This window comes from Galendromus occidentalis, unplaced genomic scaffold (genome assembly GCF_000255335.2).
Source record: "Galendromus occidentalis unplaced genomic scaffold, Mocc_1.1 scf7180000077480, whole genome shotgun sequence".
NCBI classification, from domain to species: Eukaryota; Metazoa; Arthropoda; class Arachnida; order Mesostigmata; family Phytoseiidae; genus Galendromus; species Galendromus occidentalis.
The window spans coordinates 916,762-1,042,084 of NW_003805468.1; the positions used below are offsets into that span (position 1 = coordinate 916,762).

The following is a 125,323-nucleotide window of genomic DNA, read 5'->3' on the forward strand; positions in this document are numbered from 1 at the left end:
GAACGCCGTCGCAATCGACCGACAGTACACCGCACTGGTGTTGGCAGACTTCGGACATCGTTTTAATTCATTCTCGCACTCAGCGAACGACTACACGGCTGTCACGCATTCCGGAGATCACCAAGAGCGAGCACCAATAGATTTTGTCATGATTTTAATTCCGAATCATTCGATTTCCGTGGATTTCTTTCGACATGGTTTCTTACCATCTTGAACGTCCACGAGCCGAAACGAAAAGGAACAATACGCAGACAGCGCGCGGAGTGATAGACTCCGAAACCACTCTCGAGACCGCGAGCTCCGTACGGATGCGAGGGCCGCGATCCCACCGATAGTAGAGCCAAGAATCCGCTCCCGATATCCCGATGAGTTCCCTCCTGTCCCGGGCTAGGGGGGATCCCCGAAGAACGGGGTACAAGCTCGGAGTCAAGGATCTCGACAACCGCGTATCACGGCTCGGCCGGACCTGTCGTCTGCTCGATCGTCAGCCCCGGAGGAATCTGAAATGCGGCTCGCCCGCCTATGAGCCACGCTTCTCGTCCTGTCTCGTGTCAGATCTGAGCGAGAAGAATCGGGGATAGTGTCGATGATGAGTTTGAGGGGAGTCCGAACAAAAATAGGGAGTGTATCAGCTGCTTAATGCATAGCATAATGTTTGCGTTCCAATAGAAAGCAAGGGAATGATGGTGATGATCATCTCCTGAGATCACAGCCCGATGGGGCTGCCCGTTCCATGATTCTGGGACCCCGTGGACATGTCAGAAGCGTTCTGGACTGCGCAGGCGATAATAACCCTTGAGGTCACGCCTGACGTCTCGAGGACCGCCGAGATTCTTGAGGGACGAAGACTTCAAGAGTTCAAAGACGATGCGACGAAGGATCCGAAAATTTTGCAGTGGAAAATGTAATTGGGATAATTACTGCGGCATATAATTGCCTGAGCTCGCCCCCGGCACATCGAGTACCTTTAATGGGTGTTGGGCGTGACGAGGATTCTCCGTCGAGGGGACTTGCGCTGAATAAGCAATTCTGCGATTCTGCTAAGCTCTGATGGATACCCTGCTCCTTCATACGAGTCAAAATTATGTGTGAACGAGAGCCTTACATCGTCGGAGTCCTGTCCGGGGAAGAGAGCATCGCGTAAGGACAAATTTCTGCCCCAACGTACGATTTTTCTCCTATACTCCGGTCGGGGTCCCGTTGACCTAATGGTCGAACAAGCTCGCCACAACGACCTTGCATTTCGAGGAGCCGTTCTTGGTGGCGCCAGCGTGTTCCTTGCAACGAGGCCCTACTGTATGGACGTCTCTGTGATGCGATTTTCAGGATGCGAGTATGCGGGCCATATCCGCCAATAGTTCAGGAGATCTCTTGCTTGGACCCCTTAATCAGCTCGTGGGGCGCTAGTTGAGTATTCCTCGAGCGGGGAACGATTTAGGCTCGGGCAAGCGCGATCGAAGCTTCCCCAGAGGTCAGCTTCAAATCGCAGCAGCATCTAACTTAGACTTGACGAATACTTAAAGCGTATGAGCATGCGTCAAGTCTGGAATTCGTCAAGAATCTAATGAAACATACAAAGAGCAAACATCTCACGATCGATTCTATACACTTCTGCGGACCACTCGAACGATGATGACCTTTTAGCGTCGCTGTTGCTTGTAATCAAGCTTTTATTAATGTATATATTTATATATATATATATTCATTCATATAATAAGCATTTAGAAAATGTCACACAGTTCCAATGTCGACACGTGGGCGCAGCTTGCAGGCTTTCTAATAATCGAAAAATTTTCCAATGAGGGAGATCCATAACGAAGAAGATAATGAGTATTCACAATAGATTTCGAAGATCCATCGGGTGTCCTAGGCAGGTTCCGCTGCAGACCACGCAAGCAATGTCGTGTCGCTCCTCAAGAGTTCGCGACTCGAAAGTTCCATTAGCTGGATAAGTGTCTTGCAGCTCCGGGATATTTTATGCGTCATTTTGTGTGTTTTATCGGAGCAAGGGACAATGTCATCCACACGTCTCTCGAGACTCGTATTTACAGTGGCCAGGACATGGAGGGACAGTAAAAGTTACAGGGAAGCGATACTCGGAGCAAACCCATTCATACATCCGATGCGCCCCATCATCCGCGCAGGCATTTTCGGGGGCGAATGACCCGAATACTAGGCCTCCGGCTTCTTCGACAAAAAAAGCGGGACGCTTCGATAGTCCCTTTAGAGAGCGCTCTCCAGCGCGAGAGGAGAGAGGAAGACAACTTGCACGCAACAATCCACGTTTCGCGTCGCTGTCTTTGTTTAGCCACGCACACTTCCAAAGTAAAAAACGCCACCTTGAAAATCCTAAAAATGTTTTCTAACATATATGATGGCTGTCCGCCGCAATTTTCACTGCTCGAAGTTGCATTCGATTCAACCGAGTCGAAACACGGCCTGGGGCCATCTCTGAGACAAAAAGCACATACAAGCTTAAGCTCTGGGAAATCAATGTCCTATTGGTGCGAGCCGCCTCGACCTAATGATGCGCAGAAGCCGCTTTGAGAATTTCGTCCATCCAAGATCGTAGAAGATGTCGGAAGCAGGAGTCGGAGTCGGTTGTGAACCATGAGACTCTTGTTTCGATCATTTCTCATCCGGGTTATCAGACAACGGGGTGCTGGTTTCTTGAGTAAGGGAACTCAAAGTCATAGATATGGGAGCGATAACATCATCAGCCGTCATATCGTTTACCTCCTACACCAGAAGCCGCCGGAATCAGGAGCAAGCAAGTCGCTCTAGGAAATTAGTAACTTCTCAGAATTTGTTCCTAAGTCTACTTCGCTTCACCGCAGGTTGGATTCGCGCTCTAAGTCGAAGGTTCACTTTCCAGAATATTCATCTAGAAAGTGTGAATGACTCCATATTTTCTCAACACTGATGTTGACGTAGCGGGATTCCGAATCCATTTTCTCACTTTCATTCCGACCGCAGGAAAATAGGAGCGGGGGAGTTGGAAGCGCTGACAGCATCCGACCACCACGACATGGTCCGCAATCGGCAGCAGTCAGCGGTCCGCAATCCCGCACATACCGGTGGGGAGGTTCGGAGATCTCTGCACGGCCAGAGCAAGATCATTTCCGAACAGTGTCTCAGGAAATACACTCATGGGATCAAAAATATATAGGAGGAGGGAGAGACACTCAAACATGTGGCACTTGACCAAAAAATCGCACACCGCTCCTAAAAGTAAAACAACTCGACATCAGTGCTGAGCTCAGTGTTTTCATTATCCAAATCCAACAATTTCTTTTCGAGGATCCCATTCACTCGGTCAAGTCGTCTTTATATTTGTAGGTATATATATTTATATGTACTTATTTCATGTATATACTTGACGATTTCACTGGACCAAAATAGCGCTTCCTTCGGGAAATCTCTCATCTTCTCCACTTCCCCTCATCTCTATGCGGAGTCGACGTCAGCTGTCCAAATATCTTCACTCAAGCCGTCCTCACGATTCCCGATCATCGCACGCAATCCCACGACCAAGCGCGGACAGGAACGGAGTGAGGGAGACGGCAGAGGAAAAAACTCGGGGAGCCCGAAGCTTCCCGAATGAGTCGACGTCTCCCGAGGGTTTGCTCAGACTCTATTCGAATCCGCACAGAGATTTCCTTGTCATACGCTTGGATATCTTCGTATCTAAAATCATTATGTACAGGGAAAATTTACATTTTGTTCTCAGAGATCCGAGATCAAATCTGGTTGAGATTTGTCGTCAAAGATGAGAATGACAATAGCGACTCGACCGGTCATTTCCACTATAGAACTGATTGACTCTAATCGAAATGCTCGGAGACGAATTCAGGCAGGAGGGAAAAACAAAATATCCGCAAAACTAGCCTCGTGTTGGCGGCAGAAAGCTTCGAAGCAATAGGTTCCGCCGGCTTGCTGTGAGCAGCGTCGATGTTAAAGACGGAGGTCACGACAAGCTCCGTCGCCGTACGACGTTCACCGCTGTGGGGCTTGGGGCCACGAGTTGCGAGAGGGTTCAGTTCAACTCCGAGCTTCCCTTCCAATGAGGGAGGTCGGCACTCGCATATGAGATCGGTGATGAGAGAAACGATGAGACTGACGGATCGACAGGCGAACAGACAATGAGACTTTCCGCTGGTGGCGCGACGAAGCGAAACTGATCAGATGAGAAGAGCGGAGCCTCCGTCTTGAGTCCGCCAATTATACTAAATAACATCGACCTAATAATATACCCTCATAGAGAGAAGCTTTGGAGTCATCGACTCCAGAGGCATTCCTCAGAGACTCTGTTGATTCATCGGTTGTTGAGCCGCAGCGATCTTGTTCCAGAGGTCTTTCTTGCAGCTTTTCGAGCGTCGAAGGTTCTGCAGATGGTCACTGAACTGCATTAAGCCACCGGGGCTCAGCTGGAACGCTTGACGTGCGGAGCGTAGAATCGCGACGAAGTCGTCGTATTCCGCGGCTTGGATGTGGTAGATCTTTGCGTGAATACACGCTACGAACCTGAAGGAAACACAGACCATGAGAAGGGGCGTGTCAGCTCGATCACGAAGAGAGCCGCCGGGGTGACGAAATATTCCGAGTACCATTGATAGGCTAAACAGCTGAATTTAATAGGTAATATATATTGGCTACGGGCTGTTATCTTCGTTTTGATTTTTGAGAAAAAAAAATCGAATCGGAACGATGCCGAGTATCGGAGCAACGAAGCTTACATCTGTTGACACTTCTGGATGAGCGGGGCCAGGAGAGCCGATCTAAATATCTGATGCGAGCCCGATCCTGGCTGTGCCTTGGCCAGGTGTTGCGCGATTTCCGTGATAATGTCGAAGAGAATGAAGGGCGATGCGACTGAGTTCACAACACAAACACAGAGATCTTGGAGCCAATTGGAGCCGAGTTTCTTGGCGACGCCGAGGAGCCATTTGACGTCTTCGCCGTAGGGTGGAGTTCGAGCGTATTTGACCTGCATGCGCTCGTCGTGGATCCTGGAATAATCGATTGTTCAACGATTGGGCTCAGACTTGACGGAACAGATTCCAGGAGCTGAGCGAAGAAAATCGAATTCCAGACCGAGAGCGATCCGGAGGGCACTCGGACTGGAGCACTTACTTTTTGGCCAGGAGGTCCATGGCGATGAGTCCGACACGGTACGCAGCCAGGATGTACTTCATGGATTCCTGCGATTGCGCGCTCTGGTTCGTCGCCGCTGGGGTCGTGGGAGCCGCGGGCGGAGGCGAATTGATCATCCGGGTGACCACGGGCGGGGGGTAGTGGGGCGGGAGCGCGTGTCTCGGCGCGAACTGACTCTGATAGAAATTGGGACCATACGGCGAGTACGGCTGAAGATACGCGGGATGGATCGGTCCTTGCAGAAGATACGGCGCCGGAACCTGATACGGCGCGTAGGGCCCGGCCGGGGGATACATGTTGCCGAACGGCGCCAAATGAGGGGGAGGAATCGGCAGCGGGGCCTCGTGGCCGTGCGGGATGTGGAAATGCGGGGGTGGCGGCTGGGGCTCGACCTTATGGGGCGGAGGCGGTCGCGATGACATCGGAGGAATCGCGCTGGCCTGCTCTTCCTCGTAGAGATCGTACCATCGACGGGCGACGTCGAAGAGAACTTCGGGAATGATTCCGCCTCCTTGAGCTGCCTGTTCGACGGTCAGACAAGCGCGTCGGAGCATGTCCGCTGATTGTTCCTTGCATTGCAACAGCGCTCTCTGTATCTCGTTCTGATTGAGGGCGTGGGCGTGCGGCAGGCACGAGAGAGCGAGCTCCGCACACGCTCTCTGCATGGAGTGGTCTCGACCTCTCGACGCTTTGTCGGCCAACGTGACAACTTCAGTCGGAGTTAGATGCCCTTCCCAAGTGTCTATCAGGAACATGACGGCTGCGCAGCCGATCTCCATCGCCTGACCGGTGATCCAGGACACTTGAGAGGAATAGGTGCGTGACAACCAGTTCGGGGAAACGGCGTTCGTCAGACCCAGCGCGTACAGCCCGATCTGGAACGAGCACATGTGCAGCTCCCGATGGGGTCCCCTGTGGTTCTGGCTCGACGAGGGCTGGGTGAAGTTGACGGCCATCGAACTGTTTCCACCGGCTTTGGTGAAAACAGTTTTCGCCAGCTCGAACATGAAATGAGCGGACGCCTCGGACGGCTGGTTCGGAACGTTGGGGTGATAACTGCGCTTCGGACCGCCTTTAAAGCCGCCGCCGTTGCCTCGATTGACGTTTTGGTTCGAGTTCAGGAAATTGAGGTTTTTCATCTGATTGACGAGCTGGTTCCGTCCGGCGGGGGACTGAACGATCTGCTGCATCTGGTTCGGAGAATAGTCGTCGACATTGAACATCGATTGATTATGCTGCAGTACGGGCGCCGAGAATTCCTCCATCATCTTCGGGACGGATTTCGGTGCTCCTTGGACCAACGGCGTCAGGGGGAGTTCGCGAGGTGGAGCTGCTTTCTTGCCGTTATTGTTCGGGGTAACGCTGACGCCCGAAGGTCCAGGATGATTATGAGATTTGCTTCTTCCGCCCGACGAAGACGACGCGAAACTATCGCTGCTGTCTCCGCTCGAACCAGAATCACTCTCGACACGCGGGCCGGCCCTGCGTCTCGTCAGGGTGGGACTGTTGTCCGAAGACGTGGGTTCCTGGGCAGCTGGGTCGATGGCGGCCATGCCTGCAATGCGGTTAAAACGAAATTTGTTAACAACGTCCGACACCAAGATCCCAGGACAAAGTCCCAGGATAGGGGAGGGGGGTAGAGGATTTTTTTCCGATGGGAAGCCGCTCTAAAGCCTTCCCTAGGGAACACTCACCGTTGCTCGAAGAGGACGCTCTGAAGCCCGAGTTCGAGCTCGTGCAACGACCCCTCGCTTCCCACGCCTTGTAATCTTCTTCCCAGCCCGTCGGGGGACTGGTCGCTCCTTCGTCCTCGACCTGCCTCGAGGTGCTGGGCTGGTTTTCGACTCTGGTGTCGGCCGTGGACGGCGTCGAGGCCCCGCAGTTCGCCAGGCCATACAGAGAAGCGTTCGACGTCGCCGATTGGTTCTTGTACATCCTGTGGACTTCCTTATCGAGGAGCTTCTCCATGATCAGGGCGAGCTTCGGTCGATCGTCCTTGTAGTGCATGAGCAGCGTAATGGCCAATTCGCCTCGTTGTCTACGCGTTCCTTCGCAAAGAAGAGGATGATCCGCTTCGCACACGTTCGCCTTCAGACCGAGCGCAGCGACAGCGGCCTCGAAACCCAGTTCCTCGTCGATGGCCAGACGGTGTTTGCAGATGACGCCGCTGTAGGCCGAAGTCTTCGACGAAGTCGCCGGCTGTTCCTTCGACAGGACGAGTGCGTCAAAAATGTACGAGGCGAGCATCAGAGGGAGGAGAGCTTCGCCCCGCGATACCAAACGACGTTCTTTCAGTGCTAGCGCTCGCTCTCGGAGATCTTGCATTTCTGATTGTCGCAAGGGAATCTTCTTCAACAGGGTGACGAGATCCTGCTCCTGGTTGACCAGTCGCACTTCCAGAGGTTTTGTCGACGCTGGCGGTCGGACGAGCTCCAGGCCGAATAAACCGATGCGGAAGGCCAGGTAGTGATGATCGGAATGGTTTTCTCCAAGTACCTGGCAGAGGAACGCCGCCTTGGAGAGGGTCGCAGACGCCAACAGCGACGCCTGATGGGACGCGGGATTGAATCGGGATCTGGGGTTCCGCTTCGAATTGCCGGACTTGGAGGGAGCCGGATTCGCTTGATTGGCCGGTAGGGAATCGGTCTCGAACGACGGGGGATTCGTCAGTAGTTCCTGCGCCAATCGGAAGGCGAGCTTACACGCCTCCTGAGTGTGACCGTGCGCGTGGAGGGCTTCCGCTCGCGAGAACAAAATCTCGAGCTTATCCTCGGTTTTCTTTATCTGCTTGGCGAGGTCTCGGGGCTCCGGGACAGGGCTCTGTTTCGGGGCGGGTGGCCCGAAGTTCTGCTGGGCGACAGCTCGGGCCTGGGCCGCGTCGTAATAGTAAACGTGGTATTCGTCGTCCACCTGGTTCTGGTTGGGCACGACTGCCGGTGCGGCACCTTCTGCCAGCGGCGCGGCAACAGCGGCGGCTGGGACCGGGGGCGCTCGATCGGGTTTGCTCGAGGGTCCGGGTCGCGGTTCAGCGCCGAAGTCGTCGCGGTCGACCACCGCGCTGCTACTGCTGCAGTTGTTGTTGTTGCTGCCGTTGTTGTTGTTGTTGTTGATGCTGCTGTTGCTGAAAAGGTTCTCATTGAACCCTTCCGAGCTCAATGAGCTTCGCGTAGAACTGGGGCAGGTGTCGTAGGCAGCCATGACCGGAGGGATGCTGAACGGAGATTTCCGTCCAACTTCGACCGGACGACCTTTACAGCCTTGGCCGAGATGATCGCCTTGTCTAAGATGTGGGTACACAGAGTAGAACCGGCAGGCTCCGCCGTCGTTGTACGTGATACCCAGGATTGGATAGTCGACCCAGTCCAGAAGACACGACTCCAACGCTGGTTTGAAACCCGGGAACACGTCGATGTCCCCCCAACGCCGGTTCGAGTTGTTATGCGAAGCGTTGTTACCTCCTTGGTTCGTCGTCCGGGTTTTGAACACCGACTCGAGGACCTTGCAGTGCCATTGACACATCTGTGAACGAGGAGAGGAATGCATCAGTATCGAGGCGCCACAGAGGTACTGCATCGAAACCGACACGGGGAAGCGATGATTTCACGGTCACGGTATGATCTCCTCACAACGAACAAGCTGGCGCCAGCGTAAACGCTTCGTTGGAATGAATTTTCGTTGTAGCGAACTCGCTCGAAGGAACTAGGTCCGCGAGAAAGCGACCGAAATATCAGAAGAAAATCATAAGTCATCGCGAAAATTCGTCCCAACGCGGTTTCTTGCGAGGAGGGGGGGGGGTGATTACACCTACTGCATTTCGAAATTATAGTATCTATATCGATTAGGAACGTTCGATATCCGACAGCGGAAGAAAATTCGCCGTATCCGGGGAACTTCCGTCCCGACTCATTCCTTCGGCCACGTACCTGGTCGAAAAAGTTTCTCTTCTCGCATTGCGGGAGCGCCGGATTCAGGGCAGCCAGTCTCCACAACATGACGATCTCGTCACAAAGTGAGGCACAGGTGTGCTGAGAACACTGTGACGTACTGTGTGACACCCCGTTGTTGTTCGACGCCCTGTGCCCTTGGTTTCCGGTGGATCCCGTGTGCAGGGATACCTTCGTGTTGAACCACCACACGAGAATGGGCTCACAAGCGAGCACCTCCTCGGTGATGAGTTGGAGGAGCGGAACGGCGTTGCGATCCGATCTCCGGAACATCTCTCTCACCATCGACAAGAGATTCCAAATGCCTTCGGGTTCCCGTCCGCGCAGGGGGCGAAGCAAACTCTGCCATTCCGACGCTGCCGGGGGAGATGTCGTCGAGAGGAAATTCACGTCCGAGTAAACGATTGGCGAGGGCATTGAGAGCTTGACGAGGATCTTCCGGATGCTCTCATGGAGGATTCCCTCGTCCAGACACCACGAGGTCTGGTCGGAAACCGACGCGCCGGCCGTGGGATCGGGCGCGCCACGCAGAGTGTTTATGTCGGACGCCTGGTTCGATAAGAGCTCATCGAGCAATCGCTGAGCTGTCGGGAGAATTTGCTGGGGCAATTCCGCGATTAGATATTGAGCAAACTTCTGAAGCTGATCCCTGTGCAGTCGGGAGAGAGATTCCGAAACAGGAGCCCGGAGGCAGACCGTGTGCGGCTGATGAATTCGGTGTAGGCACACGGCCACAACGTGCGCACACCACGACGCTGTGCTGGTACAGGTGCAGTTGCAGGTGGTTATTCGCCTTCGATCGAAAGTGACGGCGACGTTGTACTGCGGATTCTTCAATGCGGGCGTTACCACCAGCGGCTGTTGGGTTTTCGACGAGCCTTGGCCGTTACCGGTGTTTCCCGCAGGTTTTACGGTTGCGCTAAGATGGAATCCGATCTGGAGGAGATCCTTGGTGGCCTTCGTCTTGAAGAGTTGCTCTCCCTTACCGAATTCCTCAGCGGAACCGGTCGCCAGACACGAATACAACCTGATATCCTCCTCATTCTCCGGAAAACTCCAGAACGCAATGCGGAGCTGAAGTTCTTCCGGTACGGGTGGATAGACGGTTTCTACGACCTCAAACGGGATGTGGGTGGCGACTTCCCGGGCGGCCAACTCCACCAGGGAGCTCACTTCGCCCGGTGGCGTGGAGGACGAAGGGTCCGAACCTGGAAGAGAGACTCGGTGGTAAGCGTCGAATTGCATGAATTCCGACGGAGGAAGCGACGCGCGCAGCTGTTCTCTCGACGAAAGCAAAATAGTGAACAAGGGGGAAAAGCGGAGGTGTGTTTGAAGACACTGGTGAGGAATATTCACGGACTTTGTGTCGGAGTTCGACGTCTCTTTCCGGTACAGCTCGAAGAGGAAATGCGTGATCGACCATTCGCTCCCACGAGGCTCTATTCAACTTACCCTTGACGTATTTGAAGTTGTTTGCCGAGGGGATCTTCTTCCAGCCGCGCCAATGGTTGCATACCGACTCCCTCTCTGATATCCAAGAACAAAGGGAGTCTTCATCGAAACGATCGCTGTCCTCAAAGGAGAGGCTATCGCCTTCCTCCCATTCCATTCTAACCTCCCCTCCAGCCAGCGTGACGCGGGAGCAGGAGACTGTTTTCCGAACGAGACAGACCTTCGACAACGCCTACAGATCTGTGAAGGAAATCAGATAATCGGCATGCGCATGATAGATCGTCTCCGCCGAGACAATGATGATGCTAACTACCTGCCTAATCATCGGAGCTTAGATTGGAGGGATTGGAATGATTCGCAAGCGGGGCATTGACAAGGACGTTCGATCCTTCCGCGAAAGGGGTCGAGGGGTCTCGTCGTCGAAAGACGAGCGACGGGAACTTATTCTCGAGTTCAGGGTCGCGGAAGACTTTCGAGCACCGACGCCAATGATCTCCCACAGAATTTCACGCGGAGCCTCCGTCCCACGCGCACATAAAAATGCGACAATGAAAGTACTGCTCGGTGAATGTTTTTTGAGGGAGAAAATGGAAGAGGCCCCTCGAAAAATAGATCAGTACCCTCGGGCACACAAGCGGAAAATAAATAATAAAACGACAAGAGCTCCCGGGGTAAGGGACCTGCCTATGAATCACAAGCGAAACAAGCAACTGGAAGCGATGTCGCGTAAGTTTTCCGGCCCGCTCGCAAACACCAGGATGGAATACCGAGCGCCGTCCACGGACAATCGAATGAAAAACGGATAATCGTTCCGAGTCGCTCAGCTGGTGGAATTGAAGCGAACTTCTCAAAAGCTTTGCCACCGAAGCCTCTTTTCGTTGGTCGAATACGGTCGATTCAAGCAGCCATTTTTGACCCTTCACACAACAACAGCAGCAGCAGCCACGGTTTCACGTTGCGATACGTCCATGCCACAGCTGGGTAGGGGGCGAGCCAGCATATCGGACCATAATCGAAGAAGCGATTCAAGCAGATCTTCCCTCCGCCAGTTCGCCTGATTCGCACAAGGGACCATCGGAAGTTCACCGCCCACCCGGAGAGGGATCTTCAGGTGATCTTCTCGAGTGAAATGAACGTACACGCGCATAAATAATCCCAGAAATCGATATCTTCAGCCGAGAATTTCTTAAATATATTCTCTGTGCAATGACCCATCGCGGAACCAGAGAACGATCGCTCGCCCCTTCACTTTCGCCGACTCACAGCACAATGATAATAATTCATCATTTTTAGCTCCTACCATGCATTGATTCATCGACCCCCTGGGAAACAAATCCTGAACGCAAAGTCCATTCACGGAAGTACGGTCAACGGAAGCGAATTTGGTTCCTCAATCGAGGCGTGAGCATTGGAGTCGGCGGCTCGGCCCGATGTCCACACCATTGCTGTATGGGTACCGCAATGGTGTACATACAGGGGAAAAAATTCCGTCTCGGGACCGAAGCTCCCGATCGCCCGCAATTATTTGGCCCCCTATCGGTGTCATCGATAATTTCTGGCACACTGCACTAATAAGGCGAGAGTTTCCACGAGACAGGACACGCCTGTGTTGTCTCGAACGAGAAATTCTGTCCCCGCCTGAGGGGGTAGCCAAGAAGCCAGGCGTTTGTTATGTAGTACTGCTGCTGCTGCTGATGCTACAGTGCTTCTTCGGGGCCTCTCAACGGACCTGGGCCCATCGCATTCTGAACAGCTAAGCCGAACGCCTCTTTAAAACAATGATATCGTCAAGGAATCACTCGAGTATTCGAGTTCGAAACCGATCCAAGCCACGGGAGAGAAAAAACCGCTCTCGGGATTAAGTGGTGTTATGCAAAAATAAAATGCAACCAATGGAACGAGAGACCGAGCTTTCTGCTTGGATACCCGGACGACTCCCCTCGCGATCCACAGAGTCGATTCCGATGGAATCACAATCTGAATTCAATGGAAACGAACTCCTTCGGAACCGAACGCCGCCCAGGCTTTTCCTTCGGTGACGATAAGCGTTGCAAGTCCACAGAATCAGCTGAGTGGGCCTCGCAGCCGCTTGCGAGACGCTTCTTGTACACGGTCTGTGGAGTTCCGGAACTCCTCCGAGACCGAGGTCGACGATCTGAACGGAAACCAGACCTGCACCAGCCGCAGATAGTGTCACATTGCCAACTTACCTCACTGTAGAGAGCACATAATGAAAGGCCTAGGAGGGTCGAAGCACGGTGCCAATCAACCCAGCTCCTCACTTGAGACAATCGCCAACTGGGGATAAGCTTTCAGCGATCGACCCGACGGAGGGGCAGGCTGAATCGAAGTTTCCAATAACTTCGGGCCCACTTTCTCGCCAAGCAAACGCATTCACGGTACTTAAGGAAGCTCTCCCCAGCCACTCTGCTGCTGGCGATTCTCTCCTGGTGGTGGTGCTGCTGCCGCTGCTGCTGAATTAGAGACCCTGAAACATCCCTCAAGTAAATATTTTTGCCCCGTATCTCGCCAGCCAGTCGCGGCGAGATGCTCGAATCGGAGCCGAATCGCTTCGGGAGAACTTCTGTGAGCGAGACAACGGCGGAAAATCGTCGCATCCGACGGAAGAGCTGAAAATAAATTAAAGGGAAATGTGGCGCCAAAATTCGAATTTCACCGTTTGGCCGATGATGTTCCAGCAGGGGACAATGCCCTATTGGCCTGAACACCGGACACTCTCGCTCAATTGTACTGAAGGTTTGTACTTTGATACTTGAGGAGGGAAGGCGAGAAACGAGACAGAATTGACCCGAGTTCGTCGGTATCTTTCGTGCCTGGGCTCGGAGGCTTCCCTCGGGGGTCGGCTGACCATGAATTCTGCGATGGGCTGTGCGCGCCTACGTTTTCTCCCGACGTCTACCGATGAAATCGCTCTGCTGCCGGTAATTGGATAATATAGGCGACCGGAGTTGGAAAGCGATCAATCTCGCGATAAAAGACGAGATCAATACCGAAGCATCCAGTCGGGAGGCCATACGATGACTGGCTCGTCGCTCAGGGAGGTTTCATTTAGGATATGAAACGAGCCCGCCAGACAAGTTAGGGATCATCCGTAGAGAGTTCGTGCTTCGACGGATCAAAGGTCCTTGAACTATGAAGTTTTGAAGCTCAGTTCTGCTGAAAACTCGAAGTTCTGCTCTGGGTGGTCAGCTAGAATTGAGCTTTCGAGGCTTCGTCGAACGCGAAAAATTGAAGATCCATGGCGGCAACTCCTCGACTGGCACGGGAGGGACTTCTTGAAAAAAAAGGGTTGCTTATGCTGTGCCATAAGCGGGTATATGTGTCCGTCCTTGCCCAGGGGAGTGCCAACTAGCTCTCCTTCCCTGCGACACAGAAGGGGGCGAATTTAGCATCGATCTTATACGCGCGCTTCCGGCGATCGCCGGAATTCGGCTTCGATAGCGCGCTCTCATGCGAAGTCTCTCAGCTCTGAGCCGGGTCTCGGCCTCGACAAGTTCCGGTCCTGAGGAGAAACCTGCAGAGACCTATTCTATAATTTGAGATGCTCGTCCGAGCCCGTGCAAATCCCAGAAGTCCGGCGATCTATTCGTTTGCGAGCGTTCTTCGAGTGCTTCTCCCATTCGGCACTAGCGGCGCCACCTATGCCAGTAGCTCCTTCAGGCGTTGCTTTCGGGGAAGAGTCGAGATCCCGCACAGTTTCAGAGTCCCATTCGGCGGGAAACTGAGCACCCGACATTAGAGCCCCTCCGGGTGGCGTGACATCAAGGCAGACATACAACTATACCAGGCAATCTGGGATACGCGCGCCGAATCAATTCTGACATGATGGTCCTCTCCGCAAAATCATTCTCATGTGTTTGATAGGAGGGCCCTGACAGTGAGATTCCGCAACGAACTTGTGATCTCTTTCCAGTTCTGCTTCGGGAAGCTGCCTCGGGACACGAAAAATGGAATGCGGGTTCATGTACCCGGTACCCGATGAGAAGGACATGATGAGTCTCCTCCGCGGAGACCTGGAGCTCGTGAAAAACTTCGCGATGAGCGCGATACTCCATTGTGTCAACGCAAGGAGGTATCGACGATCCTCCTCATTGTTGCCTTCCGAATTCGGCGGTATCCTCAGGGAGTTCTTCTGATCATGAGCGCAGGAATGTCTCCTGGGATACCGAACGCTCCGTTGGTATCCGGAGCATGCATTCCTTGGTGGGCGCCGACTATGGCGGCGACAATCGCCAAGACGGAAGTCCGCCTGGGGAGCTTGCCGTTGGCAGAATAGAATTTTTCGAACCCAGCCTGGATCAGCCCAAAATCATAGTTTCGCATTTTTGAACCCTCGTCCGACCCATTCATTTGTCTCTTGCAGGTTCTGTTACTACATCGGAAACTCAGCCCAAGCTTTTGAAAATCTCATACCCTTCGACGATTGTTCTCTCAGACCGGAGTTGAATGACTTTTTGGTGTCCAAGAACTCAGAATCATCGGAAGACCTCGTGGGTATAATTCGAGAAATCCCGGAGAAGCTGAGCCCTGCGCTGATCATTGTTGAGGTCCCAGAGAATCGCACTCCGTATGGACTCGTAAATCTTTTCGGGTATGCCCAAGATCTTCAACTTAAGCTCAAATGCGCTGTTCTGATTCTTGTTGAGGATACGGAGAGTTGTGCTGTGATCAGTGAGCGATTACTGAAATTTTACAAGCTCAAGGTATTCGATGTGTTCCGGTGGGGCCTGCGGAGCGGAAGTGAAGAAACCATCAGATCTTTTGTTGAGTGTGATGGACGTCTCCTTGAAAGGCGAATTCACAAATAAAGCGGCATGTTCTTTGTGTCATGCTTTCCGAATGAGCGCCAAATGGTGTCTGCTCGCTATCGAATAATGAAAACAGATCGATGAACTCGTGGAATCTACTCGTTCGCGGCGAAGGAGAGCGGTAGGCAGCATGATATTGATTCGTTTTCTATACTTTTCCCGATGTCGAGGAGAATAGATGCAGAGGTGTCAGGCTGTTGATGGCTGTCGGATGGCGCTACAGGGTTATCTGATCCTATTCATGGATCCAAGATGCTCTCATCGAGTTGGTACTCGGAACATTTGTTTCTTCAGATATGAGTCGCTTCCATCGGAGACGCAGATAAAGCTGTCCGCTAGTCTTAATGAGCGAGAGTCCCCTCCCGGGTTCTGCCCGAGGGATGTTCCTCAATATCTCTGATAATTCCCGGAATGGAAAAAATTTGGCCGGCCAGGAACTCCCACAAAGCGGACTCCACTTGTATTGGATGGAACATTTCGGCGGGCATTCAAGATACCAAGAAAGCTCTAATGAGCAAAACTTATTTCCTTCTGCTTTCAAATTCAGTAATGATTCCATCTCAATGCCCTCGCATGACACGCTTTTAACAGAGTGAATGAGAATCACGCGGAACCCAGGCGGATTAGGTGCGTACTATGGGCTGGCTGGGAGCACTTGAATATGTGCGAATGGGAGAAAGTCAGTTCGTGAAAAATCCGGCGGTACTTGTCCTCGGAGCCGGAAAGCCGATATCCGAACGCGGTGCTTTCGGAATGGGGTCAGGAAAGAGAAATCGTCTCTCTGTAGAGAACACTTCTCCGTAAACCCGGCGGCGGCGAGCGATGCGAAAACTCATCCTCGAGGCGGCCACAGCTTCGATTTATTAGGCCCTTCCTCCTCAGCACGATGTACCTGGTAGATTCTGATGAACAAATGTTGGGTTCCAATCCCGGTATAAATCACGGAGTCGCATTCATCCGCGTGAGCCTGGGAGACATTGCGTGAGATGGAGGGAGCTCAGCGAAAGAACAAGATCGTAAATATATTGCGTATGGGCTCTATAGACGAAATATTGCTAAGAGAAGAAGTATCGTTAGCGCCCCTCGCTTGTACGATCACTTATCACTGATCCCCCATCGTATTCGGAATCGCTCACAGTGACGAACTATCCTGGGTCTGATTTAAACCTCTGAATTTCATAAAGTTCAAAGATCCCCCTGTGCAATAAAATCGCGATGTGTGTCTGTAAGCGGACCAAATTCCCCCCCGAACAGACCTCTACCTTTTTCCAATCGATGGCCCCCACCTCAGTGAGGGTTTTATCACGGTGCTTCATTCCGTAATACCTTAAAACGAGCCCCTCGACTTTTCTCCACACTGGAGCCGGTCGGCAAGGGCGGGACTAGAGAAAGGTTCCTCAATCATAGGCTCAATGCCACGGAGTCCAGCCTCGCTATTCTTTCGCCCTTCGCACAGAGCTCATCCAGAGTCGATGGAGTCCGGGACAGCTGAGCCTGTTCGGGTGACGATTGCATTGACAGATCTCAAAATGGGGAGGGCTTTGAATTCCGCGACTTTGACGCGGGACTCTGGAGCAGTCTTTTCTACTGGAGTTCCAGAGCAGATGACGGGCGTCTTGGGAACCGGGTCTAGAGGTCGGATTTCGTTTTACAATTTGAGTGAGCATCTCACTCCGATAGGCTTCGTGTTCACCTCCCACAGGATTAGCGAAAGATGACTGTAGCTTAAATTTCATCTGAAGATGTCGCGAAGATCGCCCCGCATTCCTGGGAGCTTCGGAAGGTTCTTCAGGGCCCACGACAACGGGTCCCTACGTCAGCACGAACTGCTTTGAATCCCATGAAGGTTTTCTCCAACTCTTGAGATGATTTTCGAAGAGACCCAATCAGTTCCTTTCAATGCCGAGAAATCGGTCCCGGGGTAAGGTTTCGCCAGCAGCGAGACGCCATGTAATTCTCCTCGGATTATCCCCGCGAGGATACTCGTCTAGGTTTTGGCTGATCCGTCCTTGTTGAATCCTCGAGCAATCTCGGGAATTCATTTGCCTGATATGCTCGGGAAGATTAGTTCAACCGAGCGGCGCATTCGGGTCTCTTTTGTGATTCCCGAATTTGTTGACTCAAATATTCCCGTGCACGAGTTTTAGAGAATCAGCTCGCAGACGCATTTCGCCAAGGGAGACGCCGAGCCAGATCAGAAACGCAAGGCTCCGAAACGACGACGCGTTCCCCTGAAATGTGGATGTCAGTATGAGAATCTTTCGAAAGTCTTCCGAGGCTAGGACATGGCCTCCCAGTCCTTTCACCCCAAGTGAGCGGAACCTCATATTACAGAATCTTACCTCTGACGCTCGGCTGTACCTCCATGCGGAGCTGAGTTTCGTCTGCGGAATGATTGCGCAACTTGAGTTAATCGAGCAATCGAGAAATCATGTTGGATCTTTCCATACAGGACAGGAATTCTCCCAAGAGAGACTCCTCAATGAAGTCTTGCCCCGTTGATACAGTCGTTCCGGAATTCGGCATCTGTGTCAGGTGCAGCAGAAGCGGTCGGTCCTTGATCGATCTCTTCGGTTATTTGCCAATCGGTGTTTCTCTAGGATTACGCAACCGAACCTCTGACCGCAATTTCGAGCGTACGCGTCTACTGAAGTGTCCAGGTCAATTCCAACCGATGAATTGTTCTCTGAGGTTGTCACGCGCCTTTTGGTCAAATGATCGAGCCTGATTTGTACTTCAAGTTGCGAAAACTACTAGAGATCTCTGGAATGAGCGAGAGACAGTCACCTCGAAGTTCCCAAGGTTCTGGAGAAGGCCACAAAAAACTTTCTCATTCTTTATTTTCAGCCTCGCCCACACCGCCCTCGGTGGACAAACCAAGCTCCCCGCTTGATTCGGACCGAAACTCGAGTATAAATCTTTCATAGGATCGAGCACCGCGGACTGACTCTTCCCGGAACTCAGTTCCCCGGCCGATTCCTGGATTTCATTCGAATATTATTCACAGTGCAGACTTCAGTGTGGCCGACAATAACGCCGACGGTCTTGATTATCCGTTCCGCGATCTTTTTTTTCGGAAATGTTATCGCATCGGGAAGTCACGCTCCAGCGTGCTTCAGGAGGGTCTGAGAGATTCCTAATCGCTTCTAAGTACTCGGAGATAAATATTGAATTTTCCTCCGCGTAGTGTTCGACGCCGCATTTTTTTCAACTGTCATTTCGCTGACCGATAAAAAAAGACGATTGAACTGTCATTTCACCAATGAAGTTGATCTGAGTCACGCCGTCCCGCGTCAATAAAACGGATCATTCATTTTTATGCACATTTTTCCGCATATTCCTCCCTTCTTCGTGCATTAAATGCGAAGCTCTGCTGAACTTCATCATCTCCGAATTCATCCTTCATTCCCAACTGCTCCGACAAACTGTGCACTGCGACCGACGTTAATCAACTCCAATTTGGAAATTCTTCTGCTGGAGTTCCCCGTGCGGTCTCCAGACGCATGTATGGCTGGAGTTCTCGTAGCTATCGTACATCGTAGATCCTCGATCCATTGCGTGTGGATCTGTGTCGTTCCCCGGACTCCGTATAGTTGTTCCGCTTTTGACTAGGATTTTTTTCTTTCTCTTTAGCGCTGCCTTCGGATCAGTCACGCGTTGCGGAAGATTCGGAAGGAGATGAGTCCGTCGCGACTTTGATCCGTCACCCTTCCGCTTCTTTCTTGCACAGTGTTGCCGGTGATCAGAGAACAAGAGCTCATTCTGTATATGGCGCACCTTCATCATCGATGCTTCATTCGGACTCTACATCCGAAGGCGCCGCCCGCAGAGGCTACTCCATGATAAAGAAGTCCGGAAACTTGAGGCATTCGAAATCCAAGGACCTGATCCTCCATTCCATCAGAATGACCTCTCGGACCAGCTCTGGACTTAGGAACGCTGAGAATGAACATGTGATCAATCGACTGAGCAGGCGCTGCTTTCGTGAGTTATGCGGAGAGAAATCTCTCGTGTATGGCGCTCTGATGTTTGGCAGTTTTTGCTATTTTCCGTAGAGGCTTCTGGGAATCGGGTTGATCGATGGGAATCGGTTCTGCGTTTGCCACCGATGCAGTGGGAATGAGTAGCTATGATGAAGCAAACCGCGATGAAGCTCGCTTTCTCGAGCGCGGCTGCGTCTAGCGAAGTGCGGGTGATTATGCTGTCTTCTGTTCTTCCGTCCGTTTTGGTCGGAAAGGGAATCGTTCCTCTTTGAGATTCAAAGTTCTGCTCACGATATGTTAGTCAAAAGGGCTCTTTCCGCGTACGTCAAACTCATGATACGGCCCTGCGGAAAATCTAATACATGAGCAATGACGTATTTTTGTCGAGTTTCCCACTTCTGAGGCCGGTTAGAACTCCGTTCCACCATTTAGATCTTGAATAAATACACTACGTGCATTCTTCCTCGTAGGAAAAGCTCGAATAAGGGAACGTGAGCCGACTACGACTCCTGTTTGGTACGAATCCTACGAAACATTCCCAGATTCTCGCCCTAAACCTTCTCTATCTCTATCGATAGATCGAGGTTCCGGCAAATTTCCGAAATCGCTGCACGCGATCCCTCCAAGATTGTTCGCGGTCTTCGAGGAAGTTCAGTCCGTAGGAGGAAAATGCATTCGACGGGTATCCGAGATAGTGACTTCTGATGAGCGAATGCTCCGCCATACACGGCACGGAAGAATCGCAGAGTGAAAGCAAGAATAGAATGAGTGCTTTAATTGAGAGACGCACGGATGCGGTTCTCACTTAACATGACGTCTTCGATTTCGTTCGCGCGGACCCCTCTGCTGCTCTCATACTGTCGTCCAAAGGATAGTGTCTGTTGCCCGCCCGAAGCAGATTCTCGAACGCGGAGAACCGGGAAAGCGACCGATGAGGAGCCGGGGATTGTGAAGAATGATCGAATCGAGCATCGAGGAGAATGGCGATGATATAAAAATAAGAATATCGCGCCCTAGGAGATGACGCGGCATACGGCGATCCACGTCGGCGGGCTTTTCGGTCGCGAACCGAACTCAGGAGAGCGCTTAGCTGAGGAGCCGAAGTACCTCCGCTCCCACGATGTTTCCTTTTCTTCGAATCTTATCTCCTTTCACACCCATCCCTATTCATTTCTCATAACAAACAGTTTCTGTACCACGCCACGCTTCCCGCCATCGAAGTCTGTTTTTGGCTCCGTTTTTGCTTTCCTGCTCCCCCGCCGACCTGCGGGTATTGCCGACGAAGAAAAGATGAACTTAGCTCAAGCGGGTTATTTCTCATTTTTTGTTCCTGTCTCTTTCGGTGACCGTGCTCTTCACTAACGGACCGCCAGATGGGTGACGATGAAGAACCAGAACCGCTATTTTACGCATAACGTCCACAGCTTTACTGAGCCGGCAGAGCACATTTCGGTTCTGTAGCTACTCCGATGGAGCCAGGAGTTCGTTCTATTGCCGTCAGATCCGTCGACGAGTCTTCTGGCGTTCTTATAACTAAAACTATTTTACTCTTCCAGATTTCGAGTGTTGACGCGATTCCTCCGAAACGAACGTATAAGCGTGCCGCGAATCGTCTTCTTACCGACGGCCAGCGTGCCTTACAGAAGACGTGAGACTCGATTCGGCATTATTCTGACTCCGCCCTCGGGTGACTGCGCGACCGCTGCGATCACCGACGTCGTTGCTGCAGCCGCCGCTGGTGCCGCTGCCAGCTCCACCATTGCCGATTGACGCCAACGAGGTAGTCGTCATCGTCGAAGGTGGTTTCTGGAGCCGTCGGCGGGTTTTGCCAGTCGGTACCGTCTATATTATTTCGAACACGCTTGTCGTTCGTTTGCTCCGTCTTACGAATGCTCACTTCGAAGGACTTACCGATTGCGAGTCCTTGTTCCTTCGCATGCGAGGTAAATTTAGCTCCAACAACAAAGATACCCGTCAATCGTGATGGTAAAAGGGGCAATGGCATATCGGGAACTTAACGCCTTCACATTGACACCCAAGCCGAAAGCCTAATCGCTGGGACGGAAGAACGAAGATATCGAATCTTGCTCAAGCTAGCCTCAACGCGTTTGCGCTTCGAGCCGCTAGCCGCTACGGCGCTGTTTATTTCGCTTCTCACTCGAATAAAGGCTGAGTATTCGAAAGTTGCTGACCACTAACGCAATAATATTCGCGGACCCGAAGGATGGATATTCCCATGCACCAGAGCCCGGATCTCAACACCTGGCGATCGGTGTTGGTGACCTCCTCTCAACCACCGGAAATGTGTCAATCCTGAAAGGGGGTCAGAAGTCGAGGCGAGACGTTATCCGCAAGGACCCTCCTGTAGACGAACGGGTCACTCTCATCGCGAATTCCTCCTTGGCGTGTGAGCAACAGCTGAATGCGAAACGCTGAACAAGCTACATGGAATTATGAGAGATTGGGATGTGATCGCAGATTTGACTCGTCTTCGTCGACTCGCTTCTACGAATTTTCCGCCACCAGTCTCTACTCGAATCCTTCTGGCTTGCCAGGACAAGCCGTCGGGAAGCGGCCACGAAAAAAATCTTCCATGGCCCGACAACGTACCTACTGCAGAATTCTCCCCGAGATCAGTATGATGATTTCCATGGTTCTCAGCCGTATTCCACATCCGCTCCTGTCGGTCATCGAAAGGATAAAATGATAACGACACCATCAATCTCGGGTCGTCACTCGTTCGAGGAAGCAGTTGGTCTTGCCGCGACGAACGACATGCGGGTCGCATATCTAGAAACTTTCAAACTGTATGAGGAAGAGCAGGAATGAATGATTCTCAATACGGGACTTCGACTGAAGTTTTCCTCAACGAAAGAGCTTGCGGAGCCGATGGTCGCCGCGAAGGCTTCCCATGATGGGAGCTTGCAGATCGCTGACCCCGCTTACCGTCGGTGATGATATCAGACTGCGCGGCGGATTTCCTTTCTCAATTCGGAGACCAGATCTCGACTTGCGCCAATTAACATCGAACTAGTCATATCGGACGCGATGTGATACGGAAATCGTACGACTTCTAAATTCGTCTTTTCTCGTCGTGAGTCCTAAATTCAGCTAGAAATTGATGAGAATGATCGCGATCGTAAGAGCTCGACGGCTAGCGACCTCTGGCTGGCTGCGAGCCGGCGCCGGGGTTAAAAGCTCCGGAAAGTACCGCTCCTGATCCTCCTGAATGGGATTAAAAATAATGCATGCGACTCGTCCCCTCGCCGGGACGCTCTTTTTTCACCACAGATAACATCGGTCGCTGGAGTTGTGAACGGAGAAGGGAAACGACGGGCCGCCAGCAGGGCAGACGTCCGGAGAAGGGAAGAACTTAGAAGAAGCAAGTTTTCTCTCTAGAAGTCCGCCTTCTACGTCTCAACGGAGAGGAGGCGTGACACTGACTGCGTCTGATCTTCATGCATCGATTACTTCGAAAAATGACTCCAAAAATCATCATCAACTTCTCCTACGTCGACTCGGACGGACGAACAGACGGACACACTTACCCACAGAGAACTCATGATGAACAACGACAACGAGGAACAACGATGATGAAGAACGCCGTCCAATGCCGACGGAAGATGGCTGCCTTTGCGCCAAGTTGAAGCCCAACGGGACCAACTCACGTCTCCCATGAGTTTTTCGCTCCTTCGATTTCTTTCCCCCCCCCCAATGAATATGAATTCGGGAAGAACAGTATTGCATTCGTAGCTTTTCACACAAATATCTAGATGCTAGTCACTTCTGCACCGATATTCACAGACCAGTGTTTTTGAAAACAAGGCGATGCGACCAATCAGTTGTTATTCGCACCAAGGCTCTTGAGGCGGGTGAGATGGGACCGGAGTGAGGTGCTTGGTCTAGTTCCTAGTCTAGTAGCGGGATTTTCGCGGTAGGGAAAGCGCAGAGGTGTACCATATCTAAGGAACAAGAGAGCGCCCACGGAATCTTCACAGAGATTCCGCATTCTGACGCGAGGACGTCCCCTAAGTTCACCCGGGGGGCAGGATCAATGTCGTACCTCTGTGTTTATTCCACGAAACATACACTTCGCGAGCAAAGACTCGTTGCAGCGGCATACGATTCCCTCACTTGGAGGGGAACTCGATTCCAATGAGCACTCAGGAGGGGTAGGGAACTCGAGGGAATTCCCTGTGGGAGAAACCAGAGAGGACATTCATTCGATTCAAGGATGGGCAGGAGGCCTCAGGAGAACGGCATCGAATCTACTGCTGTTCCGGCGGACGGTGCCATCGCGATTTCAGCGCCACCGTAGGTTCCACATTAGAACATATCGACAAGCACGAACAGAGCGGGAAGGGGCTCGAACTTCTCGTCGACTAATAAATAATCGGTCACGGAGATGAGGAGCTTATAATCTTGTCGGTGTGTGCCGTCAACGAGGATAAGCGAGCTGAAGTCTCTGGCAGCAACACAGTATTCGTTCAGGACACTGGGATGGGCCTAATGCCCTGCTGCCCGCCAGGCCAACGAGAGACAATACTCTGCTGGTACATCTACACTCTAGTTCGAAACTACGTGATTGGAGGTCACGTAAAATGTAGGACCAGCTTGAGGACATCCTCGCTGTTAGAGTTTTCCATCTACATGGCCCATGTTCGCGAGTGCACCTACATATCTCCGCGATTTGTTGAGCTTGTTATGAATAGCACAACCATCCCGCCCCGGACTTGGTATACAGAGCTCGGACCTCGTTACGATCACGATACTCGAGTGCGATTGCATGGGAGAGAATATTATATTCGCTGACTCGACCGTTTGATTGAGCGAGGATGGGTGGCAGGCGGCGGGGAAAAAACGATCATCATCCGTGGATAGTTTCTCATCGAGAATATTGATACTACTATACCATAGCTTGTTCCGATTTGGAAGACCGATCGTTGTGTGAGCTTCCATGAAAAACACTCGTATGAGCTTGAAACAGATGTCAACGTCAAAAAAATTCAAGATTAAAATCTAGTGTAGCCGAAGTTGCCGTGTGGCATGAGCGGCCTATTCGAACGCACGTGCTTTCTGACAGCCTAGCTGGTTGCCTGCCTCCTACACCTACGTTTCGTGCTGAGAAACTTCATGAAGCGGATATGAGGTTTCTTGCCTCAGGCTGACGTCGAAACCGTCGTTGTTGTTGTCGGCAGCGGCGGCGCTGACTACGTCGTTGCCGACGTAGACATCCACAGGTGCGGGCGTAGCTCAGTCGTGCATTCATGCATAGGGTGCGGATGGCCGAATGGACGACTGAAATGTATGAATGAACGAACGAACATGGCTGTGGTCTACTTCACATTCTACATTACAGTCCTATGCGAACAGTTTCCTACCAGAACATTCGTTGGGGTGCTTTTCAGCTTTCCTTCGGCTTTGTTCCCGTCCCATCCTTTGCACCGGGCAAGAGACGGCTCTCAAGCGTCTCAATCGAACGTTCGATTTATTGCGTCCCGACCGGGACAGGATCTTTTTTTCAAAATAGTTCGGAGTGTCTAAGTTTCCATGGATTTCGTCGTTCCAGGAGTCCAGGAGTATGTCTATTCTTTTTTTATCACTGTTGATATTCCCCCGAATTCCAGCGACACGAATTGGAAGAGCGGAGATCATCTGATCCAAATTCACGAGTCGACGGGAGCTCATCTGCAAAACCTCCAACACGATTCAGCGGAAAAATCTCGAAGAATATCCGACGGGTTTAGGGAAAAGCGAAACCGAAATGAGTGGGAGATGCTGAGCATGAGAAGTTCGAAGCAATCCTCCACCCCACATTAAAGTTGAAAAAGACGATTGCTCATCTTATGATCATTTTCTTCGACTTGAACAAAACGTTTCCGCACGCCGCTGGAGTGATTGCTCCGTTCGACACTACGAACACCGAAAACAAAACAATAAGCTATAATCCTCGTGAACGAACATTAATTCCAAATCTAATGGGGAACCCAATTTTCTATCGAGTGAGTCCCATTCAAAGACCAAGCGCCTTCAAGTCTGCGGATGCGAACTTCGGACGGTTTCACCCATTCCTCTGTGTTTTTCTTTATTTCTTCAAACCACCGATTTCTGTTTGAAACAATTACCGTGTATAGTCTTCCGGAACAGCCTATTGACGGCTCCGCTCGGTCGACTCCCATGCGTCCCGAATTTTCCAATGTCTCGGGATCAAAGCAAGAAAGACATCGGTTCTATTCGGGACAATGGAAAGCTGAAGTTCCCGACAGATACTTTCCATCGATTCCTCCGCCTCTTAGGAATCTTATCGCTCCAGATCGCCCTCGCTCGGGAGCAACTGTTTTCCGTATAGCCATCGATGAAGTCGATGCAGTTTCATTGATTTTTTCATGGAAGCGTTCGAATGTAATCTACGCACTTATCTAGTCGTCCATGAGAGAATCTTCCAGGATACAGTTGCAAGCGGTGGAGATATGAATTTATGTGAATTCACTTGATTTGATGTTGGTGCCATCTTCGCCGGATGCGGTGGGCGTTTCCGCGTCCGCTTCACGGATTGTGGTTTTGGCCTTATTTTCGAATGCCTTAAGACATCGATGGACGTCTCTGGCAAAACATTATGCGCTCACGGTAAGAACTGAAAAGAAAGCTGAGCTTTCGACGGGTGCAGCGAGCCGGAGGGAGCCATCGCGGAATCGGCACTCCGCTACGCTATCTCGCCGCAAGTAAATCCTGATGTTCGATTTCTTTCCCGGGCGTGCGAGACAAAAGACGGACTCCGCCTTACTCTGCCAATCATGCACACTCGAATTTGCTTCCGTTCCTCACTGGATCGCCCGCCGTCAGGCGCCGCACCCGCTACGAAACTCGCTGGTCAGGGAGGGGCCACACATCTCAAGATTGTCGGGTGTTACCTCGTGTGAAGTCCGAGCACCAATCAGGGACCAGACAAGAAGCCCGAAGGTGGTGGAGGAGCGTTCACCTCAGTGACAAGTTTCGAAAATTCCCAATCGACTTTCCGGAATCGGATCCTCGAATAGCATCGTTGATGAAGGAAAACCCATTCGATCGGATTCTAACTTACTCCGTGAATTACTGTCTAGGAGGGAAGATGCAGACGTCGGTCCAGGCTACCCACTGCCGGACAGACGTTTATCTTCGCGGAGGAGTCGACGTTTGGGTAAAGACTCTTGCTGTTGTGATATTCATATCTGCTGCTCAACAACTGGAACAACAAGCTACAGAAGCAGATCTCGGCCGAGATTTCTGTCGAATCGTGAGCGATCTTGCCAGAAATGCTTTTTCACATCGGATCGACGTCTATAGCAATAATTGTCGATGCAGTCCCGGCTCGTCAGAGTTCAGTGGGGGAGCTCAGAGCTTTCCCGAGGCTCAGAATTCGATTCGGGCTCCCCGAGACGCCCTCCTCATAAATTCCGTTCGCACCCTAGCTGTCCTCAGAAACTTTATGATATTGAAACCCATCTAATTCTATATGGAAGAAAATTCTCCCGTTGGGGAATCGGAGGGGGGTGGGGGGAAAGACTGATCCGAAATTCCAAGCGACACTTGACTGAGATTCAGGGTTTTCGCGGAGAGCTTGCGCAATAAGTTCCGCTGTTTCCGACTTCAGAATCGATATTCGATCAGGGTCCTGGAGAGCGGAGATTATATTTTTCGGAAATTCCGACGCGGATTACGAAAGTATCCGGTGCTCGCTGATGTCTCTCGTCGGCGGAATTCCCCACCATCAAAATCAAGAGATAGGAACCGAAGGCTAAGGTGATGGAACACTAAGCTGCTAAGTATTCTCCGGCACTTTCCACGTGGTTGGAGAGGAATCGGAGCCAAGGGGCGAAAACATATCACCTTGGAGCAGAAAACGGCAATTCGAACAGGTAAAGAAAAAAGTCTACAAGGCTGAATTGGGCGCCCTGGAAATCTTTATTGTAATTCAGAATAATTTGCGGAGTTATGAACAGCCTTGAGACTGTTTGCGCCCTACATACTCGTTCGGCTGCCGGCTCGCTGCATGTACGGAGACAGAAGGTCTCGATAAGAACAACAACTTTTTTTAATTCCCTTGAAGTTTCGGAACTCATCAGAAGTCACATAATGATTCTGTCGTTCTCCTCCCGGCCGGTCGACGAGCCAACGAGAGCCTTCTACAGCGATGAAGCCGTCTCCTGGAGGGAAGAAATTGGCAACTCCTAATGATTATGGCTTGAAAGCGTAGCTCGCCAATGGATCCGATTATTTCCGGAACGAAATTCTTCATCGGGGAATTTAATTTCTCCTCCATCAGAAGTGCTGCTCCGCAGATGGTTGGCTCTCACTACGGCGGGCTGCAGTGACAAAAACAAACAATTAAACGTCACACGATTTCACGCCATCGGTCAGAGTTGGATGCCAGCGAAGATCAACGAAGCGGGCCCAAAACACGAGATTTGCTGAAGTGAGATATCTACTGTGGCATTTTCCACGCCGTGGATCAAGGAAGAGATAACTACAGGCCGCTGTGGGGTTGAAGTTGCATAAGTTGTTTATCTTCATCTCGAGTGGAAAAAGAGTTTATGCTTTAGCGTCTGCTTATTGTTCAGCGCGGGCGACCTGGAAAAGATCTTCCATCTTCCAAAGCATCCTCATCGATCGGCGCGGTGATTTTTTCCGGTATTTTAATCCTGCGGAGGACGACTACAAATTACGCAGGACAGTCATTTCCCGCTAGGAAATTCTTCTTACGGTACACCTTCGGGATGAGGCGTGGTCCGAGGGAGGACCTATGCGAGCGCTCATCAAAAAGAGACGAAGCCCAGAACAAAGAAGAACTCAAGCCGGCGATGGAGGCATTGTTTTCAAGGTCCGCCCTATTCCACGCGATTTTTCCCTCCGGAGTTCCGAAGGTGCACATAAGCTGCGAGACGGGTCGCCGAAAAAAGAAACATTTCAGCGGAAGGAAGCAAGCAAGCAGAAGAGACGCTTCGTATTAATGTAGGTTAGACTTTTTTTTATGGAGTGGCGCTAGGAAGCTCACGGAGTTGATGACCGACGTAATTTCAGGTGATCAAGGCGGGGATCCTCACAGAACGGGCGGTGGGTGAAATAGTCGACGCCGGTGTTGCTGCAGCGGCATCAGCGGCTCTAGCTCGTTTCCCATCTGGGGGTCCCCGAAAGTCCGAAGAGCGCTGGCTGGCCGACGGCAAGTGAGTAGGAGACGCGAGTCGGTCGACCAGGGTCACCACAATCTGACGATAGGCCCGCATAACGGGTTAGTTGAACTCCAGCTCATTCCACCCATCCACCTTCAGCCACGAATCTAATATCTAAATGATTCGGAAATGAGTGACTCTAACATGCTCCGATTGATTTCCGCGCCGAAGCGTCCCGAGTCTGCTCCCAAGAAGTCACGCCCTCTTTTAGGTCATGGAATTTTGTTTTCCGAGGTCTCTCTCCCCCGAGGACGGCTCCGTGGTGGAGGGGAACCCGCCGTCGCCGGAAGCTGCGAGGACGATCCCCCGTCGCGAGGCGACTCGCGATTCCGGAGTCCGAATTCTGTGGACGGGGACGCAAGGAGCCATGCGATGCCCAGAATCGTGGACTAATGATGGTCGTCCTCGAGCCAGCTCGCTCTGGATGGGACTCGAGTCCCGCTGCGAAGCTACTCTTTGGAATTCAGATCACTGCGCTGCGCTCGCCAGGTGTCTTTCTCATCGCTGCGTTTTGTTACCATTTCGGTTTGAATATCTGTAGGACCTACATTCTAGATGTGTGGAAATAAAGAGCTATATTAGGCTCTACGACGTGCCGCAATGTGAGGATTCCGTACTAGCAACTCGACTCCGGCCGGATGGTTAGCCAAGCAGAGCGATGTTATGGAGAAGGCAGGCCGCTCGTTCGTCTTCCAAACCCATAAGTCCGTTAGTTCAGATGGATTAAAGTCTGCTTGGATAATTTCGAATTGGAGCAACAGGCGAATTATATCAGACGCGCCTCAACTCTTAGATGAGTTTCACCTCACTTACACGCGGAACATAGTTTCCTCAAATTGCCAGGGGGTCACCGGAGGTAATTGTCCGGAAATGGGGAATACCGAGCTGACCTGACTTTGGAATCGGGAGCGCGGAGTCGGGAAACTCGACGGGAGCAACAAAAAAAAATGGAATCCCGGCAGCGTTTTTTTCGCGACCTGAAGAGGCACGGGAGCGCTTTCTGAACGTCCCAGTCGACACTGGGTTTGCCAACACAATTCGGAGGATCGCAATCGCCCGATTCTATTCGAGGACAGTCGCGGACGAGTCATGCTCATCTTTCCGAGAATTCATTCTCAGGAGGCCTTACGGTGTTCCTAAGTCTTACCGTCGTATTTTTAAGCGAACTTCCTCCCCTTCCCCAATCTCCCCACATTCTGCGCCGTTTTCATCCGAGAGAAGGTTCAGCTAAAACAATAAATTCACTCCGATAATCAGACCGGCCCATTGAGCTATCCATCGATATCAGGGAAGCAGTTTTCCATCGGAGCGAAGTTCCGGACGCCGAGTGGAGACAGGGTCGCAGCTCCGGGGGAATTCCTGAAAAAATATTCCACCGCACGAAGCGAAGATTACATCGATGAGAATGATCTAAATTTCATCGGTCATGGAAGCCTCCAGATGAAGAAACGTTCCGAGACACGGGAGAAATTGAGAGCTCGGGAACGGAGTAGGAGAAGGAGGGATCACGGATAATTTCAATCGAGTAGAAATTCGGTCCTCATCTCGGTGAGAACTCGGCGGAAATTCTTGCTAGGACGTGAAAAATCCCCAAGCTCGGGATTGTGGAAGACGAAGGTGGTTCTGGCTTTGCAAGACACGCGAACCGCTAGTCTTCTGCAGAGTGCCTGCCTGCCTGTCTATCTGCCTACCGTTGAACATTCAATGCGTTTAGCACGGCGCTGACGGCCCTGCGACCCGGTAGGCACCTCTCGTGTTTCTTTTGAGCTCATTTTTTTCGGCTAAAAATGGAATAGCAAACTTGGGTATGGAAAAGCTGGCAGTCGGAGTGGCTGGTGCAGCTACCGACTACCTGAGTGGCTGGCCGCTGCCGACTCAAGAAACGCTTTGTGACTCCTTTCAGATTGGTCGGAGACCGAGACGCGACCGACTCGCCCCGCATTCAAAGCAACAGACTTATTGTCAGCTGAAATGATCCCTCAACTTACACGGCAACTGCAGCCGCTGACCTCTTACAACGGAGGCCGTTTCTTTGAGAGATAGGCACCCGCAAGATCTAGCTCGCCGTAGGCTGCCGTGGCTTACGGCGCCACAAAAGAAACCCTCTATTGGCGGTGGAGACGACAACGCTAAGAGATACTTGCTATATGCTCTCATTCAGTCAGTCATCCATCCATCCGACCATTCGTCCATCCTCCGCGCGTGTTCGTAAAGCAAAAAAAGCACCCATTCAAACAGAAAGCTGACAACACCTGTGACTTCACCTGAAGTCCATCGAGAACGTCCCCCGCTATGAAACCTGAGCTTCCGGCATAACATGGTCACAGAGATCCAGCGACACCTTCGAGGCGATATCGTGGGACACGTGAAACCTACGGCGAACACCGCGTCTGAATTTATTCCCTGCTTAATCGAACTTCGCCCAGAAGAAAATTCCCCGGATACGATTCGGAATCTCTCGGAAAAATGTCGAAACGTCGTTTGAAGTCTTTCGAAATGTCATTAGGGATTCCAGACCGCTCCGAAGGGGAACTCCGATCATCGTTCCCGATCTGGATCAGAAGAAAGGCAGAATCGTTCCTGCTTCTCGGAAATCACGGATTTTCTAAGTTCCTCAGTCTGGGATTTGTGAATATTCTATCTCTTCGGAGCGTCTTGAATCTCCGAATTCGTAACGAAGTTCCTATTTCTTCTCGAGGATCTGCCGATCTCTCGAACGAGGGTAGTTCACCCCGCGTGCTCATTACTCGAATGCCTCTAAGCTCTCGGCACAGTGACTTTTCGCCAAAAGGTATTTCAGAATATCAAAGCTCCTAATAACAATCGTTCCGGCCATCTGGAAATTCGAACAGTCAGTTCAGGAATTGAGGGTTTCCAGGTGAAGGTCTTTCCGATGAGTTTGTACAGCCTCTCAATTCCTGCTGAAGATTATGTAGAATTTCCGGTGGGGCAAAGCTAGCGTCAAGCATGGGAAAATTCATCGCGCCTCCCGTGCGTTTCTGGAGCAGCCGAGCATGCAGCTCGCTTCGGGGGAGTACTCATTCGACGATTTGCTGGAGTAGGCACTCGTAGCCAGAGACTTGTCCGTCGTGCGCTCACGGAAACTAAACCCCGCATCCAACCGACCATCCATCTATGGAGCGGAGCAAGCCTCCGAGCTTTTTCGCCCCCCAGGCGGACGCTCAGACCCAAGAGAGGAGATCTGCTTCAACTGCCCCGGAGGAAGCACACTTGCTGAGCACCAGCAGAGCGTACGGAGTGCCTGTACGTCGATCTGGTCCGGACTTCACGAGGAACGGCACGCGAACTATCACTAAAAAAAGAGCCAAAATTAGGCAAAAGCAATCAGCTTCGTTTTGGTCTCATAGTCCAACGACGGGATGGCTCGATGGCGCTAATGGCTCGATTTCGAATACAATTTTTCCCCGTACCGCCCCTTCCTCCGGAAGAGATCACACCGTTAGCGGGATCTCACACTTCGCGCTCGCTGCAGCAGAAAGCGTCTCAGTTGCGAAAAATCCGTTTTTCCAAGACAGTTCGGGGAGAAGTTCCAGCGCTCGGATTTTCACTTCCAAGAATGATCGCTGATCGTCGACTTGCCAGAAGTTCCCAGAAGTCGAGTTATGAAAAGACGCGTACGTGGCGTGCGCTCCTCATCGTTTCGCAATGTAGACGGTTGCGAGCGAGCTTGTTCACAGCCACACCCTGGACCTACATTTCCCCGATCGGTATCATTCGCTCTCAAGCTAGAGAATTCACCCGCACCTGCAGCAGGGATTTCGGCTTGAGTAATTCCTACTTGTCTCCGTCAGCGTCTACATTGGTGCCCACTTGTTGACGTGGTTCTGCTATCTCCAATGGATTTAACTCCACCCTCTTCCCCTGGCGCCGCTCGACGAATACGCACGCGAAGTGGACAGCTTTCGAATCGATTCCGCGATTTCGCCTGCGTTGGCCTTCTGAGAAACTGAGACGAGGAATCGGTCGTATAGCGATGCGGACCCCCATCCGACTGTTCCTCTAAGTTTGTCGTCCGTACTAATCGATATCCTGAGATACGTGATCGGACACAGCTTTCTGTCGATCTTCCGGCGCGGCGACGTGGACGAAAGGCCATTCCCATGCATCTATTTCTTAGATCGGAACTTTCTGATATTCCCAGGAATCGGCGTCCGGTCGGCCACGCTCCGCACATTTTTTGGTTGACAAGAGCTCAAGTTGTGCCTTTCATTCCGCTCGAAAATCCTCCCACGCGGCGAACAGGACATTCCCACAGGGTTTTGAGCATTGCTCTCATTTGCTTACCTACGTGGTTCTACGTACGCGAGAGGTAGGGCGAGCTTTCGCCGGCAGCAGTATTTGTGGTTGTCGTCATCGTAGTAGTAGTAGAAGTAGTAAGAAAGTTCCATTGAGAAGTCGGCTCACCGACGGAAACCGGACGTCCGCTAGTCTTCGAAACTTCAGTCGAAGCGGGTGCACTTCACTGAGCACTGGACCTATCTAGCGCAGCCCTGCCGTGGTTTTCATTCTGCCTCTTTTTTCACGAAACGAGACTAAGAGCCTGTCAAGTTGCGGAAGTTCGAGATGGAGGTAGGACGGTGTAGGGTCCTATTTTCGACTTTCTCGAGACTCGATTCTCTCGCGTCGGCCCCTCTCCGTGCAGAAAAATGCATATATAATTTTTCTGGAGACTCGGCACATTTATCCGCGGGGTCAGAACGAACGTCCTCGAGACAGGGCTGTCTAAAACATTGAGCTCGAGCCTTACAGCCAACGTCCGAAGCCTCCTGCCACCAATCGTGGCGTTGCTGCGCGCAGTCGCGTGCAGGTGGGTTGAGCGATCCGCCCCAGCATTCCGGAATCGAAATGGAGATAACGGCAATTTCCTCGGAGAAACTCGATATTTTGATCCCAGATTGAGGATAGATTGAGAAAATTCCTTGAGAACATGCACAGGGGGGCGGCATGTTGGTCGAAAGCATTCAGTAAACAAAAGTCTTCGATCACCTTTCCGGCCGCTGCGCTGCCGGAGGAGATTAGAGTGACCGGCCTTTCTCGGGCTCAAAGAACCACTCCGGCGGACGGGAGTACCTGGGTTCATCAAGGCCCAAACTCGCGAATCCTCTCGGGAGCTCCAGGAGCGACTTTGGGGCCGACCATTCTGAAAGCGAAAAAAAATTTATGCTCTGTCCCGTGTGGGCGGCGCCGGCGCGGCTCCCACGTTGCCTCGGCGGTGCTCCGCCGAATGAAGTCTGCGGGATTTCCATAGACCGGAGGCCAGGCATTGGAAGCATTAGGCTTTGAAAAGAACGCAGATCCCTATGCTCAAGTCGGCCCTATGCCCACGCTCATTCTCGTGTTCCCGAAGGGTTGCAGCAGCATCAGTTTCGACTCTCGAGAGTACATATGTACATACATGCGGATTATCGTGAGAAATTACGCTGTGCCGAAAAGCTCCGCATTGAGACGATCTGCTGGCAGGAGGACTACTTGCCGCTCGCTTCTAATCGTATTATGCGCCCATAATGAACGGGATCGCACAGCAGAAGAACCGATTCGCGTTGCAGCCGGTAAGGTTCTGACTCCCACGCTCGTTCTAAATGGGTTGGTCTAAGGAAACGTCCGTCGAACGCCTCGTCCGCTTTTTCTGAGCGTTTGAATTCATCCCGACCGAGCCGCGGAGCATCTTGGGTGATAACTCGGACTAGAATAGCCGTTCTGGGGATTCTCTGTTCGCTTGATTCGAAGTTTTTCGAGATGACCGTTTGACTGCAGTGTACACTTCGGGCTAGTGTGTACACGAGCTATCGCGTGACCAGTAACAGTACGCGGATGCCAAACACCAGACCCGACGGCCGCCGAACTTTCTCTCTAGCCACCTGCATGAGACATGCAACAATAAAACGAGAAAGCAAGGAGTACTCCTCTTTAATTCATGTTAGCGTCTCTTTCGGCTTCCATGTTAGGTCACTGCGAAGGTCAGACATACATGGCCCGACACACTGCAATTACTCTCGAATTTTGACGTCCCCAACGTATCTCTTATTCGATTCGTGTACGACACAGACGGACGCCCTAAACGCGTTTCATGTTGACGTCTAAATATCGCTGGATGACGTTTGATCCATGAATATTTATCTGATCGGCAGCGTCGTGACGCTCCAGCCAATTTGATAATTTATACCCGTCCCCTCCAAGAACACGTACATCCCTAGCCTCGCGAGTCGCTGATTCCGCTGCGGTGATATCGCGATCCAGCGATCCCTCGCTCCCAATTAGGGAAAGTCCGGTAGAGTCGTCGCATGTTGATTCGCAAAAGTAAAGTATCATATCATAATGAATCACGACTTACGCAGCGCTGCGTGTCGCTATAAATTCGAGAGCGGACGAGATTTCCTTTTTTCCCATCGGACCAGTATTTACAGCAAGGTCCGCGCCAGCTCGAAAACGAGCAGAAGTCCGTCCGGAGATTATCTGACTCGGTATCCGATCTCGGCGGAGCGAACGGCCGAATGAAGCCACGATCGCAAACGTCGAGAATTTTCTTCGCAAATCTGTTACCCCACTTGGTCAGAACAGGAAAGCGAGAAAGAGCGGATGGACTTGAAATACTTTACTTTCTACTGATCAAGAAAAACTTGGAGATTCGTGCCTTCTTAGGGGCGCGAGCCCGGTTTGCCCCATGACGCTTTACTGAGGATAGGCATTCGCTCACGCGACATCGAAGGCGAGCAAGAGCCAGTTGTACTCACCGTATTTTATGTCTGCCCGTGATACTTTGTCGTATTATGTAAATAAATACAATAAGTGTGTTTTCGGCCGTTCTGGCCAGTCGTACGCGTCCGAATGGACCGACCGGGAGGCCTGGCGTACGTTGAACGGAAGTCGAAGGCACGCGAGGTTCGCCTTTCACGAAGATACTTCGCTGCACGAAGAATCGGCTGCTGGTGCCGCCGCCTCTAATACTTCTGTAGGGCCCGCTGTCGCTGCAGAACAGGTGTCACGTCCTGGAGGTTTTTGGAAAAGAGCTTCGACCGTATTAGAATCCCAACTTGACGAGGACGGACAGACCGGGAGCTCGAGCCGGGTCGGTCCCCATCGCTCGAGCCGGGAGCACGTTTACAGTCTGTTGTGAAGAACCTCAGTTCCCAGACGCCTATGATATTCTCAGGATGTCAACTTTGGCGCCAAAAGAAATACCACAGAGATGAATGAAAGTGTCTTGGACAAATCGTCACTGGTTTTTCAGAGTTCCCGTGCGCCGCAGAAAAGGCGCGAAACGCACGACCGTTGTCGGAACGAAAGATATAACGAACCTCGGACTGAATTAATATCCTGTCCGACCGCCTTGACCCATTTAGTTTTTCCCAGCGGAGATTGGCTATTTGTTCCCTTGTATAGTCTATCAACGGATGCAATGGCTGTCACAATAATAATTATTCTCCGGTCACCGTATTCATCCGATCCACGAACTCATTCGTCTCTCTCGGTTTTCTGCTTCACGATTATATCCGGCTGAGGCGAGCGCCCGATCTCATTGGTTTTCAATCGCGCGGCTCAAAACGATCTAGAATGGCGTCCGATGCTATTTTCCACGATGAATAAAGCAGTGCAAGGCTCTGATGATTGAGATATTCCTCAGCAGACGAGGAGGTGGTCGATACCGTGTCAATAGCCCAGGGAGGGGGCCAATCCGTAGGTGTAACTTGAAAAATCGAGCTCTGCTCTCCGCAGAGAGCGCTCCCCATTTTTGTGTGCATAGTTCCCTACGGAAAATACTCCGTTCCTCCCATGAGGCTTGATAATTGTTCCCATTTGCTCTCTCCAGCTGGATGCTCTTCTTCGCAGGCCACCGGTGCGATCGTACGAAAGTCAGTGACGATGATCGACGAACATCGATGTTTAATAGAGCTTGGCCTTTTGTGAGTTTTCCGTTCTTTCGTCGAACTCGTGGACGTGACCCTACAGGATTCCTTCCCTCAATCCGAAGAACGGTGGCTCGATGTCATCTATCTGTCCGCTTATCCGAACGTCCGTTCACTCATCGACGATGCGGGAAGAGATGCCCTTAGTCGCCCGTTAATTTCAGTTTAATTTTTACAGCGTTTCGGATTTTTATTATCGATTAGCGGATCGCCTCCGAACTGCGGTTCAGAATGAAGCGACCGATGCTTGTTTCGGTAATTAAAATTCATGGCCACCGGATTCGGTCCACTTGGTAAAGCTTTGACAGTCTATGACGGAAGAAGCAGAAGAAGCGCCATGCCGGGAGGAAGAGAAACGTCTCGCGCAAATCCGCTGGAATATACGGACTCCGAAGCAACGGTATCCGCTATTGGATTGAAGGAAGGAAACAATTATTGGAAGGGGGAGAGATCGCAACTTGAACATTGCGGCGAAGGTTCAGAGACTTCCACGCTGATCCTGAAAAAGACAACTGGTCGGAATCCGCAGTTGCGAATGGAGTTTTCGTCTTTCTGAAGACCCTTGAGTGAGGCAGCGCATTCGAAGCAGACTATGCAAACTCAACAATGGATGCAGAAGTCAAAAAGGCGACTCACTCAGCCGAAATCCGATTGTTAATCGGCGACTCGGTGGGCGAAGTGGTCGGTGCCGCTTCATTAGGCCGAAGGTGTGGTCGATGCTGCTAATGATTCTTTTGTCTGACGTGACCTGGCCGTAAGACACTCGTTCGAGTGGTGAAGAACGAGGTATTCAGACAATCAGACTGATTTACAGGCGACCGGACCGACAGGCAGATCTGAGCGGACGGGAACATCGCCAGACAATGATCTGGATGGCGCAAGGCATCATCTGGGAATGGTGCTCCGCAATTCCCTAGAATGCGCTATATGGAACGAGCTCCTTATGGAAATACGGATTTCGAGCCGGTCCGTCTGCCGGCACCTCCTAGAGCGCGCTGTTCAACGCAGCAGCGTGACACCCTCTTGAAATGGTAACTCAACGTGATGGAGAACGCGAGGCGTTCGCTGGCAGTGTAGCCTCAGACATGGTTGGTTAACGTGGAGCGCAACAGATTCAGACGCTGGGCCTACTCAGTCATTCATGCGAGTATTGGTTGGCGGACAACAAGCGAAGGAGCGGGCATTGTTGCGAGCCAAATATCAGCAGAGGCCAAATTGGAAGGCTCAACCAACCGGACGAGCGGGGTAATTAGCCAATTATAATACTGAACGACTCTCGATTCGTATCACGCGAGGACATCGATGAAAGTTCTCCGTCTCTGATTGAATGTTCAACCATCCCCTCAGATTGATTTTCATGCATTCTCTGATAAAAATAATAATAATAATAATAATAATAATGCTGATTCCCGCGGAGCGGAGCGAGTCCGAATCTCGTCCATGCATGAATATTCGCGTATCGAGCTGACCCACGAAGGGAAGCTTTTGCCGAGAAAATCGAGTCACCCAAACAGCTATCCCCGTTTCTGTACATTAACATGGCTCGATATCGGTGATCACCGCATGATAAAATTGGGGTAAGGGAGAGAATATGAGCGGATAATTGATCATGCATTCGCCTCCTCCAAATCCCTCGCCCGGATTCCAGCCTCATCAGCTTCCGACAGTACCATCAGGAGGGGAATAGGCCCCACCTTCGCCCGGCGACTATGGAAACCATTGGATTCAGGAGGAACTACCATTCTTGATTTTCTAAGAGTTGTTGTCTGAATCAGCCTGCCCGGAGCGGCCCAGGACCCCGAGAACGTTGCCATCGCAATTGTATGTGCAAAAGCTGAAGTTTTTGCTCTCTCCATGTCTCGACCATCCGAAGCTCGGATCTCTTGATGGGGGCTCGTTTGAACAAATTGATGCTCATGTTTGTTGCCGAATGCGACTCATATTCTCCCAACACGTATGTGCAGCTCCGAGCCTAAGCGACACGAAATGGCCGGATTCGGAACTACAGCGCGGCGTTTCCATTCCGAGTTTGTGTAGATTTATCATGGTCGATGCACGAAACGCCCCTCGTGCCGCTACGTGCAAACAGGGGACGCGAAGTGACATATGGTCTGCTTGCCGAAAGGACGTTCGCTCGATCCTTGCAATACTGGTTCCGATGCAGGACGCTTTTGCGGTCAGGGCTTAGGCGGATTTCTCGTCGCGGAAGATATGGGTCTCGAGATTACTAACAAACTCACACAGCTCCCGTGTTTTCCCTGGCCCCAGAATACCCAGAATACCATGGGCAGGGAAGTGTGTCTCAGAAACTGCTGCTCTGATTCCGCTGAGAGCTCCATTTAAGTTTCGGAATGAATTTTCGGCTTTTTCGGTCAGCACTGGCCTCATCAGACTGAGCCTCCAGTCCCGAAATAAATTGTATGTGAAAGTTGTTTTTTTCCGCCGTAGTTCTCCAGTCGACATCGTTCCCTATCATCTTAGTTCCGCTAGTGTCGGCTCGAATGAATTTCGGTGCTGTTTCCAGCATGATTACCCCCGCATCCTCTACTTCGGTTCCTCCGTCTCGCTGACAAAGCTACTCACTCTCATCATAACAAGTCCTCTGACTCGAGAAACTGACGGGAAGATCCATCTTCCGGCACCCCGATCGTGCGACATCCTCGATGGAAAATTCCTAGCGGCCGGATACGGAGAACATCCAGCACGGTCCGACATATTCATCGGGATAAGCGATCATCGAATCGGTGCAAATGAGAGCGATGAGCCTCCGTTCGTCGGCAGCACTTGTTCACCGAGTTTTCGTGTTGTTATTGTCGTCGGAAGCATAATTCCATTAGAGTCATTACATTATACGCGGTCTATTACAGCAGTAATGTATGGTATGCAGGCGTAATATATTCGCCGCAAGATATCATCTACCTGGACAGGTACAATACGCCGGGACCTGGCGCAGGGCGGGAGTAAGTGAGCGCCGGGGGGAGGGGGCGGAATGAACGGCCGAGGCAGTTTGGTGTAGTACAAAGCAGAGCTAAGCGGCAGACAGACAGGGCAGCAGCCGGGCTTCCATTAGCCTTCCATGTTCATCTTGTACAAGCCCCGCCACCCATTTGTATCGAGCAGCGCTGGGATGTGGGCTAAATTTTCCAAATGGATGAGTGTCACAACTGAAGCCATTTCGAATGTCCACGTCCACGAAAACATCTAGCCGGAGCCAATCTCAGCCGTTGCGAGGTTTTTCCTCGATCCAGGGAGCGCCAACCATGGGTCGAGATTCACTTTCCCCCGGCCATCGCGCAGGAGCCTTCTGGGACCGCCGCACGGATCTGAGATGTCCGATCGCGAGCGACCCCGTTCCAGAGGGAGCGAGCGAGAGCGGGAGAGCACTTGTCAGATTGGGTCCAGCTTGAATAGTACCGTCGCGAACACCGATATTATTCGAATCGTAGCGCCGGAAATGCATGGCAACCTTGTCCTTAGCTGGCCATTGCTGAATAATGCACCAAGTTCCGTAGACGCATGCGCAAACCCTCCTACTCGAAGCTCTGCCCGACTAGGAGATAGGAGGTGCTCTCGAAGCGTGACGGACTCACGTAGGCTCTGATTCGTTGTTAGAATCTCGGCCGATAACTTATATTAGGCCACTATCATTTTATGGCTCCGCTCTTCTATTTCGCTAGTTGGCCGTCCGACCTGGCAGCTCGCTAGCGGCGGCCGTGCTCTCTCCGAGCCACTCGGTACGGACAGTCGGGCTAGTAATGGAACCCACGGCGACCTCTATCCGACGACAGAAACGAGCAGAACGCGGTTCTCGTGATCACGATGTTTTACCCTCAGGGCTTAGAATGCGGCCGCTGAATAGCCGCGCTCGGACTCGGGTGGATGGGAAACCACAGCGCGGAAATCTTCTTCTGCCGCTCAGAACTTCAAGATGAGGGAAACCTCGAACTCCTCCATCGCTTGGTTCCCCGATCCTCTGATGGGGAATCCTTCCGACTTCCGAGGCGAGTTCCTGAACTCACAAGAGATCGCATAGCCTCTTTCTGATCGTGCGAATGACGGGCGGAATCCGGGAGAGTTCCAATCGAGCCGAGGTGAGGCGTGGAATCAGGCTCCGTTCCGTTTGCGTACGGAAATCCTGAAGGCTGGACGAACGTAGAAGTATCGATCGACCCCGGGGAGATGGTCCCAAAGAGAAAGAAGGACCGACACGCAGTGCTGTGACGTTCTCTGAGGCGTTCCAGCAAAGTGATTCGGGACTACTTTCGATGAGCAGACTTCGATGAGCTGATCAATGGAGCGATGGCTGGAAGCTCACGTTAAAAGCCCTCTTCCGCACTGCCTTACAACAGCGTTTTATATCTCTAGATTTTTCTTCTTGTTTTGCTGCCGTTCGCGTGTCTTCGCTGTGCGTTCCGGCATGTGAGACAAATTATTCGCTCCGGCGAGGAATCTCTCAACATTTCAAACTTGTCTGGATCATGCCCAATTCACGAGCGTTCTAAACGGATTGTCGTCTCAGTTTCCGTCAAAGCATCGTTTGGTAGCCGATCAACATAAGGCGAAGCAGCCGTAAACTCCGAGCAGTGATTTCCTTGAGGAACCTTGCGGCACCGACTCTTGAGCGCGCTGCTTGTTCGGTAGACCTTGATTCGATGCTAACGTTTTCTCGATGAAGCTGAGGCAGCAACTTGTTGTTCGTGATTGGGAAATTCCGACCCTGGAAAATATGGGAGCTCATTCTGGCCACAAGTGCGACGAAGGAGACCTGTTGCGCGACCTCCGTGCTCGAAGATGCGCTTCTATTCGTACACTTGTTCATCGTTGTGAAAACCGCAGAGCGTATCGGAGCGAACCAACTAGGGGACAGAGTGCCAGTCCGCCGGTCGGTCGCCTGGACGGACTATCGAGCGAGCTGTTTGGTTGGTCGTACCTGCTCGAGTCTCGCACGGACACTCGTGCGCTCATCTGCGAATGATCAGAACGCCTTCAGATGAGCGAATTTTAACATTGACACTTCGTCGAAGCTTGTTGACAGCACAGCGTAGAAACTGTGGCGTGATTGCGTTCCGGCAGCGAGTCTCAATCCCACGGTGAAATGATGTGGATTAGGCGGATATCGGAGAGGAACCCCCGGCTCGTCGCGGGGAAGCGCCAGGCAAAACAGTGCAGGAATCTTAGCGGGCGGGAATATCCTGCCGCGGGAAGGAGATCAATTTTTCGAGGGCCATGCGCGAGGGTAATGCCGTTTACAGGGAGGTCTACCGAATGTTTTCGATCGGAAAGGACGCTCGAATTCTCAAAGCAAGTCAGAGTTCAAAGCCGATCCTGAAGCAGCTGTCGCCGAAAATCGGTCCGTCACGGTATTCGAATGTGCCGCGAGCTCTCCCGTAGTCTTCGCCATGACCACCGAGGGCGCTACGGTACCCGGTCCGATAAACCGAAAATTACGCTCTTCAGCGCGAAGGTATTCCCCGGGAATTACCATGGCTCCACGAGTTTTCAATGAATTCTTATACTTCCGATCTGAAATTGTGAGAATGGATTTTCTCCCCCAGCGAGCGTATGATCACAAGGATCTGACCCGGAAAATATACGAACTTCCTCCTATTCGAGCCGTTGCAGAACGACGGGAATCCGAGCTCCCTGCCGCTCTTGCTCAGCGATTGCCGCATCCAGAGAATACTTCCGCAGCTCCTTCCGTGTTCGCAATGTAGCGCAGCGAGCGTCGAACGTAATTAAGGAGTCAAAATTAAGGGACTTCGAGCGGGGGCATGCATGCATGAGGTTGGACGTGTAGGGATGGGATGAAGTTCTAGCCCAGCGACCTTGCGGTACTCGAGGCGTCAGTAAACAGTTTAGTCGTCTGTCCGATGTTTGCTCTTGTCTCCGATGCTCCAATGCTCTGATCCACATGGCTGGTGGAGAATGGCCGAGAGTCCAGCGGACGCCGACACACTCGCTTTGACACTTTCACACATTATGAAGACACAACAGCATCATGAGTCGCGTGCTCTCGTACACTTGAATGATTTTCGAGCCACATATGCATCCCTGAGAGAGGAATCGTTCTGGCAGGAGTTTTTTTTGTCACTATTGGAATTACTCGGTGAGGGCTTCTGCGAGAAGGCAGAATATTCGGATGAATACGTTCCACGGATAACTAAATAGGGGACTGCAACATGCGTCAGGAAAGATATCGACCGTATCAAGGCGCGAGTCATAATTTCAGGGATGAGGAATCGCAGATTTCATTCCTCAGAAGATCTGGCCGGCGTGATCACACGCGACGAGCCGTTAAAATGAGCAGAAATTATCGGACGCTCAGTCAAAAACGCCGATTAGTCAACGACGATCGAGTTGCTCCGTTGAGCAGGGGTCATGCGGATGAAAATTCGAATTCTTAGTGAGCTCACTCAGAACGAGAATAGAGGTAGTAGACGAAAAACTTGATTAGAATTTGAGCCCTGAATTGGTTTACAAGCGCTGTTTCGATGAAGGATGAATCGTCTCGGAAGGCCGATTTCTATGCTCAATCCCTGAGCTCTGATCTGGAAAATGACCGGTTGAAAAAACTGCGGGGAAAACATCAGCATAAGGAGGCAGCTAGGTAGTAAATTGGAATTTCTCAAGCTTGATCCGCGAATTACTTGAGCAGCGCTAAATCAGTAATCGCGAACCGTTAAATCGCTCCCTCCTCATGGGGACACTCCGTTAGTACTAATATTCGAAGACCTCTCGAATGTGTCCTACTTCCCGTGAGTGCAATGCATTCCGAGATTGCTCGCTCACTCAGTCTATGAGGACATCGTCCGCGTAAATCCCGATCCGCTTTTCCTGACGGCGATGATTCTATAGCGCTGACTGGGGACACGTCTTTCGTACGCGGCGGCCGCAGAGCACTCGCATGGCTTCGTGTGCGTGCGTGAACGTTGGTTTCCGTTGTACGTTGTAGTGTAGACTGTAGACCTCAGAGAGGTGCGGAGGCAGTAACAGAAAGGAATGGCGCGCGCGCACTGCCGTTCCCGTGCTGCTGAGATTTCGATCGGTACGAATGATGCCGCTCGCTTTCTTACTCTATCGGTCCGACAGCTCGACTGGGGAACCCGCGACGTTCGGCAGTGTTCTGACGACATGGATTGCTCCTGAATCATACCGTCCGTTGGAAGCCGAGGTTGGTACCGAGGATCCTACCGTGGATTTGTGGCCGGCTAGGTGTATGTATCCGTTCGCCTGCCAAAAAGCCAGCCATTCGTCGGTCCGTCGTCGCTAAAGTCGGAGCTGACGGCAGATGGCTAGCGCACGGTCGCTCTTCTCAGTGTTGTGTCGTCGCTCGCTCGCTTCCTCGCTCGCTCGCTCACTCACCGACTCTGGACGACTTCTGACTGCGTCGACTGAGTCACCGATTTACGGACGAAGAGTCCCCAGTTGGAGGAAGGGAAAAAATGCGAGCTCGTATTCCTCCAAGGAACCTCACCCACGATCGGGAGTCTTCGTCGAGGTCGGTCCGACGCCGGCCGTTTTTTGTGCGGACTGTATCAATTGAAAATCGCGCCGGAGGCCGCCATCGCGTTTTTGGCCAAAGCTCTTACCAGATGGCGATCGGCTTCCACTATAAACCTTCAATGGAGCATCTCAATACACAACAATTGAGAATCGTATTCTACGCGCACGAAGCGCGCATCCTCCTCCGTTTGAACAGAGACGGTGCAGAAGCCCATTTTTCCCGGCGGTAAAGGCCCATCTCTTCGAACCTCTCAGAAGCACACGGGGATCGGGCGGGAAACTTCGGATTTCATATCGGGACTCTCATTCAGGGGGGGATACGATCGGGAATGATCCGAGAGGACATCTATCCTCGGACGGGGACCTGGGCAGGGAACGGATCGGGAAGCTTCGAGCCCTCGAGGAAGAATTTTTCCACTTCGGTCGATTTTTCTGTCCTCCGACCCGCTGGACAGAAGTTTGCGAGTCTGAGAGACCATTCGTCACGCTTCCCCGTGGCGCCGGCGAGGAGCCAATCAGAGCTACGAGCCCCATGCCAGTTACGTGAATCCAATTCAATCGATGGAGATCGAGATCCCGCTGCTGAGTTTACCTCCTTTCCCCAATTCGCGATGAAATCTTGCTGGAACTCTTCCTCCTCTCGGCTTGACAAATTCTTTCCCTTTGCTCTCTGCGCGGCCGTGAGTGAGTGAGCGGATGAGCGAGTGAACGAGTGAGGGACAATCGAGCACTTCACGAAGCTCTCGCCCGGCGAAGCCCTGAGCCAATGGGATCGCCGCTGAACGGCGACGTCAGCGCACCTCATTCACTTTTGGGCGGTGCTTGTGCCATCTACGGCGCGGTACCGTGGGTCCTTTGGACTAGTGCACGTCTTCTGCTTAGTGTAGTGTGACGGAGTGCCGTTCCTCAGGTGGGCCGTTTAGGATTCAGCATTGGATTAGAGGTAAGTGTGTCTTTCAACAGAAGAGTGAAACATCGACCGACCGACCGGCAGTCCGACCGGCCAGCAGGCAAGCACGCAGACGAACGGACCGACCGACCCACCGGTAGGCAGACAAAACAGCTTAGCCAAAGGGGAGGATTCTGTCGTGGTGGCAAGGAGTCTGAGCGCGGAGTTCCTAAGTCTTCCTAGTCGTTGCTTGCATTCACCCACTGCCGTTCAAGTCGATCACGGTCGACCGACGAGTTTCACCGACTGAGGATAATATGAGCGTGCGTGAATGTAGTGGTGCTGCACAGAATCCCCCTCAATGACGGGAATCTCCAGAGCCGAGACCATCTACCTGTTTCGCGCAAGGATTAAAAGTTCCTAAGGAAACGCGAGGGTCGTGCAACAGAACAGTGCAATACAAGACGTTGAGTTCAGACCAGCCAGTTCAATCTTCAACTGATAGGATTCAGAGTAGTGAGCCTTCTGGTCTCCTTCTTAAGACACATCTCTGCCCTCGGAATACAATGATGTGAGTGAAATTTCGCGGTGTCCTTTTCGGTCTGGTTTCCCGCTCGGGAGGATCTGCGAGAGCCAGGAGGAAGATCGACGATTTCCCGCGGAAGTCCCAGGGAGATGTGCGGACGCAAATCCAAGACGTACTACCGTGTTGCCCGAAGCGTGTATCCGGTCGACGACGGAGCCATGCAGCCGGAGAGTGTTCTTGATCACTCACCGAAGATCTGTGGTAGATGATTCCCGTGGTCTTGACTCTAAACTTGACTGCTGACTCCGTGTGCTATGACTGCTGAAGAATCTTCCCGAACCGGAGATCTTCGTTGCGATCCACGGAGTCGCGAACTCGTCGCAGAGACGAAAATCCAGAAACTATCGAGTACCTCCAGGATCCAAAGAGACACTGGCAAATGTCGCTCAAATTTCACCCTTTGAAGTGGCTCTGACAACCTTGCCGCGCACTTTAGAATGGTTTCCCGCTGGAATTGGTGGTCGGAGCACTGAAGCATTCAAATTAGTGGCTTCGAGACGTTCGCTCGCAGTCGTGCCATATATTTGAGCAGCGCTCGCTCGTTCGCTCGTTGAATCTTTCCCCCGAAATCCTAAGTATTTTGCCATGAAGCAGCGTTTTTTTTTCGAGAAGTCGATTGATTCTCAGATTGGCAGCTGCAGCAGAAGACCAAACTTGCATCGCTCTCTCAAAAGATCGACACGTCATCTCGTTCCTGAAGGGCGGTTTTGCTTAAGAGCCTGCTCCACCTCCTTTTTTCCGAAGTTCCACTCAAATGATATACCGGTGTCTTCATATTTCTCTTCTTGGGACAAACTCCGTGCTCCGAGCTGACCCTAGCCGACTCCTGCATAGAAAGCCCATTTCACAAATCAATACCAAAAGCTACGAACTCGAGATCTTCTTGCGTTCGACGATTCCCGGGAAGGGGGGCATTCGTCCTCGATCGCTGCGACATTGGCCGGGGTTGCAAAACTTCTCTTCAATTCTTCCGAAGTCAATTGATAGCATGAGGATAAGGTCCAGATCAGAACCGCTGTCGGAATATTCGAATCTCCTCGCGGGGCTCCACGATCCCCGCGCAAAAATGCCACACCGTGCCCCGAATAATTTAGATTTTTGAGCGGTGCAGCTGTTTCATTATTTATTTAGGCGCTTGTGACCGGTGGAGATGGTCCCGAACGTGATTTGTCAAGAGACTCTCTTCGGTGTCCGTTCCTACGATTCAATTAGGATAGAAAAGCGGCATCGCGGACCGTCGGGAAGAAAACCCCGCGGAGAAATTCCAGAGACGCACTCTTGGGAGTTCCCCGTGGGAAAATACCGACCGGGAGCTGAGTAGCTCGGAGCGCTCAGCTTATCGACCATACGTAGACTTTCATGGACCACATATACATTTTGAAGGTCGCGTCCCTTGGTGCGGGAGGATTTTAATTAAAATCTGTGGGCCGGTAAATTCCTACAGAAATCGAGGGTGGTGTTATCTCAGGGAACCCCGTGGTTTCCAAACCCCTCGGGGCAAACGGCCTTGTCGGATTCACAGGTCATTTCAGACCGTACTCCGATGCTGAGCCCCGCGCCTCCCATCGTTAGAGCTCTCCGGCGGAAGGATCGAGAGGACCAACGACCGAGAGGGAAGAGATCCCGAATCCAAAAGATCGGCTTGTTCTCCCGGGTCTCCGGAACCTCCCTCGGAAGTTTTCGGTATCGAACGCGGTCGCTCTTGGTTCCGATTCCCAAAAATCGCCGATTGCGCGAGCCTACTCGCTGCCCCGAACGATAGGAGCTACATGTAAGCTCTCAAATGAGTTTCCGCCGAAAAAAGCAGAGAATTCTGTTCTGTGAACAACACCCCACTGGCAATGGCCATCGGATATAGTCGCGGAGCGTCTGGCCCTTGTCGACGCTTTCATTGTGTGCGTCTGAATTTCGCATTGACATTCCACAACCGGAAGCTCCGATGGACGCGAGCACGGACACGACTCCGATGTGAAATTATTATTAGACTCTCTCCTTAATGCAAGGAAATCTTCAGCGCGCACAATGCCCGTTGAGATCTACGTCGGCGTCGGGCTTATCAAGTCTTCGTAGTAATCAACGTCGGTAATAATAAGAACACGAGGAAGAAGCCTAGTTCGAGCCGTCGAGCCCCAAGATTGGTTCTCACAGGCATCGACGGGTCGTCGATGTCGGTACTGTAGACAGAATAGTACTTGGCGATGGAGAAGAAGCAATCTTGGTTTTGTAGTGAGAAATTCGTGTCAATCTACGTCTGAGTCCGTCCCGTGGCCGGCAGCGACGACGACCCGCTCTTTCCGTCGTGGATTGTTGCTGTCGTCGCATCCGAAAAGAACCTCATTTGTCGTCGCGGAATCAAAATCTATCTGTCCATGTGTGAGTGTCTGTGTGTGAGAGTGTGTGAATTCGGCCCCAAAATAATATTTGTTAATCTTGTGTTGTTGTGTTCACATCACACAGAATTTGGATCAGTCGTGACTGGTGGACGGACTGCGGTGCCCGATTTTCGCTCGCTTGTTCGGCACTTGTTCGGATGCCTTCTTCGGTTCTTCGCTCGCTCGCTCGCTCGCTCGGAGAGTTGCTCCTCCGACTGAAGGCAACGGCCACTGCGACGAAGGCAATGACAGCGGCCACTTCGTCAACAAATCCCTTTAGCAATTTTAGGGGACATTGCTGACCGCAAAGTCATGCCTCGCGCGCCGTCGTACGCCGCTAATGTGGGCTTGACGGAATACTTGTCACCGACGTTCGATGTCCACGGATCTTCTAATGTCGTCCATCTCTCTATCGCGTCGATCAACGACGGATGTAGCAGAAGAGACCATGCACGCGCACACCTCCGCCGCCGCCGTAACGAGGACGGTGAAGATGAAATTTCTCAGAAGATTTTTTTCCATTTTGAATTTTGTGGGAAAGAGACCCCGTACGGTGTGCGGCAGGCACTTCAACTCCGCTCCGACGGCCGGCGGCTGGAATCCATACGAGTCGGAACAGGCGGAAAAGAGCCAAGACCGACGTCTAATCGTTGTCGATTCAAGTCGTCGCTCATAACAATCTCTAATCGGATACTGCGACTCGTATAGCTGCTCCGTCTACTTCTTCATTTGCTGGCTCTGCCGCTCGGGCTCTTACCGCTCTGTCGCAGCCGCGCTTGTGTCCGATGGTAGATCACCCACAGCCCGGGAGGACCACCGCCTGTTGATTGACTGTGCTGAACAAAAATTAATGATGACATCCACTCGGGTCCGAAGCAAGATAAGTCACTTCGGGTAGCTGAACGGAGCGGGAAAGCTCAGAACAATCCTGGAAAGAAAAGGATGAGACCGATGCTCCACGCAGTCGAACCGGTGCAAAGCGCGGCTGCTCGTAGCCGATACGAATCAGTTGCGTCAAGTGCTCTAGGTGAACTTTTTCATTTTTCATCATGGTGCGTCCTGCCTCGATCAAATCCGAGCATCCCGGCCGGAAAACCGCAATCTGATCCTGACCGTCGAGATACGCTCCAGACTCGGACCTGGCGCGATGTTCGGAACTGCCCTTGACGTTTGGACGCTCCCTAACGTAGTATTCAAACCACAATGCGTCCAATGGCTGAACGACGCCGACGATCGGAAGCGGCGTTCCGCTGCCACCCGGAGACATCGAGGAATAGAAAGATGCCCCATCCTCGTTTACGTTGGTTCGGCGTCCCCACGGCGACGGAACTTCACCAGTCGATTTCTGTATCGCTGCCATGGCTCCCGCCACCGTCACTGCTACCGTCGCTACCGCCGATGCGAGCCATTGTCCGTCATGTTGTTGTTTCTGCTTCTGCAATTAAGAGCCTCCACCCGCGCCAACATCTAAAGCTGGCATTTTCTTTTTTTGTCTGTTTCCTATCGGCCTGGCTGACTCGTTCGTCCGACGCTACCGGAGTACTTACCTTATACCAGAGAAGCTACTCGGCGGGGTTCTTTCGTGGAATATCCCCAGTTATCATTACCAAAACGCAGGGTTAACATCAAGTTTCAATAATCGAGGAGAGAAAACGTAATCAGGCTAGATTATTGAGCTCCTGGAATCTCATTTCGTGGGTGGACTTCGGGACATGGAAAAATAGGGGATGGGTCGCAATAATTCCGGGTCATGTTTCGCTACTTGAACTTTCGGCAGAATAAGGATCCCATAGCGGAGAGGAATGAACGGATTCCTCCCGCGTACGGATTTCAGTACTCCCATGCCGTCGCTCTGGAAATGCAGGGGTCGTCTCTCAATCAATGACGAGCACAACCTCGACGACCCCGATCGTTTATTCTTCGGTGCCGCGGGCAAATAAGCCAATCGACACAACGTGCACTCAGTCAACTAGCTAGTTAGTCGGAGGCACGGACGGACGGCCAGATCAGCTGCTTGATATCTTCGCCCATGGAGCCGTCAACGGCTGTCTCCGCGTACGGTGGCGCGTGGCTCCAATTAATGTATCAATTTCTTTCTTCTCCTCCTCGCGGGCTGCTCCTCTCGTTGACCGGGAACTCCAAAGAGACGGCTGCAGCTGCTGAAGACGGTAGCCGACGAAAGGCGACGATCAGAGAACGAAGATCGGATCGGTCGGACGGTCCCCCGGAGTCAACCAGTTAGTGAAAGAAAGAGAGAGAGAGGGAGGGAGTGACGGACGGACGGACGGATGGACGAGCAGAGTCAGCCTGCGGCCCAGCGTCGAAGGCCGCACGATTTGGGTGCGGTTTCCGACCAATGGAGCGTTCACGCTTTCAACGGGACTCGCCCCCACGATACGTCCGACTCCGATCATCCTTCATCATTGATAATGAGACTAATGCCAATCATGCGATGCGCTTCCCGGTCATCACGACGCAGGAATTCCTTGCTTTTCACTTTCACCGGGCTGCCATGTTTCGGCCGGCGTTACATCTTGTTCCGTTGAGGTTTTCACTCCCTTCTGAAGGATGAAGCCGAACAACGACCGAAGACAACGTCGGCGTCCTGAAACCGCGGGATATTTAAACGGATCGCACAGCATTAGGTAACATTTTGGCGCCATTCCGTTGCAAATCCAACCGTTGCATCGGGCCAGCCGTCAGCGTTTTCGGTGCCGCCACCGAGTGGATGCTGGACCCTAGCTCAAATTGTCCTTTTTTTTAAAGCGCCACGGCTGTTGTTCTGTTGGCAGGTGAAAGCCGAGGTTTGGCTCGACAACGTAACCGAACTGAGAACGCAACGGTCTCCAGTCGGGCAGATGCATGCATGCACTGCTCACAATCTGCCGCTGCTTTTGCCGTACGGTGTTCTGATGGCGTGGCTTATCACCGAATTTCACATTGGATTTGCTGCGCCACTCCAGTCCTCGTCAGATCCCCATCATTCAATTGAGCGCGCGCGCGCTCGCGCACCTATCTCTCGCACCCAGGAGCTGGGCGAACATCTCTCGAGAGTTAGAAATCTCTGTGCGCTTGCTAACGGTTTTCGGCTCGCGAGCCCCGAAGATCCGAAGCAGGAAATATCGATCGCGGAGAGAGGAGTTCGAATAAGAACTCAATTTTTTCTCCGATGCGCGAGGTGTCAATAATGAAGAAGACTCATGTAAGATCGGCGGTTAGGTCGTCGGGAGCGCGAGCCCTCTCGGAGGGAGCACGCACGGGAGCGCTATGATGAGAGGCCGAGAAGGTATCGAGACGACGACGACGACGAGAAGGAGGGAGCGGAGTCGACGATGAGATGTAATGACGGCCTCAATGAAATTGCTACCTACACTTCGAACCCATCTAAGCCAACGGCTAAGGTGGCAGAAACCACTATAGCCATTCAGCATCGGTGGTATCGTCGGCAGCAGCAAATAACGGTCGGGACGATACCCACTCTCGACTAGAACACAATTCCCAACAACCAGATGGTGTATTGTTGTGGTGGTGGTGCTGCCGCCGCCGCCGCCGTGGAGGCTGATTATGATCATAGTAAGGATGATGATGATTAACCATCATCCACAGCACCAGTAGACGAGGAGTGATCGACGGTTGTAGCAGTCACCGCGTTCTCCTGGTGCTGGTGGTGGTGCCCGCTCGTTTTGCGGCCGAAAGCCGCGCTCCTGCCGTTGTGGTCATTGTTGCCGTGCTGTTGAATCAGCCGGCAAGGACTTCCTGTACGACGAGCCGGCCGGACCCCTCATCTACGTTTCCGTCGACACTGTCGTTCAGCTGCCACTGCTGCTTGAACGGTCCTAGCATTGGTTGTGGTCAGCGGGAAATCCATGAGAATGAACGCTCACTCACTCGGTCGGTCGGTAGGACGAAAGTCGTCGGATTTCGGAAGATTCCGATCGAACGGGGACGCGACGGCAGCCGAGTCGTGGCGGAGTTTCGCGGAGACCTCAGCTTAGAAGAGCGATGGGAAATCTCGGGGAACTCGGAGGAAACGAGAGAAAATTCGGAGAAGGGAAAGAGAGAGAAAAACAAGGAAAAACGAGCGACGAACATGATTCAACCCCTTCGAAGAATGTATGCGCGCCTTCGCTTCCAGCTAAAAGCACGAGACGCTCGTAGACGAACTGAAGGTGACCCAATACAGCACGCGTCATTGGAGCCGACGATGCCGCTGGAGTGAATTTGCATTTCGTGGTTTCCTGTGAGTGAGTGACGAACGAACGCGCCGAAAAAGACACCACCCTTGGATTCAAAGGCTTAAGAGATGAGACCCGAGCGCGGGTCAGAGAATTACGTTCGACGTTGTTGGCTAGTCGTGGCTGAATCTGCGAGAGATGGAAAAAGAAACTTTTCCGAAGAGCGTCGGCGAGCAGACCGTAAAATGCGTAACCTGACGATTCTGATGTTTTAGCATACATTTCGCTTTACTACAATTCTATCGAAGCCATCTCGGCGCTTTGTTTCGGTTTTGCATTTGGTGGCGCGTGGTCAGCGTCCTCACAGATCTGATGCTCGAGATGTCAAGTGTGGTTACGGAGCGTACCCGTGCCCGACGATCTTTGAAAAAAGCCGCGCGTAAGTTCATTGAGTTTCTTGTTAGCTTTTCCAGTTTTCTGGATTACATGCGTTCCTCGGTGAAGGAAAAACGGCGAAAGCAATTTGTTCTTTTTTTCTCGCATCAAACCTATCTGGTTTCTTTTTCTCCTCGGTCAGACGTGGTAGTTGTAGTGTTTCTAGCTCGTAGACTGTGCGCCGGTCTGTCCTTCGCCGTTTCTCAATAGCGTTCGGTGCTCCGCTCCGGCAAAGGTTAGCACTTGATTTTCACGATTTCGCTGACGATTAAATACTCAGACTTAGACTTCCTTCGGAAGATAGTAATTGTTCGACTTTGAAAACGCGTCTGATCGAGAACGGACTTATGACAGGTAGCGAGCAATCACAACTTTTACGATTCGGGTCGAGCTTACTGCGCGGATTTCCCTCAGATGCTGAGCGGACGATGACTAATCCCTTATATCGCTACCCGCGATGCATCAATAAAGGAAGAGCGCTTGTCCAATGCGAGACCTTGTGAAGGATCGGTTGCGACCCCACTAGGTGGTTTTGTCCACTTCGGAGAAACTACCGGAAATACCTATAAGACTCGTCTGTGGAGGTGGTTTGCCCGTTCGCCTTCTCATCCCAAGAAGCTGAAACGAGCGAAGCGTATAAGGAGGCGTTACCCTCATCAAGCGCTACGTAAAGAGCAGCTTTATCGATGTTTTGGTTTGACAGAACCTGCTGCCGCCGAGACGATAACCTGATCATGTTAAGTGTAACACAGTGGACCGATGAAACGATGCACTTCAATGCTTGATCGATCGAACGAACCGACCTAACCGCTTATAATGAATCGGAACTCACGCCCAGCCCAGAGATAGCTGCTTATTGAATAGCTCGTCGGAGGGACTCCAAAACTTCTGCGATGCCGCTATATCCCCTCCCTCCGCGTATTCGAGCCCATCTTCTGAGTACCTCTTCTGTGTTTCTTCTCGGTTGGAGTCTACCCCCCGAAGAACGACGGGGGTGTGGTAGCATTGCCAATCTCGGAATCTTGGCACTGGGTCATGCTTGCCGAGAATTTTCGAAAACCTCGATATCGATTGTTCCGGTCAACGTGGAGAAATGAATGATGATGATGGTGATGATGTTATAAGAACGTTGATAAGGGTTGTACCTTTATCGGGCGCCTCCCGGGAAGACGAGGGCATACCATCGATCAGGGGGTACTAACACCGCGAACGGGACGTTCTCCGGGTCGATACGAGAACCGTTTGGATAATTGACTCACTCAGACTGGAAAACAAGGCTCTGCCGTCTGCTCCATGGTCCGAAGCCGACGACCAGAACAGTTGAATCACGACTATGGAAACCAAGCCTTCGTTGAGCTATCCTCTCCGAGAGAGAAAGTGATCCTACTGTTGGAAAGCCCGGGTTGCAACGAAGCATAGCGGGGCGGAAAAGTCTCTTCTTTGAAAAGTGAACTACTCTCAAAAAATCAGCAGCCGCGGTACGGCAGCGGAAACGGTGTTGGGGCAGCGGCACCGGCGGACCGTCACTTCAGTCATGTGAATCAGATTTTTTTCCCGTGTCTAAACGCCGCCAATCTCAAGTCTTTAGGATCTCGCGGAGGAGGAGAAGGCGACAAAGCGATCCGTTGGATTTTCCCAGAACACTTATTTACCTCTCACTCAGTCAGAAGTTTTAGAGCACACCAGGATGACGCGACGTAGTCTCAAGGGAGCTCAGGCGACACTTCGATGAGACCGATCATCCCACCGGAGGTCCGCGCATTAATCAGCGCATTCCCCCGGGAGGTCCGCGCATTAATCAGCGCATTCCCCCGGGAGCTCAGCGGCTTTGTTCCGCTTTCCGGCTGGCGTTTGAAAAGTTCCCGAGCCGGAGCCTGGAGAGTTCCCGCCCTGGAGTCTGGAAAGTCCCCGACCTGGAGTCTGGAAAGTTCCCGAACCGGAGCCTGGAAGTCGATGCTTCCATCAATCAGAATAGGATTGATTGCGATGAAGAGTCGATGCTTCCGACGACGCGGTTGGTTTTCCGATCACGGTGAACACTCGATATTTCGGTGCAGCCTGCAGAGCCGTCACTCAGAACTCAGGTGTCATCGGTCTTCTGTCCTTGAAAGCAACGTCGCTCCTGTGCTTTCCGAACTGAAAACGCCTCTCCACATTGCCGGCAAACAGGAGAACAATAGATTGCTGTCGCGGCGAATACATCTCCGAACGTGCCGCCGCCGCCGTTTCTGATGCTGCTGCCGCGGCTGACGGCGGCGCAGTCCACCCTCGCAATCACCAGAAACATTCCGCATTGCATCGCATCGATATTGAGCTCGATAAGAGCGTTGTTTCACAACGCGGATATATTGAGGCTGACGTATTCGCGCGCGAGGCTGACGTTCCATTTTTCTCCCGAGATTCTCCCCCCTCGTTCGAGTCTTGAGCGCTCGTCCCCCGACTCACGCACTACGCACGACGTAGACGACTTCGACAACGTAAACAGAGAAAATAGCAATTTTCGACTAGCTCACTGGTTGCTCACTCGCTACTGCAGTAGCGTGGTCCCTCGCGTAGTCCTCAATCGCTCTGCATCCGGAGAAGACGAGAGGATCTGGGGCCTCTTTTGCTTGTGGTGCCGTCGACGCCGCCGCCGCCGTCACCGCTCTTACCGGTGGTGGTGGAGCCGGTGGTGGTGGTGGCGTGGGTGAAAGGTACTCTGATGGCAAGGTGCCGACGGTCGTCATAGAAACTACGGACTTTAATGGGGCAACTACGACAAGCGCTCCGGGCAGAGATGGGCCCAGGTGAGCCGAGCCGGACTGTCAAATAGACTCGAACAGAATCGGGCGAGAGGAATTCATCTTTTTATATTCCTCTCTAACTCGTTATTATGGTCCCACTATCGACTGAGCGATATTTTCCTATCGGAACAAACGAGAGAGCCGATCAATGAGTGGAATGAAAGAACGTGGCCACGATGTCACGGGAGAGCGTCATCGGCAGGGAGCAACCTTGAAATTCTCTATCCCACCGAACTTGATTCTCAAACGGAAGTCGGTCGGATCGGCCGACCGGATTGGAAGAACGTATTGAGGAATGCCTGCGACCGAACATGCGCATGCGAAGATCGCGACGAAAAGCAAAACGAACAAGCCGGCTGATGACGGTCGCGTCGACGTTGTAGGAAGTGTGACACACACATACACCCATAGGAATATTCATGGGAATCGCGCGAATCTTTCCATCATCATCATCACAATGATAGTGCCGCCGCCGCCGCCGACGTCGTCGACTACGCTCCCGGTCGAGCTCAGAGTTGGCAAGCGCTAGAACGCTCACCGCGATCCAATGGAACGAGCGACCTACGAGGAGTGAACATCACATTTAAGATTCGGGGACAGACAAAAGCTTTTGTTCATCGTACGAAAACAAACAACGACGAACACGATGCCCACCAATCGCTCGCTAGCCTTTCGGTCGCTCGTTCGTCTGCTAAGTGCCCACCGCGAGTCTGCCCAACGTATTCCGCCCGCGACAGAGACCTCGAGATGATGCCGACGGCGATTCTCGGCATAAAACGACGCCTCCGCACAACAGGTCTTCATAATAATGGGCGGTCCTCGGCCGGTGGAAATCTTTTTTGATTCTTCGACCGGCCGCCACCAGTGGTCGTGCTCGCTGGTATCGCCGCGACCGCTTCTCACGATCCGATCCGAATACTGCGGAAATTCGTACCCTGATGTTGTCGTTGTTGCTGTACGGTAGTCGTGCTCGGCATCTATTGCAGCGTGGTGCTACGAGGGGAAGCAACGCCGACGGACTCTCCGCCTTATCGACAGCGAGCCAGTCATTGATCCCTGAATAATATAATGATGATGATGATGATGATAGTAATAATAATGATGATGATGTCCAATAAAAGAGCTACGGCAATAAAAGCGTCGCTAGGCCAAAATGTGAGTGAGCTGCGATGGCGGCTTAGCGGATGAGATGATCGGGTCAAAGCTCGCACTGGTCGACCCTAGTCGATCCGACGCACGGCGGGTCGGATGCCGACTGACGTCAAAACAATGCTCGTATTGACCTCAGTTCGAACGGAAAACGCGAGAATCGGCCGAGGATCGCTCCTCGCAAGAGGGTGCGGCGTTTCTCGACATCCTCCGGGGGAAGCTCACGACCCGGGAAGGAACTTTGTTGAGTTTCTCGAAGAGCTGTTGAGCGCGGTGTCCGAGCCGGTCTCGACACTTGCGAGACGGTCCGTCCGACCGTAAGTCTGAGAGCCGGTCAGTCCCGCTAGTTTGTTATGTGCGTAAGCGGCCGTGTGTTCCAGCAAATAGCGATTCCAGCGGTGGTTCCAGTTGGCTACCTCTCCGAGTCACCGAAGTGAACCGGGCAGGCAGGCAAGCGGGCAGGCAGGCGGGCGGGCAGCCAGTCAGATCCGTTACTCGAAAGCGCCCACCTCAAGGACGGAAGGGAAAGTTTCGTATTTTTCTCAAAGGTCGTCTAGGTGACGCGCTCCTCCGACTATTCCAATGTCTCATGGGTACACTCAGTGAGAGAAAACTGATGGGCGGACCCTCGTCGGAGAATAAGTGAATGGCGATTGCGAAAAACGTCAAACTCGAACGTGCTTTGCCAGAAGTCGAATTCGCACGTGTGATGACGCCTCCTACGGTAACAAATCATGATGCGCCGACTGTCACACATGCGAACAACGAGCAAGGGTCCACACGGGAGCGATACGGAATGAGGGCTTGATGACGGGGGAAGATGAAGAGGGGGAGTGAGTTGACCTGCTGCCGGTTCCCACACCTCCCCGCCGTACGATCCCCGGTGACGTGGGTACGCTCTAGAGAGCACGCAGGTGCTCCTGACGGCCGGCTCACCGCCGCGGCTTCTCTCGTAAATAGCAACGATACGGGACAAGGGACGAGGAGCTAATGCATAAATCTTTCGAATTCTAGGTCTACTGGAAGCTACGGACCGGATCTTAAGCTGAGACTCCTGGATCCCTCGACGTTGGGATCTCAACCGGGAGCAATATCGCTTGACTATCGGTCCGGAGAAGTGGCCACGACGGATCTCATCAGTGGATACCCTCTGGGCGGAGGTGGCGTTGAAGCCCCTCTAGCCTCAGTGGGACTCGGCGTCTATCCGACCATGGCTACTGACCACGACACGGCTGTCTACATGATGGAGATGCAGGGCGTACCTCTGCATAATCACGTCTCCCCTCCAGCCAACGATCCTGAGCAGGAGAACAACAACAAGTCAGCCAAAAAAGGTGAGTCCTGCGGCGCGGACGATTCGACTCTCGGGGACTCTCTGGATCGCCTCCAATGCCTCGGGTGATCAGAGGGAACTTCCGCAGCGAGAGGTTCCTTCTCCTAAATCTAGTCCTCGTTTCGGAATTGGCGCGGTCCTGTAGCAATGAAACAGCCGATCCGTATCTTCGGGAGGAATAGCTTGCCAAAATTCCTACAAGTAGTATTCTCAGAAACGGCGCGGCGCGACTCAATCGTCGCTACCAGAGCGAGATTGGATTTAATTTTGAGCAAGATTCGCTAGAATTGTTGCCAAATAATGCCCCGATCACATATTTCAAACACGGTATCGGGATAGGAGAAACAAAGAATCCATACTTTCTGCTTTGAAAGATACCGGTAGAGAATACACGAAGGCTTGAGACGCCCGCTTTTTTTAGCTAGAAAGAAATCCGAGGGGGAAGTTTAGTACTTTCAAGCCCGAAATTGACCGCGGGCCAGTTGGGCTTACGGGGTGTTTGACGACCGGGCGGGCGGAACCATAACTTTGGAACATTGAAACAAATCGTCGGCGCTAAACCAAAAAAGAAAAGACTCTTGGATTTCTGTTTCGAATGGATAACAATGCCCCGCTCCTTCCTCGCTTAGATGTCACGCAATGAGGAGGCTTCAATGTCGTCGAGTTTCCAGGCTCATGTTCATCTCATTTTTCCCTTTATTATTGTTCGGGGGGAAAAAACGCGGCGCGCCGTCGACTGCATTTTCGGAGAATTCGTTGCCGAAGTCCTCTGGTGCTCCTCTTCTGGGCTAGGCTCTATGCGCGATGTGGAATTTTCTGCCGCGAGACTCTGCTTGGAAAAAACTCTCTATCAGAAGTCGGGTAGATGCGGATCTGCAGTCTAAGGGAATCCTTCAGGAGCAACGTCGCGTTGCCCTATCAAACGGCGCCCTCTGATTCAGGTTTCGAGGAACGGCCCATTTTGTTGAGTCAGAAGTATGGTCTTGGATGATTTGAACTTCGTGGCCTCGTTGATGAATCACGCGGCTCACTCGGCGACAATTTATCAGCTCGTAAATGTACGTCGTCAGTGAGCTTTTCACGTTGTGAGGAGCATATTCATTTGATTTTCGAGACCCCGAAAACCGGGAGGCGAACGCATCTACGCAGAGATTTACCGCGCGGCGTCGACTTCGTCGACGTCGACGCCGACCCAGTGGAACGGTAGACCAGCAATTGTCCGTTGAAGCGTTATAACCAGGCAAGCTGTCCGTTGATTCAGTGCATCATGTCTCCGACTGAGTGAGATGGCTACGTCGGAGCACCGGAAGCGGAATGGTGCTTCGAAGAGAGTGGTCGTCGGGATCGCCGAGTGATATCCAGAGGATCCTCTCGGCGAACCAGGTCCCGGAAGTACCTCGGATCTCCGAAACTCACCTCAACAGATCGACCGTCTCCTCCGACGCCGAGGCCGAAATAGGTCGCCGGAGGTTCCGTGAGCGCGCCCGCGCCCTGAAACCCGGACCCGAGTCCGGCGAACGGTCCTCGCATGCGAGAAGGTACTCAGAAAACTTGAAACGTGCGACTTTTCAAAACTCGGTTAATGTGGACCTTGCGTGGAGTCGCTCCACGGAGAGCAAGACTGCTTGTCCGGTCCACCAGGTCCTAAGCAAGAGGCCCAGCGCACCTGTATACTTCTTCTTACACCTGGACGCCGCTGTGCTAGCAACGACGCCAGTGCACTGCCTCAATGGATAGCACTATTACGTTAATAGTCACCCCGATAACAGTTGCTGTGCGCAGTTGCCGCTGCAACGGCATCCATACGAGCACCATTACAACCTTCCGCTACCTTCTAGTCAGCCAAAGACAGCATTAATGAGCGATGCTTCATTAGACCAACAACAACACGGGAAAAGGCCGTCATCTACATACCTAGCTGCAGTTCTCGCTACCTGAACGGAGCCAGAGTTCACATCGTCCTACCCCGATTTACCCGAAATACGACGTGCATTCGAATCCCTCTCGAGATAAACAGTCTTAAGTTCTGAGTCAACGGCGCTCCTGGAAAATTCTGGTATCGGGTGCCGGCCGGTCGTCGCAAGATAACGAGCACGAGGGGTTTAAGTTGTTCGTGGGCAGCGGCTGTGGCAGCGGGTGGACCAACGCTGCCGCTGTGAGATATGCTCTCAAGGCTAGCTGCGTTTGAATAAAACTCTAGACAGCTGGGTGACGGTTCTGCTCAGGTAATACAACAACAACGAGCGAAGCCTACAATTTCGTTCTGTGAGCGCCAGCAGCGGCGCTGTACGTGGGGATCCGATTGTTGATCTGTTATATCTCACGGTGATCTCCTTCTCGCGGGATTAGTCACCGTGAGGACCCTGATCGCGATGGGTTGACCGAGTTCACCCGAGAGGGCTTGTACGTTTTCCGCTTCGGTCTCTGTGGGGCACGGTCGTCTACCGCAAGTGGAAGAATCGGAAATGCTCCTCCATCGTGCACGGGATTCCGAAATCTCTCTCGAGGTGGATCGGATGCGAGATACGACGACACGACGGAGTGAACAAACAAAAGACGGAAGGCATCATCAAAAAATATGAAGCAAAAACTTTTCGTTGGCTTTTCAGATGGAAAAGCTATTGGTAACCTTTGGGTTTTTAGCCCGGCGGCCACCTGCCTTCAAAACGTTTTTTGATTTATATCTTCGTCGAAGCTTTGAATCAAGTGAGGAAAGTTGGCGACGGAGCTGCTAGCGCCAACAACCAGGCTGGCGAGCAGCGAATGAGCGGATGCTTTAAACAGAAAAAAATAACCGCCAACAACAGCAACAAAGGCTGCAGTAGCTCAACTCAGTCAGTCAGTCAAAACCCGACAATCGGATTCTAATCCTGACGAAGGAGACTACATCGGGCGACTCCATCCGTGACTCCCTCTGCCGTTACGCGAAACGGAATGGATGAGTAGCACGTCGGCGATCTGAGTCCATGGAGTTCTCGCGATCGGCGCTCCGAGAATATCCCGAGAGAGAGAGAGAGAGAAGTTCGCGAATTGAAAATCCGGCGACGGTGGGCTTCCATTCCACGACTCCGGGGAAAAGAAGATTCGCCTCAAATCAAGCCGTAACAGTATGGTTCGTCTTGTCTCCGGAAAAGAGCTGATTCTTCCTAGACTGTAAAACGTTTGGGATTACGGCACCGTAACAAGCTACCGTCTTCGTTCATTACATTGATCACCTACGGAAGAAGTCGGTACCAACGCCGACGGCTAGTGGCAAATGAGCAGTATATTCCGGAGAAGGTGCTAACGTGCCGATTTTCGGGGAAGCTAAGCAAATCGGGCAGAGCAACGAGGGGCTGCCGCTAAGTTACGCGCGGATAATAATGCTCGCAACGACGAAACTTATTTCTGCCGAAAGCTTCGAACGAGAAAAGGAAAGAAAAAGCTTGCTCTTTCGGCTTGTTCGTTTGTTGGGTTGTACGTCGTAAGCGACGTGAGCGTCAATTCGGATTGGCGTACCAACCGACAATTACGCACGTCACAAGAGGAACGAAAGAACACTCACTCCGTGTGACATCGAGTGACTGAGCGTCGGTCGACGTACCGAGCGGCCCGAATGGTCGAAGACGATACAGAGTCGACGATGGACCAGCTCGCTAGCCAGCCGACTGACCGACGGACCGCTTGGCCAGGTAGCCGGCCACAAGGAGGGAGTTGAGATACTGGCAAAAAAAAAAGTTTTTGTGCGGTCGTCATTTTTCCGTCCCGTTATTAGAAATTCGGACGCCGTGAGAATAGAGGAGCCTCCCAATTTCCTACGTACGAACGTAGACTTGGAGTTTCGGATTCGGTAAGAACCGTATGAGGAAGCGCTTCCTTTGCCAAGGGTAGCGGAAGAGTCCGAGCCGGGAGCGCCGAAAATCGTCGGTCTCCGAGCATGGCAAGGATTCGGAAATCCTTCTGCTGCTTCGCGGTCGAATTCTATGGAATGGCTATTCCCATCCACACGTTGCTCTCTGCGTGGTTCCCGTTGGCTCTACCGCAGCTCGGATGCATGCGTACTCCATTCATTGATTCATTCATTCGTAGCTTCCTCCCTCCTACCGGTGAAGTCCATTTGTTCAGACTTTTGGGCTGTCTTATGTAAACGATAGCTCACATCGACACACCAGACGGCGACCGTCGCCGTCGTGTGCCGACGATGCTGTTGAGCGAACTGGTACACCCCAGCCCTTCCGCGCACTGCTCATTAGAGCAGTCTGGACAGTGGTCTTCAGGCAGCGAGCGTATTCGGAGTTCACGCTCCGGGCTCACGGACTTCCTGAGTCTGGAATCGGAAGAACAAGCGACACTCGACCCGGGGTCGAGTCGCGACCTCCGCACCGAGCCTCTCGAGTCAGCAGTAGTCCAAGTCCGAAGCTGTCGCTGCCTGAACACAACATATGGATCGCACATGACCCGGCCTGGCGTGTGCCGTCGAACCGCCAACGTCAACAACAACGACGAGCACGGTGATGATGATGAGGAGTACAACGAAGACCGATATGTCGAAACGATCAACAAGTCAAGAAGTCGTTGGCTGAGAACCGTTACTCCGAGATCACGATCGCAGGTGATCGTACGCGCTGCGTTCTCGCTTCATCCCGCGGTCTTGCTCTTCGGTCACCGGTGTTGTAGCCGCAAACCGTTCAAGCAACAAGCTGCTGGCTCAGGCTCCGCGGTCCGCCGTTCAGGAGATGTCGTTGCACATTAGCGTGGCTGAACCGCACGGCACAGCTCACATCGTTAAGTCGTCCGATCGAAATCGGAATACCCATAACAACACTTGAAAGCGTGAAGAAAAATCATAGGAATGACGTCTCCTCGCGGCCGAGTCACTTGTAGGGACAACGACGTTCGAGGTCATCTCACGCGGACGAATTCGCTTTGAATAACCGGAGCGAGTTAGCGAACTCTCTTCGGAAGCGGCTCGCTCGGGGACCAATTTTCCAGAAGTGTCCGAGCGTGTTGAGAATCGCGCACAGACAAAGAGAAGCGTCATCGATCGGATCGTACGAGAGTTTATTATCCGGCCGTCATATGTTCCCGAATTCCACGCTAATGTCGCCGATCTCTTGTGTTTAGACTTGGAAAAGCCGAAACGTGTCGAAAAACAGAGGCGAAAAATCCGAGCCATAAATAAGATCGGCTAGAAAGGAGCAGAAAAGAAACAAGATCCGACGCCGAGATTCTGATCTGATGCGGCGGCTGGTGGTGGCGGTGCCTTAACTTCTGGGTGTCTCTTCTCTGGAAGAAAGATCGCACTCTCACGCCCCAACTGATGAGGTGCCGAATACTCGATAGCATCATTTGTACAGTCGACAATTTATGGCTGCTCGGGGTTCTGTTGAAATCGAGATCGGCGGACGCGCAGACCCGTCGTCGTCGGAGTTGCTGAATCAAATCGTAGGCAAGTACGCCGACGTCGTACGACGATCACGTAGCTCGAGCGGTGGGAACCGACAACGCTAATGACGCTTTTAGGCCGACGTCCTCAGAAGCTCATTTATACAGACACTGACTGAGAGCGGAAAAAACGCGAATCGATGGGACGCCCTTCGAGGATGTCCCGGTCATACGTACAGCCCCGGCCTCTGACAGAGGATTCCACTGAAATCGGCCAGATCTCCACTTGTTCGGCACCTTGTGTTGTCAACGTTGTTGGCGACGACGTTCCGTCATTCTGTTCTTCGGTGTACGCTTGTATCTCCCGTCATCGTTGTTGTCGTCGTCGTTGTTGTTGGCATCGTTGTTGTTGGTGTCGTCGTGTGGACTTCATCTTTAACGACGACTCCGTTGTGCTCGTCACCATAAGGCCTTCTTGACTCGTTCTTCTGTCATCGGCAAATCGACAGCGCTCTAGTTGTGTTCAGATCTTCATCTGGCTGACTGAGTGAGGCGGCGTCTTACCGTGCCGCGACTAACGTTGTCGGTGAAGGCAACGCCAGTAACGGCGACGACAACTGTTTCAGCCGCAGTGACGTCCGTAGATGAAATCGCCGAACCGAATCCTCCCGAGTTCGCCGCCGCCGCCGTCGTCGTCGCTGTACTATATTCTAGAAGCTGCCATTCAGGAGGCCCCATCGCATTGTATTGTGATAGCGAGTAAGCTACCTAGTCCGCCAACGGGACGGTTGACGTTTCCGCCGTGAACCGCTTGAAAAGTCCAGCTGCCGCAGCGACATCGCTGCCACTCACGGTCGTCGGTACACCTACTACCTACTAGCGTATACGCGGTACTTCTGCGGCAACGAAGAGTTCCCGCTGGAATTCCGAAGAATCTTGACCGGTATCGAGTGAGCGCCGAGCTCGAGAGTTGAGCTGGAAGAGTTCGACAGCGACCGGAAAACAGTCGGGGAACCGAAGAGCGTATTCACCTCTGTCGGTACGACTGTAGTAGATATCGAAGCCTGGTGGCTTCTCCATGGTGCGGGAGGTCCAGGCAGAGTATTGTGGCCAGTCAAGCTGAACTGGGAAACGCCGACAGAATACACAAGCACAGCTTCGAACGACAACTTATGGGGACAGAAAAAAAACGTAATTAGCCCGCAGTGCCGCAGCGAGAAGGAAAAACAGAAGAACATAATTCCCGGGTAGGGAGACGGCTTGTCGAAAGCCAAATGGAGGGAATACCAGAGAACGACTCGTCACGAGACAGGCTATGTCTCCAGTTTCCCGTCGCTGCTCCGGGGACATTGCGTATGCTGGGCCAAGTGGGAACGAGAGGGAAGTAATCGAGCTCCGAAAGGCAAGTGGGTGACCCGTGAATTCGGTAATCCATTCCCCGGAGGCAATTGGAAATCGATCAGAGCTCCGTGAATACTGTTTCGTTGAGGTCGATGGGCCGATCAGCTGCTCTTCTCCTTCAATCCGATATATGGATCAAGAGAATCCTGGGAAAATCCACGAGCGAAGAACTGGCGAGTGATTCATGAAGACGTTTTGTTAGAGATGCCGCTTGCTCCGGGCGTCGGTGTTATGTCTTCAATGAGAGCCGTAACTTTAATTCGGCGGCGGCCGTCGTCACTGCCTCCACCGCCGACGTCGTCGTACGCCGCGTTGTTCTTCTGCCTCCGGCGAGTCATAATCACTCGTGAGCGCAACGGCGACGCCAGCGTTGGTGGAGGCGGTGGTCGTTGTCGTTGACGTCGTCGACGTAGTGCTGCCGCCGCCGCTCGCGGAGTTGGTAGCGGAGCGCGATTCGGCGGCACTGGATGCAGGCAGAAACAACATCAGCAACGGCAAAGGTGGAGGAGGAGAATGATTTCGGCTTCTGTCCAGCGGGGTCAACGGCAGAAGAGCCGCCGAAAACGAGGCGGGGGACGCAGGCAGATACGAAGCCGCCGCTGTCGTTGCTGAAGGCAGAGAGAATACGACGAGAGATTTCCGTTCATTGTGAACCAGCGCACCTATTACAGCAGCCATTATAGCAACCGCTCAGATGCCGTCGGTCGGTTCGTCCGTCCGTCTACTCGTCCGCTCGCTTCTCTGACGCTTATCCGGCTGGTTGGCTCCTTCGATTTGCCGAAATAATAGAATTAAGGAGAATCGCCACCGACTCAGGAGGGCAGGGAGCTTCCATTGCCCCGTAGCGTCGAACGCGCTGATTTCTCCCACCGGAGGATACGGGCGCTCTACGAAGCGGTTCGTCGTCCAGAGAAAGTATTCTCGATCGACTTCCTCATGCGTGAGCATCGTGTTCCGATCCGCGAGCATTCGCCTAGACCCCTACGAGATCTGTTACCGATGTCGTCATTAGACTCATATGTATGTATGTATGTTCGTACGTCGGCTAGGAGATTCGCACAACAAGGAGTTCGTACCCGATCGGATTGTGTTGAGCTGACAGCGTCAAAAGGAATTTATCTCTCGAGGATCTCACACGCAACCGTACAGCGGGCCGCATCTGGACAGCGGTCTTGCATCCGGTCAGGTGGACTTCCGTTCCCAAAGACAACCACCAAAATACTAAGACACAGAAACTTTTCTGCTATGTAACATTGTAGCAGGCTCATTGTTGTCAATGGTGGTGTTTCCATTCCGACCGAGCGTCGATACCGTCAGCTTCCAGAGAGTTCAAGAGCGGCGCCTTCTGACACGACGTCGACTCCGCTGACTCTGTTCCATGAAGAGCTCCTCTCACTGAACCCTTCACCTTCGTAACGGGTACCGAAACGGAAAGATGAAGCGGAAATGAAATGAAGAATTTAAATCTCACAGGAAACGAAAAGTTCGACGACATTCGACGTCGATGCCACCATCCCCAATAGGAAATACGGCTTTCTGGGACGTTCTGAAGACTCTTCCACGGGATCTCCGATCCTTCCGTGGGACCCGACCAAATGAGAATGTTTTCATGAACTCACAACTAAAAACCGGGACCTCTTAGTTTGTTGCCATTTCTCCAGACTCCGTTTCCGATCTTGCAAGGTCACACGGAATTTCCCATCAGGATTCGGCGTTGTTCGGGGAGGAATCACGTCAGCTCGCTTGGCTCGGATAGACACAGAGTTTCCCGCGTTCCTCGACTTGATTGAAATGAGTGTGTCGAGATCCCGCCGGACGATCGCTCCACATAATGAAGCTCCCCTAGAGACAATCTGTGCGGAGGTAGCAGCGTCCTGATTTGAATGCGGCCGAGGCACGTACACTATTTCCCACCCTGCCTAGCGACGACGTGCACGGGCCCGATGGGTGGTGCGCGGGAAAAGTTTCCTGTGCACGTACAATCATCATGCCGCCCAATCAGCGGGAACAACTTGATCGATATCGCTGGCGTCGATAGGAATAAACACAATTCGATAAGATGATGTTGAGGCGACCTGACCGCGGTCGAAGCGATTCCATGATGATGGCGATGATGACGACGCACTTTATACAATGTTATGGTGATTCAACTACAGAAGGCACACGAGGGCTCGACGTGTGTGTCGGTAGGTGTTTAGTCTGGCAAACGACTTGAGGTAATATTGCTTTTTAAGACTTTATTAGGTCACGCTTGAATGACGACAGCGTTGCTAGAACAATTTGCAAGTCATGCTGCCTAATGAATTGCGTCTAATGGCGTCGAAATCGCAGATACGCGAGTTGTTGATAAGAGTTCGTCGTGTACCATAGGGCGCTTCGAAGTCCAGTGGTACGCGACTGTCAAGTTCTGACGCTCATGAGTCTCACAGTGAATTAGTGAATTTTCTCCCCCGACCGCACAACGACGTTTTCTCCACGGCGACGGAGAGTGAGTCGAAGCGAAAAATGCAGATCTGTGTCCGCGTAGGTTACGGTTCGTGAATGGCGCCCTCTGCAGCTGCGCTCAGACGTAGATTCTCTAATCGAGAGAATCGTCGGAATTTATCGTGAACTCAGAGGTCGACATCGACTATAAGAGCGACTTACCGCGCTAAAGTTCGTTCGCAAACGGTGGCGCACCCTAGCCTTTAGTACGGGAAACGCGTTCACGAGTCCAACCTAAGTCTAGGTTAGGCCACAGAGGGCGCCACCTGACTGCGCTCTCGGAATTATTCGCGTCAGAGCGAATCTCCAACTGAGCGGGTCTCTGGACGACCATCGAAGGGAATATGCCTACAGAAGAATCAACGATCGGGAGATCGAAGCACAGAGAGCAACAATGACGAGGTTTCCATGAGGGAACCGAAGGTCGATTGCGGGAATCGTTGTGATGCGGAGATCGCGTTCCCCTCCCATCAGAAAAAAACTTTCTTCCTCCTCCGAATTTGTGTCGTGCTCAAATTGTATCTCAGAGACGAACCGGAGCATTTGCTGATTCTTTTCTTCGCCCATGCTGACCGGAACGTCGCCGTACCTACTGTCTTTACCAGTGGTCGTATTTGCCTTTTTCTCAACTCATATATTTTTCTCTCGGTCCTGTTCTTCGTTTTCTGCTTGTTCAGTTCTTCTCGGCACTTGGCCGGGCCGCCCCCGACGTCATTTGCTCACTCCGAGTTGCGCTGCGGCAACGCCAGCGGTAGCAGCGATTTGCCTCTCCGTTGTTCTTTCTGCTTCGTCGTCGTCGCCGCAGCGCCGTTGGCTTCACCACGAGGGCTCGGAGCGGTCAGATTCTCCGCCACTGATTCCTGCGCGAGTCCCTCGATTCTCTTCTTCTTTCTTTTTTACCCACAGAAGTTTTGGGTTTCGGGCCCATCTGCCGAAAGTTGAAGTGAGTTTCTGAAAGTACACGGCGGCAATAGATCCTTCACCAAATGAAACCGTCTCCTCCTCCGTGTTTTGGTCCAGATTTCCCGACATTGCCCTCGTGTCGGTCGATTTTCAATGAACGGATTAGTCCGTCCACGCTCGTTCGACCGCGATAGCGGGCTCTCTTCCTCGTTGAGCGGAACTCGCCGTCGAGGGCCCGTCCTCGCCGCGTACCGCAGTGCACCTGATGGTGTCTCTGGTGACTGATGCGCGGCGCAGACGGAGCCAACACGAAAGCACCATGGACAAAGCAAGACAAAGCCACCGAAAACCAACCAGATGGTGGGTGGGTGATTGCGGAGCCAGTGGGCAATCGCATTACGTCGTCGTTCGAGGCATGGTTCTTGAGGTTGTAGTGGGTCTTGCCGTGCTCCTCAGAAATGGTAGCATTCGGTGGCGTCACTTACAGAAGTACCCCTCGTCCATCCAGCAAAAAAAAATAAAACGTAGTCTATGACAATGGCGCTGTTCGTGACTTGTGCGACCGGCGAACGGCGGCTGGAGTACGGCGTCCGATTCAGAGGGGGCGTGGGAGAATATACCGCTCTACTACTGACCGTCGGGTCGATTTCGGCGGCTCGCTGTCCTACAGGAGCTGCTCATTGATATGATCATCGCCATCGGCAATACGCTCGTCAGCGGCACCAGAAGCGGCGCGGCGCTTCTGCCGCCTCAACGAGGTACTACGGAAAAGCATCACTACGATCACAGCATCGCTTATCAAATCGTGACCAGAGACTGGCGGAATTCGCTTTCTTGTGGCTTTTCGCTCGGGTACGCTACACTTTTCTCGTTTGTTTCCGTTCGATCCGGGCTAGGCAGGGACAGTGGAACTGAGCATAAGTGATCTTTTCAGTATTTGATTTTCGGGGACGTCGAACAAACGACGAACCGTCTATCGGAACTCGAAAGAGGAAGAGATTTTTCTCACATCTTTTCAATGGCCATAGTTCCGAACCGGAATGTGCCTACCAGATGCTCATTACGTCTCGCGGAGCGAGGGATGACCTCCTAGAACCAGATACTCTAACTGAGCATACAGTGCCTTGCGAAATACAAGCGAGACCATGGAAACGATGCGGAACCTACTACCGATACTCGGAGAACCTCGAAGTCGGAATGGCTTCCATGCGGAGTAATTGATTAAATTGAAATATTCTTCCCTTTACAGGAAATATTCGAAGCTCAACGACCAGTCAGAGTAAGTACCAGCAAACTCGAGAACAGAAGCAGATTAGGTACTCTATCAACGATTTTCTGCGGGGAAAAGCACGAAATTCGGGCACGGAGATTCCTGTCCACAGGGATGAGGTGTGCTCCCGCGCTCAGAAGGACCCTCCGAGACAAGATAGTTGCTTGTCACTGAGCTGCGTTGCGTTCCTCTCTATAAATCTTGATCGCTTTAAACGCTCTGTAATAAGTATTCATTTGGGCACGGCCTCCCGCGGCGCGCATACTGAGTCCGCTCGAAGTTCTCCCTGCGCAAACACATACATGCTGCAGACCCCTTCATATTATGAATACACGTCCTTCCTAAACAATAGCGGGCGAAGAAAGCTTGCAGCTTGCTCGCTCACTTCCCTCCGAGATTTGGATGAGTTGCGAGCGAATCTGAGGAAACACTGAGAAACAAAGAGAGGACTCCTTGGGACGTTTTCCTCGCCGAGCGGGCGCGGGAGTTTGCTCCGAATGAGCAGATGAACAAGAAACGAGGAACAAGCGGACAAGAGGCACCGTTCGGGAGATTCTCGAAGTTCTGTTGTCATAATAGATCCCGGCCATGAACGACTGAATAATAAATGGAAGCTCAGCCGAATGCAAGTGAGTCGTCAGTAAGTTGAAATGGATCCGGGGGAAATTTACGAGCCAGCGGGCGAACGGGCGACAGCGATGCTTGGAAGCTAATTTGAATTGGAATGAGCCCGCCAACCCGCCGGCACCTGCGAAACACCCACCTCCGGTTGATATCACCTGTTTGCCTGCTGCCATGAATCGCTCGGGAACAAGTGAGGTGTGGTAGGTATTGGTCTTTCCTTAGAAAGCCATCTCGCAAGCAAGAAGGGGCCGCTCAACCGGCCAACATGCAAATCAGTTGTAATCGAGAACCTATTGCTCCGGAGCCAATCTCGAGCCGCCGATCCTATTAAGTTTGATTTCTCTCGTGCCAACTTCATAAGGTGCCTGCTCGCCTGATCGCTTCGCCCCCCTACCCCGCTTCTCGTATCCTCCTCCTCCCGTCTCCCGAATGGTGCTCTTTTGGAGATTTGGACCCCGGTACGATCGAACTCCAAACATTGTTTGTTGTCGGAAGGGAATCCTCCACTCATCCGAGGGTAATTCGCGAGAGTTTCATTGCCCCGTCGCGGGAGCGCGCCCTCTCTTCTCTGATCGAGCCCTCGGGTTTGTGGATCGATGATAATAATCGATAATAATCAATAAACGGATCGCTAATTGCTTTATGGCTGTCGCGACGATCTTCTGCGGAGTAGGAATTGTTTAGCGCCCCAATAAGTAAACGACGTTAGCGATGATAGTCGAGCAACAGACGATGATGCACAGTAGCCCGTAGTTCGTGACTTCGGCGCTAAGCGCCACCGGTCATGGCATTTAGCCCTCGGACCGAATTCGGGTTTCGCTTGTGATCCCCGAACACCACCACCAGAAAAGGAATCACGATCGGAAGATGAAACAAAGAAGAAGACGGAGGATGACGATGAGATAGAGCGCAGAACTCCAACGAAGACTGAACACGTTAGAGAGATTGATGTTTTCGAGTATCTTGGTCGTCAGTGGAGCGCCTTTCGCGCTGACGGAGCGAAGCGGATCCACATTTGTAATTGAGGCTGGACGACTTCTACTTTGCCTGCTGCTGCTGCTGCTTCCACCTCGTCTGCTCCAGTATTATTAAGTAAATTATCGCTTCAGAAGTTAACTTGACTCGACCAGTGGTGGCTTCTGTGCGCCTCTACCACCAGCATCGTTCGAACATAAGAATTTACAGAAAACAAACAGATTTTCAACTGGAGGAAGGGAACGCTAAGGTAAAAATTAATCGTCCCGGACGAGCACCGTTTTTTTTTCATTTAGCGCAATATGAAGGCCTACAGCCGATTCTGTGGAAGTCACAAAATTAGATCGTGTTTCCGATTCCCGACAGAAAAAACTGCTGCTTGTTTGTTTGTCCTCCGGTACAAAGATTCTAGTTCGACCACTCAGCGTGTCGATATCGCGCGACATTCCAGAGCTCTGTTCTGGTGATTCGAGATCCAAACCCTCGCGGTAGTGGTCGTGGCGATGATGCTGGAGAGGAAGACTTTGATGGTTTTATCAACATCCTCACCATCATGTACATCATCGTTGTCGTCGGAGACCCCTGGGGAGTCGCTCGATCAGAGAGAGAAAGTTTGTTAGCTGGTTGAAGAGAACGACCGGGAGTTATCAACAGCACTCTATCACTGCAATTCATTCAAATCACTAAGCAGTAGCGGGAGCTGCGGCGAAACAACCCTGCTTCGGGGCTAGATAACCCAATCTCCACTCCCGCTCTTGTCTGAGTGAGATCGTTTTCAACTCCCCCGACCAAATTTCCCCACGTGCAATCTGTCCATATGACGCTATGAGATTGTGCTTTCGATTGTTCGCCCAACCGGCCGCGTTGACAAATTGTTTGCATTCATCATTGCTGGATATGCTCGCGCAGCGGTCAATGAACACACTTCGCCGACTCATTTTTTCAATGGGTTCTATGTAGAAGAGAGCAGTGAAATCGTCTGACCATATCGCTCGACTTCATTTAGCGTGCATCGTAGCTGACCATTGAGCGCGCGTGCCCGGCATGCTCGGCAGATCCTTCGGTCACAAGTGTTCCCCATGCCGCGAAGAACCAATATTGAAATTGATCGCAGAATGATCGGCTACTATCAGGACTTCATTTTCGTTCAACTCACTGGACAACCTGATGCTCCCCAACAAGCCTGCCGGCAGGTTTTCCGACCATCTCTCTGACTCGGAAGGGCTTCTAGCGACTTACCCGACCGTAAATCATGTTAATGCTGATATGCATTCCACGCGATGTGCAAGTGCATCTTTATCTCGATGAGAAGCGCCCACCGGGTAGAACTCCTGAAATCTGTAGCAGGTGATCGGAGAAGATGGATATAAGCCATGTATGTCGCTCGGACGCCTCGCGCGCAAGAGATTTGAATAGACCCCTTCGTGAAGCAAATCGCCGCAAGAATGTCCGCGCTGATAAGTCTTTGGCTACGCCAATAAAGAAAAGATCGGGACACCGTCAGATTTCCAGAATCTCATTGATGATGATCTTTACTGCCATTGGTGATGAGGATGAGACATTAAAGGATCATAAAATATCGAGATAGGTTCGGGAAAGACAGAATGGAGGCGTTTCACTAACGGTTGTCCCCCGAAATTTCTGCTATCGATTCCCCTCGGATGGCTCGAAGCGAAGAGCACACAAGAGCTCGTGGACTTCGGGAGCACGAAATCCCTCGCTGGGAAATTTTATCGCTTCTGGTACAGTGGACGTCGATTGCGCCTTTCCGCCAATAAGAGGCGAGACTAGAGATTGAGAAATCAAAAAGAATTCGGAGTGGAGAAAGCTGTGTGTGGCCGCTGTATGGAGCGTTTTTTTTTCTCAGTCCCGCTGCCTGAAAATGGCGGGTCCTTGTTTGAGGTATCGACGGAATCAATCTCTCGCACTTCGTTTGCCCATCAAAAACAAACTGAGCAGCCCTCTCGATTTTTTGTAAACCCAAGTTCTTCTGGGCTTCTCTGCCTCCGCGTACGCCTCTTGGCAATATCTCCCGTCAGAACGAGTAATTCATTAATGAATCCATCAGGGAGAGATTATAAGTGATAAGCTCGAAGGACTATTAATAAATAGCCAGTGAGTCGATTTTTGTTGCCGCAATGGAGCGGCTGACGAACTCAATTTACGTGTTCGGATAGCATGGGTCTCCTCTTTCCCCAGGAATTTATCAATTGCCGAAAAAAATCGAGGGGATCTCAGATATCTTTGACGAATGAGAGGGAGCCTGAAATTCGAGGGTTCTATCTGGATCCCGAATGCAATTATTGCTGCAGGTTGCTTTCCTGAAGTTCTCATGATGCGACGGAGCTTCAGAAGACTCGCCAGTCATTCCGGAATGGAAATCCGTGAATGAACGTAGAATGATATAAAGAGAAAAATGTCTCAATGAGCTCGTAAATCGATTTTGATGAGATCCGGAGCGGAATTTCGTTCGGCTCCCATGATGAAAACGGCGGCACCAGCGGCATCGATTTTGTTGGTGATGATGAAGATGCCGACAACCAACGATGGCTTGAGTAATGCGTGTGTAGCCGCCGCCGTTTCGGTCCCACGGATCGCAGACGGTCGCGAATCGAACGGCAGCAGCCGAGGCGGAATTCGTTTCATTCATTCAACAATGCCCGATCTATCTTACCGAATGAGCGTCTGTGTACTTTGACGACAGCTCAATTTCCATTCCTCCTTGCCTTTCCCTCGCTGGGTCTGTTGGTCCGCGGTGCTCGGATGGAGTTGCTGTGCCTCAATATCTTGATTTGTGAATTGATACGGCTCCGAATCCGAGGAGGGAAGGATCCGGACGCATATTGTGGACTCGGTCATCATCGCGCGTCGCGATAGCTGTACGGGTAATTGGCTAGGTAAACGTTGCGGACTAGCATCGGCTGGAAACGCGCGACCACGACCAGGGTGCAATTGGCTAGAAAACCATTAACGGTCGCTTGTTCATGAGCTGATGACCAGACCGGGTCACAATACAGCCTCAAGTGCTCGAGCCCCACTCAGAGTTGGTGTGAGCCCTCACTGACGCCTGACACCATCCGTCTTCGCCGACACAGCCCTGAGAGCATTTCGAAACACTCAGCGGGTTGTCACCCAAGACAGCGAGTTCTTTTTCTTGAATTCGGTCGCTGGAAACTCGCGGGAGGCAGGGAATCGCTATGCAGGAGCCTCTCCCACCATTTCTGTGGACTCGTGCCCGTGGACTTCGTCTTTTAACCGCGTAGCTTTTCCCGTGTCTCCTCGTAATTGTCGTCGGTGAGTGGAAACTCCTCGCCGGCGATCGCGAATCTGAGGCCAATTCCAATAACGATTACGACGAATTGATGAGCCTGGACGCGATTCTACCCAAAAGGAGGGGAGCACCCGCGCCACCAGCTCTGTGAAGCGTGTGAGTAAAACCCGAGATGTAGGCCTCAGACGAACGAAGGTGACGGCTCAGAGTCGCGTCCATTTCAACTGCGAGTGTTATTCCGCGGTCGGTAGGCCAACTGCCCGGTCGGCCGGTCGGCCAACCAACCTGCCTGGCCGGCCGGTCGGCCGTACAATTGCCTACAGAGAGACTTCTTTGTTTGACGAAAACGAAGACGACGACGACGAACTGGTCCACGACGCAGCTCTCGCGGCCAACAGTAGCACCCAGAGCGAGCTGAGATTCCGATTCACTGTCTGAGTGACAACTGACTGGCTTCGGAATGGATGTCTGTGTCACTTTGTCTCCTCGTGGACAAATGTTTAGATACAGCTCAGAATTTGGATGCGTAAAGACGGAACGTCTCGATCTCAATCTTGGTCGATGTGAGCTCTGGCGGGGGATCATTAACGCTGGGCATGGTGCTTCGCATAGACAGCGAGTTCCGGCACCGAGATTCATACCGTTCGAATACTCCTCATGAAGCTTCTACATAAGGACAATGAATATAGGGGAAGCTCAAGCTCTTACCCACTCCGATTCATGTCTGCTTATCCGATGATCATCGAGACTCCTCCCCTGCTGTCGAACTCGCAAGTACACACGCAGGCCGAGGCGAGAACTATACTCGAAGGTTTCCGTGACGGATGATGAAATAGAGTTCCCGTCCTGAACATTCGTCGGGGTGAGCGAGGTATTGCGTTATCTCGCTCATTATGCTGCGTAGATAGAGCTCTTGAAGATTAGCCGACGTCTCCAACAAAAAAGAAAGTTTTCTATCGAGCCTACTCTTTGTAGGTGGCAAGTGAGTCATTCGTGGTGGAGTATTCATTTTTAGATTTTCTCCACATCCCCAATCACCTCATTACTCGGGCTTGGGCTTTACATCACAGTGATTTCTGGGGAGTGCTACCAGATGAGGATCGTTTCTGTGTAGCGTGTGCACAGACTGGGACCGCAAGGGCGAACAGAGTCGTCGATGGATTCGCTTAACAAGCCAGAAGCGCCCGATGCCTCGACGAACGCGGTAGATTTCAGATATAATTTAATAATGACATTTGTTTTGAATTTATCCGATCTACTCGCTTTCCCACCGGTGTGAATCCATCCGCAGTGTTTTCATTTGTGAGCGCAATATCGTTTGTACGTCTGCAGGAGCTAATTGACAAGATTCCAATCTGAGTACGCGCTTTTTCCTCGATCGCCATTAAAGCCGGAATCTGGCTGCACGCGGCGAAATATGCAAGAATACTAAGGTCACTATCTGCGTCGGCGGCGATAACACCTAATGATGGTGATTTCTCACATGACGTCGCGTCGTTCTGTAAGCCAGACACGTTTTCTTGCCGTGGAACCAGAATCTTTCGATCCATCGATTGAAATATGACAATGATAAGGATAACAACAATAACGCGGGAGCTCAGAGCGTCTTCCCGGTGCGAAGGATAGTGAAACGAGAGTCCGAATCGCTTCTTAGCGACATCGTTTTGCGTCAAGCGTCATGAACTCGAGCGCGCGCCGCCGTTTCATCGTCGAGACAGTCACTGGGGCGCGTGGAGTCCTGTCGAACCCGGCGTGGCTCGCTGAAGGGGTTCGCCCTCGTGCAAAGTTCGAGATAGTTGTCTTCGACGAATAGCGCCCACCGGCAGATAGAGTGCCAAACAAGCGTATTCGAAGTTTTTCCTAGGGCTAAGAGAGACATCCACGGCGAGCAGCACGCGGAGCGGTGCGATAGAGAGTCAGCGACGGCTTCGAAACGCGAAGAAACATGTGGCGCTGGTGCGTGCACCGGACATAAAAAGTACTGTCGATGAACTTCTTCGTCTGATCTCTCCCCGAAGAGCCGTAACCTGGTATGGGGCTCCGAGCAGCAGCGGCCGCCGAAGCCGTCAACCTCCTCGTCATCATCTCTGAGCGAACTGACTCTGTAGAGTATCGTCCTATTTTTTCTCCGTCGCGGAACGATCCTCCCCCCCCCCCTCTCTCTCCCGGCCGAATCCTGGGACTTGAAGCCCTTCGGCCCATCTTGTCGTGGTCTTGAAATTCTACCCCTTCGAGATTCCCTCAACTCCTGGAACTTATTCGTGAGCGCTGCACGAGCCGGGCCGGGACTGAGAAGTCCCCGCAAGAAGAGACGGAGAAGGGGCAGCTTCAAAACAACCTTCAGCCTGCTCTGTCCGATAAAGCGCGCCGAGAGTGCGCGCTCGCTCGTTCGTTCGCGCCAGGAGTCATAATATTTTAACAGCTCCCTACAGAGCCATAAGTTTGATCTATCCCCCATAATGTACGGGGCAATGTTAATATCTATCGCGCAGGGGACTTCTTGTGAGCAGCGTTCAATGGACGAACCGGCGCGCGAGGGAGCGAGCAGCGGCGGGCAAGCAGATGACAGACCGACGGAGCGATCGGAAGAGTGAGCGGCAAAAAGCGAGAGATGTCGCGATCCGAAAGGGCACCACTACTCCCTCCCGTCGAGTTCTCTCCCGTGCCAAGAGTTCACGTGCGAAGAAATAAATGTATTTGTCCGCGCGTCACTGACGCTCCCGACAGACAGGCTGCTTGCCCCTTTCTGGGTCCCGTCAGCCCGTCTGGCCGGCCGGCCGCCTGCCTGCCCGCCTGCCTGCCCGCCTGCCTGGTGGAGATATGCAGCTGTTTGACTGCTGCTACTGCATATGCATCGACAGCCGTAGGTAGTGCGTCGGTCGGTCGTTCAGCTCTGCTCCGATCGAGGTTCCGGAGGTCCTGTGCAACGGACCAGCACTGAATGATCGGCTCGGAAACGTGACACTGTTTATCCTGGACCGGAATAGCTTCTGGAAGGAGGGGTCGAGAACGAAATTCCGGAGGCAAGCGCCCTGGTCAAGCCTGGTAATCGAGCCGAGAGAATCTCACTCGAGCATTATATACTGCTTCCATTGTATTTCTTGATGATTCTAATGTGCTCGCCTATTTTGGCTGCTCAGAGCTGAGACAGGATGGTTCCTTTCTGAGCGTTGAGCGGAATATCTGTGTTTCAACAACTTCACGCAAGAGGTGTGGGGAATTCTCAGGTCTGGTTCTCCCCGCGGAGGGTGCGAACCAATGCACGTGGATCGATACACTTTTCTAGCCTGACAGATGAATGCAATCAATGCACAGCGTTCGAGTCTTCTCCGTCTTCTCTCTTGTCCCGATTATTTCAGCTAGTGTTTTTCTCTATTAATCTGCGATTGAAATAATCACCATCTTTGAAAACTATTAGGCGACTCTGACGATTCGAATCACTGAGTGAGTGTCGCGTGCGCTGATATTGACACCGCAAATATTGGCTCAGCTCCAATGACATTGATCCCGATCGTCGCAGACACCATGCACTTTGTCGAAATAACTCTTTGTGGTCAATCGAAAGCCAATCGTCGATCCAGTGTTCTATTAATTCGATAAGAGCGATCATCGCATCGCTAACCATGAGATAAGCGAGCCATACTGCGAACACCCGCTAGTTTTTGAATGTGTGCTGAGCATTGGAGCTTCTCGATTTATTGGCTTATTTGCTCGCTTCTTCTCCCACAGATGCCCCGTTTTTGGCTTCCCCATACCTAGGAGATCCCTGGGCCTGGAAGAACGCCACCAATTTCAACGCACCTTCTCCCGAAGAGCCGTCCAGTCAGGACGACAAAAACGGTACGCTTGTTTTTTATCATTAGTTCGAACCTGCCCGGACACGCTTAGGAAATACGCAATCCCCAGCCTGGAGGTCACCGCTGCATCCATCAAATGCAAATGACTCTCGTTACTTATGATAAGCTCGTCGTGTTACCTCGGGAGCGAGCTTCCTCTCTCAGACAACAAGTAAGACGAGCCAAACCAGAAATAGGCTCCTGAAGGCGGGCTCCTCGCTGCTGCCATCGCTTTCAGGATGGGCGGTAGCCCATAATGGCGGAATCCGTGCTGCTAAGTTTATCCAAGGCCCCCTAAGGGCCCCTCTGGAGTGCTAAGACGCCGTGCTTTCATTATGCTGAGCGGGTGTGGGTGAAAGCGGCACGAGAACCCGCTCACTTTTAGATTGACTATTCCATATTGTACAACCGCAGAACCGAAGGCGCTCTGGTCGTCTTCTGATCGAGCTCCTTGGATGGTATATCATCCTTTCCAAAGTTCCGCTTCCGGCGGACGTATTATGCGTCGACCGGTAGGGTGCGTCGGAAGTCGGAGCCGAATCCCTGGAACACCGTGGATCCTGATGTTATTCCTACCTTCAATGGGTCGTTTACTCCATGGCGAGACCTAATACTGACTCCTCAGGAAGTGCCAGTCTTATAATGGAGGTTCGTGCGTATAAAAAAACAACGACGTCGGTGGAAGCCTTCGTCAAAGTGACAACATCTATACTTGATGAATCTCTCCCGTAACCCGAAACCGTCATATCGGTCTGGCGGCATCTCCACAGAACTTGTATGGGGCTTTTAAATGGTTCTTACTGCCGTGCGTTATTAAGGTAGAAAAGATGAGAGCAACTGAAGAGCACTCATCTCATCTACACTCATCAGTTGCCGGAAACTCCTTGGGTTCCAAGTTGGCTGGGGCCAACTGTTGATATAGAAAGCTGAATCCACCGTCTGGAAAACAATGGCTGCGATCATGACAACGACAACAATAACAGCACCGAGACCTGTGTAGTATGCCGCCCTCAGGCATCGTGAACGACATCAGCTCTTGTACTTGTCGAGGGCTCGTCGTATCCCCCATTCATTTTTTCCACGGGCGTGCACTCAACCCTTCTTCTCGTTCATCCTCGGAAAAAGAGATCCTGCTCGATGACAATACCGATGTTTGTTGCGTCGAGGGGGGAGAAAAGACTTTCCATCCAGAGCCGGAGTTCCTCCTCGGCGATGACGACCATCATTTCTCTGACAATGTCTTGTCTTGAGTCACCCACTCGCTGTCATGCCGAAACAATGTTCGAAACAGCATCTGTTGAGGAGAACAACAACTACGACAACAAGTACAAGTACAGCAGCGGCAGTCTCGAATCGCGAGTTCCCATTAAAATTTTATTCTCATAATCCTCGCGCGAGATATAAGCCACGACTCGTTAAGAATGTCGAGTCTATCTATCATTTCCGGTCGAGGACGGGGGCCGTGAATAGGAATTTCGCTCTCGCGTGTTCGACAGCTGGCATTCCGGAAAGAGATCGGCACTGCAATGAGATCTCTCGGTTTTCATGCTATCGCGGATTTTTCATCGAGAATCCAGGTAGCTGAAACGATGGGTATGGGGGAACGATGGAAAGCCACCGACATGGTTCGAGTTTGTCTCAAGTTGCCAAGGCTGTCCCGAGATGGCGTTGGGTCAGTGATCACAGCGTGAAAGCCGCGCGAGCTCATTCTTTCTCTATAATCTCTCCTTTGGTCGTTTTCCTCGCTGCGGCGGCGGCCGTAGTCAACGTGTTTCTTTGCTTATGTCTTCTTCGAGTCGAGCGACTTCTTCCTCGAGTTTCTCCTTCTCCGACTGTTCGAGTCCGTTCGATGGTCCGCTCGCTCGCTCACTCGTCCGTCTGTCCGCCTATCCGCCGCTCATTCAGCCGCTGTAATGGAGAACGAGGCAACAACTACCAACTACCAACTACCGAGTCCTGGAATAGGAAAATGCTGAAGAGAAAGAGACACATGTGTCGTCGTTCCAGCCGGCGGAGTTCACAAAAGCGGCCGATACTGCTGCAACTGCTGCTCCGAACATAACAACGACGACGACCACGAAGACGATGTTAAGCGGTAATGCAGCAGTTTTTTTTTACCAAAGGCTCTCCGTACCGCCCTACGGAACCATTGACAAATTATGAGACGGAGATCGAGCACCGAGGGAGAGAAAGCCGCACATAGTAAAAGCGACAGAAAGCTCATTGAAGTTACCGCCAAGAGATCATGCCACCGGCCGTTCTTTCGCTCTCGTGAATGGAGTTAGTTCTGAGGACTTCCGTTCCCGGGTGCATGGGGTTGGAAGACCGAGATAATGGAATAGGCAAGAAGACATGCAGCTTGACAAGCTCAGGAACTCTTTCGAATTCGCCGAAGGCTCCGTCTCCCGCACCGAGCTCGAGTTCTACAGGATAGTGCCGGCCTGTGACGTTCAGTGATCGGCCTGTGACTACTGCTCAATGTCGATGTGACGACTTCTGTGCAGCTCGTTCCCTCTCTCTCGCATTCGCTTTCTGGTGTGTGCTCCTGTCATCTTCCCGGACTGTCAGTCGGAGTTCCAGTCCCAGACGTTACATATTTGTCCGCTTGTCTTCTCGCTCTGAAAGCGACCCTGTTGTACAGAATATCCCGACGGCTGATATTTCGTCCGTAGCTGACAAATTCGCGCATCGAGCTTCTGGCCCTGGAACAAAAGAGAGCGTGTCCGAGGACAAGAGCCCTTCAGCGTCGATCGAGAGCTTTCATTCCAGCGAGAGATTCGAGCTTGAAGAGCACTGAAGTTGGATTCCAATTTTTCATTGGCATCGAATCCGGGTCGCGGTTCCGTCAGCGATCAGGTTTCTAAACTTCATGAGTTGCGCCAGTGTGGCTTTTGATTTCCGCTTCGGAGGCGCACCTCCTCGAGTCGACTCGGAGACTGTTAGAAAGCTGTTTGCTCTTCATCAACGTTCGCACAAACACTTTCGAGAGTCGCGTTCGTTCAACTTGCTCGATCTCAGGTTGGCTCCTGTCCGATGTTGTTTGCTGATCGTTGACCTGAGCCAATCACACCCGAACTCAGGTCCTCGAATCTGCTAGATCCGTTACGGCTGTTTTGTAAGGTGTGGCGGTGTTTTTTTTCTCTGGCGACTTTCTGAGACATCCGCGCAACTCAAGAACTTCACTTCCTCCCACGAGGGCGACGCCGATGAGATTCCCTGCAACTCGCAAGCAAAACATTTCGCATGAAGCCTCGTAAGTGAAACGAGTGCCAACCAGAGCACCGGACAAGCCGAGTCATTTATCATTTGCAATTTACTCTCAATTCAAAGCGAGCGCTTCGCAAACAAACCCGAGGCAGGCCTGGAGAGTCTCGAGGGAGTTTTTGGTCCGTCGGATTGTAGCAAATCATTTGTTGAGCAGCACATAGAGAGCGTGGTGTCTCTTTTTTCACAACCCAGCACCGGACTTAATTGCCCTTCCGTCTCAATCCAATCGAGCATATGAGTCTGTCGATCTCGCAATGGATTGGGTTCATCCTCGGTACGTTATCAGCACGAGTACCGTGAGCATTATGTCGATTAGCTCGCCTTGCGACATATCGCAAATAAACGCGGTCAGCTCCTCATATGGCTCTGCGCTAATTGCAGTCAGACATCAGGAGTACATTGGCCCTGATCGCGATACCTTCAGGCAGGGCCCGAGCCCTCGCAGCTCCTGACGGGGACAAAAAGGTTTCTGTTCACTTCGCGACGCTGATGACGCATTTCCGTTGAGAAGCCGTGTATCATTCATTTGCGTCTCAGGGCCATATAGTTTCTGAGATCGTATTCTCAGATAAGTTCTGACCTGATAGAAACAGTAGTTCAGCCAGTATACCGCGGTCACAGTCGTGGTGAGCGCGATGATCGTCCTCTTCGTTGTAACCGCTGCCGTGGCCGCTGCTGCTGCTACCAGAGCTATGTATAGCAGGCTAATGAAGTGGTATCATAAAGGTTTCGTATTACTCACACCTGCACCCTCTTTCGGGCAGCCGAGCACAGGGAGTCTGCACTGGAACCAAGGATGAAGCAGCACTCCGTCGGGTCGGAGGGGGTCTATAAATTTCTCAAAATGCTACTACCTCCTCGTTCTCCTCCTCATCCTCAGCCGCCGGTGCCACTTCTCATGCGCCTCGTTCTCCTGTTCGTACTATGACTTCTCCTCTAGCTGCAATAGCGGCGAGGTAATGAGCTGCTATGATTTGTCTTCCATGCTCCACGAAGCACCCACCCACCTCCGTTCCACCCCTGCCTGCCTGCTTTCATTCCTCCGCTCGTTCCCTGGCATGGACCAAGCAAGCTTCTTCTTCTTGGACAAGTGGAGCAGGTTCATATTGCGGAGTGCGCTTTCTTCTACTCATACCGTTTCGCCGAAGACTTTAGAAATAGCTTTTGTACATTGCCTGCGGGCCGGCGGCACTCGTTCTCTGCCGACGCCTCCTCCGACGCCAGGCGTGTGCATGTGGCGTGGCCAACGCAGCAGCTCTAATCTCGACAGTCTGTTTTCCACTCACAGCGTAACCCGGCGCTTGAGTCTGAAGATGTTGAATTTCGCCGGCGAGCTCCCTACTGCCGGCTCACTGGCTGGCTGGCTAGCTGGTTGGTCGGTGGGTCGGTCGGTCGATCGACTAGCCACAGAACGAGCGAGAGTCGCAGACAATGTCGAGTTTGAGCCGACCAACTCTTTGCATAAGCCGCAAATCCATCGACATCCACACATTATGTGTCGCCCGGCCACAAAGGCACTCGACAAGTTTGCAACTAACTCTTAACTTGGATAGCGAAATCATCTGTGGGATCGATGTCGATCCTCTTGAGAGATCGTACCCTCGGACGACCGAGCACTTATCCGGCTGTAGGAACTTCCGAAGACTCGCTCCACGGAGAACTTCTCTCGGTCTCCTTCGATGTTTCTGGAGAAAAATGCCGCACACTATGTACTGAATAACGCACGCGTAACTAAGGAAGGGAACGGATTCTTCAGGAGCCATTCCCGCTTTTGTCTCGCACCGCGGTGGGATCGAGGATTTGCGTGTCGGCTGAGATCGGAGCTAGTCTGCGTATGCGACATAAGCAAGATACTGCCACGTCTGTACTCGGATGCGTTGCTTTCGAATTCCGTCTCCTCGAGGCGGCTGCCACTTGTCTGCCGAAGAGGTCACAGTCTAGCGCTCGAGACCGGCTCCGGTTTCAGATCTCGCACACGAAGCTCGCGCACTGCTTAGCCGCAGAGTGGGTTTCGAATAGTTTCTTGCCTTGAATCGATGCTTGAATCCATGCTTGGATGCAAGCCAGCCCTACAAAGCGGCGACGTCGGGGATTACAAGCTCGTCACAATGAGGTCGGTTCAGCTTCAAAGCGAGCGGCCTGTTTGAGTCTCCCACATTGAGACTGAGCATTGCAGCATCTTACATGTTTCGCCCAACCTCGACAGAAGACTGTTTTCCTTCTCCTGCGAGTGAGTCCGAATAATAGTCGAGACTCGATTGAGGGCTCCGATCTTCGATGTCTTCAGCGGTGACTATATCGTTCTCGGAGCCCACAGCAGTTGTGAATGTTTGAGAATTTATCGGAGACTTCGAAAAACGGAGTACGCCACTAATGAGCACTTCCTCGATGGATCGACAGAGCGTCAAGCCAGGGGACTATACACACATATTGTTAATACATATCGTCTCTCTCTCTCTGACGCAGATCGTGGTACGATGAGCCCCTTATCGTAGCTCTGAATGCATTGTCATTTGCTTGGAAACAGAATCGCCAGTCTGACGCTTGGCGCGAGTTATCACGACGAGTTCACATTCCGTTGACTCCGGCTGCTGCTGTCGCCGCGACCGCCGCCGCCGCCACCGCCGAGGTTGGCCCGAGGTCCTGCATACACTCGTGGAGACACACTCACATTGAGAATCACAGAGCGAGAGTAGCTCCAATCCTTGGCGCGACTGATCGTCCCGCACTTTTGGATGCCTCTCGCTGAGGACAATGCACCGCTGATCATCTCGATCTCGGTCTGAGGTGTGGTCCACGATAGAATTCCGGATCTACGCCGGCGGCGTCCCGGATTGTTTTGTGAAATCGATTTGGTGCGTCTGCCCAACTGACTGAGGCCGACGGAGACCGGATTCGTAGACGGACTAACAAGCGGACGAACTCTGCCGGAGTTTTTTCCGCTTTAGTCACAACAACAGCAGCAAGATGAAGGAAGAGCTCCTCATCTCAGGGTCTCAAATCCGCAGACAGTCGCTAAACTCACAGCTACGCGACGAGGACTCGATCGAACAGAAAGGCGAACTCTGGCGATTTTTGACCTGACAGACTACATGCACGTCTCGGGTAAGGGGGCCCGCTCTGGAGTTTTCGGTCCGCTACGGTATGGGGTTCCGATCTCGAGATGCGTTTCCCTCGATGAGACAAAGGCGATCGTCATCGGTGGAATCAAGCTCTGCAGGATCTTTCCGCTGGGGGTAATGAGCGGTCTCGAGGTACTTTCGTTCATGTTGCTCGGACGCTGCCTGAATGGGAAGAAGAAAAACTTCTCAGGGGCAGTCGGAGAAGCGCGGACGTTCAATCCGGTAGCTAGCTTGGCAAGCGAGCGGGACGTCGAACAGATTGAGCTTTTCACCTCTCGGACGCTGCGACGGCGACGACGACGACGAAGAGGCATGATCAGCCTCATGACGAAGAAGTCTATGATTAAGGTCGCATGTCATTTTCTCTCTTTTTGGCGAAAGCTTTCTCACACCAGCGCCCCGACCGGAGGAGAATGGCCAGCATCGAGAACTACCATTGAGAATTACGGTTACGGAAACAGAAAATTTCATAGCGACATAGTGGCTCCGCACTGAGACACAATATCAGTGACTGACTGACTGAGTGTTTGGGAGAACCATCGGCACCGCTGGATCGACGACAAAAACGCTCCGTCCGTCGAGCAGCAGTCGTGCTGGCAGAAAAGTGCCCGATATTCGATCTAACCATAACGCAGCTCATCCAAGAGGAGAAAAAAAGCAAACTTTTTCCTCCTCCTTGTTCTTAGAGATGAGCGGAAAAGTCTACGCTCACACAGCCGCTATCGGCGACTCGTAACTGAAGACTACTCGTAACAATCGAAATCGATCCGAAAGACTCGCTTCTGTCGGTGTAGGCTCAGAAGTGTCGACGGACAGAAAAAATGGTTCTATTCTCGCTCACTGAGCTTGAGACATAGTCGGCCGGGAGCAGTGCCTGAATGGTTACATCTTCCGCCTGAGTGACTGATTGAGTGAGCGACTGAGTGCCGTAGAGAGTCACTCAATTTTATGCCCGGTTACCTATCTACCGCACAGTACAGACATCGAGGCTTGAGCTGCCCGCGTGCCCACCGACCTGTACATGCACACCTGCACGGTAGCTACAGGCTTCCGGTATGGCTGACTGGATCACTGACTCGACTGGTGTTTACACTCGGGATTACCGTTCAAGCGTTGATTCGTCGGTTCACACTTCACCTAGTGACGCAGCGTTCCAGTTCGACGTGCTCGAGATGATTGACCGCAATTTGATTTACTGATCGGCGGTCGAACACAAAGTTGTTTCATGACGCGCTCATTCCGCCTCGCCAGAGGCTCGCGTACTCTAACGATCGGCGGGGCGATCGAATAAGATTAGAGAAGGATTCCCTGGCACTGCCCGAGTCCTCGAAAGTCTTTTTTCCCCGAGCTTTGTGAGTGCAAAGTTTCGAACGGGACAACTTTTGCCTTTCTCTGCCCGGCTAATTTGCTTGACAATGCGTCGTTTGAGCCAAGGGGTCAAGTTGTGTAACGACATCATGAAAAGATGTCGCCGCAGCGACTTCACTTTCTTCCGCACTTTCTGGACTTTTGAACAATCCTAACGGCCGCGCGGCGGCGGCGGCGACCGGCGTTCTTGCCATATCAACAGAAACGGCTATTGCTGTTACGTCACGGCTCGCGTCCCGTTCAAAGCGACAAATTAGACCGTGTGAGATTCGTCTTCTGAAATTAAATTTTCCATGAATCATTCTTCCCGAACGTCATTAATGATGACGAATTCAGTGTCTACGCTGGTGAGCGCTCGAGGCGAATAATGGGCAGTCAGGCATCGATGATGATCGATGGGCATTGCGGAGTCTTTCGTAGATGACAACTGTGTTGATGAAAACAAGACCGAAAGCGAGAAAAAATCAGACATGGGCTTTACTCGTTGCGCAGAGAGATAGAGTACGAGAGGCGGACTCGGTATGAATCGATCATTCCATGGACTTGAACCATTCGTCAAAGTTGGCACTGTACGATAAAAAAGAAAATAATCCGAAGCTGACCGAACCATCGAATCGCACACTAGGTATTCGCGGCATCGCTGTCGCATGGCGTTGTTCTCGTTTGAATCTTCTGAAATCTTCTTTTTGAAAATCTATTCGTATCCGATCTTTCGAATCGTAACGGTGAATCCAGCCCTCCCCGATTAATCGCAGTCATTCGTGTCGGCAAGATGGAATGCAGACATGGTAGAATGGAGACGGCGGAGAAGAAGAACAACGCAGGGGGGATTTCTGATGCGAAAATTCGCATTACGCATGGGAAAATATGGAATCCGAACCTCGCAAAGCTCAACGGATCCGGGAATCGATTTTGACACGGGACTTGTCCCAGAACGAAGGAAGGATTGATTGATATATCATTCGATTGATTGACCGAGATTTGAAGACAACAGGATTCGGGTCGACCGCCTAGGGTAAACGAGATGTTTGAAAGTCAACGTGGACCGATTTTGACAGCGGTCACTCGCAATTCCGTCCTTCGCTCGTCAGCCGCCAGGGGCTGCCCCGGAATCGATTTAGTAGGCGAGTGGCTAAGCTAACCGTCGGCCGAGCTACAGCAAATAAAAAACCAATAACAAAACAGAGCGAATCACAAATTTTTTCGATGCTGAAAAGGACACGCGGCCGAGGAAGAATAGCCGACTAATGATGGACGAAGTGACAGATGGAAATCGAGAGAGACGCAAGCCTTTGCAGGCACAATGTTGGAGGACATGCGAGAAGCAGTGCGAGCCCGCTCGAATCGGCGCGAGAGCTACGCTAAGTCCATCGGAACGAACGAGCTGAGCGCAGTTCAATCAACATTAACAATCAAATCGAACATTCTGGGCAAAAATTTCGGCCCGATGAACTTCTCGGTGTGCAATGTGTCGCTGCGCGCATCGAATTTTTGGAGGAGTTACGAGCAAGTTCTTTTTCTGCCGCTGTGGAGTAAGTTCCGCGGTGACACTTCGATGCAACAGTCGTCGAAGTCCGCGCGCGTGCAGTGACATTTGGGATTTAACGAATTCCGTGTGCAACTGATGGAACGGGTCACAGATGGTAGAGGGAATTTTACTGAGAAAAATCCCACGAAAAGTTTCGTCGGCTTGCGGGGTCCGATCATGCAAATCGGGCGTGTACGAGAGGCTCACGGGACAGTTCGCCGTACGCCTGCAGGCCTAACGCGGAATGAAACGTTTTAACCTCTTGATCCCTGAAGACTCATTTTATATCTTCCGAAATCCTTCCCGGGACAGGAGGTTCTTCGACGACAGGCGGCCGCGCAGAGTCCGTCGTTAGTGACGAAAGCAAGAGCAGAAAAAAATAAGTCCTACATGAGACAAAGCCAAGAGACGAAATTTGCGCAGGGGAAGTATTGGTGAAGAAAAATTCGTACGAGTTTTTGTGGCCGGTGGACGTCCTCAGCCTTCTCTGTCCATTTCAGTGTGCTTCGTGCGTTGTTCCGACTTGAAAAGGTTTACAGAAAGACGCACCGACTGACACGCAAGCGAGCCGCACAAACAAACGTGCGCTGCTAGCCGCAGAAAAAGTAGACTTTTAGCACTTGTCGACTCGTTGTGCGTCGAAGTCGTGGTGTCAGAGACTGTTTCTATAAGTCGTTCACAAAGAAATTGAACCGCGGCGGTTTTGTCTCGTCTGCGGCGAGAGGATCTTCTTCCCCGATGTGGGACCGAGGAAGGCAAACCAACGACCGACCGACCGAACGAACGAACGAGCTAGCTGGTCGGTAGGGAGGAAGGCAAGCAGGCAGGCCAGTCGACTGACTGGCGGGCGGGCGGACGAACGAGCCGGTGGGCGAGCTGGTGGATTGTTGGTTCTCTTCTTTTGCTCCGGTTGTGGTCATCGTTGTCGTCGACGTCGTCTTCGTCGCCGTCCAGTGTCCCGTGAAATAGGCCTTTTATATTGCGCCGTGTCCGCTGTGGCTTACGGAAGAATGTCTGTCTCAGTTTCTGTCCATGAGCGAGCGGGATCGAGGGGGAAAAACTACTGAGGGAAGAAGTCCGCGGCCACCAAGACCGCAGTCAGCGCTCACGTTCCAAAAAAAAAGACATCTATTTACCGTCACGGAGATATATAAGTGACCGCGGTTGAAAGCATACACTCGAGCTGCGGCTCCGGGGAAAATATGGGGGAAGCCAAAAGCTATGAGGATCGTGTTTTTCCGCGGTGCGGTTCCCTCAGTCAGTTATCGAGATATGGTCGGCTTATCGGCCAGCCACGTCACGCGTCTAGCAACTTCATCGGCACTCGATAGGATTCGGGAAAGACTCACCGAAAAATACTTCCCCTGACTTGCCACGCCACGCGCGGTCCGGGAAATGACGGGAATGGGAGGGGTACGGGAATGGCTACAAATTCAACTGAGAAGATCCGCGCGGACCGAGCACCACGACCCACGAGTCGTTGTCTGGGACCTTGGGAAATATTCTCCGTCTGCACGTCTATCCGCTAGAACATCCGGTTCAATTGCGGATCGATCGACTCCTCGTTTGTTGGCTTAGATCAGCGGGTCGCTCCAAGGAGGGTTCCCGAACAGGAACTTTTCGGCCGTTCCAATCCCGTTTGAATCTCTGTTTGAAACCGTCGGTCCCCAGACGCGGCAGTGAAGGAGACAGGGGTCTCTCGTATGTGACCGGTCGCCTGATGGTCACCGCTCGAAGACGCGGATCTTCCGTTGCAATTTACTCTCCTGAAAACGTTTTCCGAAACTTTGTGGCTTTTCTCCTGATCGTCTGACGTTTTGTCACCTTGGTCTCCTGACGGTCCTTAAGCAGAGGACCGGGACAATCGCCGAAGCAGACGTCGGGACAGCGGCGGAGATCAGCGGTGCGGCTGTCGAACTTCTTTGAAGAGTTTGAAATTGTCCCCTCGATTGTGAACCGCGGTCGGTCGGTCTGGCCAACAGTCTGGGTGACCGACCAACCGGTCGGACGGCTCTATGGCGGTCTACTTTTTCTTTTAGTAAGAACGATATATAGGAAGAGTGGAACAGCGAGAAACTGTGGCAAAAGGGAGGAAGGAGATTGATCCTAGCAGCAGCCGAGTCAGGAGTTGCTAGTTTCTCCTACCCCTCGTGAGCAAGGATGCGTTGGTTTCGGTCCACTTGGCACCTGCTCCTTCTTGGCCTTCTCGTCATCCTGCTCTCTTCTTCGTGCAAGCGACGGCGATGGCTGCGGCGCTGCGGCGGCGGTGGCGCTAGTTCTACTACATCATATGGAGAGAGCCTCCGCTTCGGAAAAGAAAGTTCACTTTCTAGCAACTCCCATTCTACCTCAATCAGGGAGGCTCAATCATTGAGGGCCTTCGCGACCTCATACCTAGCGACGTGTGCACGACGACGTTTTTCCTCGGACACATCGTACCGAGACGGCGTTCGAGGATTGAGGACGCTAGATAGCCTCTTCTTGTCGTCCGGAGCCGTTCGGACCTGGGTGGATATCTTCGGCTGTGTGCCGTCTCCGTTTACGCAACCGATGGCGGAAACTCGAGCGTCGATGCGGCGGTGCTCGCTCCATTCTTCGGTGCCGGAAAAAAGTCCGTTCGCGTCGGTAAAGGGAGCGATCGATACATGAATTTCGATAGAATCAGAGTCGGGTCGGGGACGAGGAAGTTCCAACCCTCAGAGTGAATATTCGGAGGCTCTCGGGATGGTTCAAGGGAGCCAGGAGGTGTTTCCCGGCACACGTCGTTAGGTGTTGACTGGAAGGGGAAGAAGAGCTTCCCGCCTTTTTGTACCGAGATCAGTTCCCGAGGCAAGGATGACAGCGACAGCGGGGGGGAAGAAGGAGCAGGAGAACTAGAAGGACCCCAACAACGGGTTTCCTTCCTCCTCGATGTCTTGTTGTGAGCGGGAGTCGGTGTCTTGCAAGAAAGGGAGGGAGAGCAATCGAGAGAGGGGTCCTCGTATGCTAGTTCCTTCCTTCCTCCTTTGCGCGCCTGCTGCTCGCCTTCTCGACGGTGGTGCTCGCTTACTCTCGCGCTCACCCTCCTGGTCGTCACAATGCTCTCTAGTAGGCGGGGTCTCCTCTAGTTGGCTGTGACGTTGCTGTGACGTCATCGCTACGCACCAATGGGCTCGCGCTTTCGCTCTAGAGCTGAGTGTGGAAGGTGTGCGGACCGAGAGAAAAGCGAGCGAGTATTATGAGAGGCCGGACTTAAATGTGTTCATCTAAGTATATGAGAGCTTAGATAGAGTTTAGTATGCGTCGAGTGCGTTCGAGTTTGAGCAGCTCCACGACCAAGATCGCCGACACGACGGCCATTGAGAGCACTGAAATCACCAGCTGACCAGCGGCGTGTCCAACCGGCACCGCTGTTTGCGTGGTTCAACTCTACCAACACCGAATCTACCACAACTACAACCGACGCTAGTCTTTCCGCAAGTCGTCGACAAGGCGGAAGCAGCTGTTCGTCAGAGCGTGCATCCGTGACTAAACTCGGAACAGCTTTGCAGCTGTACGTTCTCGCAACGCACACGTCGATCACGTTGCAGGTGGCGACGACGGCGAGGGTTTCGGTGCTCAAGGTGGAATAGGCTTGATCTGATTCGGTTGGTTCTCCGGAACCGGAGTTTGAGCTCCTTCGGGAAGAGGACTCAAATTCCACACGGGAGCGCTTGCTCGTCTCTCTCTCCTTTGGTGACCGTTTGCGGTCACGATACGAACGTGTCGTGCGACGTATTCGTGAGTTCTTCAACGCGAGGTTGTTCTCGTCCATACCCGCCGAGTTTTCGGACCAGTGTTGTGAATGTGAAACGGGAAGAGCCAGAGAGCCAGCACGGGCGGGCTCCAGTGCTCCGTAACTGTGACTCTTGAAACTGCTCCACTCGGTGACGACGGCGACGACGTCGTCGTCGTGGTGTAGAAGACGAGGAAAAGACGTAAAGCGTATTATCATCATCTTCATCAGAGCGTCAATCCATCCAAGCATCGGTTCTAATAGGTGTTGTTCGTAATCGACGACGACCCGCCTTGGACTGCTATTCTAGACTACTGGGGACATCGTGCGTCTATCTATCTTGTCTGTCTGTGTTTTCTCGGTCTGAATCGTGCAACTTAGAAGAGGAAAAAAGGAAAGTAAAAGAAGAAGACGATCCAGCCCGCCCTGTTCTAACCATCCGTGACATTCTGTGCGCACAAAACCCGTCTAGTGTCCGTCCCTAATTGTATTGGTTGCTGCCTATCCAGAGTGAGACTTCCGAGTCAGTCGGTGTGCTCCACGTGAAACGTCCGTAAGACATCAGAGTCGTCGTCATCAACAACGACTCCAAACCAACACACACCTCATCTCCATCATCTTGAGAAACTGCGTGTTCGCGAAGTTTGCGTTCCACGTAAACTCACGTCCTTGAAATCTATATCTCCGATTCGGTCAGCCGTAGTGAAGCTTCTCCATGAGTCCAACCAGCACCCTGGACGCCTATAACATGGACCTGACTACGGCCGCCTATCGGTACAACGCTACCATGATGGAGTACTACAGCTGTAAGTACTAGTTGTCGCGTCGGAAAAACTTACGGAAGGATTCGGGGGAAAGAACACGACCGAGATGCTCAGCGTTGTGGGGATGTGCCTTACTTACTTTCGAGGTTCCCGGGACGAGCTCCGAGCTCTCGGATTTGCTTTCGTGTGAGGCTGTACCGGAGCTTCGGTACCGGCTGTCCACGCTGTCCGACGTCCGAAGCTTCACTGACTTTGCGAAACTCTCATCTTCCCGTCGTCGGCGGCGGCGGCGGCGGCCATCCGCTCTGTGAATTATTTACGTGGTTGAATCTTTTACCACCAAGGGCCGCACGACCAGTGGTATCTTTCTTTTGGGGTAAACCTAATTTTCCGCCGGGGCAGGGGCACTAGCCATGGAACCAGTTGCTTCTGAGAGGCCAGTACCTCCAGACGGTCCAACAAGGCAACATCTGCCCTCTCGAGTGACCGACCGATCGGCCGAGCGACCGACCAACCAACCAGCTGAGGGTTTGGCAAAGAATCAGCTCGAGGTCTGTTCGGAGAGAAATTGGAATTTTTTGGAAAGTTGCCGCGGTAGCGTGTGGTGCTCAGGCACGCTCAGAAACCATGGATTTGTGGACCTACTGCCACTACCTTCTGAGAGTTTCTTCCATAGGACATAGACTGTCGGTATCGGGTGAGTCCCACGACATGGTCGTCATTAGCGAAGGGTTATCGGAGGCTTTGATCGTCGTTCGGCAGGCTCCGTTAGCCTCGGTCAGAGCCCTGCGTAGGGCTAATCCGGACTTACTAGAACAGAAGCGAATCGGCTGGAGACAGCCCGAGAACAGGAAGACCGGAGATACAGTTCGAGTCGACGGAGTCATGTCACAAAGCAGTGGGTTTCGATTTGTCGGACTCGGGTCGAAATGCCCGTCGAGAGTTGCTTCTGTCAAAACTGAGCTTTTCGAGCCGAGCTCCGAGTTGAACTCGAGCCATCCGATAGCTCACGCCAACCTGAGAAGCACGATTTTTTCTCTGAAGTGCCTTCTTCGCTCGTCAGTGTAAACGTCCGTGTGGTGATCTGCGACCACAGATCAGTTTGCTGGCTGGTTGCCGGGCTAGCTACCTACTAGCTGACCCGCTATCTTGATCTAGCGGACGATTGATCCGATTCGGAACGATGGAGTTCGCGATAGAGCTCCTCATTCATCGCTTAACCCGGGGCCTTTCCACCGAGGCATGTGAGCGCTACGAGGTTCCGAGGAAAGAGAATTCTCTATCCGCGCCCGGAGAGTCCAGCGCAAATTGATGTCGATTTTTTTTCCTGACCCGAACCCCTGATCACCGAAAACCACAGGTTCGGTACCGTGCGACGACGTGCAACGCTCGCGGACAACAATGAGTTCAAACATGCGTAAGAAATGATCAACAAATGAGAACGCTCCGAGTCCATTGTGGCTCCGTCGACTTCTCGAAGAGTCAGGAACGCTGCTCTTGAAGCATCTCTGCGACTCGCTCGCTTTCTTTCCATTGTGCTCCATTGTGCGCTCTCTCGGTCTCCATCGAATCGGTGTACCTCCTCGACACTCTGTTGAGAGCTCTTCATTATCACCTCATTCTACCTCATTCAGAGGATACTCGCTCGCACACCGCCAAACGAGCGGCGAGATGGACCAACTGGAAGATCATGCTGCCGAACATCAAAGTGACTACATAGAGGTTACACTCGGTCGGGACTCGAACCCCGGCGGAGATTGATGTGTCTCAATTTAGTTCGAGTCGATCGGCGCGACTCTGTATCGTCTTCTCAGCCCGGGCGGCGGATCTTTTCTGACCGAAATATCTTTCCTCTCGGGATATCGATGATCCCGAATTCTGATTTCCATCGCATTCCAGCCATGAGACTTATTGATACATCTTCTCACGTACGAAACGCGCTCTGCCAGGTCTGCCGGTCGACGACGGCCTCGACTCTTGCGGAAGCGGGTGCCGCCCTCTTCCTCATCAGTGAGGCGTTGTTTGGACTGGATTTGTTGCAACAAATTACCCATCTCGAGAACGGTCAGGTTTTTCACCTGTTTTCTTTTTTTTTCCTCATCCCACCGTGACTGTCACACTCTGCAAACGGAGCCTGCGAAATTTATCGCCGTCATTTAGAGACAAAACAACTCTCGAAATGCACCGATGCGCATGCTTTGATTCGAGCGCGAAATCAACCGATCGCGTCGTCATGGGCCGAAGAAAAAATTCACCGCCTCACCAAAACCCATCCGGGTCGGAGTTTTGCATATTTCCCCAGTCGGATAGTTGTTTCGTCGTCGCGTTTTGTTTGTCACTGGTCGTGGTTTGTGGAGAGCGCTTGCGGCTAACCGTATGTTGTCTTTAATAGCCGCTATATTTCACGGATGCCACAATCCGTGCACTACAATGAATCCACGAATATATATCACTGGTCTGTCGGTGTGTCCGGACGGCTGAGTGTCAGTGATCGGACTCTCGGTCGAGTCACTCGAACCGAGGAGAATACACCGTACTGGTGTTCGTACCGCGAGGCCTCGATCGCCTGTCAGCCGACTCGCCCGCCCGCCTGCCTGCCTGCCTGCTTGCCTATCTCCCTACCTACCCGAGCTGGAAACGAATCTGGCGGCTCACAGACATCTCACCGTCCGTATTGGTTTTTGTGATTCGACTTCGCGGCTCTCGTTTCGAAAATCATCGAATCCCGACCAGCTCTACATAGTTGGCACAAGGCAACACAGCACGACGTCAGAGTTACCTACTCCAAGATTGTGGCTTCCACGTAAGAAGAATCGTTGCTGTCTCGCTTGTTCCGCGTGAATCAGTTTTTGGTTTTATCAGCCAGACCATTAGTTCGCGCTTCTCCATTACGAGTTGCGAGAGATACAGGGACAACATGGACAAGGGCGAGAAAAAGAAGGCTCGATTCCTAATACAACACAAGTCGACAGTCATAGAATGCTCGCTCTCAAAAAGAGCGCAAAGCGGAGAAGGGACCTCCAACGCGAAATCCCCGCAGATTGGAATCATTTCCACACAAAGAAACGGCACTGATCTCGACCGGCAGCTTCGAGTGTGGCCCGGCTGAAAGCGTTGAAACAGTCCGAACCGGGGTTCTCTGTTCGGTTTTGGCCTTTTTTTTCGACCCCGTTTTCCACCTTGGAAAACACCTCTTCCATCGAATGTCTTCATTGGATTCATCCGCGCTCGTCGCTGTGTTTTTCTCCGATTGTCAACGAACACTCGCTTATTTGTGTTGAGCAAATCTTATCTAGACAACGATACGGAGGGAAACCTCTAAGTGCTCCATTATAATGAGTTAGGCGAGCTTGGAGAGGCATCTACCGCCGACGGTGACAATCCGTCTACGAGAGCCTTTACGCTGACATTTCAAGAAGAGAGATTTCTGTTTCGCTCTTAGTTTGTTCGTATAATCGCGGACGCTTGTCTGATCTCATCGGTGAGTATCAGGTTGGAAGTCCACCTACCACACCGGCTCATCTCCGAGTGCAGCTCGGAAACTGTCCGTCGGCTCCGGATTCCTGACCAGAGACACCTGACGATCCGGAACACGTGTTTCTTCGCCCTCTGTCTTCTCCGATGAGCTTTCTGTCTGAGAGGATCGTTTCCACCGACGAGCGTTTGGTTAGCCGTCCCGCGAGCTCGATCGACTCCCTGTTTCAGTTGCTTAGCGCACTAGTTGTATCGTCGCCGCTTATTTCGTTCGATGCCGCTTCGAAGAAAGCCCGCGTTACGAGAAGACTCTCGGGCTGCTCGGGGCGGCAGCCTTGCTGTCCTTCGAGTCCGCTTCGGCTGATAAATCTCCTACTTCCTGAGTGGTATGGCTTCTTCGAGTGGTACACGTACCCTACTTCTTTTGGGAGGAAGGCAGGGAGTCCGGCAGCTATTCGAAGGGCATTAATGGTGGGCACATAATGTACAGCGAGCACTTCACTGCCGGCTCGTCCTCGAAGCTACTTATCCAATTGATAGCTTTCGCGCGGTAGCTCCTCCGCATCGACTGTGCCGAAGGGGCGTTGTCTGTGATCAGCGAGAGGTCCCACCAGCCGTGGAATAGACAGGACGTCACCACGAGTTTTGCTCTTCTCGCCGATGTCTAAATATTACGTTTTCTTCCCTTCAGGTCACGGTGGCGTAAACCAGCTCGGCGGCGTATTCGTCAACGGCCGACCATTGCCTGATGTAGTGCGGCAACGAATCGTAGAGTTAGCCCACCAAGGCGTACGGCCATGCGATATCAGCCGACAGCTGAGAGTCTCACACGGATGCGTCTCCAAAATACTAGGACGGTGAGTACACCTGAACGTCGAATCATTCAAGATATCATTCGACCTCCAGAGCCCTCAACGATAGGTGTGATATCTCCTCCGTCCTCCCGTGGACTTGTTTTACATACGGCCTCTGATTAGGGCTCGGGCACCCATCGGCTCGGGGGCCTCCGGAATGAATGCGGAAATTATTGAAAAATCGAGGATCACCAATCGGAGACTCCCTAACAATAAATGTTATGCTAGACGAGAGTTGCCGCTGCTGCTGCCGCTCGACTGTACATGAGTGACACCAGATTTTTTTTGGAACTTTGAGACTGACTCGGTGTCACAACTTGTCACTGTTGCGTTATTCCCTCGATGCGCTCGCTTGATTTCGAGCGAGCAGCATGAGGACTTGAAAGACGGAAGATCATGATAAAAATGTCCTTCTCCGGATTGTCCTTTCTTTCAATGAGGGATTTCGAGCCTTTTTCGAATCTGTGAGAGTTTCCTAAGAATTTCAAATATGATAGAAGGTGCGAGAACCAGGACCCCACGATCAAGATACTGGGACAAATATGTACATATGTATGGGTAGGTTGTCGTCCGCGAGTATTCCTGGATCAGCTCAGGGAGCATGGCCCCCAGGCCGTCGATTCGGGGAGTTCTGACCCAATCAGGAAGAGTAAACATAAACAATTATTTATTTTACGCGATTACTCCGCGATAAATTCTGTGTCGGTCGCAGCTGGTGGAGCGATGCCTGCGCCGTGGTGCTCGGTTGGTTTCAATTGGTCTGATAGATGAGGATGGACGATACGTGATTTGAATTTGAGAACTGGTCATTTTTCAAAATAGCGACCTGATGGCCCTGTCTATATTCAACATTGTCTGACACACTCACTCACATACAGCATAGTAGGTTCTGCACATCAACGCGGAGCAATCTATACATGAGCAGCGCTATAGATAGAAGCACGGCACGGACTTGCGAACCGACAACCACATTCTATAGATCGCTTCGCTGGTGACAAATTGAAGTTCGTTGTTCGGAACTGATAGATTGAAGTGGTGTACCTCGCTCTCGAAACACAAGCTCCATTCGTTCTAAAAGATCACTACCTACGACCTCGAGTTCGAGCTCATGAATAAACGTTAATCCATCAGCTTGATCAAGTAGAAATAACGTTTCATCGCTCCCAGAACACCAGAGTGAATCCACCTATTTGAAATTCACATTCATTCGAAACAACATCGAGCGAGTCACCCTTGACCCGAGGAACCTCAGTCCCGTATCGCAGAATCTCGCTGAGTCCACACGCGCGGTCAACTCGATACATACGAAACGATGTCGACGAAAATTAAAGCCCTTCAGGCGTCCTTCTAGAGCCGGTCTTTTCCCAATCCGCCGACGTCATTCATCGGTACTCGATGATTCCATCTCCTGATTGTTTGTACAATCGACCCGACTCGCCGCTCGTGTTCCTAAGCTGGTGAGCGGGCAGGCGGACGGGCGGTCGAGCGGGCGAGCTCGCCGACGCACGCACCGACGGCAGTAAGCAGAATCCTCCTGAGTTGTTTCTCTCGGTCGACGGGGATACGCCCGTGCAATGGTTTTGCACTTGCCTTGCCAATTTCCTCTGATACCCCAAAAGACTCCTCCTACTATTCCTCCCTTGTTCCTACTTGGGGCTACGACACCTCCGGGAATCCTGACACCACGGCTGTCGCTTTGAGTTAGTTTCTCTCACTCGTCTTGTTGGACTTTTGTTAGTTTGCCAAGAGCGTCGTCCTACCGACGTCGTTGGGACGGCGGTACTTGTATCGGTAGTGAAGTCGCGAGGACATCAGCAAGAGAAATCGGATCGCTAGGCGGGCGGGCAGACGGGCGGTCGGTCGGTCGTGCGGCCGTTGGAGAAGATCAAGTAGTAAAGGCGAAGAGGAAAAGGACCAGTCGTTTCATTGTTTCGTGCGGCGACCGGACGCAATTGATTCGGATCATTCTCGAACGGATCGCATTTTGTCTGGTCATTTCCGCAAATCATCGTCGGACGCGATTCCCACACATTCACTCTCTGAAGTGGGTCCGAGGGAAAATCTTCTTTCATGAGATCTTCGAGTAGTTTTCGCTCCTCCTATATTGGGTGCGGGCGGGAGCCGTCGCCGTCTTTGTCGTCGTGAGCCGTTTGGACATTTGGATTTGGGCGCAGCTTTCTGGAAAAAGACAAAGAAAGAAAAAAAGAGACTTCGGCGTCTTTCCCGTGTCTGAGCGTGGGAGAATTTTGTCGTTCTAAAGCATGATGACCAGACGCCCTCGGCACGTCTCTGTCCATCTTCTCGCCGCCTCTTCAAGAGTTGTTCATTTGATGATTTGTTCCTCGTTTTTTTCCCTTGTGCGCTCAAGCCATATTGCTCCGGGGGACTCATTGGCTCAGATTGAAGACTTTATTAGCCATGTTATAGCCGATGCGGCGGCCGCTGCTGTAGCGGCTCGGAGCGATACCACTCTCTCACCATGCTACCAGTCCGGCGGCACAACCCATCAACAAGGGGTGCCGCGATTCCCAAGCGCTCCCAATCGATCGGCTTCGCCGCTCTCGGAAAATTGCGTTCCTCCGCTTTTATACGTTCCCTGGTTTACATCGCCTCACGATCGGATTGTCCTCGGCGCAGGTTCCGGGTTCAGTCGATGCTAGTCCGCCACGAACTCGGACGATATGAGAGGAGGCCGTGTCACCCTAGAAGAGATCATTATTTGTAGAATGCGTCTAATAAGAGGGAAATCAATCAGAGCAGTCTTCGGCGCAGAGTCGGTCAGACAATGTTTCGACGATGCGGTGCGAACAGAGTCGAGACTCTCTCCGCGGCTCGCACTCGAAGAAATGAAGAGAGACATCAAAAAAGCTGAGGTTTTCAACAGCTGTTGAATACCCGCAGTGAAGTCAACTGGTGAGGTGCATTGTCCTCCCCGGGGTAGTCGTCGACTGTGTTGTCCTTTCTCTCTCGACTTCTCTCCTAGTCGCTCTCCACTCGCCTGAATCTCGCTGCGACCGATCCCTCGTTCGCTTTTTCTGCTGCTATATTGTACAAGTTAAGGATGATGATGATGTCTACGAACGGGTTCGACGACGCCATTGTATCTCCATCGAGCAGTTCGCTACTTTCTCGCCTGCCTGCTTTCGCCCTGTTGCCAGGCCTGTCAATAGTGGCGAAACGCTTCTGGGCTGACGCAGGGCTCTCGATCACGCGTTCAGTCGAAAGCAAAACTCCGGCCACCAAATCAGTGTCATCAACTATGCGCAACGAGCTGCGGTCCCCTCGTGGCGAGCTTGTTAGTTGTGTCGTGGAGAAAGTCAAGCGGATTATCCCTCTACTATGTAGACACAAAGGCGTGCAAGCGGATGAACGAACGAGGGGGATTCGAGTGCAATGACAAGAGAGCGTTTGCAGAGCGAGAACAAATATTTGGCGACGAGCATTACTGGGGAGGGTCCGAACACCGGATGATGGTCGATCGAGATGATCCGAAAGACAAATGCGAACAGAAAGATGATGATTCGGGAAGACTCCCTGTACTAGTCTGCAAATATTCGACGCAAGGCCCGGACGTCTTCAGATAACGTATTGTGATGGTAAAGCGAGCCATCAGTGAGCACAGCGATCAACACCCGGCATACATACATAACATCATTTGAGAAACGGCCAGCGCGAAAAAGTCCAAGCACTCAAACGAACACCAAACACTTTTCTAATGGAGGTATCACGACTGTGGACGCGCTCGAGCGCACATCCAAGGTCTGGATGACATTCCCCGATTCTGGCCACGCTTCGACCCAGCATGCTGACACCCGTTGTATAACTGGTCGAGAAGAAAATGGGAAAACATCTGTTTTCCCCCGCTTGTCAACACCGAGATGGGTGAAGTTCGCTTGAGAATGATTCTTCTGAAGAAATCATTCTGACAAGATGCATCTTTTCGGGCGCAAGTGTTGCGCACGACATTTTGTCTGTGGATCCGATTCTCATCAACGTGTTGGCTTCCGAGGGTCCCGTCGTTTCGCTCGATAACTTCCGGCGCTCATAGGTCTTGAATAATTATTCGTTTAAGGGAACAACAACTGACGAATCTTCTTCTCTATCCGCAGTTACTACGAAACGGGTTCTATTCGTCCAGGAGTGATCGGTGGTAGTAAGCCTAAAGTAGCAACCCCCAAGGTAGTCGATGCAATTGCAAACTACAAAAAACAAAATCCAACCATGTTCGCCTGGGAGATCAGAGATCGCCTGCTGGCCGACGGTGTTTGTGACCAGGACAACATTCCCTCAGTCTCCTCAATTAACAGGTAAGTGAATCAATGTCCGACCGAGGGGATTCCTCTCCGGTGAGAAGAGCCTGGCCGATAGGGGAAGGGAGGGCGAGCGATTCGGAATGCGTTTTCGCTCGAGAAAACCGACCGGGTCCGTAGGTCGCTTCAGATCATGAATGCTCACCGGGAGAGGGGAGCGTGCCCTCAAAAAAACCCCGACGGTTGGATTCGGCTCTCAAAGCTATCAATATCGAGGTAGTCCTGCCCGCGCTATACGCTGGTCTCCGTCGTTCTCGTGGTGGTGTTCATGATAATGGCTGAAGTAATAAAGTAGCGATGCAGGCAGGGATAGATGGAGTTTGATTTGAGCGAGCATAACGAGGGTGAGATGTCAGAGCCTTGAATGGATTTATGGTCTCCAACGACTCCCAGGGGGTAAAGCGAGCTTTTTAATTGTAATCTCACACTTCATTATTGATCAAGCTGCGCGAAAGCGAGCTCCGATAATAATCGAGTGCACAGTGTTCGACAAGCGGGAAGTCATGAGGTAAGCAAGAGAGCTGCTCTTGACTGAAGGCAGACACGAAGCCTCCGGAAAAAAATCCGAGTCAAGGATTCCAAGTGGACTGCGGGGCAGTCCCCCGGAGATCTGCGGGTACAGCGATCGGCTCCGAAGATCGACAATTCTATCCTTGGATTGTACACCGTGTCCTATAAGATGCTTCCCACTGCATGATTTTCTCATTCAGACTCCGGAACTTTCCTGGTCAGCCGTAAAGCTTCTCGGCCGAGCTTGGAGTCATGACAAGACACGACAAGAGTTGTCTGCCTTCGTTTTCTGAAAAGTTGGCGCCGGACGACCCGCAGCTAGCCCGCCAGTCTGCAATTCACAGTGAATTTCGGCTGAAGTCAAACGAAGCGCCCGAGCGGAGGTGGGCGTTGGGTCTATTTCTGACAGCACAATACGACAGACTCCGCGGCGTCGTTGGCCGCCGCCGTCTTCGTCATCAGGCATTACATAAGCAGAAGCGAGCACGGTTATTTGATTTGATCGCAGTTCGCTAGACTCTCCGTCGGTCATTCTTGTCCTGCGGATTCTAAAGCGCTCGTTGAGTCGTTGAGAAAGCCGACCGACCGACCGTCCGTCCGTCTATCCCTTGGTCGGGCAGGCGAACTTTGCGTCCGTCAGCCACTTCCCTAGTCCGTTTTCGTTCGTTCACTCAGTCAGTCAAAGTGCGTTTGTATAACAATGTTATCCGAGGCAAGGCCGGGTGGCTCGCTGACTGGCCGAGCTACTGGCGTGATCTCTGGTGGCATCCGGTTGTCATCTGGTGGCTGGTCGTACCTCAAATCTGCACTCTCGATCGAGGCGTTGGGTTTGGGAACAACGCGGCTCTTTGTCATTGGTCCGGCAGACCCCAGACCCGCCGCCCGGGAGAGTATCAACTTTAATGAACTCTACCACTCTGGGCCATTCGTCGTCGCTGAGACTGAGGCTGCTGCTGCTATGGCTGCCGCGGCAGAGGTCCAGATCAAGCAACCTAACGACCATGACGGTCACGACGATTCCGAAAGCCTCCATGCCATGTCAAGCCAGTTTTGCTCTCGGGATCAATGACATGACCTCTGGAAGGAAAATCTAGAATGAATCTACGCGCGGCATATCGTTCGGGCGACCGATGTCGTCCCGCCGAAAGCAGAACGACCGTTTCGGGTCCGAGTTTCCGCTCTCGCAGACTCGAGCCGATCTCGACGATGCGACCGAGTCGGATATTTTTCCTCATCTGCTTGAAAGCCCAGCGGTGCGGGAATTCGACCAGGCAACAGATCCTCTAAGGTGGGAATTTCGTTACGTTTTGCAAAGTTAGGCCTGGAGGTGGAGGAACGACAACCACCGTGGAGAAGATCAGACACCATCATTGAGGAAAGCCAGACATGGTTTTCACTTGTTTCTCCTCATGGTGGTCGATTGCTTCATTACCAATAGAGCTTTTATGTCGATCTCGATTCTCTTGTCTAGCGAGATTTACTGGTCTTCGCCGATTCGTTTGGGCCGATCTCGGTAGAAACCGATCGACTCGAATAATAGCAAGGAGCACACCGAGAAGCCGAAAGCGACGCGAACAATAAACAAGGGGGCAAAAACGGAAGAAACTGTTTTCGGAGTCGCCGGCTGCTCCGATTGGGAGCGGTTCCGTTCGCCTTCGTCTCCCCGTTGTATCATCGCCGAGAGGCGGGCTCCCTCCCGGGAAAAGAAGGTTGGGACGAACAGGAGGAGGAGGAGGACGACACTATCGATCCTGACTGCTCTCTCCCTAGCACTTCTTCATGCAGATTCTTCGCCGACCGGTGTCTCCTCCGCTGCTGCTGCCGCGCCGCCGCGACCACCACCCACTTGGGAGTCACCAACGGCACAAAGAGTCAACAAGAGACCTGTTACAATTCGACAAGCCCGACGAACGTTGTGCTTGCGGAGAACATCGAGATTCGTTCGCTCAGGGCAACGCTCGAATAGATGGTAATCTACGACGGCAACATTTCGACTCTGGTTTTCTGTTTCGTTCTTCAATCATCTTGCTTCATTTTGCCCCATGCCTCCGAGCGATCTCCATTTACTCCCACGCAAGCCGAGAACAAACGAAATCTGTCGGAGAGGGGAGATGATACGGCTTGGAATGCTCGTCGGTGCTCTGTTAAATGTCATTCCTTAATCTCAACTGGGCTCCTCTCAGTCAGACGATCAGCATCTTGCCCCGCACTATCGACTAATATTACAGAGGCAGTAGTCGGAAGGCACACCGCAGCATGGCAAGGAAAAGTCGGACTCGCTGTCTTACGACCGACCGACCGACTGACGAACAAACGAACGAACGGGCGGGCGGGCACACGAATGGACTGAGAGAGAGCAGAGAAGAAGATTTATCAGACGGCCGCAGCGAAACATTCTCGTTCGTTCGCTCAACGGCCTGTCTGTTCACTCGGAGAATCGTCAGACACCTTATCTTATATCTCTAATGTGATTCCGATTGTGAGTGTAGCGAGCGCTTCAGCAGTTCCTGATGAACTCAGCGTGTCGGCGTATGGAATCCCGGCGGCTCGCGCTTGGCGGAAAACGCGGAGCTCTGATGTCCGAACACCTCGGTTTCGCAAGGGATCGGATCTCTTATTCTATCGCGCTCCATCCGTTACTTTTCGAGTTCTAGCACTTCTCGGGTTCCGCTGCATCGAACGAAGATTGGAATTCTAACTCCTTTGTCTTGATCCTCGGTGGCGTCCCGGAACCAGCTCGTGATTTTGCTCCGGTGCTCGTCCTGTTGCTCGTTGCGACTCCATCAGATTGACAAATAGACGCTCGGGAACGATTGATGCAAAGTCACAATCGAAACGAACGCCTCGCCGTTCCGTGGTTCCCTTGCGGTGCGAGGCATTCGTCTCGTTGCGATGGGACTGTCGAGGGAAGAGGTGTCGGAGTCAGAAGAACGAGAGCTCCAGGAGAACAGGGCTCATTCCGTGCAAGCAGCTGTGACCACGGCGCGCTGTTGAGAAGGATTAGCGATCTTGAAAGTTATACAATCCAGGCTTTCATCATCTCAAGTCGCTCAGTCGGCTGGAAGAATCGTCGTCATCGCCACCGGAGGCTCAAGCGCCGCTGCCGCCGCTTCAAAACCCCGGAACGAAATCGTTATTATTGCCTGAAGAGATTTCCCGATTCTTGCCAGTGTGGAGCAGCCGCCAAAAGTGACGAGCGACGACGTCTCCGCTCAGTCAGATGGTGGTCCTGAAATGTCGTCCTGCCTCTCGAAGTCTCGCTCCTCGTCGTGCTTCCTCTCATGACTCCTCTCGACTCCTCCTGACTCATCCTTGATGAAGAACAAACTCAGCGACGACGATGACGGGATGAATGACGGTGGCACACACATACACGTGCCGTGATTTTGATTCAGTGGCAGGGCCGGCGACAAGAGCGGGACAACGGGCAAGAGAACGAAGAGCGACAGGAGCCAGCGAGGGAATAAAGGGGGGTGGTGCAATAAAAATACCATCCTACAGCAGCCGACTTCCGCTTCCATTTCCGGGCGCAGCTGCGCTCGCCGGTTCTTCAATGTTTTATGTCATCGTCCCTGTCGTCCGCTGCTCGTCCGTCGCTCACTGGTCGTTGACGACTTTAGACCGAGAAACTTGAAGATTCCCCGAGCCGTCTTCCAGGATAGTTCTCGCCTCGAGAATCTATTCACTCTGCTTGGCACCACGTGGCTGGCGGATGATCTCTAAGCGAGCGATCCGTTTTGCTTCGGCGGCACAACAAGTCTCTTCTTGATAGAGCACTCGGAGTTTCGTCATCACTTCGCTGGAGAACAAAAGAGTAGACCCGTCACCTGGTTGATGGTGTCGTGACAGACTCATCTGTCACTTCGAGTTTTCGGACGACGACAGAAAGCGTTTTTTTCCGAAAATTCCCCCGCAATGTGTCCTCTCACCACGCGGAGGACTGCCGGACTCTGTTGACTGGACGGCATTTCGAGACTCACCGGAGTTCCCAAGGATTCGCTGCGCTGAGGCTCGGCTTCAGTGTAGTTTTTTTTGTTCAGTGGACGTGTCGGAGTTCGAACCGATGGCCAAGCTCGGGACATACGAACATTCTGTTGAAAAGAACGTCTAATCGACATCCATATGGGACATGTGTTCGTTCGAACAGGCGATCGTGGCCCATGTAATAGAGAGTGCTAGGCTTTGTTGAAACCCGATATTCGAGCTTCTGAGCTAGTCCGAGCAAGCCCACTTGCCGCTCTTAATGAAGAAGGCTCTGTGTGAGTGTCTGATCGCTCCGTGTCCTTCTATTTATTTCCCGCCCGCTCTCTGTTCGATGCCTCTCAATTCTCAATACATATGTACACCACAGTGAGAATAGTCATTTTTAAGTGACTGGCTGACTGACTGTCACTCGACCACTGGACCGCGATATCGGATCGCGTTCGAAGAGGCCTCACCGTTTCCTCAAACTTCGCACTCGGACGCGAAGCGGCAACAATTTCTGTTGCTGTTCTCCTGGAGCCGGCCGCTGCGGATCCTGCTGCTGGGGCTGATGAGCCGACTTCCCGGAAGGAATCACAGCCACGAGGAAACATATCAGCTGCGGGACAAAGGAGGAAATCTTGTGGATCGCTGCGAGCGGACTATTACGTCGCTCGTTGTTTTGAGCATCCAGAGCGTGCAGACGAGCTCTCGGGAAGCAAAACAAGGAGGAAATTGGGGTGTCTGTCAAATAATTATGAGGAGCAACGTCTTGCCTCAGGAGAAGACGCATTTTCCAATTCAGATTCTGTCTGAGCTTGAGCCAGCGAGGCTGCTTGAGAACGGTCGGGAAGAGGGGAGGAGAGGAAGGCGAAGAGAAAGAGCGAGATCAAGAGACTAGAGAAGGAGAACAACTTCGGAGAGGGGCTTGTTTCCTGGCTGGGGCTGATAATCCAATTGTTCAAAGTGCACTCACCGTCGAGCAAGCGCTGAGATAACATCTTATCGCGTCTCCGAGATCGCTGTTCACTGCTGCGGTGAGCTCTTATACACTCAATCCAAAAGCTCGAACATCTGCTTGAAAATTGGGATCCATTCACTCGATACAAACCAAAGGTAGAGCGCTGGGTCGATGCAGGAAAAACTTACTAACTGAGAGGAAGCGTCCCGGTCGCCATTATTCCGCGAGCGGTGCCTGGAGGAATTCGTACGGACAACGGAGAGATTCGACGCATGACCATTAGCCCGATTGGGGTCGATTGCCTACCTCGTCGATTCTTGTCCCAGTCGCGAAAAGGCGACGAAGAGCAGCGGCTTGATATGATTTCCGAGGGCTGTGGATTGAGTGGGAAATTTCAGATCCTTTCGAGTCGGCAGTTTCCTCGGATCTGTGGTCGACATCTTTACAACCTTGTGAAAGCCACTTAGGCGCCGATTGTTGTGTTGCTCGTAAGGACTGCTCGAGGGCGGAAGAGGGAGTCGTAAAACTGCCACCACGAGGTTAAGAAGCCGCCGAAGAAACACTTACAAACACATCGGAGCTTATTTCGCTATTCAGTCAGCAAGACGTGAGCGCCGAGGAACAAGAAGGCGCCGCCTCGGGCTCGAGTGCCGTCTGGGGGGAACCCAGGGCGCGAATGTCCTACCCTGAGTCATCAGTGTCAGAAGTGTTGAATTCGCCTCGACGCATGTTGTCCTGGCAACTTCTCCATAGGAAGCTTGACGAGGCTTTCAGATAAGCACCTTGAACTCCCTAATTGACCGCCCTCGAGAGCGAGCATACTTTCCGGGTGATGGCGCGGCGGAGAGAAATCCATTCGAGGCTGCTCCGCGCTAGAATTTCGCGCCGGTTCTCACCTCAGTGTTATCTTCACGGTCATCTACATTTCACTCGAACTGCAGATAAGCTAATCCGCATGCTCGCGGCAGCAGCAGCATATCAACTGCATGATCGCAGCAGATGGCGACGGTGGCGGATTAGAGCAGGTACTTTGTGTTGGAGCTACGAGAGTGAGTGCGTTCGCGTGAGTGCGGCTCGAACACAGCGAGCATGCGATCGAATGGCGGTGCCAGCGGCAGCTTTGTTGAGGAGAAACAAATTCAATTTGAGAAGATCTTGTTTGGCGTGCCTGCTCCGTCGAAGGCCAGCTGAAATCTCTCGTCGGGCGGCGAAAAACACCAACGCCGGTCCACCACACGCTGGTTAAGCCAGATCGGTTCACGCTCGTTGGCAACTCGCAGAAGGAGCGCCTTTTGTGACACAGGGATAGTTTGGCCGCCGCTGCCGCCGTAGGGACCAGGTCGGCGACGGTCACCGCAAGCGGTGTCCGTCGTGAGGGTGGCGTGCTCGAAGAGCTTTGGCGAGTTAATGATGAGCTCTCTCGATTGAAAAAAAACACTCATTCTGAGCTCTGGTGGAGTCGATGGATGTTTGCGTAGGATGGATAACAATGAAGGGCGTCACCTTCCCTACACGATAGAGCGTCACACTCGTGAACTCGTTGGTGGCTCGCCGCGTGGTCAGTCTGTCAGATTAGGTCGTTTCGTTCTCGAATTACCCGGGGCACGATATGGATTACAAAAGCTCTGAATGCGGAAAATTCAGGACCTCTTCCATTGAGGTGCCCTGTCACGAGCTGGGATGGAATCTACTATATCTGCGCGTCACTCATTCACAAGAAACGATGGCTATGTATCGTCTGTAACCGGAAACTATTAATTGTTTTCGAACGCTCGTACGCTTCCTGTACTTGGATGGTAGTTCGGGCTCTGAGTTCTGTGTTTGACGTTTATTTCCTTCCGTCCTACAGGATTGTGCGAAATAAGGCGGCGGAGAAGGCCAAGCATGCTCATCATAATCAAGTGTCTTCTCCATCGCCCCATTCACCGCCACAACAAACACCGTCATTGGATGCCACTCGCCCTTCGTATTCTATTAATGGGATCCTCGGCATTGATGGAAAACGCAAGCGGCAACAAATATCCGGACCTGACCAAACCGACGTTAACTGTGAGTATATGTCGGCCTCGATGCCGACTCGAATAAGCATCGCGCACGATCTATTTCAGCGTTCGCAATCAGCCTCCGCACCGGGTCCGAAACGACGGAATTCCGATTTCCTCCGTAATCTTGCCAAAACTTGCTTAGCATCAGCTGACCTCTGGCTTGCATCTTAAGTTCTCGACGCTGAGATGGGGATTTCTCGTGGCTGAGCGATTGGAAATCTATTGAGAGAGGTCAGAGCTCAAGGCCCACGTAGAACGACAAACTTATGTCTCTCCGGTCGCGACTATCACCTGCTATCCCTCAGCAAGCTTTCTGTTCATTGCTTGTCGGTCTCCTGATTCATAAATAAGGAGCTGGTGGTACAGATTAATGTTGTTTTTATGGTAAACTTCGATATTCGAGCCATGCCCCCCTTCCCCATTCGATCTCTCTTCCCGTCGTCCCATCAGACGTCCGCAAACGAGGGCCCACGTTGGTCCTATCCCGTGGTTCTCAGTCTCTTCTCCCCCTGGCCGAGCGCGGTCGCTCGAACGCCCCAGAGAGCGCCAGAGTCTATTTGCTAAAGCGCACTGAGACGGAACCAGGCCTTGGCCTCGCTGAGAATTAATATCGGCCTACTACGATGGTGGCTTGTCCTCTCTGATGGATGATCCATCGTACCGTATACATTCATACATTCATACGTCTAGCTATCCATGAGTTAGCTAGATGGCCAACTATGTGTCCGTCCTCGAGCAGCAACGATGTGTATGTCAACGTCGCGCACAGGCTCAGCCCTCGGATGGGTAGAACTCGCCCTGCAGACACTTGGCATTAACATCGTTCTGTGCCGCATAATCAGATTCAATATCAAGTAGAGTGTTGGCTCTGTCCTGACTATTAGATCGCTGCCATGATTTCTGTTTATGCTCGCTGACGCAAAACGAGAGTGAACCGGCTTCAGAGGAGGACCACCGAATCCCTCTGTCCGGAGTCACGAAAACTCGGCCCGGTTAACTCACTAATCCGGGCGGAATCCGGCTCAGGACGACGTTCCAGAACGACCTCGGGCGGAATATCGAAGAAATTTCGGTACAGAACATCACACAGCGAAAGCATCCGAAAGGATTGCGAAGATTGGACGGCCGACGGCGCGGTGTCGACGAGTAAACCCAGGACGAATGTATCTCATAGCACGCCGATCGCATCAATTCTCTCAAGAGCGAAACAAACGCGCGAACGATGGGAGTCTCACGACTGAAAATCATTATCGTTAAATCGTCGCTTCTTTCTAATATCCGCTTCATTGTTGCCGTCGTTCCCGGTCAATTACGGCTGTCCTGATTTGTTGCCGGCGCACGTCGGCACTTTTCCCCTGTCGGCAAACGACTGTTTGCTTTTCAATCAGACGGCAAAAGGGTTCGTCCGGCGTTCGGCGCTCTTGACGCCCGGCTCGTACCGAGTCGAGAGTTCTCGCGTTGAAATGTTACAATTACGTCCAAGGCGAAAGGATTGATCGAGCAGAGAGATTCTGAAGGAAGTCCCCCGACGGCGTTCGGGACTTTCAAGCGAGTCACAACGGAATTCTTTGTCCCGAACCGGGCAATGACAACAACTACTTCCAGATGTTTTGGGTCGGAAGCATCAAAGTGTCGTCGGGCCCCAAGGACGACATTCCTTCGGCACGGGTTCCGAACTTCGGGAGTTTCCCGCTCCTGGGAGAGGACACGCTCCCCTTGTAGATTCCGCTCAGTTCACGCGAAAAATTGCGTACGCCGACCCTCGACGATCCATACGTGGGGTTTCCGCCCCACGCTCGGGTGCGACGTACTATTTGAAGAACGAGTGGATATTCACTTGGTAGCTGCACGCTAATAAAAACTTCGTTCAGGGGCAACTCCCGAGAAAGAAAAATGACTCCCTGATGCTCGTTCATACGTTCGGTCGCTGTTGCGAGAGTCCCGCTCGTGCAAGGTGGAAACGTGTGCAGACGAAAAGAGTTGGAAGCGCTGCAACTACTGCTGAGGGGGCCACGCTATGAGATGGGGCAAAAATTGAGGGTGGGAGCGCTATAGAAATGAGGGAACGGCGTCGGGATAGAGGGCTGAGCCGAGCGGCAAGTTGGTAGCCTGGCGGGCGGGCGGTAAGGCAGGCAGGCGAACGGGAGAGCAAGCAAGCAGACGGACGAACAGACGGACGAGCGGGCCGGCTGGCTGAGAACGATAAGCCCGTCATAACCCCCAGTGAGAGGGAGGCACGTGTATGCAAGTTTTGTTTTTGCACCAGTCTGACCCGACTCTTCTCCCAGTCAGTCAGTCATTCGGCTTCCCATTTTCTCACCTCCCGCTCGTATCCCGGGCTGATTCCTGGTCGACAAGCCGTCAATTGATAGTAATTCTCCCGAGGTCAGATATGCTACGGGGTCATCATTATTGCTATCGAACGCGTGAAGTGTTTCGGACGATCGACAGATATTCTCCCCCTCCGTTCAGTGAGCCTCTGAATGTTCCCGATTTCTGTCGTTCCAGCCCGAGATGGACTTACCCTCGGATATTGGTAGTGTCGAATTGAATGTTTCGGTCGCTAGAAGGCAAGAGTTCCGACGGGAGCTCGGACAGAGCGCTCGCCGGTCATAGTCTTGCTCGTCGTCGTCATCGTGGTGGTGGTATCCTGTCAATCACAATGTCATTCATTGTTCGACACTTCCCCAAACATGCGAGGTCGAAATTGAGTTATTTCTCGCTGCATGCATATGCCGAGCGAACGAGCGAGCGAACGAAGTAGCGACCGACCGACCGAGCGGCCAGCGAGCCCGCCGGCCCTCCATGTCATCGGGTTCATTGTTACTCGTGCAGTGCGATTCGATTGTCTCTCGCTGCTACTTTGCTGCATCGAGCTCTCAGTGTGGGAGCGACGACTCGGCGAGCAGCAACAGCTGACCGAGACAGAGTTTGCGATCCCGGCTGATACTATTACGGAGTCCACATTACAACGAGGAGATGAAGTCTCATTTGACCGGATGAACTTGGAATCACAACCTGATTCCGTCGATCGATTGCTTCTGGCTCACCGTGAGCCATGTGAGGCAACCCCAAACAGTGGAAAGAGGGGGTGGGGGCGGGCGGTAGGTCGGTCGGTCGGTCAGAAGGGGGGATCCAAGAGATCGATACGTGCGCGAGAGGTGATGGAAGAAAGTCGAACCCGGACCAAGCGGGAAGCGTTCTACCTGCTCAGTGTTCGGCTAATCTGATTCGACTCGAGACGCTTGACCCTGCATCAGGTGCGCGGCTGCGACAGCAATCTTGTCGAAAGCTTTCATTTTCGCGCGGATGCTCGGCAATGCGCTGACGGCAAAGCAGCCACAGAGATGATATCCAGACGATGTGATGATCACTTGGACGTGTCTCGGTACCTGCTGCTGCTGCTCGGCCGAAGAGCACTCGTTGCTCGAGCCATTCGGGAGATGAATGCATGGAGCCGCGAGGGGTTGAACTTTCGTCGGGGATTCCGAGGCTGGCGAGACACAGCGGCGGCAGAAGATTACGGATTTCCTATTCACTATTCCAGCGAACGGTGAGGTTCGGAGCGATCTCGACGAGGGAGTCAAACGGCCGCGGACGGCGCAGTACAACGACCAGTATTCCAGTCTTAGTCCCAATGTGAGTACCGAGCTCGGGTGGAATGTTCAGTTCGAATAAAGAAATCCGAATGTGGATCACCGCCGCATCAGGATCAATAGTTGACCTGCCGGAGCGATTCGCGAATTGATCGATCGAGGCAATTCTCTTCCAGATGTGGCAGAAGTGGTCGTCGAAAGCGGAGGACATGAAGCCCTCGGCTGCTGCGATGGTCAACGAGATCCCATCGGGAGGTTCGGGGTCGCCCTACGCGTTGCAACAATTCACCGCCGACCAGGCTTTCAGTCCATCTACGACGTCGACGGTCGCAGCGGAGCCGAAGCAGGAGGGCGACGTTCAGGCATTCGACGGTCTCAACAACGGTCAAGCGACCACGGTCTACACGCCGCCGATCGGTGAGTATTTGTAGCAGTCGCGTCTTCAGGTTCCAGCACTTTTCCCAGTCCTCGGGCTGTCTCTCGTCCGCGACGTGGTTAACCTTGAGGTCGATTCGATCAGCTCGTTCGAATGAGCTTTCGAAATGGTTACAGTTGTCGTCGAGTCTCACTCGAGCGCTACAGATAGAGGCAACGACTGCCGCGGCAGCGAAAAATACTCCCAGAAATCATTGAGCGATTTCACGCAACAGAAACACTTTACTGTCGACCCACTGGCAAGACCGGAAGTACATAGAATCACCGACGATTGGGTGCTTGGCTCGCTGAGTAACTGGAAGAGATCCCGAACAAGAACGAAGCGTATCTCGATGATGTTAGTGCGCGATAGCCAGCCCCGTCGGTCCGTCTGTCCGTTGGGCACTTGCTCAGTCCGTCCGTCCAAGCTCTCGGAGGCCTTATAACAAGCGAAGCCGCCGCCGCCGCCGACAACGACGCTCGTGGAAGAGCCGTCTTCGCTACGCGAATCGGCCCGTGCGTTCCACCGGCGACGTCAGTCTATTTAAATATCAACAGATCTCTCCATCTCGCTCGGTTCGTCTATTCGTTCGCTTGTCATTTCGATGTTGGTCGAATCGGCCCTGAATGTCGTCGTCGTCGTCCCAACGCCGATCATCAGATGCTCGTAGGGGCGAACTTGGTCGAGAGAAAAAGTGTCGTCCATGTGAATGAGTAACGATGAAAGCGATTTCTTGTAGACGACGACGACGACGAGAACGGCGGCGGTGGTTGCGGGTGCTCCCTCTAGGCTTTGAGCCCCGGGCCGGGAAGCTCCATCAGAGGCTCCCGCAAGCTCTGCAGCAAGTGCGGCTGCCATCGCTACCACAAACGCTTACCGCTCCCCATTGGGCAACGGGGTTGTTCCGTTCACGCCCCGCTCTCTTCTTTATATTGCCGCCGCCGCTGCTGCTCTTATTGTGGCCCACTCCATCCACTGGGTCGACCGAGCGACCGCTCATAGATATTGTTGATCGGAGCTTTCAATCTCTTCGCTGCTTTCTTCCCGCTGGTAGGAGCATCTTGCACTCGGAGCTGATATGGACGAGCCGTTAGAAGTCGTGTTGTCAGCAGAAACGTTTTCTGCGCTCGCCGACGGTCGGTGTAAAGCAAGTCGCTCGTCGTGTGAACAGGCCAAAAAAATAGTGACCGCGATCTACAGATTGGTGGCGGTCAAGTTTAGCTTAGGAATGTCAACTTTTTAAACGGCTAGTTCGGCGAGCGTGACCGTTCCGTTCGATGGCATCGATCTTATTGCTGAGCAGAACCTCTGGAACTTTTAGACAATTGAACACAGAACGACGAACCGATCGGCAGAGCGCTCGCTCGCTCGCGCAGCCCAAAGACGGTCGGAGCTTGCCAAAAAAAGAGAACCGAGCAACGAAGACAGCCATGAGCATTGTCGACCTCTGACCACGACTGAAACCACCACCAAGCTACAGGAGCTCGCCAGCAATGTTTACCCCGAGACTGTGATCTTCGTTTCCTGCTGGCTGCGACGCTCGTCTTGGTGGAAGCTGTTTGAGGGGTTGAGAGTTTTAATTGAGGACATGTTCCTCAATGATAACCCCACTCAACTGGGCCTACGACACTTTCCCTCAATGTTCCCCGACTGCGGCACGTGTCTGCCTGTGAGCCGGGCGGCAGGATGTTGGCCCGGAAGCTCGCACCATCGCTGCACAAAAGTATCGAGAACTCCCCTTGAAGACCTTTCATCTATTTCTCTTCAGCGGCCTCAGTAGCTGTCGAGTGAGCACTGAATCACCGCTCGCGAGTGTGCTGGTGTTGTTAGTCCATACTCGCCAATATAGCCGTGAGTCGCCCTCATTCGAGAGGTCGATGTTCAATTATTTGTGAATTTCAAGTTTTTATTCCCAAAATCGGAAATAAATGAAAAAGCAACTCATGGACTCGATTTGGGCGAGGCTGAGATGAACGACGATCGTCCGACAAGGGGAGGAGGGGAGTGAACGAGACCAAAACACCGCTAAAACATTCGGCCGAGGTGCGAAGTGCAATTTGTCGATGCGATTGTCACACAACAATATGGGCCGGCCGGGCGGGTGGGTTCTTCGGAGGAGGGCAATCATTTTTCAAACAGCTTCTTCTCCCACGCCCATCGATGGGTCAAAGCTAACGGCTCGGAAGTAATGCGCAAATCTTATCACAAAAGCCAAGCCGAACAACTTCTCCCCCTCTGCCTCCGCTCTTCTAGCTGACTCCGAGCTTTGGGTGTCGACATTTATTTTATTTCCGTTTCGACAATCATTGTGGAAGGCTTTGCTTTCCATCGTCTCCGAGATCGTCCGATCGCTTCCTTCGCCATCGGCAGAGTCTTCCTCTGACGGGGGAAGCTCGGAGCGCGCTCGCGACAACCGCACGGTCAGTTTCGCGATGCCGGGCCTATATTTTTTTTATACGGCCAAACCACCGCTGGTTGGACGGAAGTTGCAAGGGAGCTGCAGCGTCGGTTGGAAGCAACTCTTTTGTAATTCAAATGCTCCGAGTCCGGAGATGGTGCACCGACGACCAGCTGATGCAATTTCTCTTGTGTTGTCTTTTTTTTCGAGAGTCACGTGACTTAATCATGGAAATCTTCCCAGTTCTTTGACTTGTGAGCGGAGGATAACCAATTCGACACGGCTTATTGGTATACGCTCGATCAAAAGATCCGGCGTGAGAAACTCGTCGTCGGTCCCTGATCGGCCTACGGTACTGTCTGCTCCATCGAAATTTCCACAGCACTTTCTCGAGGGTTCGAATTCCTTCGCCGGAACGTGCGGTGCCGCAAGAGTAGAGGATGCGATCGATGAATCATGGGCTGGAAATCCGGGTCGAGTTTCGGGAGCCGATACTCACTCAGTGAGCGGCGGATTCTACCTGTACATCTGCTGTTGTGTCAGGTCTACTATGGACGACACTTCTTGGCTATAGGAGTGGTTCCCATGAAACGGTTATAGCGAGGAGGAGGATGACGACGACGACGATGATGATGATAATGCAGTGCGTAGCCAATGCAGCCTTCTGTTCGGTTCCGCATCGAATTCTGAAGCGAGTGCCCAAAAAGCCTCGCGACCACCCGAGATCGTCCCTCAATCGATTTGAGACGCTAGCTTGATTGCTCGCAAAGCACACTCACACGCGCTCGCGAGATCGTCGGCTTGCCAATCTGCTTGCCTATATGCTCCTGATTTCATCCGCGATGTTTTTTCCTCCCTTTCTGTTGCTGCCAAGAGTCGACTTCATTACCCAGCCGACGATCATTCCCCTACCTGTGTGAGAAGCCCTAGCGTTGCGTTTTGAGGCTGCACTCGGTTTCCGAATGAGCGAAGTATTCGAGAATAGCCCTCTTATTTGGAACAGGACGGTCGTGTTTCCGTTGGAGATTCAGACCATCTCGATCTATTTTCCGTTTTGGCCCTTTGAGATTTTCCTTCTTTCGGTCTCGTTTTATCTGAGTTTAATTCATGTATGTTATTATTTGAATCAGGTGGAGTGATGCCTGGTCTGACTCCTGTAGGCCTCCACGATCTCGGTACGCGGTACGCTTCGAATAATTCCCCCGCCGCAGCTCCTGACACGTCGTCTCCTAGGGCATTCGAATCAGGTAATCAAACTTGTGGTGATGGTGGAAACCTAAGGGCACGATCAGAAAACCGCATCCCCAACGAATCGTCACCGTACGACCAAGCGGTCCGCGAGCGAGCACGCGCTGACGGGGGTCTTTCCGAAATACATACTACGGAGGACCCTCCGTGGAAACTTTTTTCCGCTCCGGGAGACAGAGTTGGCGATTTTTCGCGAGGTCTGATCGTGCAGCACTCGAAGCACTGCACAGAGTCGCATTCTTTCCGCACGCTCCTCGCGGGGCATCAGAATATACAGCACAAGCAACTGCACGCTTCTTCCCCGTTCTTCGGCTCGAGCACGGCGGCCCTGCTGCAACGTTGTCGTCCTTAGACTCCTCCCAGGAGAACAGAGCCCGCCCATAAATTGATTTACTTTTCTTGCTGCTGCTCCTACCCTGGCGAATATCTCCTCCATACTCCTTTCCCATCCTGAGTGCAGCAGCGGCGGCTGCTGCTGCTGCTGCTCCCGTCGTCATAGCCTGCTCTCCCGCTCGAGTAGGGTTCGCTGTCTGGGTGGGAGGAAGAACGGCGGGGCTTCGCAGTCAGGATAAAGGACGACAGCTCTCTCTGGCTCGGAGAGGCCACGAATTCACTCGCTTGTTTGTGTGTGGGCGCAGCGTTCCGTGTCCGAGCCGTCTTGAACAACGGACCTTCTTCAGCGGCAGCGGCGGCGGTAGTAGCGGAGGCTTCCTCTAGGTTCTCGTTCTTCTTGTTCTCCTTTGGTCGCCGTTCGTCTCATCATGCTCCTTTTTGCCACAACGAACGAATAGACCACGAATAGAAGAACTTCGACTCGGTCCGGCAACATGCCTTAGATGACAACAGGAGATGGACATGTCACTCACTGGCTCTTCATTCAGAGTCGCTTTCTCCTGGCATGCAGGGTAGAACTCTTTTGAATATGTCCTGCCTGTATTTTTCCTGACTGTTCCTTCTCGCTCTTCTCGACCCAGGCTCTCCACTCTGCGTCGTCCTGTCTGAACTCCTTTTTTTCCCAACCCGGCTTTCTCCCCCGAGCCGGGAGCAACTGCCTCTCATACCTGATGGGGCTTCACGAAAAAAACCCTCATCTTCCTTCTTCTCCTCGGTGCTCTTTGGCTTTTTTCCATTTGCGTATTCTTGGCTTTGATGGCGATGATGATGGCGGCGGCTGCGGCGGTGTATTCAAATGTGAAGACGTTTTTTCACTCACCGCTGTTGCTCATTCCTATTCCATCCCATGCTGCTTCCATCAGTTCGTCGTCGTCGACGTCGTCATTATTACTTCCTTTTCTTCTCCTTCGTTCTTCTACATCCTTGTAGATAGGAAAGAGGCTCCTCCGAAACTTTCTATCCATTGGTCGGTCACCTCCGGCGCACTCCGTTCCGCCTTGGCAGCACAGGTCCTCGAGCTCCGAAAATGGAGCTCTCGAGAGAACGAAAAGATGAATGCTCGTGATCTTGGCGATTGATGATCTTTCCTCGACGAAGGAAGAAGCGAAAAAGACAGGCGGAGCAATCGTGAACGGCGGACGCTGTCCCTTCGATGGTGGTGGTGATGACGATGCACAAGGAACAAGTGGTGGAGGTTGCAACGAACGTTCCAAGTTTTATGCTCTCAGAACGAAACGCAAACCCTTTGAATTGTGATTGCAGTCGCGCCGTCAGAGTCTCCCGCGAAGGCTGATAGCGGGCCGCTTGCTTCGATGGCTGCGCCGGCATTGTCTTCTTTGACGATTCTACAGCCTGTCCACTCGACGACGATACCCGGCTACGCGTCGTTTGCACAATATGCGGCACCAGCTCCACTTAAACCGCAGCCCTTGCTCAGCCTTGAGGATGCCAACCATAATACACAACCCCAAGAACAGTGTCCGGATGGTGAGACTCGGCCTTAATAAAATTCTTCGCTGTCGCTCAAAGCAGCTGGTGACGGTGCCGGTGGAGGGACTTCTGACCTTGTTCGTGGTCGATGGAATTCAGTGGTGGAGGTCTTCTAATCCGGTCGCGTTTCGAGCGGAAAACTTTCGGCGCTTTGTAGAAAATTTTCCGAGAGATGACGGGCTAATAAACGGATGCTTCGATCGAGTCCGGATCGGTTCGACGAGATTGTACAAAGGGATTGAAATCTGCATAAGAAGAACAACATAACACAAAAAAATATCGGGGCTCACGGGAGACTCATGGTTCTCATTCCTTGGCATCAGATGAATTCTCCGCTGGGCTCTTCGAGCCTCAGGATTATTATCTAAATTTGCTCATTTTCCATCTTCCAGTGACCGGCAGCGTGACGACAACGAACGCAACGGATTATCCCTATGCAACACCGTACTCGCAGTACTCGACGGCAGCAGCGGGAGCGTACGCAGCCTACGGATATGGATCTGGTTCCATTCTAAGTGAGTGAAACTAAAGCTGATTCAGAGATACTCCCAATGTCCTTCATCGAGCCATAGGAGTTTTGTGAGACACACATAGGAATTCCGAGTACTGAAGATCTCTTCCCACAGATCCATCTTATTACTACACTCACGGTGGAACACGAACGACTCCGTCGACCCCTTCAGCTCAGAGTGTCGCATCCCTTGAGAACTACAAAGCCTCATTGGAACGATGCGAACAATAGCTACAGAAGAGATCTCACTTGTGATAAGATATAATAAGATAAAACATTGGCCACAAGACTCGACTCCCTCGACGTTGGGTCGTTTTGCGTGCCCTTGCCCGTCTCTGCGTCGTCGTCCGCACGTGAGACGGTGCTGTCGTCCATGCAACCGTACCCGGAAATCCGTCGGAAAAACCGTTGTTGTCGGGAGAGGACCGTTTGGAGTTTGATCTACAGTGAGCTACACACAATGATGAAGACAACCACTTGTACACGACCGATCGTGCACAGTTCCGTCGAGCGAGTGAGCCACGCAGGCTACGGAGACTCTTGTGAATACTGTATATTAGAAATTGAAGTTGAGACGAATCGTTCTGGAGACCACTGAGATTACAACATTGGCCGCACCAGTTGTGTCGTTCATGCAATACATACTGTCAACAGATGGACAACGAGTTCAGGCCTCGTCTCTTTCGCGTCTGCCCAACTTACGCTCTGAGACGGTGACCGTCTGCTCGTCCGTCAGTCTGTCTCTCCCTACCAATCTCTTTCGGAAGGTTGAATCTCTCTTTCGACTCTACAGAGAACTCTCTTTTGTGTACATTGCCCACGAGTTTGAAGGAATCGCGGGATGCGCTGAAGCACCATCATTTGGTCACCTCATCTTGCGGCCGGCGACCAAGGGCCCTGCTCAACCCCGAGGACCCCGCCGCGCCAGTATACAGAGCATACCAAAGATAAAGAATGGCGGCCGGATCCGGATGAAGTGTCGTCTGCCGGAAAACTTCCCTCCATGTGCGCAGCGAAGAAAGCCGGGGCCGCTATATCCAGAGTCGCTCACTGTACACAACAAAGCATTACTACATATATTATCTTCATTGATTGATTCATCGATATTAGCTAGTAATTTATAGAGAGATACAGCCGATCGGAGTCGTCCGAAGACACGGCAAGGAATCGCGGGTCATGAGACTGTGCATCTGGAAGCTTCGTATGGGTGGTTGATTGATTGATGGGTTGATCGCTTGTCTGACTATCTATCTGTGTGTCGGTTTGTCAATCGGTTGTTCGGTGCAACTGAGATCGGGTATCGTTCCTCTCGGCGACTGATTGGCGTCCCACCGACCGAGGTGCGAATGAAATCTTCTTGGACAACAAACGGGGGCGTGAATCGTTGCCGGATTCGAAATTACGAAACACCCGGCAGATGAGGCGGAAGAGATCAAATGGAGAGTAATATAATTTCTCATCTTTTAGTAATGTCGGTACGAAGAAAATATAATGCAAATGTCGATGTATTATTATTACCATTACTATCATTATTGCGCTATTATAACTGTAATAGTTTTCAATCTATAATCAATCTTAATTATTAAAATCAGCAACGTTCTACAGCGGAGATAACCAGTGACCGACAACCGGCGTAGAAGGACGAATGCTAGGCTAAGCTAGGTATCACAATGAAAGAGGCATACGTTTTCTTCACTGTAAATATTACGCTGGGTGAAATCGAAAGTGAATGCTTAATATGGAACAACGACTTGTAGACAACGTGGAGGGACGGACGCGTCGCAAACTTCGACGCACCCTGGGTCTTGACTTTTGTCGAGCCGGCGTCGACCGTCGCTGATGCCCCTCCTCACGCTGTAGATCTCTGGATGTGTTTCGACCCGCACTCGTTCGAGAGTCCATTACGTGAACGGGGTGACGAAAGATCATTCCAGGAAATATTTTGTTCATAGTTTCTCCGACGACACACGATGAGCCGGATAAAAAAGCAGATTTACAAATGTGGAGGAGAAAACATATAACACACATTTTGTCGTTTGATACAAGGCGCTGGCGAAAGAGGAACGATGATTGGAAATCTGATGCCGACCAAGAAAACTTGCCTCATTCGGCCGCTGTTCAATTGGGATCCCGAATTTCACTGATTTTTTTCTCTTGAGTTTAGGTAGGCGATCTTGGAGACGCCAGAGACAGCAACACGAATAATTATGACCATGATGGCGGACTGAGAAAGGAAATCCAAGACGATTCGATTCATTATCCGCTCGCTTTGTAGCCGTGCAGTTTCTGTTGTTCTGTAGGATGCCGAGAGTTCCATTCGAGAATCCATGCCCGGGAAAGAAATTCGTACTTTTCGGAAGCTGTCCACTCTGTGACGATGACTTGGGTTTGTAGAAGAACCCTTATTCATCGAACTCTTGCACTCCCTCCCGCTTGCTTGATTTCCTTCCCGATCATCCTCCCAAAGATTTTCGCGGTCGAAATCAAAGATTGCATCGATCGGATTCCTATTTATTTCGGAATTCCCGGTACGGAAACATTGATGAGCGCTCTTCTCTTTGAAAATTCACGACGTGAACTCATCCAATACATCAGTCGGAAAATCGAAGAATCTTCTGTACCCAATTGTATTGTCTAGGTAGTTACAGTGATCCAGGAACAATGGCTTAGTGTACGCTTTAGGATTTCCCGCTCATTTGAACTTGGTTTTCTGAAAATGTCACCATTGAACGAAGAAAACACCAATAAAAGATATTTAGACGATTACGACTCGACACAGTGGCGCTTCATTCTCGATTGCTATGTACAGGACTCTCGTAGGACAACCATTTACATCTCTTCCCTCGAATAATATATTTATGGACAGCGTCATTGACTCGCAGCTTGACAGTCAGGAGTCGCCAGGACACATGTTTGGTTATACTTATCGTGCTCTTAGTAAGTAATTGAGCTCTGCCGGAGAGATCAATAATTCTTGTGGGTTACCTAGGTAGCACGAATCATGAGCTGCATCAGGATCAATCTGGCAGAGAACAAATAACATGTTCAGCATATACCACTGGACGAACACGGAGCACATTCGGAGGAAAGTGAGCCATCGGAAACTGTGCTGCGGCAGACTGTTGAGCAGCAATACCTCGAATGGTTCGCACTCCGCGAGCTCAGCTGGTCTTGGAAGGCGAGGCCGTGGAAACGGAGAGAAACGCCTGCGGATTCTGGCTCACCGAGAGCCTCTGAAGCGTTTCACGAGGGAAATGAGATGACCGGCGGGAGTGTCTTCAATAGCCTCGGCGAGACTCGATAACGTTCCCGCAACCAGATCTCTGCTACCCCCCTCGCTATCGGAAACGCCATCCATTAACCATTCCAGAGCGGAAGATCCTGACGCCAGCAGGTCGCCGGTGCCGCTAAACCGACTTTCCGTTTCTGATCCACTTTGATCAGGAATTTTGTCAACGACATATGTTCTCACGTTTTCCCCCGCTCCTCCATTCATCAGACGTGATCCGGGAGGGGTCGCCCGAGTCGAGGGCTGATTGGCGAAGCCCGACTGCGTCCAAGGCACGTTCCCCCGATCGTCCTCGGCGTATCTTGCCATCCACTGTGGGGGCGCACTCTCTGCGAATTCTAGCTCGATCTGCGCTGGTCCAGTCTGTTCGTTCGCCGACCGATGGTCATCATTCGTGTGGCTCAGCGCACTTGGGGCATTCGGAGACGAAAAAGAATCCCCGTAGGTTCCATCGTGCCTTGTAATCTCGATGATACCCACGATGATATTGGCTGCTCTGCTGCCATGTTGCGGCATGATGATGCCGTCGCCAATAGTCGGCCGAGCCCGGCTCGTCGAGATTCGAGGCTTCTGACTTTCTATGCGGCCCTCATTTTGTTCCTCCACCCACGCTAGGCGGCCAGGGCCAGACCATCCGGAAGGGAGCGTCGAGAAGAGATCCTCGGTCGTACTCGGCTGAGCCTGCGACCGGAACCCGATCTCCCTCATCACCCTCGACGGTCCCGACAGTGATTTCTCGTTCGAGTCTCCGGGACTCTGCACATCCATCGTACCGGTTCGAGCGCTCCCGTCGTCTGGTGCGATTGCGAAGCTTGCTGGAATAGTGCGGTCCCTCTGACGGGCATTTCCCACCAAGGCGACCTTGATGGGTTGATGCCTGTTGGAAGCCGCACAAAGAGCTGCCTCTAGGAGTACGCAGATCACCTGCAATGAGATCTTGACTCGTTAGAACTCAGCTGGAAGGACTCAGTGCACTTCGGAGCTCATGGTCGCGCCACTCACCGAACTTCGCACCATCATTCCGTCGGTGTTTGTATTTCCCGTCCGTTGATGGCGGCCTTTTATTGAAACTTTCCCCTGTCGGCGGCTGACCACAACTTCCCCTGCTTCCGAACCTCTGAGAACCCTAAGCTGAAAAATCACACGATTGCGAAAACGCGACTTTCAAGTGTCGTCTAATTATAGAAACGTGGCTAATCCGAGACTTTTCGATCGATTTGTTGACTCCCTGAAATCTTACTGCAATTTTGTTTGTTCCGGGGTCTAAATGGAGACGATGTGGAGAGCTGGCGGTGGACTGTTGCCGAAGGAAATTCCGGACCCCAACATATCGACCCGGCTCCGGACCGATCTGATCTCGACAGATACGTTCGCGGGCCAAAAACTCTCCGACCCTCGATCCGGACCTCGGGAGAGCTCCTGCCAGCCAGAGTGCGATCAAGAACTCCGTGGTGCAATATATTCAAATCCTTCCGTCTTATGCGCCTTTCAGACGTGGGCGAGGGGCTCACCACGGATCCTCGAGTACTGGAGATCATATCGTACATCAGCATACGTACGTATTACATCAGCGTGGGAATCGTGATTCCAGCGGCTCGAACTCCAGTGGGGCAGAGCTTCCGACTCATTCACAGGGGACGTTCCTCATTGAATCATGGACAGCACTGCCAACTCATTCGTATGCGATCGGCGATCAGGACGGACATACCGCGATGGAACAGCGAAGAAGATGCTGGAAATGCTTGGTTCGCTTCGCGAAGATCATCCGGAATCTGGACGCGGAATAATTATTCTCCCTCCTTAATGGAGCAAGCTAGGAAATTTTTCTGAACTTGGACCAGGGAGTCCATCCGGAAACAGGGACAACTGGATATCCATCCGAAAAGCTATACTGACTGCGAGCGGAGGCGGAGGGGGAAAGAAATTCTCAGAGCCGGCGATTTCGAGTCGCTCATACCGGACTTTCTTTTCGACCCTGCCCCCCCATGAGCCGATCGGATCAACGCTCGTATCGCTCCGATTTTCAAAACAGGGATGTGCGCGCAGAACGCGAGCATTACCGTCTCGTGAACCCGATCCTCACACTCGCCATTCCCGCTGAAGAGGCACCTTCCAGTGAGCCGCATCCTCAGTGTCGGCATTCTACATATATAAATAATCGGTCGAGTCATTTAGTAGACTTAGGTAGTTTACGATTCTCTCCCAAATCTCGTCTCCATCTCCTTGTGTGGAAAACCGGCCTTGATGCTGCCTAAGGAAGCTCCGATCCGGGCCGCTCGCGAAATCACTCACAAAGATCTGCTCAACGACCCACTCTCAGATCGTGGTCCCGAGACGATTCTGGGAGTCAGACTGCTGTACAGCTAATGAGTATAGCGTCGGGACTCGCGCATTCAGCCAACGATGTGAGCAGGGCTAAGGTCTGGCCTCTGAAAATCATGGATTCCTCCCATTGCCGATTTAGTCGAAGCGTGAATAATTCTGCCCGCGTGCCCATGATGGGACATCAATGTTCCATGGTGGTTCTGAGCAATCACTTGCCTGTCTAACCTCTCTACCGCGAGGCTTCCCGCGTGTGGTCGTTCGATTGCTTCGAAGAAATCGGAACTCACGGAAAACTACGTGAGATATTCTCCCTTGTTTCGGAAGATGACACGGATTCAGCCTAATCGACCCGTAGTGCGCAACACTTGACGAATGGATGAAAAATGAATCCCGTGTGATATTTCAGCCGAGCTCTGTTCCGAATCCGGGGAGGTTCGCCGATCCCCCACGGATCTCACGCTCATCTTGAGGAAGGAATGTCGGGAATACTCAGCGCATTTGCTTCTGGAGATTTAGTTCGAAATTCAGACAATGCCCCGAGAGGATGAGGGGAGGACAAACATACAGTGCAACCATGGCGATTGATTTCGGTCCGCGCAGATGCAGCCGCTGAAAACATTCACCTCGAAAGAAAACGTGTCGCTGGCGTGCACCACGGGTCTTCAACGTGCCTCTTGGGGAACGCTGCTTGCTGAGTGAAGCAGCTCGGACGGAATAATTGAAGTCACCGACGAGGAGTCGCTCCACAGATTCGCGAAATCGTGATACGGCCAGCCTCGTTAGGTCCTCCTATTAGGGAAGGAATCCAACTATCGAGAACAATCTGTTGATTCATCGATAGGTCCCCCTTTGTGGATGGAGTAGTCAAATCAAATTACTAGGCAATGTTATATCTTTTCGCAAACATGATCCCTCATCCCCACATGACGTTCGAATTCCTTCGCATCGAATGACATCGCCTGTATCGCCCGATAATCGCCTGTATCCGGACATTATGATTATCCGACTCTCGAATAAGTATAGATCCGACTGCGGTATCCTTATTCTAGCGTTCCCCACACCGTCCGGCGAGAGGGAATACTCATCAGAGGCGATTCCCTCGTCGATGTGGTCGTCGGTTATCGCTCTTGCGGATTGGATTGATATGAAATGTCCGAAATTCAGGAACTCTACTGATTATCGCTGAATGTATCGCTTTATTTACAATCGGGCTTCGTTCTCACGCTATACCAACGATCGAGTGGGCTCGACTCACACGGCTCACTCCTTGCTAACAAACACAGTTTTTTCTTTCATCTGACCATTGTTCACGAACTGAACGCGTTTACAGACTGACTACATAGATGACGTTTCGGGAGACATTGAGAGAACGGATTCCTCCTCATTCACAGAGGGGCTCACATGATCGGACAGGTTCACGACAGAAACATAGCGCAATGGCACAAAAATATTTATGTTATATCACGATGGAATATATCACCATCCTCCGCCACCTCCTCCTCCTCCGGACCAACCTCCGCCTCCTCCCCCGGACCATCCTCCACCGCCGCCGTGACCTCCACCTCCTCCAGACCATCCTCCACCGCCGCCGTGGCCTCCTCCCCCACCTCCTCCCGATGCTTTCATGGTCTTGACGATGAAAAGTTTTTGCCGCCTCCTCCTCCTCCACCGTGACCACCTCCTCCTCCACCGTGACCACCTCCTCCTCCACCGTGACCACCTCCTCCTCCTCCATGGCCGCCTCCCCCACCACCACTGGACCGTGAGAGCTTTTTGATGAGGGCTACAAGATTGGCAGCTTGTTTCGCACCGCCTCCGTCGCCCCCACCGTAGCCGCCGCCACCGCCGTGGCCACCACCACCGTGGCCGCCCCCTCCTCCGCCTCCTCCGG

General features: G+C 52.3%; 3 protein-coding genes and 1 non-coding gene across 4 annotated transcripts in view; 1 reads left to right on the plus strand and 3 right to left on the minus strand.

The window, feature by feature from the left end:
• The window catches only part of RpS24 (ribosomal protein S24), a 2,075-nt gene extending 1,816 nt beyond the window's left edge, over window positions 1-259 (minus strand). The window contains exon 1 of the mRNA XM_003745246.2: window positions 207-259. Coding sequence (XP_003745294.1) covers window positions 207-209 — 3 coding nt within the window. The 5' untranslated portion in view covers window positions 210-259. The remainder of the gene's footprint in view (window positions 1-206) is intronic.
• Window positions 260-4,298: 4,039 nt separating this feature from the next.
• On the minus strand, window positions 4,299-10,707 carry Dora (zinc finger SWIM domain-containing dorado). Its single transcript, XM_029112026.1, has 6 exons — window positions 10,551-10,707; window positions 9,078-10,318; window positions 6,849-8,673; window positions 5,134-6,709; window positions 4,737-5,009; window positions 4,299-4,524 (listed from the first exon to the last, which is right to left on the minus strand). Exons 1-6 carry the CDS (start codon window positions 10,705-10,707, stop codon window positions 4,299-4,301), a joined length of 5,298 nt encoding a protein of 1,765 aa, XP_028967859.1.
• A 3,145-nt stretch (window positions 10,708-13,852) lies between these two features.
• On the minus strand, window positions 13,853-13,942 carry LOC114828335 (U6atac minor spliceosomal RNA). The gene has a single exon (XR_003777120.1). It is a non-coding gene; the product is annotated as a U6atac minor spliceosomal RNA (small nuclear RNA).
• A 43,683-nt stretch (window positions 13,943-57,625) lies between these two features.
• LOC100899851 (paired box protein Pax-9) lies at window positions 57,626-118,049 on the plus strand. Its single transcript, XM_029112028.1, has 11 exons — window positions 57,626-57,734; window positions 77,749-77,850; window positions 95,815-95,980; window positions 100,087-100,284; window positions 107,571-107,770; window positions 111,314-111,405; window positions 111,539-111,779; window positions 115,306-115,422; window positions 117,080-117,304; window positions 117,700-117,822; window positions 117,934-118,049. Exons 1-11 carry the CDS (start codon window positions 57,626-57,628, stop codon window positions 118,047-118,049), a joined length of 1,689 nt encoding a protein of 562 aa, XP_028967861.1.
• Window positions 118,050-125,323: the final 7,274 nt, after the last annotated feature.

Coding starts and splice junctions, on each gene's coding strand:
- LOC100899851 (XM_029112028.1), top strand. CDS start 57,626: ATGATGGAGATGCAGGGCGTACCTCTGCATAATCACGTCTCCCCTCCA. Junction 115,423..117,079: donor TCCTAGGGCATTCGAATCAG/GTAATCAAACTT, acceptor TTGTGATTGCAG/TCGCGCCGTCAGAGTCTCCC. Junction 117,823..117,933: donor TGGATCTGGTTCCATTCTAA/GTGAGTGAAACT, acceptor CTCTTCCCACAG/ATCCATCTTATTACTACACT.
- Dora (XM_029112026.1), bottom strand. CDS start 10,707: ATGGAATGGGAGGAAGGCGATAGCCTCTCCTTTGAGGACAGCGATCGT. Junction 8,674..9,077: donor AGAGAAACTTTTTCGACCAG/GTACGTGGCCGA, acceptor CCTCGTTCACAG/ATGTGTCAATGGCACTGCAA. Junction 5,010..5,133: donor ATGGACCTCCTGGCCAAAAA/GTAAGTGCTCCA, acceptor CGATTATTCCAG/GATCCACGACGAGCGCATGC.